General features: G+C 39.4%; 1 protein-coding gene across 11 annotated transcripts; it reads left to right on the top strand.

Moving 5' to 3' along the window:
* The first annotated feature begins 21,934 nt into the window (after positions 1-21,934).
* Positions 21,935-84,908, top strand: ERCC6L2 (ERCC excision repair 6 like 2). Of its 11 annotated transcripts, XR_014230722.1 has the most exons (22): positions 21,935-22,338; positions 23,205-23,307; positions 25,707-26,131; positions 29,510-29,629; positions 31,100-31,293; positions 33,505-33,666; positions 34,897-35,104; positions 36,528-36,668; positions 38,247-38,360; positions 39,856-39,975; positions 46,237-46,308; positions 47,468-47,613; positions 52,673-52,768; positions 54,146-54,245; positions 57,190-57,342; positions 58,486-58,566; positions 59,904-61,101; positions 61,822-61,976; positions 77,373-77,557; positions 79,528-80,508; positions 84,267-84,435; positions 84,781-84,908. XR_014230722.1 is itself a non-coding variant. In XM_082336806.1 (20 exons), the coding sequence occupies exons 2-20, from the start codon at positions 23,286-23,288 to the stop codon at positions 80,495-80,497; spliced, it is 4,647 nt and encodes a 1,548-aa protein (XP_082192932.1). In that variant the 5' UTR covers positions 21,935-22,338; positions 23,205-23,285; the 3' UTR covers positions 80,498-80,695. The 11 variants fall into 11 exon arrangements, 7 of the variants coding, with proteins under 7 accessions (XP_082192932.1, XP_082192928.1, XP_082192934.1 ...); XR_014230723.1 differs by lacking the exons at positions 79,528-80,508; positions 84,267-84,435; positions 84,781-84,908 and adding exons at positions 64,937-65,083; positions 67,319-67,431 and having other exon boundaries at positions 77,373-77,452; XR_014230725.1 differs by lacking the exons at positions 77,373-77,557; positions 79,528-80,508; positions 84,267-84,435; positions 84,781-84,908 and adding exons at positions 64,937-65,083; positions 67,319-67,431; positions 68,154-69,603.
* The last annotated feature ends 59,271 nt before the right edge of the window (positions 84,909-144,179 follow it).

Below are 144,179 nucleotides of genomic sequence, written 5' to 3' on the forward strand. Positions count from 1 at the left end.
GGTACATTAAAATAACCCTGCTTTATGCTCTCTTTTCCTCAGTTATCCATCCCTCCTGGAAGCAGATCCTGCCTTTAGCATTCCATGCTTTCCATGGCTAGCAATGCTACCTTTGCAGCCCATATGTGATAGGATTATCCTACAGTTGGACATAACGTACTTAATGATTCAAGCTCTTTTCTTCCCTAGAATTAATAGTCCCATATCCAAACAAGAAGAGACTACATTTCAGAGACAGACAGCATGTGTTCAGTTGTTATTCTAAAAGACACTGAAGTTTGTGGAGGCAGTCTGAAATCAGTAAACATTTTAAATGTGCAAGTTCCCCCTGAAGAAGCACTCAGGAATAGCAAATATCAGAAGAATACACTGAAATGGAAATTATGCCTGTGCCAAAGGCAGGACTTTTATCCAGAGAAAGAAAAAAAAGGAAAGCAGACTTGAATTATGCAATTATTAATCTTTTTTCTTCTGCTTGGTTCATGGTTTAAAATATGGTTAATATGAAAAATTACCCTTTTATTCTATATCAGACTAAAAGGAAATTAAGATTGAAGGAACATTCATGCCTGAGTGATCTCTACATCTTCCATTGCATGTACCTTCTGTTCCAGATAAGGTTTTTGGTTTTTGCTCCCACTTTTCCCTTTCACCCATTTCCATTGTTTGTTTATCATTTAGTTTCTTTCACAAGACTAATGTGGCATGGATCCATTGGAGGATTGCTTTCAAGCCTTTTCTCCTTATCTTCCTGTACTTGGATGCTCTCCATGTTAACTCACCGAGGACAGGAAGGCTTTCTTCTTGAGCCTAGGCATGTGCTTTAGCACTCCACCTTCCAAGTGGGAGTTGTTCATTAAGGAAAAGGAGCAGACATTTCAAACCAAAATTGAGAACCTGCTTGACAAGAAGCAGAAAAGAGACATAAGATCGGATGGTGCACTCTAGCTAAATGGGGTGTTGCCATTTCCTCTCACTCGACACCTAGGTTGCCCTCCCAGATGTTAGTGTTAAATATCAAGCAAGTGTAGAGTGATTTCTTTTGGCTGCTGAGCTGGATTCTTCTGGAGGCTATGCAGCACAGAATATGAAAGATGAGTTATCTGATGCAGAAATAATCTGTTTGGCTTAAGTTTCTAATCTGAAAACTAATCTTTATCTGTAACACTTGAATGCACATCTTTATAAATGTGTATAGGTATGGGGATTGTAACGGTATGTATAAAGTCTGGGTCTGTGGCCTGATAAGGTTTCTAATGAAACACACCTAACATAAATCAGTAGGACCTGGCCCTACGACTTCCAATAAACTTTAGATAAGAATCCTCCTCAGCTACTGAGGAAGCTATGAGGAACTTGAACAATGCTGACACCAAATGTTTAATAATTATCAGATCTTGTCAGGCTGCTTTTAATTTTGTATTTTAAAAGCACAGAGCATCTTCAAGCCCTCTGTATTAATGCATAGAGCTAAGGTGCTAGACCAAAATAGTTTAGGGAACAAAATGCAAGCTGAGACACAAAAGACTAGACAGGTTAGCACTGCAAAAGGTAATAGTCAGACTGTGGTAAGTTGGATAAATGACAACAGACAGCATATTAGTTCTCTCTAGTTAAAACGCAAACAAATGCTTCATTAAATTGCACGGACCATAGATGTGCTAAGTTTTAGAGAGGCCAGCAAGGGGGGAACAAATTCACCCATGGGGTTCAATATGGCAGAGCAAATACTTCTTTCTCTTCTGACAGCTACTTCAGTTTTGTGGCAGTCTACTTTTTCACAGCACTCAACCTGCCAGCTAGTTTATACACAGTGTAAACTTTGCAAGTTGTACTCATAATACAATCACACAGCAGTGTTGGGATCCTGATGAAGGCTGCAGCCCTTTTCCCCAACCAAAGCAAGAAAAGGAGTATGAAGTAGACAGAAGCTGCATGCAACCTGCTCTTGTGTTTCAACTCTTCTATTGCCCAGTTTAGTATCCTTCCTTTGTACAGCCTGCCTCTACTGTCGTAGGAACTTACAATCTTTAATATGTTTCCGACAGGTATTAAAAAATAAACTGTCCACTACATAGTCCAATGTCAAGACAGGGCTTACAGTCTCACCACTAAGCCTGATTCACTAGCCCTCAAAAGATTAAGGTTGGGTGGCCTTCCTATGAACTTGAAAGATACAACTCTGAAATCATAAATAACAGTGCCTCAGGCAGCAAGGAGAAGGAAAGGCAGAGGGTTTCCTTCATCATATTCAGGCACTACTGTAACACATAAAAAAGTACTCCTTAAACAAAATAAAAGCCAACATCTCAATTGCATTATAAACCTTTTTTTCTAGGCAGCTTTCAGTTGACCTGGGAGACAGCATCAACTTTTGTTTTCTGAGAATGCCCTAAGTTCTACAGCAGGAGCATATCCCTAGGGAATAAAATTTTAGTATCATTTATATAGAAAGGGACCTGTTATCAACATAAGCTGCCTTCCAAGAAGAAAAGTATGTATTTTTTTTTTACCATCAAATTATCTTTGGTTCATATTTTTGATAATATCTGTCAGAGATGGCTCACTGGTGCTGGCAACAAGTGCAAACTTTAGTGTGTGGTCAAAAGGAAGAACTGCCTTAACTCATGATATATGGGATGGAATATATGAAACAGGTTTTGTCTTCTCAGCACCTGAAATTTCCTGAAGTCATCATTATACAAAGCTAAAATTATCAACTGAATCTCTCAATCAAGGACCACTTGTGATTCAGAAATTCAGATCTTTTGTGATTCACATCTTGAAGGGTTTGTTTTCCACAGAAAATAATTTCCACAGTCCGTAAGATTTCTGAGTGTTATTCTATTTAGCTCCATGAGCACAAGACTAATAGGCCCATACACACAGTTGGTTCATACGTGGTCCACTGAGAAGCATTTTTGTTACTTTTAGTAACAGAGGCCACTTTTGAGGCCTATCTTGCCAGACAAGGAGCATTTACATTGTTTGGAGAGTGCCAGATGAAGAGAAGCTGGCCACAAATAGATCATCTGCAGTGAGACAGAAGCATTTACCATAAAACATAATGCAGGGACTGCAGCCTAACATTACCACCACTGTGGATCATAAATTCAGCTAGAAGTGATTCTCCCTGCTATTCTTGAGGCTCCAGGCCCATATTCTTGACTAGCAAGAATCTCTTCTCTTTTTCTGAATCTCTCCTCAGCCCTTAGGTTTTAGGCAAAACTAGAAGTCCCCTGTCCTGGTTTCAGCTGGGATAGAGTTAATTTTCTTCTTAGTAGCTGGTAGAGTGCTGTGTTTTGGATTTAGGATGAGAATAATGTTGATAAGACACTGATGTTTTGGTTCTTGCTGAGTAGAGTTTACACTAGTCAAGGACTTTTTAGCTTCTTGTGCTCTGCCAGGTGCATAAGAAGCTGGGAGGGAGCATAGCTAGGACAGCTGACCCAGACTGGCCAAAGGGCTATTCCATACCATATGACGTCATGCTCAGTATATAAGCTGGGGGAAGAAGAAGGAAGGGGGGGACATTCGGAGTGATGGCGTTTGTCTTCCCAAGTAACCGTTACGCGTGATGGAGCCCTGCTTTCCTGGAGATGGCTGAACACCTGCCTGCCGCTGGGAAGTAGTGAATGAATTCCTTGCTTTGCTTTACTTGTGCATGTGGCTTTTGCTTTACCTATTAAACTGTCTTTATCTCAACCCATGAGTTTTCTCACTTTTACTCTTCCGATTCTCTCCCCCATCCCACCGGGGGGGAGTGAGCGAGCGGCTGTGTGGTGGTTAGTTGCTGGCTGGGGTTAAACCACGACAGTCCTTTTTGGCGCCCAACGTGGGGCTCGAAGGGTTTGAGATAATGACAGATTTAATTGGAATGTGCTAGACTGAATTTATAGCTGTTAGTGCTGTTTAGGTATGAATCAGCAGGCTTCTGTACTTGCCATGGGGCTTGCTTGCCTTACTGTATATTAGAGTATAGTGCTCGTTAGTGGCTGCTTTTTGCTTTTGCTACTTGCTGAACTGCTTATCATCTTACTGTGCTGTGCCTGGGAACATTTTGATAACAACAACGGCCATGCCCTGGGCTGGCAGATGGCCAGGGCATCGCTGCTGTTTCTGCGCTGCTGTACTGGACAGGCTGGAACTCCAGTGTGAACTCGAGTCAAAGGGACTGTGACCTGTGGATGAGTCCATGTGGGAGCAGGACACCCCGAAGCGCCTGTGGACGTGGATAAGCCCATACCAGAGCAGGTATGTCTCGAAGAGTCTGTGGCCATGGTTATGTCTGTGCCACAGCAGGTATACTTCTTGAAGGGATTGTGGCCCAAGGATAAGTCCACGCTGGAGAGGGTACACCTCGAAGCATCTGTGGCTGTGGATAAGTCCGTGCTGCAGCAGGTACACCTTGAAGCATCAGTGGCTGTGCATGAGGTCATGCTGGAGCACCTCAAAGCGTGTGGCCATGGGTAAGGCCATGGTGGAGCAAGTTTACTTCTGAAGAGACTGTGGCTGCGGGTAAGGCCATGGTGGAGCAAGTTTACTTCTGAAGAGACTGTGGCTGCGGGCAAGGCCACGCTGGAGCAGGTATATCTCTGAAAGCATTGTGGCCCATGGAGAAGGTCATGTGGGAACAGGTGCACCTCTAAGTGACTGTGGCTGTGGATAAATCCATGCCACAGCAGGTATACCCCTGGAGAGACTGTGGCTCATAGACAAGGCTCCGCTTGGAGCAGGTAAACCCCTAAGGGACTACAGTCTGTGGATAAGTCCAAGCCGAAGCAGGGGCAAGGGGAGGAGTCCATTGCAGTGTTAAACCCAATGGTCTGGTCCAAAGGGGCCAGGGGTGGAGATTGTAATGGAAATACCTTTAAATTGTTGTAACCCAGGATTTGAGTTGCATGTTATGAGAATTACTATAACAGGAACCCCTTGTTGCTAGCCAGGCTAGGAGCAAGGGGAGGAGTTCATTGCAATGTTAATCCTGGCCCAAAGTGGCCAGGGGTGGAGATTGTAATGGAAATACCTTTAAATTGTTGTAACCCATGATCTGAGTTGCATGTTATAGGAATTACCATAGCAGGAACCACCTGAACAAATGGAGGAGAAGCCTTACAAGAAGCAGTGCAAGTGCAGCAGTGACCCGACCTGAGCTGGCTTTGGTGCCCAGTAACTCCACGCAACACACCACCTCTCCTGTCCTGAGTGATCACCATCACCGATGGAGCCCAAAGTCACGGACTAAATGAACTCAATGGACATTATGTGGACATTTGTGGATGTTTATGGACATTTTACAGACATTTTACAGGAGTGGTCCATAGAATAAGTGGGGTGGTGGTTAATGAGGATGTATTGGATAATGTGGGACCTGAGCATGACGTAAATGGTATGGAATAAGGGGTGGATACTGTCCTGGTTTCAGCTGGGATAGAGTTAATTTTCTTCTTAGTAGCTGGTAGAGTGCTGTGTTTTGGATTTAGGATGAGAATAATGTTGATAAGACACTGATGTTTTGGTTCTTGCTGAGTAGAGTTTACACTAGTCAAGGACTTTTTAGCTTCTTGTGCTCTGCCAGGTGCATAAGAAGCTGGGAGGGAGCATAGCTAGGACAGCTGACCCAGACTGGCCAAAGGGCTATTCCATACCATATGACGTCATGCTCAGTATATAAGCTGGGGGAAGAAGAAGGAAGGGGGGGACATTCGGAGTGATGGCGTTTGTCTTCCCAAGTAACCGTTACGCGTGATGGAGCCCTGCTTTCCTGGAGATGGCTGAACACCTGCCTGCCGCTGGGAAGTAGTGAATGAATTCCTTGCTTTGCTTTACTTGTGCATGTGGCTTTTGCTTTACCTATTAAACTGTCTTTATCTCAACCCATGAGTTTTCTCACTTTTACTCTTCCGATTCTCTCCCCCATCCCACCGGGGGGGAGTGAGCGAGCGGCTGTGTGGTGGTTAGTTGCTGGCTGGGGTTAAACCACGACACCCCCAAAATGGACTCCTAGAGCCCCTGGCAGAGGATTTTTTGTTTGTATTTTGCATATGATGAACAAAATATAATCTCATGTAAGCCAACACTAATAAAAAGGAGCCCACCTTCTTATGCAAAAAGCTTTGATGAGTGGCACTGTGTTAGGATGCAGTGGTTTGTCTCAGAGCTGAGGAGCACCTCATCTCTACCTCATCTTGAGAAACCACTTCCACATGTCTTGCAAGTGTGGCTGATGTAGGGCTGTCTGTGACTAAGAAGTCCCAGTGTATCAGCAAGGGGTCTGCAACCAAAAGCGTGCAACAAACTGTTGAACATGAAATGCATGATAACAATAATTTTAGGACACACATACAACACTCACCCCTTATTATCTTTCTTTTCATGTCAGTGAGAATGGCTAATTACAGTGCAGTGGTGAAATTCCAGAAGCTGTGTTTGAATTATAGTGTCCTTGGGGATAGTAAATGTCTTCCACTCCAATCCATTTCTCAAGATGGAAATAAAAATGGAAGCCCCCACATGCCACAGGGAGTGTGTCTGGATTGTGTCTTCCTAGGGCTAGAGCTGTATGTGTTTACTAGATGTAGCAATGGAGAACATTGCAGGGAGCTGAAAATGTATTTTGGAGGGCAGAAGACCACTACCAAAAAGCAAAGTCTGCCAGTGTCATGCTACAAAATTGGACTATCGATTCATAATGGTGTTTGCTATTATTCTCAGATTATATGGTAGGGAATATGACTACAGAATATTTCAGCTACCAGTTGACAATTTGAAACTCCCCCAATCTACAGATATTTCATAGAAGAGGAACTGTTGGTTTTTTCCAGTTTTGAGGGAACAATTATCCATTCTCAAAATCTACCAATGCAGCTAATTCAGTTAACCTAACTAAATAATTTAAATCTTTTAGTTACACACGAGTAAGATTTGTCAGGGATGTACATGCTACAGCTCCAGCCACTTCACTGGGGGCCTCTGTCCATGGTGCCAGCCCAGGCACTTCCTTACTTGTAGTCTGTTAGGCAAGTGGCACCATAGAAGATCAGAAAGTGTGAATACTTAGGGATAAAGTATTGGAGGAGTCTGAAAGACACAATTTAAGATGTCTCTTTAACCTTCTGGAGGATCCCAAGAAAAATCAAATTGTAGCCATTTGTCCTTTTTCTAAAACAAAGGCTTTAGAATAATATTCATGTACCTCCACATGTGAAGAAAATGGCTTTGGTCCCAAAAGCCTACAATGTAGGCAGATAATAGAAAAGGCAAAACAGCAGAGGGCATGCAACAAGAGTAGAATGATACAGCAATGACACTGAGCCTGTGTCTCTGTTTTCTTCAAATATGTTCTTCCTTTTTTTTCTCCTTCTGTATTAACTGCCATATTAAAGAAAGGATTGAAGAAAGTAATAAGCTAAATGCAGTAGTATTAAATGGGAAGAAAAGGAAGCTCATCAAACTCAAAAGCCACTTTTCTGCATAAAACTCAACCTATCAGAAGCTGTACCTTTTAAACTAACCTTTTCTGGAAAATACTTGTTCCAATAAAACAGAAGTAAATTGGCAACACAACATAAGGCATCTAAACAAGAAGCCCACTTGTGGAGATGCCATCCCTTTATCTGCTGTGCAAGAAAACAGGCCGTTACAAACTGCATTATAGCTCCATCTGTAGGAAGCTTGGACATAAATAATTTTGTGAGTCAGCAAATATACATATGGATATGTCTCTCAGCTCTGTGGTTTCTTGTACCTGTTTTTGAAAGCCTGCAGTCTCTAATTCTAGCTCCCCTCTGGTCCTAGGAATCCTTCCTGAAGGCAGAAGGAAAACAGGCAGAAGGGAAGGCAAGACAGAAATAGAAGTGGGATCACAATCTACGTCTTCATCCCAGTTAACTGAACTGTTTTATATTACTCAAAAGTTAGAGAAAGCCTTTTTATAAAATACTGGATTGTGATGCAACTGGAACACTTGTCAAGATTTAGTTCCTGTGCCTTAAGGATTTTTCTTTGTCAACTCCAATGTTAAGGCAATGTTTTAAAGTGGCACCCAGTTATGATTGTTCAATTAGAATAAATGTTTTTTTTTCTTAGGGAAAAATATGAGTTCTGTAGAAACTGGGTACACTGACAAGTCTTTTCTCCCTGTCTAAATGCTTGGGCCTTCACTCACTCTTTAAGAGCTTCACCTGTGACTGGATACTGAGTAATCTAATCTACCTTTAAACTGGCTTGCTTGGGTGCAGTTATCAGTATCATTTCAGCAAGGGAGAGCACAATGCAGGCTGCAAAGCCTACCAGAAAAAATACAAAAGCCCACCCTTGCTGGGCTCTTTTCTGATGTGGCTGAACTGCTACTTGATACCCAGATTAGCTAATTTAAAGCTAGGTCACTGTGGACAAACTGAAGAATGCATTTCCTGGCACAATTACTATAATACAGCAACACTTGGGTACTCTTCTAATTTAAATACAACCCACACTGGCAACAAAGTACTTTTTTGGGAATAACTTATCCTATTTACCTAAACAAATTAATTAAATAATTTCTTAGTCAAAATACATTGTTGGAAATCATACTACCTATATTACAATACTGGGGGAAGTTTTCCCACAGTTTTCCTACAGTATAAATGTAGACTAGCTGTTTTCGACAAATGAAACTGCATTTGTCAAATGACAGTGGCTAGTTTTGGTGGTGTATTTTCATTGAAAATGATATGTAGACTTAGTAAAGCACTACTCCATTTTCTTATCTTAGAAGCACATTCATTCCAAAACAGAGTGCAGAGTCAGTCACTGAGCAATATAGTCTTTTCTGGTTATGTTATGGAAATGGCCACACCCACTTTAGTTGATACAGGAGAATGACTTCTGTGTTTACATAAGCCTATTTTCTTGGCACAGATGATGCTGTTTCACTTCAGATTCCTATATGATGTATTTCTGCAGCTCAGCTTGCAGCTGAGTTTGAGGTCCTTTGACGTCTGTATGAATCTCAAATTTTTAGTAGAAAACAACATACTACCAGTAAAAGTTGGTTTTAGAATTCGAGGTTAGCAGTGTAAATCTGGAGTTTAGAAATGAGAAACTAAGAATCAAAGGATACTTTATTCCTGGCTATTGTAAGAACTCTTTTTTTTTCTCTTGGGCAAGTCTTTCACTCACCTCCTCATATTTGATTGCTTAGCTGCGAAATACTTTGCTGCTCGGTATATGCTGCAGTATGTTACTGATTAGGTACTGGAGATGCTGTGACGGAAGGCATTGTTACTATTAACTAAAGTATTCAAAGAAAATTAATTAACAACAACTTCATGCAGTTTATGGTATATTTGGTTTTCAGTTACAGGTTTATCCTGTCACCTATTTTGCACTAGTATGTTCCGAAGTTGGTAATATAGCAAAGTGGAGAATTGGGTAATCACACACTTGTTTTCATAACATACTGCAGTTTGTTTGGCAGTTGTAAGCTACAGTGCCTGACAACAATTTGAAAATTCCTGTAGGCATTTTTCTAAGTGGCTAGGTTTGTTTCTGGTGAGCAACTCAAAGGCACAAGATCTGTTTGCCTTCTTATTGCAATGGGGACAGCACATTAGCATCAATCCTGATCCCTGAGAATATTGTAATCTAGATTTACCCTGCAGAAAATCCCCTCTAGTGAATAACATGAAAGCAGTTCATTTCTCATGAATAATCATTCCTTATCATTTATGAAGTGGGAACAGTGTGCCAAATATGATGTATGAAACAAATTATACACCAAGAGATCTTGACTGACTTCTCCAGATCATTCATTTAAAGGACCCCTCATAACAATGAATTCTGGTTGTCCCAGTGTGAGCTGCACAGCAGTTCACAGGATGAACTAATATTCAGCTATATGCACTCTGTACGTTGGATCTTTTCTTTTATATTGCACCATATGTATTATAATCTTCCATATGACTTTGCAAAACACATGTGATTGTATCATCTACTAGTCTCCTCTAATAATCTCCAAGTCTTTGGGACAATTTCAACTGAAGGGAGATACAATCACAGAATCTTTGATGAAGCTACTCAGAAGAGGTTTTGGGTGATCATACATCCAACCTCTTGCTGACAAAAGGCCTGATTTCAAGTTAGAATATGTGGCTCAGGACTTTGGTCAAGTTTTAAAAATCTCTGTTACAATTACATTTCTAAAATTTAATGAGATTTGTCATGTGGGTAGAGAGGTCAATATAAGTGGCATTGTCAAAGGAAAGGCAGATAGCAGGCAGTTCATACACTTGTTGCTTGGCTTCTGCTAGTCAGCTGATAGCTGATATTATTATGGCCTACAAAGGAGCTGGCAAGAAAGAACCTGGTGAACATATCAAGGGAAAAAAATACACTTTGTTAAGTCTCCTGTTTCCAGAATAGCTTGGAAAATGGAAAAAACCCAAGATGGTAAACAGAATATTCATTTTTCAACTGTTTTTTCATTCATGAAATGTAGTTCCACTTCATGAACTGCATTTTCACATTAGAGATATAAGAAGCATATATACATAACTGGCCCAGATTAAGAAACTTTAATGGCAGACCTCTTTCAAATAAATGTAAACAACCTAGATGGATTTTAACTAGAATTCAGTTTATTTCTGTAGGCTGAATTCAGATGGGCAGGTCTGTTTTTGTTATGTACTGTCTAATTCTGCAATTCTTTCACAAGTCCATCACTTTGCCTGATGTAGCAGAGTTCATTTAGAAACGCATCAGAGCAAGAAAGCATCAAACACTACAGAACGGATGTCAGCGTCTCTAATTAGGTTGTAACGTGCATAATTCTCTGGATTCACACAGATGTACTCAGACTCTTCTAAATCTGGCTAAACCCAGATTTATGAGCAAATGTCATAGAAGAGGCAAAAAATGGCCATTTGCTCTGTTTATGGTTTTCATCAGAAATAAAAACATTATAAATGTAATATATTATTATCATAGTATCTTAGAGACTGTAGACTTCTGGACCTCTGAATGTGCCATTATAGCAAAAAAATACATGAAGGTTTATTGAGTGGGTGGCTGGCATGCCAGTTGTCTAGCAATGGAAGACAAAAGTCTTTCTAATGCAGTTTTACCTGCATATTTTATTGCACTCTATCAAATACATCTGTCAATGAAAAACCCTTACATTATTTGATATAATTTAGTACATTACATCAGAGGCATTAACATAGTTAAAGACCTCTCTAAAGCAAACAGCTTAGACAAAATTTGTTTTTCAGACTGATTTCATTGCTGTTTAAATTGGTACCTAGCCTCTAAGTATTAAAGAAAAATAGCTTAAAATGATAGAAATAAATCTCAGTATAGAGGTAAAGGCTTACATTCGAATGACCCCAAGAAATCAGTTGTACATAAGCATGGTAACTGTGGTGTCTGCATACCAGCACTGCATCCAGCAATACTTAGCAATCCAGCACTATATATTCTTGAAAGGGTGAGTGATATCAAAACCGCTAAGCATTTCAGGGATCCAGTAATACAGACTGATTTCTTCTTATTTCAGATGTGGTTTGTTTAACTGACAAATTGGATTTTATTTCCTAGTCAACTATATCTTTCAATGACCGATCATCATCCATCCCTGAAATAAATGTTACCTGATTAAAGTAGTAAAGGTTAAAACATTTAAAACACATGCCGCAGATCTCAGAAATCAAGTCAAGATGTGTAAGGGTAAGAATTATTAGAGGATTTATGAAATCCGCCCCGAACAAATTAATTCATCAGTTTAGCCAAAGGCCTGTCAATGAATTCAAGAGCTTTTCAAAAAATGGAACATCTGTTGCATATTTAAAGGTTCTGTTTATATGTGAATGTAGTGGATTATTCTTTCTGAGGCAAGATACACAGTTTACATAAATGTATTTGGAAGTTAATTTGGAATTGCTCTCACGTCCTTGAGGATCAGGGGTAAGCCATGGAGGATTCCAGCAATCACTAGTCTTCAAGTAATTGAGGAGAATTAGATCTTGAGTGAAGCTGCAAGATACATCCATAAATCTGGACAATGACATTGTCAAAACAATCTATTACCTCACAAGAATTAATAGAAGCCTTCCTTTTTTTTTTTTTTTTTTTTTTTAAGGAATCAAGATTACATGGCTTTTTAGAAACCAGGTGTAAGTCTCTCTGCCTTCTGTGGTCTTTCTGAGATGACGCAATAACCTAGGCTCTCATGTGTCCTAATACTAAGTACTGACTAACCTCATTCTGTTTTAGAAAATCACTCAAGCTAAGGCTTGAGTCCACTCAGCTGAAAGAATTTGTTTTACTGTCTTTGTTGTGAAAGGATGGTACTGATCAGAAAATGTGCATTAAACAAAAGTTTAAGCACTTAGTTTCTTTCTTCTGTGTATCTAAACAAATATTCTGTTGTAAATGAACGTCCCAGATTCTGTAGAAAACTTGACTTGATTGTGCTACTTTGTGCTAGCTGTATTAACTTCATATACACACAAGTATAAATGAATACAGCCACCTGTAGAGTGAGGGTTTTTAATCTTAACTCTTAAACTGAGAGTTTTTAATCTTTCAATATTTTGCCTGAAGTATTCTTAGAAAACATTACACCATTGCACACGAATGCAAATGCTATTCATACCATCCAGAAGACACAGATCCTCAAGAATACCATACAGAAGACACAGATCCTCAAGACAACAATCTGGCTTAGAAGACCTCTCCTCTGCCTCATTTTCTGTGGTGGCTGCTGCTATTCCATTGATTTTTATGGCTCCAGTAGTTGTATTAGTTAGATGATAAACACCAGTGAATTAATAAAAAGAGCACACCTGTCTTAACACAGAATTATTCCCTCCCACCTACACACATAGAGCTGGGTACAAGTGACAAGCTAATCTCTTCTTTAAGGAAAAAAAAGATATGCAATATGAATGACTGGCTGTGATAAGAATGCTCTTGGGGAACATTTTTTCTGCTATTTTTTTCTCTTTTCATTACACCTATGACTGCAGATTTGGATTTTTTTCCATGTCTTTTTTTTTTTTTTTGGTAAAAGTCAATGGACTACATTTGACAATTGGGCCTGGGGCGTCAGTTACTTGTGCCTTACACTTACAACCCAAGACGCACAGGGACAGAATCGGCCCCTCGGACTGACCTAGAAGGGATGTATGAGTTTGAAAAGGGCTTAAGCTCTGAACTGGCAGTAGTCTTGAATGTTGTGGGAATACCCTGGTAGGCCTGTACAGAAGAACAAGCAATTGAATGCTGTATATTTTTGTCTTTCTCTCTGGCTTTTTTTTTTTCTTTTTGGCTTTATTTACTTACTATCCTTAAAGCATGAATCTTCTTTGGTTTTGGAGGGCAAAATGAAGCATTCAGCATGAGAGAGCACCACACTGAACAAGGCAGGCACATTGCTCACTGCTGCCCTGTGGCAGTGTAACTAACTTGATTACAAGTCTACTTAAAGTCAGCAAGCAATCATCCTCAGAAACAAAAGCATTCTTCCAAACTCCAATAAATGCTTCCCTTCTTTGGCCCTGGTCTGTTCCTTAAAATGTGCTAGCAAAACCAGTAATTTAAAACTAATTTCATAGCAAATATTACCAAAACAATATAAATCTGTTCTGTTTAAAAATAGGAAAAAAATTAAGGTTGGGGTCCAATCCCAGAGTAAGACTGAATATTTGGTTTTTATTTGGTTTCAAGAATTTTTTTATAAGGAAGCCTATTACCTGTCTTTGAGAAAAATTAAAGCTAGAAAAAACATGTATGTTTTTAACAGTAACAGTAATTCCTTTTGTAAGCCATATTGTTTCTTTCTGTGGTTTATAATACCTTATTCTATATGCTACATCTTGAAAACAATCTGGTATCAACTCAGAATTTACTGGATAAGGTGTATCACAGAAAATAAGAGAACACTGCTGTTCAAAGTAACTGAGAATTTACTTACAGCTGAGGAAGCTATGGATGTTTGATTTGGACAGTAAGATTTAGCTATTATGGCATATGAATCAAGTTTACTATTCTGTGGCTTTATTAAGTTTTAATTGTTGATACTTGCCTTTAGAAGCCTTAATTACAGACTAGGAATGGGTTTCAGTTTGTTTGGGGGCCAGTGACACATCACATGTATGTACATGTATGTGTACAAACTGATAGATAGGTCATTTTGAATAAACCTAACAGACATGTTACCTACTACAATGATCAGATGATACCTGACAACAATTTTAAGTGATATCAACTCAGTAATACGCATGCATGGCAACTTACTTTTTCATTTAATATACAATGTATTTCTGATTATTCCTTTAAATTAAATTAGCTTTTAATACAACAGGCTTAATAATTTCTTTGATGCTTTAAAAATCATGCAATGGTAGATCTCCTATTTTATCTTCGATGTTATTCATAAGCAAAGACTTGGAAAAGCCTACCAGTAGTTTAACAAGTATTGTAATGTGTTGCTGGTGGCAGAAAAAGTTTCTTTTTTTTTTTTAACATAACAGTGATCATGGGGCAGGGGCTCAGAATTTCTCTAAATCAAAGATATACTTCGCAGTGCCGCTCCCATTGTGTTGTGAAATGTTTCTGTGCTTGGGTTACTGGTTTAATGTATTTGTTATATTGAGAGCTGATTCAGCAGAAATAATCTCTGACATACTGGTCCCAGACGTTTGTGGTTTCTGGCACCAACGGCAGTCTGATCCTCCTAGTAAAAGAGGTTAACTGACTTCACAGTTGGGGAAAAATCCCCCAGGAACAAAAATATCCCTGCCTTCCACATGAAAATGCATCATTCTTACATGCTTTAGGGGAACTGACTGGTGAATTGTTTGACAAGCCCCCAGTTTATCTTGTCTAGCTCCAGTTTACATCTTTAACATATTTGTACACAGTTACAATATTCCCCTAAAAGCTGCCACTTCATCAAGTTACCCTATTTTGCTAGATGTGTTGTATAGATAACACAAAGAAGAAACACAGGAAATAACTTGTATAAAGCACTGCATTCTACTCACAGTATTGGAATGGGATTTTTTTGTTTAAACAGGAGTTGTATCTTTTTAACAAAGCTTCAGAATTGCTTCCTAATATGCCTTTTTGTGTGAGTATGTCTCTGCATGTTTCCTCAAAAGTGTAACACATCAGGTTATGGCTCACACAATTAATGAGGTAAATTGCTTAAAACAACTCAGAAAGAAAAAAAAGATTTATCTTTAAGAGCATAACTACATACAGTTTTTTTTCATTTTTGGATCATCATAGGAGCCTAGCAATTCATGGCTGGCATCACATTTCCAAGATGGCCCTACAGTTTCACGTGATTAGAGATGCTGCGGCTAGGTTGGACCTGGTGATTAAATCAGATGGCTGTTTACAAGGATTGTGTGTTCCAGGTTTTGTGGTTTTAGTTATGAAAGTTGCATGTTCCAGTCTCCCACACCAGAATACATTTGCATCTTACCTGCTTAGTATCTTTGCTTTAAATCATGACTTTCTTATCTCTTGAGGATAGCTTGCCATGTTACCCCCCAAAAAAAGAAACCAAAACCCGATATCTTTCCAGTTTTAGGCTTTTTTTGCTCTCTTTCTGCGTGTGTGGTGCTTTTAAGTCTCTCCCTCCATGCTTTGCTGTCAATCAAAACTCAAAAATGTGAAATCAAACCTGAGGAAGCAAATACTTTTTATTTTTTCCTCAAGGAAAAAAGGGATTACGGGAACCAAACTCAACTGTAATCTCCATAAACCATTTCTATGACTACCACTCCTAATGGAAAGCTCTGTTCCATTTCTGAAATAATTTTTATTTGTAAAGTGAAATGTGTAACACATAATAAAAGATCCTCTGAAGAACAATTATGCTGATTTGGTTTAACCAGACCCAGAACATAACTGAGACTGGTCCACAAGCCTTTCAAATGTTCACATATTTTTCTGAAACATTCAAAACTGCTCTACACAAATATCTGCTACAAATCCAATGGAGCTGACAAGCCTCATTATCCAGTTCCCACTCCAGGCAATCATGAAATCTGAGTGTTGCTGACATGATCCATTTATATACAATATTTATTTAAGGGCAAAACTTTACATTTTCCTCAAGTCACTCTTTAACCAGACACTCGAAGGAAATGAATCAATACTTTCTAACACTTGTGGAATCAGTTTCTCAGGTTTATTCAAGTGAAGTAACACATCATCTGGCAGACAAACTTTAAAGGACAATTTTGCAGCAGGTTATAAGAATTATACTACCCTGGCTTCCAAGAGTTAGTAAGATTTAGGACTGGCTAGACTTTTTCTGAGAATGAGTTAACAATACAAGAGATATCTGATTTATTGAGTTAAACTCTCAAGGTGTTATCTGTTTTTTATGTGTTGTGCACAGGTTTAGGTGTTGTGCAGCATTTCCAGACACCCTTAGTTAGCATTTTCAAGCTTTTATTTTATGATTGACAATACAAAAGAGAAGAATGACTTGAAGATCTTACAAGTCATTAAGAATAACAGGAAGATGAGATTGGAAACATGCTAGGTAAGCACTGGTGCCATGTCTTTTGGCACTGGGCTACAGGACAAATGGGACTCTGGCTAAGCAATCTGCCTGGCATCTAAAGTTCTTAATTTTTAAATAATAGACAGCATAAGCAGTTAGCCAGAACTCAGTTTGTCCTATATACTTTGTCAGAGAATCACAGAATGGCTGAGGTTAGAATGGTAGAATCATACAATAGTTTGGGTTGGTAGGCACCTCCAAAGCTCATCTAGCCCAACTCCCCTGCAATGAGCAGGGACATCTTCAACTACATCAGGTTGCTCAGAGCCCTGTCCAACCTGATCTTGGATATTTCCAGGAAAAAATTTCTTCCTTGTATCTAGTCTGAATCTACCCTCTTTTAGTTTAAAACCATTACCCCTCATCCTATCTCTACAGGCCCTACTAAAAAGCCTGTCCCCAAAAGCTGGAAGGCTCTAAAGAACATCTAGTCCAACCTCCAAGTAGGGTCACTTAGAGCAGGTTGTTCAGGCCCATGTCCAGTTGGGTTCTGAGTATCTCTAAGGATGGGGATTCCATGACCATTCTGAGCAAACTGTGGCAGTGTTCGACCACCCTCACAGCTGAAGAGCTTTTCCTTATATTTAAATGATATTTCCTGTTTCAGTTTGTGCCCATTGCCTCTTGCCTTGGGCACTACTGAGAAAAGTATAGCTCCACCCTCTTTATACCCTCCCATCAGGTATTTATGCACACTGACAAGGTCTCCTGAGACTTCTCTTCTTGAGGCCAGGCAATCACAGCTCTCAGCCTCTTCTGGTACAGTCAGACGCTCCAACCTCTTCATCTTCATGGTCTTGGATGTTCTCCAGTATGTCCATGTCTTTCTTGTCGTGGGGAGCCAAGAACTGGACATGGTCTCACCTGGGCTGAACAGAGGGGAAGGATCACCTCCCTTGACCTGCTGGGAAATGCTGTTCCTAGCATGGCCCAAGGCACTGTTGGCCTTCTGTGCTGCGGGGTGCACCACTGACTCATGGCCGACTTGCAGTCCACCAGGACCCACAGGCCTTTTTGTGCAAAGTTGCTTTCCAACTAGTTGATTCCAGCCTATACTGCTGCATAGGGTTACTCCACCCCCAGTGCAGGACTTTGTTGAACTTCATGAGATTCCTACCTGCCCATTTCTCCAGCCTGTTGCAGTCCCCCTCAGATGGCAGCACAAGCATCTGGTGTGTCAACCACTCCTCCCAATTGTGTATCATCTGTAAACTTGCTGAGGATGCACTCTGTCCCATCATCCAAGTCATTAATGAAATGGCCAGTATTGGCCCCAGTATCAGACCCCAAAATACTCCACTAGTAATGGGACTGCAGCTGGACTCTGTGCTGCTGGTAACAATCCTTTAAGCCCTGAAGTTCAGCCAGTTTTCAATCCACCTCACTGCCCATTTATCTACCCCATACTTCATCAGCCTCTATTCAGAGGATGCTATGGGCGAAAGTGGTGAAAGCCTTGCTGAAGTCAAGACAAACAACATACACTGCTCTCCCCCAGTCCATCAAGCCAGTCATTTCATTGCAGAAGGCTAATGAGTTGGTCAGGCATGAGTCTAATCTCCTGAAGCCCAGGGTTATGATTCTGCTATTTGTCTTGTTCCCCTCTCTCAAGATCCTGGACTCCACCATTTCACGGTCACTATGGACCAAGCAGAGCTCCAGGTATCCCTGCTGCTCTCACATAAAACACCAGTTCTGCTCCCCACTGTCCTGGCTCATCGTTCCTGGCCCAGGTCTGTCCACAGCAGCACTCCAGTCACGTGAGCTATCCTGCCCTGCTTCTGTGATCCCAAAGGGACTAGCCCTGCAGCGGCACACAAGGGCTCAAATGTCCCTTCTTTGATCCCTGTACGGTGTGCATTAGTGTACACACACTTCAGAGCATCGCTGGTCTGATTTCCACAAAGAACTCTGAGAGCCTCTTGAATACTGTTAATGGGTAACATGTAAAGTACTGTGGCAAATGAACTGCTGGAGAGAAAAAAGGCCTTCCAAAATGCTAATTCAGTGCACATTGCATTACTGAGTTCCTCTCTGTAGCACTTTTAATGCTGCCATGCTTAATTAATACCACTGAATTGAATCACCTCTTCTTTCTTCTAGCATAGAATTAAACAACTGACTGACTGGCGTTTTCAAAAATTCTAGGCACCTGTACATGGGTTTCAGTTAGACTTGCAAATGCTGAGTGCATCTGAGAATCACTAGTGTGCTTTGTTTTCAGACATACTGATGTGGAGGGTGCTGTAAATGTAACTAAGCTGCCCTTTTTAGATGCACATCAGTGAATTTATCTCCTCTCTCTGTCAAAGAAGAGTGAGCAGGAAGGCCACAATCATAGAATCGTTTTAAGTTGGAGAAGACCTTTAAGATCATCAAGTCCAACCGTTATGTTGTAACCAATGTTACATGTCAAATGCTTTCAGGGATATAGCACATACTTAAAAAGTGCTTATCCCCATTATACTATTCATTTTCGTTGTTATCTGAACCTAACACTTCTCTTACGAAATCTAAATTAGGTCAAATATGAGCAGAGTTCAAATTTTCATATGGAGTTTGGATATACTTAACTTTTCAGTAATGGCAACAGCTTTTCAAAGTGAAATCCTTTTACAAACCTTTCCCTGTAGAAACATGGTGTGAGACATTTTTGACATCCTAGCAAATAACTTCTACCCTGAGCTAGAAAGATTTCCTGAAAGGACTTTTATATGCCAAAAACTTTCAAAGATACGTGACAGAACAAAATAATTCTCTGGCCTCTGAAAACATTTCCATTATGGGCCTTGTCCTAATCTCAGTGGGCCTGCTTGTTTTCTAGCTTTTTCTCAAAGTGGCGTAAAGATACAGAAACCTCTTGTTATCTGCCAGAGGAATGACAAGAGGAAAACTACCTGTTGAAATGCTAACCAACTGCTCCTGTTAAAGGTGTGTTCTTCCCTTTCTTCTCTCTCCTTAAGGAAGGAAGAGCTACAAGACTGTACCTAACTGTAATGGGGACTCATCCTAGTGACTCCACTGGGATTTTCAGGTGCAAGTTCTGTTTCCAGCTAAGCCACTGAGGTCTTACCACTGACATAAAAGCAGAACAGGATCCTTGGAGTGTAGGCAGAATTTTACTGCCTATTTATTAGAAAAATTAAAGTGTTTAAGCAAGACTTTGATCTGTTTCTTATTTCCTTCTATTGTGAAGTCGTAATATTGTATTTGTGACTATAAAATAACAGCTATACTCTGCATGAAAGAGTCCTTATTAAGCACAAATATCTTGGTAAGAATCAAATGCAACATAGTATTCATTAAATAAACACCTCGTGGTATGAACACACATTTATCTTCAAACATGATCCACTTTAAAAGCTTGCCTTAGAATCAGGGCCTATGTTCTTACCGATTTTTCTAAGATGCTCTGAGGGCTGAGGTGTATTAAGTATCTGAGGTCACGGTAACGTTATATTGTGTTTATTTTGCCAAATTTTAAAAATCTGAAATGTCATCCTGTTTTCAGCTTTGTTTTTATGATGGTATAGCTCTTGTCACATTCCTTTGGAATGAATGCAGTTAAGTGCATGACAACATGTATATTTTTAAAACAATGTAATCTATTGGTTCTATATTGCTCTTTATTTTTGAACAACCTTCCCCAAAATATGTGGTGCCTGATATTCATTTAGTTTATTATCGCTGCAACTGTATTAGCGCTTTCATGCCCCCTATTCTCTGATTACTCTAATATGGCTCATCAAAAACCATACATCTTTCATTAACTTCTGTTGTAACAAAATTCTGGCTAATAGCGCACAACTTAAAGAAGCACCTTAACATTGCTCCAGGTTGCTAAGTCTTCATTACTCCCAGAGCAGGCAGGTAGCTGCCTGCACATCAGCTGCATGCAGAAACAGCACGTAGACCCACGTATTAGAAAATTTATTGCCTTGCCTTGTTTCTGAAAATATTGTAGGATGTAGAATTTTGATCAGCTAGTCTGACTATCCATCTTCATTGTACAAAATTTTATTGCACATGCCAAATGGATCATGTTTTTTTCTCTAATGCTTAATCCTCTTTAACATGTCATTAAAATGATTGAAGTTATCAGATAATTAGAAACAATGAGAGATTCATCCCAAACTGATGTCTCTCCCGCATTAAAAAAGTAATCAAATCTGCTCTAAAAATAGATCTTGCATGGTATTTACACACTCTTTAATTTTCATGAAACTACTTAGCACTGCGCTATTGAATGCCTATGAAAGCATTTTGTCAAAGTAACAGCAAGCGTCTGGGAACTCATGCCCTTCATGTTAACATTCTATTAAGTTGCTACCAAGATATGAAGTAACCTGGATAGATTTCTTGGTGGGACTGAATTTTTTCAGCAAGAATAAGATGTCTGTTACTGACTGAGTTTATAATTTGCAAAGTGCTACTGCATCCAGTTAAGCTCTTCTGAAAACAGGCAGAGGTAGAACACGGTCCTCTCTCACTTCAGCCTCTTCCCCAAATGTTCGATCTTGCTGCACGTCTGGTTCTTACCATGCTCCCATGGCCTCACTGCAGCTGACTCCTCTCGTACCGTGCCAGCTGCAAGGCCGCTGCCTGCCAGAGCACCGGTTGCACCCTCCATTGCACTGTTCTCCCTGCTTCCTTAACCACACAACTTCTTATGAAGTAACTTTAGGTCCCTTTTTTGCCCCTCCTCTACAGGCTGTGCTACAAACGAGGGCCGCATTAGGAGGAAACTCAGTTACAGCATAGCTAGCGCGGGTCAAGATGCCACCATTCCGGCTGGAGCAGCGATGCTCCACTCGGGGGCTACACCCGGGGCCAACGCCGCATCCTTCGGGCGCCACAGGCCTGTACGGTGCCGCCGCCGGCGCCACCCGCCGCCGCGGCCCTCCCCCTGCGGAAGCGCCCTGGGTTGGGTGCGCCTCACACCGCCCCGCGGCGCCGCCCCGCCGTCCGCCCAGCGCTGTGCTGCGCTGCGCCGCGCCGGGCCGGGCCGGGCCGGGCCGGGCTGGGCTCTCCCGGGGGCTCGCCCCGCCAGCACCACGGCCGCCCTCAGGCCCGGCGCCCTCCGGGCCACAGCACCACCGCTACCGGCTGCCTGAGAACCCTCCGCCACAGCGGCGACGGCCGCAGGCCCGGCCGCGTTGCGCACGGCACTTCCCCGCCGCGAGGCCCCACGCCCAGACCCCTCCCCGCCCGCCTCTCGCGACACCAGCAGCAAACCTCGCGATACTTCCCGCTCCTCCCACTTCACCGCCGGCTCCTTTAAGAACGCGGTCGCGGCGCGCCGCTGCTCTCGCGATAGCGCTCCCCGTAGTGCGGCTGTGGCCGAGCCCGCCGCGGCGGGGGCGGGGCGGCAAGCGCGGGGGCCCAGGGGCCGCTCGCCCCCGTCCCTGGGCGCGGTTGCTGCCCGCACCCTGGCGGAGGGGGTGAGGGGAGGCCGCCCGGCCGCCATCGGGGCCGGCAGTGAGGCGGGGGCGGGGGGCAGGCGGCGGTTTCCCTCCCTGACCCGCCGGCTGAGTGCTCGGCCGCCCCTGGGTCTCCTCAGCCCCGTCCCCGCTGGGCCTTGCCCGGAGGAGCGTCTGGCCTCCAGCGAAGGGGTGTGGGCGCTAGAGCGGCCCGCGCCCCCCGTCCTGTGGCGATAGGCCCCCAGAGCGGCGGGCCCGGCTGGCCGCTGGTCCCCGCCAGCCCCGGGCGCCTCCGCCCACGGGCTCTGCTGGGCTTTGCACGGCCAAAAGTTAAAATGTGTGATGGTGTCCCAGGTAAGCGTCTTCTGTGTGTTTTGCCAGAGCGATGTTCAGTTTTGCCCAGGTGGAAAGCGAGAGCACGTGTGGAAGTTAGGAGCTGCTTGGTAATTGACGGTGGGAGCTCGCTGGCAGTGCCTCGTGTGCCCATCTCTGCGCCACAGTGCTGCGAGGCCTCGCCTAACCGTAAAGCTGAGGTGTTTGAATGTAAGAAATATGGTGGCGTATATGTTTCAGAAATATTCAGTGAGAAAACTGTTTTTAAATGGGTCCTGTTTATCAGAAACATTGAGTTTGTTTCTTGGGACAAGTGGAAACGTGGTTAAGTGAACTCAAAACATCTCTTTTGGAAGACAACATTGTAGGTTTCTTTAGCCTCTTTTAAGAACAACTTTGTAGTTAAGCTTTGCCATTTTAGAAGGGCGGTGTTTTTACCTCATCGTATCCTTGAATTTTGCTTTTGCAGTCATTTATTGGAGTGTAAAAAAACCTTTGCACTCTACATTAAGTGGTTGAACCTCAGTAGTTAAAAAGCATTCATGGTATGTAATATATATAACGGCACATTTTTTTCAGCTGTGATAAAAGAGATAGGTATAGCCAGGCATCTTAAATACCAGCTTTCTTCATTGATGGCAAGGGTACTGTACCCATGCTAGGAAGCCATACCAGATAATTTTCTTCATTTGTAAAGATGGTACCCTACATAAATTATAGTTCTGGTTCAAAACCCAAGAAGTTAGTGAATCAGTCTAGTTAAAGTAGCAATTCTTGCTTTGGCTTGTACAGCATTATTTTCTGGGGTTTTGTAGCAATGGTGTCCTTAATACCATTGCCTTGCTTTTCTTTCCCTTTTTTTCTTTCCATTATTTGTTTCTTACTAGGTTTGCAGTTTGGTAATACTGAAGCTGTTGTCCAGTGTGATTTATTCCACTTTGCACCTGGAACCCTAACTCTGACAAGTCATGTGCAGCTCATTAAACTCAAGTAAATGCTTAATTAAAAACCAAGGCACTGCCATCTTAAATCATAGTTTTAACTTGAGAGTCTTTAAACTAATGTCCCATGTCACTTCAGATATTACTGTAAAAGAAAGTAATTACGAAAATGCTCTCTCTTATTTTAAACTTTGTTTTGCATATTTAGCAGTGTGGTGTATATAGCTGGTTTTGTTTTTTCAGTCTTGCTTCTTGATTTTGAGAAATTGCTCAAAGACTTAGATGCTACTGGGAGAAGTTCACGTGCACATTTTTTTTGCACGGATTTGAGCATGTGTGAGGGACAGTACAAATGCCTTAAAGTTTCAGAGATTAATTATGTATGATTTGTTGAATATACTGTCTGTACTTCACCCTGTACCTCAAAAAGATACATTTGAGCATCAAGCCTCTGAGAAGGTCAGCGGGAATGGCTGAAGGTATGGAGCGGCTTATGTACAAGTCACAGGGTGTGGGTTGAACTTACCAAGGGTGATGGGGGGTGTTAGGAGAGAGATCTGCAAAATTATGAGTCTAACGGAGAGGTCGTGGTTTATGATCTTGTTAGCATAGGAACTAGTGGGCCATCAGTTTAGGTAGTGGGATCCAAGTTCATAGCAGGCAAAAGCTTTTCAGGTATTAGCAGACCTGAGAAATTCATGGTCGGAAGTTGCTGAATGCAAGAAAATCTGCATGTATTGAAGGCAGAATAGAGCTACTTGAAAGACAGAGGTCCACTGGGGTTTGCTAAACAGACAAACCACACCTGGCCCGGGAAATACTGTAGCTAAAAGAATAGTTTGAAGACAAAGAATTTTAGAAGAGAGGTATTCTGTATGCTTATGCTATTTTTATTGTTACCTGGATGTCAACTTATGGCCACTGCTAGTTGCAGAATAGTGGGCTACATGGATGTTTTTGTTTTCTTTTAGTGTATATAATTTAATTTTAAAAAATGAAGTATAATTATCACTGATCTAACTAATATGTTTTGGAGAATAATCCTGTGAGTGTACACTTCCAGGACCTCAGGAACTAGTGAGAAGAACCTATCTTCTCCATGAGTTTTTTTGCACTGACACATAAAAATGGGGGAAGGTGGAGTTTCTTGCCTTCAGTACTTACTCTTTTCTTTTCCTTACCTCTGAAAAGTAACTGGGCTGATGTGCCCAGAAAGGTGTACTACCACTGATCATAGCTACAAAGTACAAATACTTGCTCTGATGCAAGATTCAGTCTCGCTACTTCCCATAAAAACCTTAGGTGCCTCTCACTGCTGCTGCTAATGATGTTCTCAGAAGTACCAGAAGTTATTTCAACAAACAGATATGAAACAATGAAAGTTCTGAAATGAATCGTATATGTTCCTCTCTTTGTTTTGGGATGGCTTAGCAGGGGAATGTTGGAAATTGTTTCCACAAACATAAAAGGCAAACACTTCCTCAGTTCAGATTTGGAAAACTGTGTGTGCAATTGTTATTTACTAGGTCTTTCTCTTTTTACTATGAAGAGTGAAGGCCTTGTTTTTTCTGATAGAGATATTTTGTTGTTTTTTTCCTTGTCAGTATGATGTGGATTCTTTGGACTCTGATACACTGCTGTTTTTATCTTCCTCTCTCTCTGTTAGCAGCATACATACCATTTAAAAAACTATCTTTGTGCATGAAATGTAAAACTGAGATAGCTGAAAATGAAGCAGTTCAGTCATCTCTGTTGTTAATATTTGATACACTCTATTAAGGCCATAGTGAGACCACACAGAGGAACAGATTTTAACAGTTCCAGACTAGACAGGTATGTAAGTAGTTCATTGAGTAATTAGCTGCTTTAATGAACAATATAGGCAAATGTTATGCTACTAAGTGTTCTTAAAGTACACTTCTGTTGTTTCTAACATAAGGTTTTTTACCTGTTCCAGACTTTGTTAGGAGAAAGGTGATGTTTTTCCTATGCGATTATATTTGTAAAACAATTTACTGACACTGCATTGCTAGATTTAGGTAGATCAGAAGTGATTATATACAGACGGCCTGTTTGACCAGTTCATGTGGTCTGTTAATTGGACACTAAACTTACAGGCATCAGCATATCAGTGTTTGCCTATGTGAAGCCATCGTGGAACAACTTAATGTATCAGAATATGGCTTTTACATGAAATTTTCTCCTATAGACTTTCAGATATTTGTAAAATAGCAGCACTTCAGCAAATTAATATCTAGCTCAGGATTTGGTTCTAAACAGTAATCAGTATCGTGATTCTAGTGCTACCTTCAATAAAATCTTTTATCTTAAGTTGTATGCATTTTGTCACATAAATTTATATCCAATGTTTTATTAGCGTGACAGAATGAAATACTTTGCCCGTTTGGCTAGGTTATCACTGTGTCTGTTTGTTTGGTTTTTTTATAGATAATTGGCATATTGGGGAGAAATGCCTTGCCCCTTGTCCTGAAAATGGGAAACTTCATGAGGGAACAATATCCTCTATTGAAAAGGACAAGAATGGAAAATCATTTGCTGTTGTATCATTCTTGGAGTCCGAAGAAAGGAAGATACCAATAAGTAAACTTTGTAGAGTTGAAGCCACTAGAGGACCCTGGAAAAGCTTAATATTTGATGATAGTGATCTGGAAAAGCCTTATTTTCCTGACCAAAATCTTCCATCTCCTGCAGTTCCTTTTAAATTATCTGACAATGGCGATTTTATCCCATATACAATTAACAGATACCTGCGTGATTATCAAAGGGAAGGAGCCCAGTTTCTGTATGGACACTATGCTAACAAAAGGGGATGTATTCTTGGAGATGATATGGGCCTTGGAAAGACAATACAGGTATTCTTTTTGATTGTTACATTGAGAGAATAGATAACTTTTTTGGCAGTGTGTTTTCTGTGAGGTGTAAATCTTTTTTAAAAATAACGTATTTAAGAAAAGTCACCTCAGAGAGCTTAACCTTCCTTTTCTGTTGTGGAGTTGGAGGACGCAGGATGTGACTGCCCAGGACACCACTTAGAGCCAGGGGCCATTGCTGTATTTAAGATTCATTTCTGACAGGCCACAAAACTGGGATGTGGCCCCTTTTAGTGTACAGTACAGTTACTGTAGTTAAAATATTAGTATTCATTTTATGTTGAAAGTACTTGGAGGATTGCTACCTGTGCATCATGGAAGTAATTTGCACTGGAGTATGCTAAAACTACTTACAGCTCTTATTTGACTGCAGCTCTTTAAATATCTTTTTCCCTTTTCCCATGGAAGCCAATAGTTTGACTGTACTGGGAACGAGAAGCAGCAGACACATTTACTCCCATCTCTGAAAGAAGTGCTTAGATGTTCCATGTTATTTTTATCACTCTTTCGGAAATACAACTTGGGTTGATGAAAGGGAAAAAGTATAGCTGGATTTTTCCATTATGCTTTGAATCAGTGTGGCCCAAATGATTTATTTATTTTACTAAAATTAGGGATTAGGGTGGGTTTATGTTTGAAAATTCTCTCTAATCTGTCTGGTTTTAAGTTAGCAGCTTGAATCTTATGGTGGCTAGTCTTTGTCTCCCTCTCTTTTCTCCCTTCATGTGTCAAATGCAAGCTCATTCCTTCACTGACAAATTCTGGCTGTAGCATCTGTTGCCCTTCTATGTAGGAGGAAGTCGACAGACACCCATCAGTGCAAAGAAGTATTGTTCTGTAGCAAACTTGACAAGAGGAGTAAACTAAACTGGCAAAACTTCTCTGGATAGAGCATTTAGAGGTGCATCATGGCTTTGTGTAGCTGCTGCTGATCTGTTAACAGATGTTTATCAAAACTAAACAGCATCCATTTACCTTATGTTTTACCTAAGCTTGGCCATGTTTCTTGTCCATGGCAGTTTAAGAACTCAGTAGTTGCGGAAGTTTGTTTCTGCTCAGAACTGCAAATACCTGATTTCATATAGTAAGAAGCATCTATATAAGGTAGTGGTAAACTGGGGGGAAGTGGAGGGGGTGGGATTGAGTTGTCTTGCTTCCAGCTCTTGTATTTTTTGAGTCTTAGGACTGATTCTGTAATGATCTGGTCATGTTTATCACATAGTGACAGTGTGTTCTTGTGTGGAATTCACATCTGATCGTTGTTTCTTTTAATCACAGTGTCAAGTTTGCAGAAGAAAGGCAGAAGTTTTGAAGAGTATCTTGTGCATTTCTTATAAAAACCGTATTTATGTTTTTGTGAGTTCAGTATGGGAAAGGCGGTTCAGTGGATATGAAGTGAAAGGACTTCACTTGTTTAGAAAAGATTTAGTACGTATGAAAGAATAAATATTAGTTAAACTGCATCAGGTAGCAAGTAACTGATTTAGTCTTATAGAAAATTTGTCTTATGTTTATTGGTTAGCTGAACCTTATTGTTTCTGAATTACAGGTTGATTTATGAGATAAAGACTTCTCTAAAAACTTTTGCATTTTAATATTCTTTGTACTTCTGAACTGATTTTTGCTTAAATGGCCTGATTGTATGGCTCTTTCATTTCAAGCTGAAGTTGAGGTGGAGGCAAGTGTCATGTTGTTTCTTAACATGATTGCAGTAAGTTAAAGTTTCCTATTAAGGCCTTTAGGTTCCTTCCGTCTCTATCTGGAAGAGTCAAAGGTTTCTCAGCAGAGTTGCCCTTTTACAGCCTTTAGCTGTTGTTACAAATTTGTGATGCATTATTCTTCCAAAAATGGAGGATCTGGAAGACACATGGAGATTTTATGTTCAGTTGAATTTTATTATTCTTGAAAGGATTAAAAAAAAAAAAATTAAAGTCAAACAACATATGCAAACTTCAGTTCCTCTTAGCCTCAGTTTATATGAAATATTATGTATAAAAATGTTTGGTTTTCTTTTCTTCTACATGTCTCTTTCCCACCCTGCAACCCTGTACATGATGTGTTTCCTCTCTCTTCTGTTCTTCTTTACTCTTTACTCTTCTCAGGTATTTTTCCTGCATTTCTGTACTCCCGGCTGGTCCTTCTCCCTGCATCGTTAGAGGGAGAAAGCTCTGGAAATTTCCTGGTTTTTGGAAATAAACAGATGGCAGCTTTACCTCTGCCCTGCTATGAGCAGCTGTGCAGCAGCCGCAAAAGGAAGCGGCTGGAGCTGCCTGCTCAGAGTAAAGGGGGTCTGTTGAATTTTTAAAAGCAGGGCACCTCTCTGATGATGCATCTGGTTCTTGCTGCTGCATAGCCCCATGGATACCAAGTGGGTTTTACAGATTTGAATGTTCTGGCCAGATCTCTCTCTGCCTTCTTCCTGTTTTGGATTACCATGGGAGCAGCTTGGAATAGCCTGTGCTGGGATGTTGGTCCCCACCGTGGTGTACTATAATAAGTGTCTTCTCATAATCAAAGGGAAATCACATTGACTGGTTTGAGGCAGATGAGGGAATGGTTTTAAACTAAAAGAGGGTAGATTTAGACTAGATATAAGGAAGAAATTTTTTATGTTGAGGGTAGAGAAACACTGGGACAGGTTGCCCAGAGAGCTGGTAGATGCCTCATCCCTGGAAACATTCAAGGACAGGCTGGATGGGGCTCTGAGCAACCTGATCTAGTTGAAGATGTCCCTGCTCATTGCAGGGGGAGTGGACTAGATGACCTTTAAAGGTCCTTTCCAACCCACACTGTTCCATGGTTCTATGATAATATAGACCCAAACACAACGGAAAGAACTGGTTTTGAAGTTAACAACAGCAATTGGAAGGAATGGAACATGCAGGAAATGATATATTAGTAAAAATCTGACCTCTAGTTTAAACCTCTTCTGCCTTTTGCAGAAGTAGTGTTGGGAGTATAGTTAGGAAAGTGTCTCTTCCTTCTGTTTTCTCACTCAAGATTCAAGTGTCCTCCTGAAAATGGAGGCAGATTGCAAGGCATGCTTCTCATCTCCTTGCTGGCTCATTCATAATCTCTTCTGTATTTTGGGGACTTCTCCACCTAGAAGGTGAAAGAGTAAAGTAGAGCAATTAATTGTCCTTATCATGAATTCAGGATTCTCCAAGGGAAGGGGTTCCCATTTTAAAAACATTGATTTAAAACAAAGAAACAAAAAAACCCCCAAACAAACAAAAAGCCCAAGCCCCCTTTCTAAATCCCATCCAGGATTTTGTCCTAAATGTTTATTTTCAATGAAACTAATTCACTTTCTGTTTGCATTTTTGTACATAATCACTGGGATTTGTTTTCTTTCTCAAGGTCATTTCGTTTTTGGCTGCAGTGTTGCACAAAAAGGGAACACGTGAAGATATTGAAAACAATATGCCAGAATTTTTACTGAGAACAATGAAAAAGGAATCAAAGTGTAACCCCAAGAAGGTACAGCCTCTAGTGATACAAGCTTAAGGATTTTGCTAAAAGGCAATGCTTGGATTTTTTGTTCGTTTGTTTGCTTTAGGAGTTTATGTATATTCATTTTTAATATTCAGCTACTTAGGTAGATTAGGGGTTCGTGGCCTTCCTAGTGGTGTTAGGGAAGCCTTCAGTTTTTCAGACTGTTGTAGCGCATTATCTAGCTCTTATTGGCTAATCTGTTCATACTGTTGATCTGCTCTAACACAAAACATTTGGAAATGCCTGGATGAGATTCGTAGCTAGAATACTTTGAAAAGCCTGTGTCATTGAGTAGAAAATTAGTTTTGTATGATTGTGTTTCTAAAGTACAAAAAGCACATGTGTTTATATTAACATGATATTTAAATAATTAAGGCAAATGCATATATTTTGAAAATTTATTGTTAATATCCTTGTGAGCTAGCATATTTTCTTGAATGACTGTTATGTCAGAAGTAAAGCTGACTGATTATCTAGGTAACCAAATACAGCAAATAAAGATACCTGTAAAAGTTCTGTGTGAATGAGAGAAATCTGAAGATAACTTTAATTTTACTCATCACAGGACCTATGCAATTTCTGTTTTCGCTGTTTTTATTTTATTGGAATAATTGGAATATTTAACTGGCAGAATTGTTCATATGACACTAGCTCTGTGAATAATGGATACAGGGTCCTCAGGAAAGACAGGCAGAGAAGAAAAGATGAAGGGATAGCACTTCACGTGAAAAAAACAGGAATGCTTCTGACTGGGAATAAGAGAAGAAGAATCTCACTTTGAGGACAATTAAGTATTGGAACAGGTCACAGAGAGAGGTTGTGGACTGCCCCATCCTTGGGGGTTTTGAATACCTGAGTAGGGAAAGCCCTAAATGTCTGAATTCAGTGTTGCCCCTGCTTTGGCCAGAAAGTTGAACTAGAAACTTCTTGAGATCCCTTCCCACCTCATTGATTTTATTATTCTATGATATTAAATGAGTTGTACAAGCCATCTTAAATTTTTAAACCCTTTTCAGGTCTTTCTGTTTTGAAGTAATATATTGACTAAACCTGTGAATTGAAGGAAGCTGCTTGCCCTCTTTATTCTTTTGTTTTCTCCATCTGTAAAACATTTTATGGTACACAGATACAGATGCTATAACAAAGCAAAGTGATAGTATCTCATGTCTTATGGCAGTTGTTAGAGTATAATTTGAGTGAGTAGCACTACTCTGGTATCTTATTATAATATTACAGTATTTTTCTTCTGTACTATTAACATAATCTGAGTAAACTGATTACTTTTGAATTTGTATTGACCCTTCAGATATTTTCTATACTATGCTTTGAAGAGACAGAATTAAACAATTCAAACTATAAAGCACTGAAATAAATCTCAAGATTTTCACTTTTCTTGTTGAGAAAGTGCTATGTTCTAGTTTTTCTGGTAATACTATAACAGCTATTTGTTTTCAGACTTTCCTCATAGTGGCCCCTCTTTCAGTGCTGTACAACTGGAAGGATGAGTTAGATACATGGGGGTACTTTAAGGTCTCTGTGTTACATGGCAGTAAAAAGGATGATGACTTGAGTCGCATCAAGCAAGGGAAATATGAAGTTGCCCTTACAACGTATGAGATACTTCGCCTGTATTTGGATGAATTCAACAGGTAATGATTTTAAGGGGTTTTCCACACACAGAATTTTAACTGTCTGTCTAAGTTTTGCATTGTTCTTTGCAAGTACTTACTCTTTCTGTGTAATGTACTTCCTGTTAAATCCCACGACTCATTGTGTTGAAGATGAGAATCCCATTGAACTATCTTTGGAGAGTTTACCCTGTACTATCTTTGTAGTGGGATGCTTGGGAGAAGTTTGAATAGTTTTCATAAAGCTAGTTTTTGCTGTTAACTGGTTCAATAAGTGTTCACTAAAAGTTGCATGAATCGCCTGCCTTAAAACTGGTGGTAGCTAAAAAGATATGCAGAAGATATTTCTATCTTTCAGTCCAATGTAAGGAGAAAAAAAACCTGGGATTTTTAGCAAATTTTCAAAAGGTATTTTTCTTATTTGCACTTTTCACCAGCTCGATGAAATTCCTGAGTCCTAAAAACTTTGAGATATAAGATGTGTATATGTGTCTCTGTGTAATTTTAAATACCTGATGGGCCTGCCAGAATCAAGGTCTTTCTGTCAGCAGATTGTGCTAGAAATCCTACTTTATTTGTTCCATAGCTGTCAGTATTTTCAGACTAGGAGTGTTGCCTTTCCTTTGGCTGTGCTCAGGACTACTTAGCCTCTCATCTGATCCTAGTGTTCCTCTTTCCTTACCTCATCTTGGAAGCAGGGTACAAGTTGCAAGAATAGCTAGTAGTAGCAGTCTGCCCTTAGCAGCTGGTGTTGTCAGTGGCTCTGCAGATCTTGTTGCTTTAGGTGTTGGGAAAGGTCCAGGCCCCAGTGAGTGTCCTAGTGTTCTGGACAGCCGTCACCAAAATGATCAGATCTCCAGCTCTGTCTGTGCTCATGTCTGAAAAAGAAGTGCAGATAGGAGAAGACTAAAGGAGTTGTGTTCCAGTACCCTAATTCTTGCTGTTGGCTTTCTGAGGAACTCTTCAGGCTTGGTCATTGAACAGACAGTGATCAGGAAATAGGTGCATGTGCAGAGCAGATCTTATGTGTGACTGACTGCTTGCATATACATTATTTCAGCATACAGATTTACCAAACTCTTTCTGCAGAGCATGTGACTGGATGGGCCTATGAGCCTCACGCTGGAAGAAGCTATGAGTCTTGCTTAGCTAAAATGATGGATTGGCCTCAAAAACTGGTGTTAAATAATTAATTTTCACTAATAAGAATACATAGACTGTTATGCATGTAAATCAGCTTAATGAGAGATTTAAGTTGAAGGATCTAGCATATGGTCATCTGTTAGGCTCCTTTCAGAAACTCCAATTTTTCGCAGGTGTTAGGAATGTAAGGGACTCGGATAAGAATGAATGTATTTAGCAGGCATCAAAAATGCCACAAGATCAGGCTTCAGATCAGTGAACTAAATGCAGCTTGCTCAGGAGAGAGGTTTCCTTCTAAACATGTCTGTTTCAGCTTCTTGCTGTTTAAAGTATCATCAAAGTGGATATGATTTTGTTCTGAAATATTCATTCCTATATATAAAATGGTCTCATAAAGTTAATAAATCTCTTCCTAGCAACTTGATGACTTAAATTAGTATCACAGTATACTGGTCATTCTACCTCCAAGTTTTGTGCTTGAACTGTCTGCAAAGTATCTTTTGGTCCCTGCTTCTAGATATGTTCCTAGTCACAAAATCACAAAATATTAAAACTCCTCTGCCATATTGGTATCATATAGATAGTCAAGAAGTTGAGTGATGCTTTTATGTAGAAAACCATGCGGATTGAAATGCTTTCAGTCTACTTCTGGTTATGCTGGATAGGTTTTGTTGGAAAAATGATGCACACCTGTGTTGAACATGTTTCAATAGTTTACCTTCAGAGATTTATTTAATTTTTCTAAATCTTACTTATGAGTGGAATTAGTGCTAGTGAGATGTGCTGGATTGATTGCTCCAGAGATTGAAAGCTGCATTCTTCACACAGAGCATTTGATACAGTTAACAGCAGTTAATTTGTTTGGCTATATACTTTAGCCATTATATTCAACAATGACAACTGAATTTACTAAACAAACAGAATATAAGGAATTGAGTAGTGTAATACAATGTAAGACAGGAAAACCAAAAAGTAATAGTGTCTTATAATAATCACGGCCACGTGTGTGGCTGACTTCACTTTGCATGTGTATGTGGGGTGACGGGTTAAGTAGTTTCAGTTAATAGAATGTTTCTTCTTGATCTGCAGTGTAGAATGGTCTGCTGTGATAGTGGATGAAGCACATAGAATCAAGAATCCAAAGGCTCAAATAACTCAAACCATGAAGTCATTAAAATGCAGTGTTCGCATAGGCCTAACTGGAACCATTCTACAAAACAATATGAAGGAACTTTGGTGTGTTATGGACTGGTAAATAAAGTATCTTTTTTTACTATTTAAACACCTCTATATGTTACCCATGCAGTAGGACTGGGATAGGGCTGGATGATTTGGACCCATCTGTGTCAAAAAAACAACAACAAACCACAAGCCTCCCCCAAAAAAACCCCAATGTTTTGTGAGCATGTAAATATGTTTTTCCATAGATGTACTGGAGGTAAGCTCCTGGTACATACATCTGCAGTGTGTATTTTGCAGTTATTTAATGAATTTGGAGCTCCTCTTTGTCAGCTGGCTTCTTTGGGAAATTTGAGAAGCAGTTACAATTTTTTTTTTTTCCCCTATGTTTACCTTTCTTTAAGGACACTGTTTTCTTCTTTGTTTATCCTCCACAGTAGATTGAGAATCATTACACAGTTTTGAACAGCATTGTGCCTTTGCTCTGTCCAATATGTGCAGGTCGTTCTGACTTACTTGGAAGTTGAAAGTAATAATAATTTTCTGTTTTTCAAAATGCACAAGTGCACATATTTGGAAAGCAACAGTCTTGTCCAAGAAAACTTCTAATGGAGAGGGAGAGGTGGAGATAACCCTAGATATAAATCTAAACATAGAAGACTTACTGGGGATGCTTTACAGAGGAGCAACAAAGCAAACATGCCTTAAATACAAGGAAATACAGACTGAATTGAAATATCAGGAAAGAAATACTTTAGCAGTAAGCTTAGTGTTGCATCCTATACTGATATTAATAGATTGTTTCAATATGTAGTGCTGCCAATGATTACCAAATTCTTTTTCCTATTGGGTTTCTTAAGGTTTTATTTAGTAAATTGCAATATCTGCATAACCCAATTTTAATAAAAACAATAAAAATTGAAAACATGACTGCTTAGCTTCCAATTTAGGCTCCCGAACAGTAGCAGCCTTGTAGTTTAGAGGTTCTATATACTTGTGACTTCTATTGCTCAGCTGAGCTTTCGTTTTTCTGGAGGTGGCAACCCTTTCTTAAGGGGACTCTTCATATTTGAGGATCACATAAGTAAATGAAAAAGTGGCATGACTGGAAGTAGTGTATGTTTCTATTTATATACACAATTTTTATTAATTTCTCTAGCGATTGTTAATTTGAGATCTCTTGCTGTTAGCCAGAAACAATTTATGGTATGCTTTTAATCAATGGAAAAGGATAGACTGCCTTGGAGTAAAGAAAACGCTGTTATTCCTTCACACCCCGCCCCCCCTTTTGTTTTTTAATAGGGCTGTACCGGGACTTTTGGGTAGCAGACTACATTTCAAGAAGAAATTTTCTGATCCAGTGGAGCATGGCCAGAGGCACACTGCAACTAAAAGAGAGCTAGCAACAGGTCGTAAGGCCATGGTGAAGCTAGCAAGAAAAATGTCTGGCTGTTTTCTGAGACGTACCAAAGCGCTTATCAGTGATCAGTTGCCAAAAAAGGAAGACAGAGTAAGAGCGCCTGCACGTTTCAAATACAATGCTACTGAATATTCTCTTCTCTTTTTGTTTTTGTTGTGTTTTCTCTCTTTCATCACGCCTGTAGTAGTTTATGGTTTTCTTTTGGACTTAGGAATTTAAGAAGAATCCAGAGCTTTGGAAAAAATGCACATGCAGTAGTGTGCTTTGTTCACATAATTACTATGATTGCGTGTTGAAATGGAGTTAATCAAGCATGAAAATGCTCAGCTAGACTTCTGACTAGTGATTTACACGTCTATTTTATGTGCACTTTTGTATTTATCTGTGCAAAGCCAATGCAATGTATGTAAATCTCTTGAAATGCTATGCAGGACTTCTGAATTTGCAGCTTGACACTTTGTACACAGAACAGTATGCTTTTCATTTTAACTCCCTCATTTTTGATCACTAAATAAAAGAAACCCCCAAACCTAAAGCTGATTGTTGATAGGTCTGTAATCCTTGTCATCTAATGGTATTGTAAACATTATATAAAGTGATGATACTTAACGACTGTAGCTAAGAGTTCTGATAAATTCTTATTAGATATATTTGTGCTTTCCTTCTAAGTAGACAAACACATTAGTTTGCAGCTGGTTGTTTTCAAAATTTGGTATTTATTCTTCATCCTTAGTGTATAATAATGTCATCTAAACTGTCTTCTGAAGGAAAGATTAACACAAATGTCACTCAGTTCCTTTTCTAAATCTAGCAGATTTTATTCTTTTCATTCTCTTGTTAATGTGAGTATATGTTCAAGTTACTGCTGTATTATTATAGCTCAGCATGGTGCTGGTGCTGTGTGGGTGGCCTAGGTTAAGGAATGATCTTGGGATTTCTGTCTCCTGCTGCTTAAGACTAAAGATGTCATGGAGATGCCACCCGTGGTCTCTAAGAAGAGGGATAAGAGTTTCGGCCATAGCACCGTGTAGATCCTTGCCTTCTCATTGTTTATTCTGTTTGTCCTGCCTGTGGTAGTGTCCTACAACAGCTAGTGCCTAAAAAGAGGAAAGAAAGGGTAAATAAAGCAACTGGCAAAGCAGAGGGGAATCCTTAAATTACAATTATGCATTTATTTCTCTCATTTTTCCCTCTTCCTCCTATCTCTCCTCAAAAGCGATACTGAAAGCTTTACAGAAACCTAACAGCAGGTTGTTGTAGCTTGATATTGATACTCTTTGTAGAATTTTGGGAGAGGATAAAATAACTATACATACATTTTGGCTACAATTTCGTACTGTTTTGGTGTCAAGATTCAGATTTTTTCATTTGGTGGTAGAATAATTTCATGTAACTTTCAGCAAATATGTTCTTGTTTTCTATTTTATTTTCAAAGTTTTATGTTTTTTGAGCAGTGCTCTTTGCTTTTCATTGTATGCTGCACATAATTGTTTGGGGGTTCTCTCTCTTTCAGATGGTGTACTGTTCCCTGACCGAATTCCAGAAAGCGGTGTACCAGGCTGTGCTAGAGACAGAGGATGTAAGCTTAGTATTACGAGCAGGAGAGCCCTGTAGCTGCAACAGCGGCCGTAAAAGGAAGAACTGTTGTTACAAAGTAAGAACTTGCACTGTTTGGATTTTAGAACATAGTTTTTCTGGTTTGAATGGTAGGTAGGTTTTCTCAAGACACTCTCTGCCAAAGAAGAGCTGATTGAAATGGCTGTGTGGTTGTAGGCCACCTGTTTGGGAAATCCCGACTGGAAACATGGGTGATTGCATCACAAGCATGATGGAGTTAGGCACTTTGGGATTACAGCAAAGCTGCTCTGCATGCCATGAGCAGGTGGTTGTTATTTATGCAGTAAATTCTGGGTTTCTTGTATTAATAAGCGCACCTGTGAAACAGTTGATGTTGGCAAGGATAACTTATTGGGATGTTCAGTATGTGTCAGGCATGCTGCTCCCATATGCCTGAGGCGGTCAGTGCAGAAGCTGCAAATCAGGCATCCTGGACCCAGCAGGTCGTCTGGGCTTTGCTTGTGTTATAACTGCGGTTGGATTGTGTCTTTCTGTGCCACTAAACATGTGCTTTGCTTTGCTTCATTGAAGGGAGAACTCCTGACAGTAGCCATACAGCACAAGCAGAACTTAGTTCACAAGTAACAGCTCTGTAGCTTTCTTCTATCGTCTCTGGACTTCATTAACACTTGATTAGTCTAGCTTTGTATTTGCTTTGTCCATATCACTCATTAGGTTCAGATTAAGCATGTCTTTTTAACATTTAGAAGCATATGTCTCATACTTGCTTCTGCCTATTTTCTTTTTGGCCTGTTTTGATTCTTGTATAGTGTTTGGATGTTTTGGTTTTTTTTCTCCTTCCAAATGATGTAGCTTATTCAGTCTTCTGCATCTCTCTTTAAAAACAGTCACTCTATGAGCCTGTTTAATACTCCATGGATACTAGTGTTAGTTCTTTGCAGGCTTCTGTTTCTCATGATATTTTGTAGAAAAAAGTAAAATGCTATTGAACTTAACTGACGAAGGGCATTAGGCAGGCCTGCAGATACTTAGGTGCTCTTATGGACTGCCTTATTCCAAGGTTAGCCATGAAATTTAGTAACTTGAGAGGGGAAAGGAAAACAAATATCGGTCGAATCAGCCAACTGTAACCAGAAAAATAGCTGATGCTGTTGCTGCTGCTGCATTTTAGAATGTTTGAAGTTGTTTGAATTATGTTACTTGAGATGTTTATAAAACTTTATACATTTCTGCTGCAGAGAAAAGTAAAGTTAGCAGTTGTAGGGTAAGAAGTCACTCAAACAGCTCTGGTTTGATTTACTTTTAAATCAGTTGTAAAGTTACTGTCTTTTTGTCTACCAAGGAATTTTTGGTTATCTTAATAATTTCTGCAGCTATCACACTATCTGAAATGTTTAGCAAACTATGAACATAACTAGGTTTTTTCTCTTTTTGAGAAGATGTTTTCTGTCAATAAGATCACAAAGTTGAGGAAAAAAACCTTGCTGCATTTTGGTTAGAAATACAGTATGCATCTCTTTGGGATCAATTCTTGTACTAATTCGAATTGCTAATGCATTAAACCTTGTAAGAATAGCAGTTGTTTTAGATTATTTCTTATTTTTCAGGAGCATTTGTTTGCATAAACATTCTTTCTTTTCTTTTTTTTTTGTAGGTAAACGCTCATGGTGAAACAATTAAGTCACTGCGCTTCAGTTACCTGACAATCCTACAGAAGGTTGCAAATCATGCTGCACTGCTGCAGACAGACAACACTAGCAAGCAGCAGGTTAGTTTCAGAAGTATCTAAAAAATACTTGTGGAAAATGGGATGAAAACGCTTGAATGAAAATTGCTGCTGGCCTCATTTTTAAGTCTTAACTAACTGAAATTAAGATATTTTTCAAAATTCCTTTTCCATTCAGTAATTCAGAATGTAGCCCTTATTTAATAGAGATGTTACACAACAGTCTTTTCATTTAGTTGATGCATATCTGAAAATAAGGGTGTTAGAAATATTGGAGAGCTTTAGGGGGAGGAGTAATTTTTAGTGATGTCTGATAGTGCCATTTCTGTTCCATTTATGACAAGTGCCTAGTAAGAGGAATGTCTTTGTGCAAATAAGTAAATAACAAGGAATTTTCCTCTAGTATTTTACATTCAGAGCTGTGCTTCTCTAAATAATGAGAAACATGTTTTAGTAGAAAGTGCACAAGGAGAGAACAGTATCAGTTTATCTTGTTACTGTGGCAAGTAACCTACAAGACCCACAAATGGCAGAATTTTAAAAATGCTTGTATGTGATCCTTAAGATCCCAAAATGAGCAAAGGGATTTAGAGATGTTACCACTTTCTCTCAGAAGCCGCAAGGGAATGGAAATGAGAAAATCCTAGCTAATTTTGGCCAGTTTGTTCCATTAAAGCAGCTGTGCTTCTTAGAAGATGTTACTGTTAGTGTCCAGGGCCTTATACACAGTAAATACCCAAATGTTTTCAGTGTTGCATTTTTTTTTATATTGTGTATGTAGTTTTTGTTGTAAAAACATTTGAGAGTTTAAATAGCCACTGAAATAACAATATATGAGTATGTTGAGACTTACTTTCTTTTATGGCATACATAATTATTAACCTCTCCAAAATCTACTGACGAAATGGATATTTTGTAGTATTTCTTATCTTTAGTATTAAAGTCCATCACGTGTTATTCTTAGGTGAGAGATGAGATCTTTTCAGCTCCTCTGGAAAAGTAGACTTACAGGGTGTGGTCACATTCAAGTTCAGAGCTACCCAAATTCTAGCAGTGGAGCTTTAATGTGGCTTTTGAACAGTTTAAATGCATTTCCCATCCTGATTTTTGTCGTATTGGTGGGTCAACATGTAACTCTCGCACTGGCTTATCATGCCAGAGGGTCAAGAGAGATGCTGGTACACAATGGTTGAGTAATGCAAACCTCAAGTCAACAGAGTTCTTAAGACTGACAATTCTGGCTAGTCCTATTGCAGTCTCTGCCCAGGAGAAGAAGTTTGGGCATCTCTAACTCTAGTAACTGGAATCCATGGTTTCACATTAGGATCCTCTTTCTTTTTTAAATGAAGCAAACCAAAACACACAGGAGATGTTTTATCCAGTACTTCTGTAGCAAACCAAATAACACGTAACTTTCTGTTTGAGTTACTTTGGCAGATTACTTGTTTCAACCTGTTTAACTCCTTGTATGGCTTACTGGTATCCCAATGTAGCTCTAATTTTTAATGCTTGTTCAAACTTTCTGCTTTTCTTCCAGGAAGCACATATCAAACGGGTGTGCAGCGAGGTGTTTTCCAGTTTTCCTGATTTTGTGCAGTTAAGCAAAGATGCAGCCTTTGAAACAATTTCAGATCCAAAGTACAGTGGAAAAATGAAGGTAAACTTGTTCTTTAGAGGAAAAATAAGTAGTAGTAGTAGTAGTAGTAGTAATAGATCTGCAGCTGTAGTGTTTGGATATAACAAAATGTACACCTAATAGTTGTGGGTTTTTAAACATTCTGTTTATGGTGGTGGTATCGCAGCAGAAATCTCCTGTCCTGGCTCATGGTGCCTCTGGGCAAAGACTGGATAAGAGTGATCTGTGATGCTAAGATATCCTAAGATGTTAGCTTCACATGAAGTGACGGTCATGGAAATGAACCTTGCAGTCAAGGGGGTTGGAGTCATAATGTTATGACAGACAGTTCCATGAAACCATCAACTCAGTGGCAGTCAGAAATGTTTGGGGAAGGAAAAGAGAGCCAAACAAAATCCTTATGGACTTAGCGATTTGTGCACATCTTCAATATTGTGGGTAGTTCCAGTCCCTCCTCTCAAAAAGCATGTGGTAGAGCTTGAAAAAGTTCAGAGAAGGGCCACAAAGGTGATCACTGCTGTGGGACAGAAGCAACCAAGTAGGCTGGGACTCTCCAGCCTGGAAAAAATATCTTAGGATGAATGTGAGAGGGACAGTCATGAGTAGCATGGAACTGGTGAAGATGTACTGAGTGCTTACTGTCTTTTCTAACCCGTTGGACATTAAATGAAGATAATGGGAGCCAGGCTAAAGATGAACAAAATAAACATGTTAAGTATAAACCTGTAAAACTCCTTACCTCAGAAACTGGTTTCAGAGGGGAACAGGATGAATAACTGTAAAAGATATCTAATATAACTAATTAAAAAGAAAACCATATTAGGTTTAGGAGTGTTCCTGAGCTGAGAGTAACTGGAGGGTAAGAAACTATGCAGAATGGAGTACAGTATATTTTTGTGCTCTCTATAAATCTGGATATTCACAGTTGCTGGGGGGGAGATGGTGGCCGGGCCATGTTTTTTGTAACAGTAATGGTTGTTACCACTTTATTGATTTGTTATTATGCAAGCAACATCTTTCTTTTCTGTTATTACGTACATGTGAGAGGCCTGCATATTACCTTTGTTACATACACTTTGTTATCTCGTGAAAGTCAACTTTATTGTTAAATTAGCTACCAGCAAATATTTAATACATACCTGTAAAAACTAAGACCATGATGTTCAGGGGTGCTTATGAAGCACTTCTTTTCTTGGTTAAAACGAATTTTGCTTTCTCTAGAAATTTCTCTTGGAGCTATTGCATACATCACTCCAGCACTGCCTTACAACATTTTCATTATCTGTTTTTTGACCCAGTAGTGAACAACACAGGCAAGCAAAAATGCCTGAGTTAAGGCAGAGGTTCCAACATTTTGTGCCTTTAAAGTCTGCAGCTTACAGAGCTGCCTGTTGGGAGGAATCTGTTCAAAACTGTGGCCGTAAGTCTGAGTTGCTTCTGGGACAGCATAGACTGCAGCATCTTCTCAGGGGTGCAGCTGGCTGCGTCTGTGGGTTGGGTGTAACCTTGGCTGGTAGCAGTAAGGCCCTTCTCATGCTTGTGTGCAGTGGCCCTGGGTGGTAAGGAAGAAGGTCCTGCTATATTGCCATGTCAGAGTAAGAGCATAACCAAGGTGGCAGGAGAGCAGAGGCTGTCATCGTTTTAAGTATACTGAGCTTGTGCTGATGGCTTGATACTGATGGGATGTCAGGCAGGTTGAATGTTTCCTTTTGACATTGAGAGATCCACATGGTTAGAAAAATGAATCTCTGAGCTACCAGTAGGTAAGTGCCAGGCCAATTTACATTTCTGGGTAAATTGCCCAAACATAAGTAGAATGATAGAATAGTTGTAGGGGACCTTTAAAGGTCACCTAGTCCAATCCCCAAGTAGAATGAGATGAGAAATACGTGATTAAAAATAATGACCTATTAGCAAGGTGTTTACTGCTGTTTTGGTTTTTTTTTTATTGTCAGTGAATCTAATGCTTATCTTCATTCTATGTCACTAGAGACTTTCCTGATTGTGCTTTTTTATTTAATTTTTGATCTTTTAGCTCGTTATCAGTGTGTACTGATCAATATTCCTGTATTTCAAGGTATTTTTTATATAGATTGAAGATAATTGCAAAAAAAAAACCCAAACCAAAACAAGACAAAAAAAAACCCCACAGCCCGCCCGGAAAACAAAACCCAGATCCTAAATAACCAGTATTCTTGAAAAGAGCCTTGATATGGAGAATTTCCATTTTTAAAAAGTAGTACAGTGTATATCATGGGAAACTGGATTTTAAAATCCAACTTTATGTTTTTGAATTCATATTTATATTGCAAAATATTTCTTCAGTATGTTTGGTAGATGAGAGATAAGTGCAACATAAGTTTCTGTAGAAAAGTAAGAAAGGAAATTAAAAAAATTGCTATAATTCTTTCACAGAACATTTTATTACTCTGACCTCTTAAAGTCAGATCAGACACTACAGTGCAGTAGTAGTAGGCAAAGGTACAAAGCAATATGGACCTTTCTTTCCTCCAGTGTAAGAAACTATGATCTGGTATTTTTATGAGGGGTTCTGCTTGTTTGGTTTCTTTTTTACTTTATGAATTATAGAGTAGAAGCATTTTCAAATGCTGCATTTATGCCAGCCCAGTAGACTTATAGAATATTTTTCCACTGATGACCTCTGGTTTTGTCTATACGATGCTTTATTTTAGAAATCTATAGTGTCTATTTCAGTCCATTGCAAACTGGGTAGAATTTATCTAAGAATTATTGAAAGAATTGCTTACTTTGAGGGAAATTGGTCCGATTTCTCTTTTAAGGGGAAGTTGAATTTTGTGTCCGTTCATGAAATACATCTTAGTATAAACAGAATATTCTGAACTGTATGGTGGTATCTCTGTGCCTGGAAGGAGGAGTTTTATGTAATGGGCCAAGTAGCCATTATTGAAAAATAAAGTGTTTTTTGAGTCTATTAAATTTCATTTCAGAATAATTATGATGCCAAATTGATTCATACCTGTCTGGTATTGTGGTGGCTTTTTTTTTTTTTGTGCTACTGATTGCATTGGAGGTTTGTCTTGTGAGAAGAGATTGTCTTTCTCTCTCTTGTTTTCTATTCTGAATTTTAAAACAGAAGCTGTTTGGGGTGATTTGGTTTTTATGCTGGGAAGGAGAGTCATTCAGAAGGTATTCCATTTAGAAGGTCCTCTTACCATCAGAAAGTAATCAGAGGAGAGTCATTAGATACTAGAGCTTGGAAACTACTTTGTATGTTTTTAACATGTTTATTTGGAAATAAATGAGACAAATTATAGTAAAATGTTTCTAATAGCCATGTCCTACTGTAATACTTTACGTTTTCTGTTCTATAAATAAATTCTAAAAACTAATTGGAATACTTTTGTAACTTTCATCTGGTATTATAGACTGCATAGGTATTATTTAGTCCTTTAAATTAAAATTTACTACAGACTACGCAGAAATTTTGGCACAGGTGACTGTTCTTTTGTAGATGAGCGTATTTGCAAAGGAAAAGTTTGTGGCATTTATTTAAAACTTACTCAGGACACGGGCAAGGCTGGGGTTTGATGATGAAGTTCATGAGCTAAGCAGTTGTAACTGTTTTGAAGGGTTGAAAAGGTTAACCTATCTGCTAAAATACCTTCTGTTCTCTCACCAAGCAGAGAGAAAACACATAGGGAAACATAGCTTTTTGTACTGTGGAATATGCCTACTGCTGCCAGTAAAACTAGAATTGCTTGAAGAGAAGTCTGAGAGTTTGTGTCCTACCTTGTGCTGTGGCTGCAGTCATCTCTATGTGTTTTGCAAGCTGTAGCATTTACAACGTGCCACCCCAGGTTTGCTGTTCTGAATTTAAGATTATAACAAGAGCCTGGAAAAAACAGTTGCTATAATCCAAATGTACACTTATAAGCCTTGATTGTATACCTACGACTCTAATCAATCCTCATTGTGGTGGGAGGTGGCTAATAACACAGTGGTGTGATCTGAACTTCAGCTATTTTTGTGGAATTACTCCTTCATTTTCAATCATACTGCAGAACATAGTTTTCAGAAGACTTTGCTTACCCTTTCTATTGCAAGGTGAATTTCATGTCTAGATTTTTAACTTTAAATAGTTGAATATGTCAGAATTGAAGTGAAAGGAGTGTGCTGCCTTGTTTGGAAACCACCCTTTTTCTGTCACAAAGTAAGAAAGTGGGGACCTGCAAAGTGTAAGGACAAGTGATTTCATTGCTTTTTAAACACAAAGATTGGCGATTGTTCACACAGAAGTATTGGGGGGGACTGCTTAGAAAAGAAGTAAGAAAAATGAGGGTTGTTTTAAAAACCTCCAGTAATTCTCGTTACTACTTTTGATTATTTCTACAGTTTTGTAAAAATTCTGGCTCAGAGAGACTCTATATGCTTTCTAAGTGAAAAGGGCTATTAAATGTCTGGGTGTTTAAATTAACCTTTTTTTTTTTTTTTTTTTAAGTAGAGGTATAATATTTCCACAAACATCCATTTGTGGAGTTTTGAAATACTGTTCTTAATTAATATAAATGTCTTAGGAATAAGTCTATTGGATTGATTTATTTATTTTGCTTGGCATATTACAATTATTTGAGTAGAAAAATGGAAGTCTATTGGAACACCCTGCAAATAATAGTAACTTCCCTTATTAAACATAACTGTAACCCAGGCAGGCATGGTTTTGGAGGCTTAAAAACATTCTAGGCTAGCTTGGACATCTGTATGCAAATAAGGTGTTCTCAGATATGAGCGGTAAAATTTCATCACAGTCAAATAACTCACAATACATAGTAATGGGGAGATAAGCATTTAAATCCATTTGGACTCTTACAAAGAGCATGTTACTTTTGCTTGAGTATGATCAAGTATTTCTTTTTCAGACTAACAACTTTCAGGATAATACTCTGGTGTGCAAGCATAGCATTTGTTTCTCTTTGGTGCAAAACCATTCATTACTTTTCCTTGTTCATCAGAACTGTTCTTTACTCCAGAATACCTGAAATCCCAATGGGCATAACATTGATCCATTTTATTTAAACAGACTGGGTGGATTTGTTTGTGTGTTCTCCTATAGGCAATTCATTATTTGGCCTATACTCCAATAATAACAACAGTAATACAGTAGCCAAATTCCTTCTACTTTAAAAGCATGTCACTGTTTTTCTTCTCTTTCTTAATGTGGCTAAATAAAATGCAAATGTAAGTCATTTAGCTCTTGTTAAATTAACCGATGTGGATTTTTTACCCAATAAAATAAATCCTGGTTTGTATGTTGTTGTACAATGAAACCAGGCAAAAATTACCTTGTTTATACCTTGTTTTCACTTGTAACTGGCTAATGTATACAAAAGGGCTAAGTGATGTAGTGTTACTATTTTATATTCTAGATATTATCCAGAACTGTAAATTTAATATAAACATTCCTCATTATTTGGTTGTCAGAGATTTGTTAGGCTTTTAGTGAAAGCAGTGTCAATTAACAGTTTATGTATTTATCACTGAATAAATATAATTTTTAAATATTTATTGCCCAGTGGGAGAAAGCTACAGACATGGTACACAAAATTCCTCTTTCCCCTTTGTGTATTGCTTCTGCGCAGTACTCTGGAGCTGCCATTGCCAGATGTGGACATGCTTCTTTTGAAAATAACAGTATCACTATTATACACAAGGATCTGGATTATTTGCTTCCCCACCAGAAGAACATTGTGTGTGGGCGGATTATTGGCATTTCAAGGTCTGTGCAGAGTCTGGGAAGCAGGATCCTACTGTAAACAGAGCAACAGACGAGAGTGGGAGCAGGGAGGGGCATACATCTCACTGATTATTTTAAGAAGACAAGTTCCAAGAAGTTCTGAACTCAGATGTAGTACAGAAAACTTAAACAGACCTTCCTGTTTTCACCGGAGTTGTGTGCAGTTGCTAAATGCAAAAATTCACAAGCTGAGCTAGCACACGAGATCAGTAACGTTTTGTTGTGGTCTATGCACTGACACAAATAGCTTCTGAATTTACTTGTTAGTAGTATGATGGCCTTTTTATAGCAGGATTTCCATGTAGATCATTGAAAAATGCACAGGTCTGGCATCTCCATTACCTTTGGCACATTTATTATGTTAGTAATGTTTTTTGTTATGCTTCTGTTTGGCTCTGCAAACAGGTAATTACAATGTAGCCTGTTTAAAGGCTGAAAACACAAGAAAGTGTGTGTGAGATGAGCTGTAAATAAAACCTCTTCACTTGTACTTTGTGGTTCGTTTACAGGTCCTTCAGCAGCTTTTAAATCACTTCAGAAAAAACAAGGATAAAGTTCTTCTTTTCTCCTTTTCCACAAAGGTGAGCTCCATGTGATTTTTGTCAATTAACTGCAGCAGTAGGTTCTGAAGCTTAAAGCACTGAGGTGACAGCTGTCAACCACGTTTCCTTTCTCCCTGTACTATGGAAAATAATGATGAAAAGGACGGTGTACCATATTCCAGAAGCATGTTGAAACCTTATGTTATCTCTTGATAAAAATGGTGATGGCAAAACAGATGTAACACTGCTGCCTTCCTTAGAGCTTTTTAAAATCATTGTATTACTTCAGGTGAAGCTAGCTCATACCGAGTTCAGCTGTTATGTCTTGAGTTAGAGCAGTGCCAGGGCAAAATATGACTAAGTATCATACAACCTTTGTGTTAGCACTGAAAATAGTTAAATTTTCTCTTTCTACTGGCTTTTGACCATCACCAGTGATGAAACTTCAACCTTGAGATTTATTATACCAGTTGGTTTGAACTGAAAACAGTGATTAATTGGAGCAAGAGCACTTTACTTTTAAGGCACTTGCTAGAGTGATGTGTTTCCTGAAATGATGCAAACTGTAATATGGTTTTCTTTACTTAAATATTCGTAATGATAGCATTAAAAAGTATTAAAAAATAATAGTGAGTGACAGTTCAGAGTCTTAAATATTTAATAATTTTGTGGCTTTAAGCCAGAGTGCAATTTTAATATTTAGATGTAGTAGTAAAATGTTCACGTGCGTTAGGCTGTACTTCACGGTGTTCAAGACCAGACTGACTGCTGGTTACTGCAGTCTCTTTCACTCTGTCCCTTTGAACTTTGACTGTGCATACCAGCCTGTTTCCTGTACTGGCTCTGGTGCTCATTTACCATACTTCAGGTCATTGTAACTTGCTACGATGCTAGGAAATAAACAGTTTGTTGCCTGCGTGCTTATTGGATTGAACTGACTGAGCATCACTTAGAGGTGGGACAGACAGCCAGGGTTGGAGGATTGAATGAGACCACAGCAGACCAACGTTAATCACGTTGAGTGCTCTAGAATCCCAGCTAAAGAGTGTCAAGGATGTTGATATCAAAATGGGGAAGATTTACTCTGATTTTCAATGCTTAGACTATTGAAAATATATTTGTGAAACATGGCCTCTGTGATTATGTTTAATTAAAAAGATAATATAAGCACTTAATCTTTTTTTATTTTTCCACACAGTTGCTGGATGTGCTGGAACAGTACTGTATGGCATCTGGGCTAGATTACCGAAGACTTGATGGAAATACAAAATCAGAAGATAGGATCAGAATTGTAAGAGAGTTCAACAGCATTCAAGAAATTAACATATGTCTTGTATCTACAATGTAAGAAAATTTAACTTGTAGTCTGTTTCACTCTGCCTTTCTAGTGTTTAGTAAATAGGTTACTCTGCGTTTTACTTGATGATCTTGTGAGGGGTTACTTTTTTGAGAAAGTGAGTCGTTCTGTTGCCTGTTAGTAAACAGACTCGCTGCTGTGAACTGAAGCTTCTTAAAATATCTGCAGACTTCTTCCCTTCCCCTCTCCTCTGCTTTATGAGGATTGCTAAGATCTGAAACAAGTGGGTCTTCTGAATCCTACTTTTAAATTTCCACTTGCTGTACAAGTGAGAAAACATGAAATGCTATATTGAACTGAAAAATTATCTCATAGTAGTTTATTAACCACGTTAATTAGTGTATGCCTATTTAAAATAATTCAAACAATCCTTGATTGTCTTTTAAAAATGTGTTTGCCTATCAGATCTACTTATCAGTTTATGATGGATAGTGAATTCTTTTAACTAGAGCAGTATGTTCAATTAAAATTAATGAAAATATGATGATCATTCTTTTCTCTCTTTTTTTTTTTTTTTTTTTTTTTTTTAATTCTGGTTACTTCCCTGTTTCATCTTGGATGAAGTTTGCTACCAGGCAAGGGCAGAAAGCAAACAAAGAGGAACTTTAATCTTCTTGCACAGAGGAAAAACCCAGTGAAATTCAATGAAATAAGCAAATGTGCTGTTCTTGCCTATACGATCACTTTGGTCCTTCTTTACTGAAAGTGTGCATGTTGGAGTCAGATAGGAGGATCCATACTACCTCTGTTTAATTAGAAGTTAGACATAATCTTGAAGACTGTAACAAGTGCATGTTGGAACTGTCTTAGGGTACTCTCTGCTGCATGTGGGCAGGGTTGTGAAGAGATTTGTTTTTGTTGGTCATGCTCATTTGTTTGTAATTTCTGTCAACTGTGGAATGTGGCCATCAGCTTCCCTAAGACCTTCGTGGGTCCCTATTCTTTGTCCCTGAAGACAGCAGGGAATTACTGCGTCTGTAGTATTAGGAAACGCTCTCTAGTTTGTGCTTCTATCAGTCTAGTTTAGTTGCATAATTATAACCTTTTCAATTCTCTTCCATTAATTTACATAGAAATAAAAAAGAAGGTCAGGTAAACGAAGATGGACTTTCTGCTGTTAGAGCTTGTGAATACAGAGATTGGTGAGCTTTCTGTGCCTGCTGGTGGTTCCTGAGATGAGAGTCTTGATTCTGTTGTTCCTAGTGTTTCTCATCTTACTGAGTAAATGGAAGGAACAAACAATTATGGAATTGCAGTCAATATAACCAGTTTTACTGAGAAAAACAGGTGGTGCAATTCTTTGTGTAGTTTATCACAGATAACAAAGTTATCTTCTTGCTTGATTGATACACAGTAATGGAAGCGGCTTTAATTGTGTTATCTTCTGGAAATCAGAAAGTGATTTATCCCAGTTCTACTCTACAAGAGATTCATCCTTCCTCTTACTCATATTTTAGGCATTAGGACTTCACAGTATATTCTTTATTTCTCAACACATAGTAAGTTGACAGAATTGGGTCATTCTCTTCTGTCGATACTTTCTTGCAAAATTTTTGGCCAACTGTTCTGTGTAGTCAACTTGCATGTGTTCTGAAAGTCCCATTGCTTGAAGAGCCAAATGTTGATTTTCGCTGAAAATACTTGCACAGTCTTTTGGCTGCAGAAATGCATTCTGCAAAGGATGAATTCCCCACATAGTGATCTTGAGTCTGCCATTATATTCAACTGGCACAGTTAACATACAACTTTAAAAAGGAAGCTCCAATCTATAAATTAGTGAGTTACAGTGCAGACAGTGGTAATGACTTCACTGTTAAATTTACAATGTTCCTGTTATATTCTATATTTTTTATACCAGCTAAATGCTATTTCTGCCTGGAATTGCCTATGTATAGCTCATAGACATTTGGAAATCCTGATTTTAACTGGTTGGTGAGTTTTTTTGAGAAATAGATCCTTAAACAATAAAAAAAAAGATCTATCTATATCTATATAGCTTAACAGTCTTGCAGTTAATGTTAGTATCAAACATAGTCATATAGCTATCCATACTTCTTTTATGGATAGCTATGACTAATATAGCTATATGGATAAATATGTTTTATGGGTGTTGAGAGAAAATATGATTGATTTCTTCAGAGCTGGTGAATTCCATCAAACCAGTAGGTATAGATTATGAATTTCAGCTTTGAACTTCATGGAAGAATAAGTATACATCTGTTGGAACTTCTAAGGCTCATGAAGTAAAGTCTATTTCAGTATACTTCAGTCCTGTGCTGGTGTTGCTGGGAAAATGTATGATTATTTGGAGGAAAGGAAGGGGATTTTTGGTCATGCGTAGAAACATTAAAATAATTGCTGGAGTTGCTATAAGTTGATAGCAGAATGTCAGAGCTTGCAACGCCATTGATGCTGCTTAGCCTGAAGCAGGGGACCTGCATATGTACAATACTGAAGTCTACACAGTCCTGTTCCATTGCAGTATTCTGGAAGAAATAAGAGCAGGAAGTGTTCCCACCTTTAAAGCTAAATCGCTGTTCTCTGGGTTTTCCACACTAGTTTTTCTCTAGATTATTTCCTTCAGAATAATGAAAATCTATTTCTGCTTCTCAGTTTTCTTTGTTATGTAAAGAGAAGTGCTTAGATGATGAAGAGATGATGGTTACAGAAATTCGTATACAGTTTTTATTGTGAAAGGTAACAGTATGCACTTCCATTCTACCTGCAGCGTTCTCAGTTACTGTCTGTTACTGGACTGCTGTCCATTACTTTGTACTTTTTCAGGGCTTCATTTAACTTGAATTCTTCACAACTGTGTTGTAAATAATTTTTAATCTGCATGTAATCACATTCAAAGAACTCTCAGCCACAAGATCTCACTGAAACAGAGACCATACAAACTATAAAAAAACTTTACCTCAGTAAATTGAATTACATAGTCACAGCTTTCATGGAAACTTTCCTAATGCAGTATTGTTTTGTAACTTCTGAACATAGTGGTATTAAGTTGTTAGTGACAGGGTGTAAAAACAAGCCATTTACTTAACGCTGTGTGCAGTTTTAAATAAGATAATCTTTTGAAAATTGATGTTTGTAACAGAACTGTTATGGGAGATTTCATACAGGGCTCTTCATTTAAGCTGTAGTATAGTCATTTGCATGGACCATCTTGCAATAATGACTTTAACCTCTAGTTAAAATGATATTTAAAATGGAAGATACTCTTTACAATGCACACACAAACTACTGCATTCATTCTGTCCATGAAGAATATAGGAGCCATTCTTTTTTCTGTTTTGGAGTATCTGAATTTTTGTGGCATATCTAAAAATATTGAAAGGTAAAATCTTTATAAAGCTAAGTATCCTGTTTAGTTAATTTTCATAGTCAGTCTGTTTTACTGACAGTAAGGCTTTGCACTGAGGTTTAATTCATATTTCAGTTCCAAATACTGCAATTTTTTATGAGAAAGCATTTGGAAAAACATGTTGACTTATGTTTCAGTCTGACTGCAGGGTCGGTTTGGTAAGATGAGAGGCTGAATTCTGTCCTCACTAAAAAGAAATACACCAAAATTCCGAAATACAGTAAGGTATTCTGAAAAATACAAAGATTTTTATTCAGCATTTCAAACTTTGAGAGCGCTCATCCTCCGGAAACCTCCGTTAATATTGGCAGGTTCCCACATCCTCTCCCTTTCCAGATTTAACTAACCCAACACCACACCACACCTGGAAGGAAGAGGCCACAACTGTATTTACATTAACAGGGATTCCATGAAGACCAAAAGGTGGTGGGGCTCCATAAGCTTTTGGTTTCTGTCTCCATTTATTCACGTCCCTGGAAACTTTACCTTTCCCACTGCTTTAAACAAGCAGAAAATAAAGTAATCTATTAAAACCAGGTGCTTGGTGAATTAAATGGGACTGACTTTTTCAGTTTTGTGGTACTTCATTCAGAGAAAAACACACTTGAAATTAGTGCTGTCTATGTCAATGTAAAGAATTGTTTTAATAGTTAAATTAGTAATAGTATTTGGCATGTGCTTATATAGGAACGTGTCTCTTTGTGTAGGAATACTGGTTGAGCCAGTTGAAAAGAATTGTCACTATTTGCTTGTTTTGCAGCTGGATGAGAAGTGGTGTTTTCCTCACTTTTGTTCCTATCAAATCATCCAGCTATGCACATGCCAAACTCCAAGTAAACTGAGTAGTTTTGTTAGACTCAGCAAGGGCATTAGTTAGCTACCTCAGGTTAAGCATATGCTCAAATTCAATGTTGGCTTGTAGGCTTTACCCAAAGTACAGCTGTTGACTGTTTAAGACAATGTAACTGGTACCCCTGTGACTCCTTTCCATCATGGTAGACAATTTTCTTACAGTGAGTTTTTTCCTTGTAATGATAGGTGTGAATGTTGCTGATAAGCAGCTATGTCGGCAACTATATTTTTAACAGTTGACTTACATACTGTACAAATATACTTGTGACAGTTGTTAATTCTTATAGGTACGACTTACCCTAGACAGTGACCATTTTAGCGGAAGCTGCATAGCATTATTGTCAAAACTATGTTCTGGGATTAGAGGAAGTAAAATTTAATGCAGACTTTTTATTTAAGCTATAGCTTTCCTGCTTCTATAATGTTAACTGGCACAAAAGTGGTTATAAATTTCAGTATAGCTGTTGAGGGAGTTGGCTTGTGGGGATATGTGGGTATGAAGGGCCCAGTGGGTATCAAGTAGCAATCAGGACTTTTACTATAGTAAGGTGATAGCAGTTGGTTATGACTCAGCTAGTCATACAGTTTGTAATCTTCTGGCTACTTAGGTGAGACAGCTGCATTTTACAGCAGTGGTTATTCAGGTACTTGGTGCTTATTAACACAACAGTAACACAAAGCTGTACCCCACTATTTTTAGTATCTCTATTGTGCTCTTTTTTATTTTGGGAAAGGGTATGTTAATATGGCCCTAAGACAGTGAAAAAAAATTGTTCTGATTTTCTTACTGTCAAATAGTTCTGTTTTTTTCATTTTTATGTTTTTAGGGCTGGTGGACTGGGTCTTAATTTTGTTGGTGCCAACGTTGTTATACTGTTTGATCCTACATGGAACCCAGCAAATGATCTTCAAGCTATTGACAGGTACGCTCTCAAAATACAGAACTTAATCCATGTTGTACTCTTCTTTTGCTTTGATCCTGTAATCTAATTCTCCAACTAAACTTTCCTAAGGGAAGAAATTTTTTACATAGTCTGACTTGTCCACAAGACAGTAAGAAATGTCCAGCTAAATTATTTTTTAGCCTTGATGTTCTTGTCTTTAACCCTGAATTTTACTTCTTATTTTCCATTTTATTTTTGTGGCACTGTGATGGTAGGCTCATAAAAAAAAAAGCCATAGTTACCGTAACTTTTTGTGATCTCTAGAACACGTGTGTGTGTGTATAGCTGGGTGGCATTTTTCTTGTGTTTGTCAGGACAGAGTATGTTGTAATTGACCCTAGTTCAAGTGATGTTTTGAATTCCAGAATCCCTAAAGAAAAACATATGTTTTTTTGTGCTTCACCCTTGTGGAGATTAGTGTCATTTCAGCACTCACTTCCATCTCTGATATTATGCCACTGGAGGATTTCCAGGAATCTGGATTTTTCTTTCAAGGCTTTTTGATCATAGGATGTTTCCCTAGGAATTCAGGACAGACTCTTGAATAGCTGAAGTAAAGAATATTGGAAGCCTTCAAAATTCAGTAGATTTATATGTTTTCATGAGCAGAAATAAAATTGTTTCTGTTGTCCCATCCAATTATGTAATTCCATTTTAAGGGTCTTTCTGACTTCTAAAAGGTGTTTAGGTGCACCTGCTGTAGAGAAATATGTGTATCAGAAATGTCTGTTGTTGAAAGGGGCTGTCTTTAAAGAATCCTTGTAAGACCATATTTCTATAAATTGGTTCAAACCCTCTTGAATTTTCAAAATATAACCTATTGGAAGTCTCAGGATTTGCCATTTAGATAGAACGCTGCCTGTTGATTAGTTGTTCTTATGTTCTAACTTGCAAAGTGCTTATAAAGTTAAGAAAGAACAAACTACCCCAAGTAATCCATGATCTAACTCCTATATAATGCAAATAGGAGAATATTTTGTGCAAGAGCAGATAGAGATGGGGGGGGGGGGGCGGGGCATGGAAAACCTGAGAAAACATAGTGGAACATACGTTTTCCAGAGACATGGGAGACAGGCCTTGTGATACAAATTGAGGAGAAAGCTTTTTCAACTGGATAGGCCTGGGAAGAAACTTGGAAAACTAAGGGTAAAGGAGAAGGGAATGAAATACTGAGGAAAATTTAGAAAAGGGGCGGGGGGGAAGCCAAACCCCCAAACCAACCAACTCATAAATGATTTAGAGTACTCCTGTTTTATTGGAATGCTTTTTAAATTTATTTATTTTAGTACCCCTAAGAGCACTCTGTTTTTTTACTGATAGTAAAATATGGTTTTTAATATGCCACTGTCCTTGCAGAGCTTATAGGATTGGCCAATACAAAGATGTTAAAGTGTTTAGATTGATATCCTTGGGAACTGTGGAGGAGATGATGTACTTGCGACAAGTTTATAAACAGGTAAAGTTCACAAACTATTTAAATTGGGAGCTCTTTTTAGCTCTTTCAGTGACTGAAAGCTAATCTAGCCTATAGCAAAGATGTCATTTACATTGGTTTTATTATATATGCTGTTACCTTCACTCATTAAGCAGAGATACATCATTTAGCAATTGTCAAAGAACATAACAGAATTATATTTGTATTCAAGTTTTTCTGTAACTTTTGCTAGTTTAACTATGCAATATACATTAATCAAGTTATGCAGAGAAGAGAACTGCAAAAGTTGTAGTTAGTATCTGCAAGCAGTCTGATTCAGGCAGCTTTTTCTTTTGAAAGGTTGGAGAAAGAGAGCAAAAATGTTGCTGGTGCTCTAGAAGAAAAGCAAGAAGACATTGCTACTCTACTGCCTTTGAAAGCTTGCTTGTAAAAGGAGGGTGAAACAGCTTGTAGGAAGAAAATCAGTGAGATACAGTTGTCCTGAAGAATGCATTGCATAGAAAAGGCAAAGTAGGTCACCTCAGTGGGCAAATGATACCATATATTAAAGAAAGCTTTATGAAATTTGATTAATTAACCTAATAATTTCAATTTTTGGCCCTAAATAGGAAAAATTTGGTATTGAGTCCTCAGTGACATGCACCCTCTTGTAGCTGGGTTATTTACAAGGAGAAAGTTGGAGGCTGAATGAGTGGGAAATGCAGTAGCAGACAGATTGTCATTATCCTGATACAGATTTAAGTAACTGACAAATAAGAATAAGGTCCTAAGATCAAGTATTTAGACACAGTATCTGATTTCACAGAGGAGATAGTTAGAAACCCCACAGCTGGAAGATCAAATCTTGAGCTGCTCTAAGTAATGTGTATGACCTGCTTTAAAATGTTACTTTCAAAAGTGTATCAGTGACTTTATCTCACTTAAATTCAATGTTTTGTAGAAGCCAAAAAATATAAGAGTTCTGTTTAATTTTGACAAAATGATCTAAATAAAAGGAGACTTATTAAGAAGAAATTAAAAATAGTAGGTGATGGGCTGATGTGCTCACAGGTAATTGGGCAGTTTTCAGAGACTCTGTATCAGAAGCTCAGAATGAAGAAGATGTTGTTTTAAGAGTCGAAATCGTATACTAATGAGGCGAGTTAAATATAAAACACAGTAAGTCCAAAAACTACTTTTGAGGGACAGTGGTCTAAAAACGTAAAAGCTAATAATTTGGTTTTTGAACACATCAGGAGCAGGAATTGTATTGCTCTATGGACATTACTTTAGCAAGGTTTACAGGAGTGTTCATTGCAAAAAAACCCACTTGATTTATTCTTTATATCCACATTCATGGAAATGCTTAGAGAGCATCCTGTTCCAAAGTTTCTCTTGTGCGAAGTACTTTTGAGGATTCATTTCAACAGCAAGTATCAGTAGGAGAGGTCTCTGAAAGGCTAACAAAATTACACAACTACAACCAGCTATATTCACTAAAATCCTGAAGGAGTGAGTGATGTCTCACAGAGGTCTTTGGAGTTGGTGATCTTGTAGATAAATAAGACCTGGATGATATGGTCTGTTTGGATTTCCAAAAGGCATGTATAAAACTTCTTGAAAAGCTCTTGGGTTTGTCGTGTGGGGATTTTTTTGTTGTTGTTGTTCTGTTTTTGTTTTTTAAGTTGACTTGTGTTTTTCAAGTCAAATAAGAAGCAATACACAGAGTAATTTTAAATTGGGATTTCTTTTTTTCTTTTAGTCTACACTTGAATTGCATTCCCTGCTATTGCCACTTGAGCACGGTTAGGAAATTTTTAGTAAGTTGTGAAGAAAATGCCTTTATCTTCTGTTGCAAATTCAGAAACCATGCGTACATGTGGACGTGTGGCTTTTGGTGAACTATACAAACATGCTCTCAGAGAGCTAAATATTGTCATCCATCCTTTTCATGAAATGAATTCATGTGATGAAAATGCTTTATCATGTTTGTAGTGTTTTCTTACTGAGAGATCTATTTAATTTTAAAATTGCTGAATTTTTTTTATTAGTAGTATTTGGTTGTCTGACGTAGCCATATGTGACTGAAGAATCTGATAAATAAAATTGAAATCTAACATAATAGAAACCTGAATAAGTTATATATGTATCCTAAGTATACTTCTGTAAATACCATGCATAATTCAAGAAAAAGTAAACTGTGCTTAGCTAAAGTTAAATTTGACTGTACTGTTACTGGCCTACATAATTCAAGAGATGTGCTGTCTAGGAAAATGCATGTTCAGTGCTAGAACTAGAAGTGACTAGAACTGAAGAACTACCAACTGCTTAGAGACAGTTGCAAAAAATATTACAGGTCTGGTATCCATAAAACCATGGTTTTGACATTCTTCCGCTTAAAGTCAAATATACCAATTATGTAAGTATTGAAAATTTGCAGTCATTGGAATGCAGCTAAACCTGCCTGGCTTCAAAAATGTTTTAATTCTGCCTGACGAACTATTTACTTGTCTTTCCTTTTCACCTGGAAGATTTTTAAGTCTCTTCTGTTCAATTTATTTAGCAAGAGTGCATGATAATTAAAATATTCAGAGATCAGTAGGAATAATCTTGTGGCTTTTATTTTGTACTTACCAAGTAAGCATGCAATGCAAAGGACTATGAAAAAAATAGTAAGAATTTGGTATTGAGGAAAGATGAGCAGTCATGTTATAGAGGAATGTCAGTAGTATGTATAGTAGGTGTCTGATATTAGACAACAACGAAGTAAAAGACTTGAAATACTTTTTTTTTTTTTTTTATTCAGTAAAACCAAGCAGGTTCATATTATACCAATATCTGCCAGGGAAATTAAAACAAAATATCCTCCCTTAGGAATTTCTGCCTTAGCTCCAACTAAAGCTGTGGATATAATGTGGATGCCAGGAAATTCTGACATATTGTTGGAGCAAACACTTCTGAAATCTCTTGTGTTGTTCTGTTTTAGCAACTTCACTGTGCAGTGGTTGGAAGTGAAAATGCCAAGCGGTATTTTGAGGCAGTACAAGGATCAAAGGAACATCAAGGAGAGCTTTTTGGGATCCATAACCTTTTCAAACTTAGGACTCATGGGTCCTGTCTTACCAAAGACATCCTGGAGGTGCGAAGTCCTACCCTTTTACTTCTGGATATTAGTTTTACATTTTTCCTTTCCTCATGAGATGTTTCCATTCAAAATTGTGACAAAATACTTTATAAAACAGAGAAACTTAAACAGTATCTGTCTATGCAGTGGCTTAAATGAAATAGGCATGCTAATTTCTTGCTCTGATGTAGACCAGATAAATTTCCTTAAATCAAAAAACTGAAAAAAGTTTGAATTATAATTTCCAAAAGTTTCTTAATGTATTTCTTTTCCTAGTAAAAATGCCATAACTTATTTTTCTGATACTTTCACATATTGTCAACTTTGTGCACAGGTACTCTGAGCTATTGATGAATAAAAGGTGACCTTTTAAGCCAGAATTCTGATCATAAAAATATTCTTTATGATCATAGTAACCTTTGTATAGTACATCTTGAGATTTCAAAAACTGTTTAGTAAAATATATTTTATCATGCTGGATTTAAAAATGTTACAATGTGGAAGTAAGTAACTGCGGCTTCATATTTTAAGATTTATTTCTTAGTTACTTTAAAGAGACTGTTGGCACAATTCCATAGCATATAGTGCACACTGGTTTTAAGTATATGCAGTATTATACCTTTTTCTATCCAGCATGTTTGCTGCAGCTAACCTGCATCTTGGAATTTATTGCAGCTTTATTCTGGGTTTCTTTCTGTCGTTCCCTTTATTTTGTTATTTTGCCTATAGAGGAAGAGGCTGGGGAATGTAATATAGCGGTATAAAGGCAGCATAGCCAAAAGAGTAATGTGGTGTAAGAACACGTACTTTGGGGATACAAAGCTGAAAAGTTCTCTAAATTAAATCTAAATTAAAATGTGGCATGTAATATGAACATTGTAGCGGGTATTCTGCTTTGGAAAAACGTTTAAAATTATTAAAATAGTGTATGCCTGAGATCCTCCCAATTTATGCAGTATGTTACTTTTCCTGCAGGTTATGTGTTAGATCAAAGAGCATTAAGTGCCAAAATGTAAGTCTTAGTCTGGACTTTGCTGATTGTACTTCTTATGCTTATATCTCTGTAGACGAAAAGAAAAACTATTTTTTTTTCCTGGGCTTACCTTTGTTAACTTGAACAGATACAGTTTTTATTCTATGCATTCTTGATTGTTTTAGAGGGAAGGGCGAGTAGAAGCAGGAGTCATGACAGCAACTACATGGCTAAAGGAAGAGACTCCTTCATGCAGCTCAGAAAAGGTGAGGTGTCTTTGTGGACTATGGACCAGAGCATGATGGTCCCTCTAGTTCCTGATACTACAGTGGCAAATGTGGACAGTATGTTGTTAGTCTGGTAATGCTTTTACCCTACATTGCACTTGCCATCTTTTTCTGTCTGCTTACCCTTGGTTTTACACGTTGTAAAGCATTAGATAATGTCATGCTTTCTGTATTTAAAGTGGAATATTCTGAAGACCTAGTAATAGGGTATTCCATGACCTTTACAATACTTGGATATCCTCAGTCCGAATGAAGTTATTACTTACATGCTGTTACTACAGAGCAATATTGTTTACCGAAGCATTGCTCTGTAGTTTGAGTGACAGCCTTATGATAGGATATGACATGACATGTGATATGACAGCCTTCTGATCAAGAAGTCAGTTGAGAATCTAACACCTACTGTTGTTTAGAAGATTTTGGTTAGGGAATTGTGCAAAGTACAATTGGTTTAGAGGATTGAAAGCTTGCTTCAGGCATTTTGGACTGCTGTGGAAGACACAGGCTATTTAGTTGATGTAATCAGACAGTGATTCCCACCAAATCAGTGGTCTGTTCAATGCTGGCTTTTTTTCTTTCAAATAAGGTATGTAATAATTTCCTTCTGGAACAAGATTTCCACCCCCTGACCACCTGTAAAGGCTGGGTTTAATAGGAGCCTCTAAGCGTGAAAATATCATTAGATTAGATCACACTGAACACTACTGAAAATTAACCACTGTCTCTTGTTGGAAGTTTCTGTGGGTAAATGTCAGTATTAATTTAAATCAGTATGCCATCACATTGGTCATAACCTCACGTTGCTAATACATATAATTGCTGATATGTACTCATAGTTCTTTTAAACTATGTTAGCCCCCATGTACAAGGAGGTTGACCACCACTGGGAGATTGTTGGGTTTTTTTATGAATGTCATTACACACTATTAAGGTTTGAATTGTGAAGTCACTTTTCAAACTACCTTTGACAGATGAAAAGTTGCAACAAGACCAGTATAAACTAGAAAAATATGGGTGTGGATTGGGAAGACATAGGTTGTTTTAGCAGTGTGCAGCATATATAGTCTCAATTATATATCTGTGGTTATTTTCATTGTTGTTTAGCTAAAAATTTTGTTCTGCCAAAGACTTTCATATAATTTCTCTTCATGATTTGTTTTGAGTTTGCTTTCTATTTATGTATTGTAATACTATTTTGTATATTTTTTGATTAACATAATCAGAATCCACTTTTTTTACACTGCTTTGGAATTAGGTGTGTTCCATATATTATTTATATTTTAAATACCTTTGCTGTAAACTACTTTTATTTTTAGTATGAACAACCAGACTGTAAAGAAGATAAAGATCCTGGAAGGGTTCAAGCACAATTAAAGAGAGAAGGAATGGATTTTTGTGATGACTTTAGTGACGATGATATTCTGGAAGCTTCTGTGAAAAAATGTGACAGAAGGAAGCCTTGCAATGCAAATAGTTTAATGGTAACAAAGGGACAGCTTTCCTTAATGCAGTGTGGATTCTCTAAGTTGTTGCAGAGAGAAATTGAAACTACCAAAGAAGAATATAATAATTATAACTCTCATCATTCAAATTCTGATGATCAGACTATAAGAACAAATGTAAATAGCAAACATAGTGATTTTCAGAAATGTCAAAGCCATGTGCATATTTTGGAGCATGGGAAAGCTGCTCAGTCACCAGATGGAACTGATAAACAAGGTATGCGTAGTACAGACTGGCTTGTTTTATCAGGCTCTGAGGAGGAAGAGGGTAGAGAAAGCGAGGATCAATGCATTTCAAAGCAAAGCGATGTAGTCATTGAAACAGAATGGAGTTCTGAAGAGAATGATGATATCGTCTTTCCTACCCAAGTTCCAGCATACCAGCAACCAGTGCTTACTAAGAAAGCTGAAATTTACAGGTCAGCACCTGAAAATTATGAAGAGTTAGCAAAAGAAAAAGATGGGTTGGTTTTTAAGGGAGACAGTAGGCAACTTGGATTCCATAGTACTGAATCAAATTTCAGCAAAGTCACGTCTTTTGAAGACATCAAGAACAGCACAAGAGATTTGAAAGGGGCAAGTGACATAAGCGATGAGTCTGATGATATTGAAATTTCCCATAATTCTGAATCAAGAAAGTTAAGAAATTTCAGCTTTCCGAAACGGAAAGAAAGACCCGCCCATAACAGTGGACTAGGTAGCGTCTCCAAATCTCTGCTACAATCAAAGAAGCCCAATAGAAAAGAAAAGGAAAGTGATTCTCAGAATATAGATGAATTTTCATCTTCTGAAGATAACTTACCAGTTGAGAAAATTCATACCAGAAAGCAAAGCTATAAGTATAAAAGACAGAGAGGCAGAGTTCAGTTGGGGTCTAAAATGCTTCATCCTATTCAAGATACCTCTGTTGCACAAATGAAGTCTAGCAATTATGCTGCGCGTAAAACTTCTGCAAGTAAAACTGAATTTGAACATCGAGAACAAAAAGTGGAATCAATGGACAGATATTTAGGTAACTAGTCACTTTGATTTTATTTTAACTACAGTAGTAACATATGTTTAACTTATCATTGTTGGCAGGTTTTAAATTCTTCCTGCAATACGTGTTTTTGTTACAATATACTAATAAATGCTTTGCTAAATTATTTAGTAATGTCTTTCTGTATCTCTCTTTTTATATATTAGCCTTACTTTCCTGTCTTCTGAGGTGATGGGTTGCTTTGTAATATTTTGTTAACCACTTACTGTCCATTGAAAGATGCTAAGATTGAAGATTTATTAAGAATTCACAAATCTAAATATTTGAACTGTAAAACCTTAAGTCTTGACAGGGCTGTTAAGTTTGGGTTTTTTTTCATGTACATAAGTTTTTATTTGTGTGATATGGGCATTTGAAATACCATGTAGAAAATTTGATTCCGTTAGAGACAGCTTTAAACATTAATATTGCAGCCATTATATCATAGATGCTTTGAAACTTCTCCTTTGTCCATCTGAAAGAAACCACACTGAAATGGAAGCGGTATTAAACTGTCTGGTTAAATCTGAATAAGTCTAATGATTATTGTTCATTTCATAGAGCTGAGAAACTTGGTGCTGCATGAAATCATAACAAATTTTACACCTTTCATGTAAAACTTTTTTAAAATTACAATATCCTTGTTCAGTGTAACTGTGTACCGTCAGGGTTTTGGAATATACCTTTGATTATATTTTTCTCCTAATGTATCAGATGGTGTTCAAGAAGTGGCATACATTCATTCAAATCAGAATGTGGTTGGATCCAGCAAGGCTGAGAATCACTTGAGCCGGTGGGCAGTGCGAGATGTATTTCAATTGAAGCAGTTTTCCCAGCTCCCTGCTAATGTAGCAGTCTGTAGTGCCAAGGTAAAGAGAAATGCTTGGGAAATGTTGTTTTTACTGTTTTTATCCTCATTTTTCATCTTAAAAAGTTCTAACAAACTTGTTTTTCTGTTAATGGCCACCATGAATGATCAAAGCCACTGAGGATGGGAGGAGGAGGCGGCTCAAATGGAGGTCTAATAAATTACTTTTGTGTTTTGGGGTTTTTTTGTTGTTGTTGGTGGTGGTGGTTTGTTTTTTTGTTTGTTTGTTTTTTACATTGGCCATCTCTGAAGAGTTGGGAATTAAGCAGCAGATCATCCTCTGTGGGGTTTTTCTGAGAGAAATGGTAAGATTAAAGATTGGGTGTTTGAAATCAAATTCTGTGCCATGTTTTTCTGATTGGAGGCTTGAAAAAACTTCAGTTTGTCCTGGATCCAGTTAACAAAAATCCAGTTGCCACAGTACATGCCAGGATCTCTGTGGTGTAGAAAGTCAAACATTAATCGGTTTGCAGATTTCTTTTCTTTTGCGGGGGTGGGCACATGCAGTTGCTATAATATGTTAAAGTAATGGTCATTATTGTCTATGCTTAATGTCTGAAACATAAAAGTAGAGTTTACTGGGAGTGCTCATTTGCAGCAACAGATACGCTTTGTGCTTTTTGTTTGTCATGCGTCTTGTTTAATTACATTTGGAATACATACAAATCTGGAATAAATTCAGGTACAGTTTCCAGGTTTTTGTTCTTATTTACGTAGTGGTTCTAAACTACTCTGATTATCTGGACGCTTTGTTGTTTGCCTTGTAATAAACATTTGCTGTTTCCTGGACTGATTCTTAAGATAAACCACAAGTATAGAATAAGTAATTGGTGAATGTGCAGTTTAGTCTTTACAAACGTATTAGCAATCACTATAGAAATTGTAGACAGAAGACTATGTCATTCTGGGGTGTTGAACATCCGCAGTGGCTAAAAGAGTTTCTTCCAGTGTGGTTGATGTACTGTATTTAAGCCATTAGCAGGGATGCCAAAGAATTTTTGCACTGGGAAGATCAAACCAGGCCAACCAGTAGAAGTGAGGCTTTTTCAATTCTAACACATTTGCATTAGAATGTCCCTTATTAACAGAAAAGTTGGTAAAAAATACTCAAGAATAGTGTAGAAAGGTCCTTATTTAATGGCAGTGGTTGGCAACATTAATAAAACTAAATATAAATGAAAAAAAACTTTGAAGAGGTACTTTGAATAAATGTCTGTTGATCCATGTATCTTCAAAACTAGTTTGTGGGAGTCGTTTGTATTGTTCATGTAACTTACATCTCATTATTTAGTCTGTGTGACTGCAACTATTACGAATTAACCTCTCTTGATTAACTTGTTAGTCAATTTTTCTAAGGTATGTATTTTTCACTCAGAAGCCACAGCAGTATTGAGTCTCTTGTAGATTTAAGTAGGAAGAAAAGCATCAGTGATTATGGCGGAGGCTGCCTCTTCCTTTGCTTCCTGTTCTTTCTTTGACGTAGAAGCACTAACCTAGAAGTAATCCCTAGATGGCTGCGTGTTCTTAAATGTGAAGCTTTGGATTTCTTGTGCTCATCTTAAAAAGAGAGCTGCCAGAGCTTCATAGACAACTCTGAAATATGATCTATTTACAATGTTACTGCTACTATTTTCCTTTCTTCATTATTTTATTTTTGTTTTAAAAGGCATTCTATGAAAAACATGATCATTGTTGCTCTTCTGGCCATTAGTCTTCCCTGGTCATTTTTCACTTATTTGCCATCAGTTTAAGCTAAGACATTCACTATCAGAGCAAATAATTGTGTTATAAAGAGAATGTTGGTTTCAGATGAAGTTTAATAAAAAAAGTTCTTCAACAGATTAAAGTAGTATTATGTTTAATATTAAAAATACAGCTGAACAGTTCAAATTTCCATCATTATTTTTGGTAAATAAAATTATAGTATTAATACTGGAGTGTTAATTTTAACCTCAGTTATTGAAAGAAAAACAAAACTTCTGTCAGCTGAAATTTCTCACAGAAAAACAAAACCTTTGTCAGCTGAAATTTCTCACTGATGTTGCTTTCTAGCATCATTGTTCTAACTGTTTCTCAGAAATTTTGTAGCTGTTTCTGTTCACTCTGAGTATCAATGCTCACATACTTAATTAGCTCTTTTACAGTGCATTTATATTGAAGCTTTATTTAATAGCATGATGAAAGCTCCTGAATATTGCCCTGATAATATTTATGTCCCTTTTTAAGCACATTTAATCAATCTGTCTTATTTCTAAGTAGGAGTGATCAAAAAAGGACCTCTTCCTTTCATTTCATAGATGGTGTCTTTGGGACAAAAGTAAAATATACTTTGTGCAGTTCAGTTCACCTATGCCAACTGTTGTCTTCCTGCTTTGCGTTTTTGCTCTGCAGTCTGTCTATAATAATGCATTTCTGACTTCATAAAGTTTAAATAAATTTTTCAAGAATTGACTAATAGCTCTGGGAAAGGGATGCAAGACCACTTAAAAACGGACAAAGTATTCCATTGAAGTGGATGAATTGTAAGTTGGGAAATACAGCTTTTCCTGCAGATCTTGGTTGAAGACTGAGTAAAACATTTTTGTTTCCTTCTTACATACGAATCTACAATGACAGGTGTAACAATGTTATAATAAGAAAAAAGTAGCAAGTAGTAAGCAAAAATAATCAATTAAGATAACCTCTTGTAAGAACATTGACATTTTGTTTATTTCTTGGTATTGACTAGTCATCTAATCACATTTTGGCTTCACTAAATTCCTGTGAACTTTTACATCCTAGCTAAGTTATGGAAATGAGGTGAATATGAGTAACAGCAAAAATAAGTTGCTGGAAAGCAATATAGAAGAAGTCGTTTTCCTGGTTTTCTACCTGCAGTAGATAAAAGGAATATAAATTAGGTCTATTAGTCTTTCCTTTGTTGCTGAAGCATGGAGATTAATGGAGTTACTTGAGTTGTAGAAACTGCTTCAAACTGGAGCAGACCGCAGAACCCATGAGGATTCTTCCCTCAAAGGGAGAGAGGTTGCATGGGAAGAAGATCCTTGAAAGCCAAGGTAGAAGGAATGGGAGGCAGGGAGTTCTGTTCCGCAAAAGAGAACTTTGAAGGTATGTAGAACATCTTATTTAAGAACATAAGTAACTAATGAATAAGTAAACTTGCATTTAAGTTGGGTATAAAAAGTGTAAGATTTGAACTTTGGATAAGAAAAGATGTTTGTCTTGGTGATAGTCTCTTTCCTTAATTTGACTTAAGATATATGTTAGATCTGGACTGTTGGCACTAATGTAATTCACAGTCAAATCTTTCTTAACCTTTTAAACTGTAGGTTTCAATCAAGCCTGTTTTTTTTTATCCAGTACTAAGTCAGTCTGTCCTTAATATTACCTGTGCTAGTATTCATATACTCCAGCTACCTTTTCTCTGAAGTAATAGAACATATTATTTTAACCTGCTAGTGTTCTGTACCGTTAAAGGCTTAAGGGAACAAAATCTTCATTCTTTTTATGGGAAATAAGTCTTGCTATTATTTCTTCTGTTCTTGCTTGGTTTGTGCTCCAAGTTCCATAACAGTCCTGGTACATGGCTTCAAGACTGCTGCAGAGCCTTTGACTCTTCTTTCTCCCGAGGTGGTAGGGAGTGCAGTCATACTCTGTTTTTGTATGTTTTAAAAGGGATTGTGGAAATTGACTAGTTTAGCTAGAATGTTCACGTTTATTATCCTGAATGCTTATTTAGTGTGTATTCCCATAAATTCTATGTGACTACCAAAAATACAGTTAGATAACAGCAATCAGAACATGAAGTCTGCTGTCAAGAAATAAAAATAAAACATGAGAGCTCTCCTACAACTTACCAGCTATGAAAGGTGAGATCAAATCTAAAAGTAAGAAAAGTAACAGTATAAAGTATGCACTAATTATACAAGCCAGAGAATAAACCATATTTTGGTTTAATATCATTACTCAAAGTAAGTCCTGTCCAGCGTCTGAATTAAAGATAGTTATTTGAAGATCGTTTGTATATGACAATAATAAAAGCAAACAAATATGAAAGGTTTTATGGCAGGATCCTGAAGAAACTAAAACAAATTGTGGTTTTGGGAATGTATTCCCTTTATCACAGAAGTCCATGGGGTGGCATAAAAGTGGAAGAAGATTCTGTAGCTGTAGGTGAGCTGGAGTAGCATTTTCAATGAAGAGAGATACTGTTGTCTTGTTATAGAGGGAGCTCTCATAAACAGTCATCTATAGTAGTCGATATCTGCTTATACTTTATTTTGCAAGTATAATCAGGGAGGTACTTAAAAGACTTTTTTTTTCGATAGATACGGTATTTATGGGGATATCTAGAAATACAGTAAAAATATTCTAACTTAGTACCAACAGTTCCTGAATTGTACATATTATCCTGTGTCTGAAGATTGTTCATATTCTGACCATTGACCACAACTTGCAGTGTCAGATCAATGTAGATTTTGAGAAGAAAGGACAGAAGAAGAGTATGATAATGGTCCCTCAAACAGTTGATGTTTCTGGTAGTGTTGCTTATGTGGAAGGCACTGAAGCATCAATAATTAGAGGTGTTTAAGAGTGCCAGTAATCAAAACAAAGCCAGGGATTTTTCTTCCATGTAGAAGTGTGGCAGACAGCTGTTCCTGAAGACGTTTTGGAGATACAGATATACATCTCAACTTCCTCTGTAGTTCTAAAAATGTGTTGTACATCCCAGAACCTAAGTGTCTCAGAAAGCAGTCAAGCATCTCTTTTTGCTCTGGCTATTTGTAATCTTTCATAGCAAGTCATAAGCATTGAAGCAGAAATTATGGTCAGTTCTGTGATGCCATGGTGCAGGGAGAATCACACCAGGCTTCAGTATTCTCAACATCTGAGGGTAGAAGATGTATGTCATTTAGTGTGGCAGATATCCACTGCATTAAAAATTACTGAGGGCTGGTCTTCATTGCTTCCTTATGCATATGACTACAAAATACACTTGCTCTGCTATTTCATAGATTATTAGTAACAAGGGTTTTCTGGTCTTCTATGTAGAAGTCTGAGTGAAGAAGATGATGTTAGAAATCAATCTATTGGAATAAATAACTTGGTTTTCCTGCATTATTTTGTGTGATGTTTTTAGGCTGATTTAGTGACATGGAGTCATCTTTGTTCTGCATTTTAGTTTCAGTTCAAGTCTCCTGTTTGCACACGTGTGCAAATAGACTTGGTTAAAAATTGTTTTTTCATTAAACAAGTGGAAGACTATTGTCTCTATTACCCTATTACTGCCTGTTAAGAAGATAGTTCTTCATTTTCTTTTCTGTTTATCTTATGTAACTACAGAAAGAAGGATATTGAAAACAAAAGCTTCTAACAGAAAACATGTGAATTGAACCTGTAGACTGGACATGGTGGACTTTCAAAGCTAGACTATAATTTTCAGAGCAGACCTACAGGTATTTCAGCCTTCTAGAAAAAAATAATAAGTATTGAGTCATTCATGTGATATTTTGCTCAAAATTATGCTGGCATTAATTTGGGGGGAAAAGTGAAAGTGTTAACATTTTCTCTAAGACCTTAGTCATCTACTAAGTATTTCTAGAGATTTTGGGTTTTTTGACCCTTTTTTCTGCTGAGTTCCAGGTTCCAAAGCAACCAGGTTGATTTTCAGTGCAGGAGCTTGTTACTTTGTTTTTTGGATAACTTATTATTTGTGAAGCTTTTTCTTAGCTACTGTAAGAAATAGAAGGCTCCCAGAAGCAAGACTAAATATCTTCTTTTAACGTTTCTAGTGTATTCTGAAGTAAATGACGGCATTCCTTAATTAATTTCCTACTTAATTTCTGTGTTAATTAGCAAAAACAACCTATGTGAAATGTTTTACATAGAGAAGTCTGGAATAGGCTTTATGTAGTTCCTATAAAGCTGAATTTGTGAAGTTATATGTAGTCAATAGCAATCTTGGTGGGGGGGTTAGAGCATGGGGAAGACTTTGGAGAAGGCTTTTGGAGGCTTCACAAAAAAAGACAAAAAATGGGAACAGGAGATACTAAATTTGAAAAACTGATGATGTCCCACATTAGAGCTAATTTGCACTTTTTAATATGTGGAAAAGTATTAGTCACAAGAACTTGTACTGTACCTGTTGAGTATATGGAGTCTTTTTTTTTTCTTTTAGTCAACTGCATGTTTTCAACTTAAGTTTACTTAAAGTTTTACTGAAAAGAAATGTACAAAGACAGCCATTCAATTGAGGATTAATCACTATGGCAACAGAAATGTGGTGACTGAAAAGGGGGAGGATGTATTCTCCCCTCAGCTTCCTGCCAGCTGTCATATTCAACCTCTGCAGCATGAATTCAGGCCAAAATATAGACTGTGACCAGCTCTAAGAAACTATATCTGTATTTTTATAAATTGGTACAAGAATCGCACTATAAAAGAAGACTTAATCCTCTGAATTGGATGACAGACATTTGGCACTCTTGCCAGTGTTTGACAGAGGAATAACGGGATGCTTTGTAGTAAAACCTGGATTAATGGTAAACCCCCCTTTATGTTATTGCAATCTGGTGTAAATGAGAGAACTAAGCATGCTGTCAGCCTAGGAAAAAACATGCCCTTTGTATCTCCAGTGCAGATTTAAGTGCTGTTGAGAATACTGTAAATACAAAAGTTGTGTTATTAAGAACTCCTCTTTATCGTATTTGTATTACACTGACATTTTGTAGATTATTTAAACAAAGAGTTTCTATCAGTTATAGTAACTCCGCAGTGTGTTTGCACAGCTTTCAAATTCAACAAGTTTAGATAGTTGTTTACAAAGGGTAGGCTTTCGGGAGATAACATTCCATTATCCTTGCTCTTCTAGGATGGGGAATGCAATTCAGCTTTAAAATAATTGTTCCCAAATGATTGGCCTGTAATGCTGCTTTATTAAGTTTACAGTTTCAGCTTACAATGGAATTAACCATTTCAGTATGGCTTTTTTTAAATGCGGTGAGTTCGTATGTGGCATTCTGTGGAGCATGTAGTTGCATATTCATTATGGTGTATGTGCATGGCTTTTGGTTTTGTGGCTGTTCGGTGGAGGGGTGAGAGGGCGAAAGAAGATAGGTGCAAGTCCATAGGCTTCTGCTGGAATAAGCAATTACCTTAGCTTTCAATTCTGAGACAGGCTAATTATCTCCTCTCATTCTCAGTAGTAATAATAACTATATTGATTTATGGTCAGATTTTTGGTGCAAGAAAGTGATAAGGCTTATAGGCATTTTTTTTGTTAGAGTCAACAAATTAAAGAAAACTGTTCCCAATGGGAAATTCTTGCTCTGTTACCTGACTGAGGAAAAAAAACAGACTCAGAAGTAAATGCGAAATAGAGAGAATACAATCTGTCTTCAGTTGACTTAGTAGTCAATTCTCCACTACCAAGAAAAAGGTTAGAGTTTATGGAAAGTCCTTGGTCTCAGTTTATACAAGCAGAAAAGCCAGGTACGACAGCTGGGGGAAAATAGCTACATATTACTCTGATAAAATTTCTTTACTTTTATCAGCAGGTATAGCTGAATACTGGTCTCGGTGTTGGCAGAATATTTTGGAGGAATAATTTGGACCCAGAATAAGTCTAACATTTTTTGTAGCTTGAAGAATATTTCAGCTATTGCTCTCTCCTGTGATACAATCAAATGTTAGATGCCTTTGTATTGAGAGCCAACATCCTGAGTAGCTTTGTTTAGTTCAGAAATTTTGAGTATAAACGTGACTGTCCTACAGTATTCTAAAATTTTAAGGTAGGTTATCTTCATTTTCTAAGACAACTGAGGTACTGACCATTAGCTATACAATTACCTCTAATTCTCATTCTACAATCCTGTTTTGTTAAACAATAGACAAATTCAGTCTGAGTAAGACTGCTTTTCAATTAAGAAAGTCAAATTCAGAGGGAAAATGAATGTCCACATCAGAAATCATTCTGAAATATGATAAGATTCAGGCTTACTTCAAACTATGGCATGTGTAAGTCACCATAACCCTCTGAAGTACGTAGTTTGTTTAATAGTGTATCCTTGTAAGCAGAAAAGCAATTCTGGTTTATTTAAAAATCAGGTGAAAGTAGAGACATTATTTGATAACTTTTATTTATTATCTTGACCTCACTTTAAGAGAAACTACATGAAGTTTTAAGTGGATGTTGTTATACTTCGTCTTTTTGGCATGCAGAATAACTTAGGAAGAAATTCTTGTTTGACCTGTGTATGTGTAAAAGAGAGAAGAAAACAAGACAAAGAACAAACAGTCAGGTAGCAGACATTCCAAGGTACTTACATATGTCCTGACAAGTAGAGGAAACATAGGTAAAATAAAAGTAATATCTAAGAATAGCGTATGTTCAGGAAAAGCATATAGAAAGGTCATAGTAATTCATAGAATCATAGAATCGTTAAGGTGGGAAAAGACCCTTGAGATCATTGAGTCCAACTGTTAACCTATCACTGCCAAGTAATTCATACATATTATGGGAAAAGCTCCCGGGGAAAAAAAAACAAGGAAAATTGGGGGGTGGGGGGGGGTGGGGGAAGATCAGCTGAAATAATTTAGAATTGTAATTTGAGTAGATAAATTCACTGTAATGCAGTATCACCTGATCAAAATAATAACAATCATCCAAAACCCACTGCAACTCACAGTATATCTGGAAAGCCATGTGTTTCCTCAGGTTTTGAGGGGAGTGGGAAAATATAAAGTAGAATATGGCATAAGGGTTTGTTATTAGCTTGCAAGCTGTGTTTTAAGAGGACAGTCATAGTGAATTCACTGTTTCATGCTTTTGTATGATTTAGGTGACTGCAAGGCAGCTAGAGCTTTGAGAAGGCCTTTTTTGTTTGTTTTAGAAATGAAAACAAACAATGAAACTGTGCAATGGAAAGTATCCTGGATATCTGGCAGCAGTGGTTTCATACATACCTGAAGAGAAAAGCCTGTTAACACTGTTTCAGCTATGAGTGGGAAAGTGAGAGGGGGTCGTTGCTGTCTGGAAGTCAGTATTTGGCAAGGTATTCACCGTAGTGATTCTTTGGGTAGTCAGGCAGTAAGAGAGGAAGATGCTCAGACATAGTACAACTATCGCTGAGGAATAATTATGCAAACGTATTTTCTACTTCAGATTCAGGCTTTTGAAGGAAGTTTGTTATCCTCTAAGTCTGGCGACTTGAATTGCCACAAACATGTGACAGCTTAGAAAAACATGTATCCCTGAATCTCTGTTTCTCTTTTTTTCCTCTACTAATCTTACTCCTAGCCTCTGCTCACTTGCTCTCCCATACATTTTGATCTTCCTGTACTTAAAAAAGTGAACATTGTTCTCTTTTGACTTGCTTGAAGGGGCTAAAGAGAGGAAAAGGGGAGTCACAAGCTTAAGGTGGCCAGTCATCTCGGTCATGTCTGAGGATGCTTATAATGGATTAGCATTCATTGCTTCAGAGTGTAGAGCCACCTTTTCATGCCTGTTGTAGGAAGAACAGATACTGAAATTCTGTACTGTCAAAGATAGGCAAAAATTGGTTTTGGTAGGTATATACTATTTTTAAAACTGGTGTAACTATGCAGCAGGAGACACATTGTCACATGGAGCTAACAGATCCAAGAATTGTTGCAGATTCAAGGTGGAATCTCCAAGTAGAAGTTAGTGCTGCATTGTGCGAGTTAAATTCTTGCTTGATGCTCAGCTGCATGTCTTCGTTCTTCTTGAAGAGTGTTACTCTTAAATGTGAGCTGGTGTGGGACTCTTAAATGTGCAGATGCTACCGTTTTTGCTGAACTCTTGATTACAGCCTGCATGTAATATGTAACCCAAAGAAATGGAAACTCATTATTGGTATCCAAAACTTGCTGTATACTTTTAAGAATAAGAGACATACATAACAAAAGAAGTGGTGGAGGAAAATATCTTCTGTGGTAGGAAGATAAAACGTGTTTATGTTGAAAAACCCATAGACTAAATGGAACATGAAAAGTGAAAATAAATGCTTTCTTTGATGTATTTTTTTCATGTGTGGTAAGAGTCCCTAGGTTTTCCGAATACTTTTTAAACTATTTTCTGCACATCTACGTAGTAATCCCTCTTCTTCCTCATTGCAATATATGGAAAGCCTCTTCAGAGTAAGTGCAGTAAATGAAGAGGGGATAGAATAAGAAAACAAGCATAAGACATGAAGGAGTGGCTGCACTTTTACATGTTATTTTCTCTAGTTTGCAATAGCACTTCACAATTCCATTTTACTGTGCTTTCATCAACTTTATTTCTTTCCATTTACTGGGATATTTTCTGTAATGTAACCTTTTCTCACATAATTTTTTGAATCAAAAAAATGTTGCCTTCTACTAAACAACTTGCATTTGTGGCCCTTTGTCTTATATGTATGCATACGTATATGTCTTCTATGTATTATATGTATTCTTTTTCTTTTGAACTTTGCAGATTTTCTTGACAATATGGAAGTGCACAAAGTTGAATAAAACAGTACATTCAGTAACTAAATAGAAATTTTTTGTCTTTGATATCGAAGGAATTATTTTGCTGTACCTTTTCCCCCCGCCAAGGTACTAGTTTGAGAAAGGATAATGTGAAGAATGCAGAAATGTGTAATGGTGGTACAGATAATTCAGTATAGGTGCACTTAATTTATCAGATGACGAGTAAGTATGTGGTCAACTTTAAGTGAAACTTTTCCACTTTGAACAGTGGAAATTTCATAATGTGCTGCAAATGCATAATGTCTTCAATATAGCTAAACATTTAGTAAAGACTAACTGCTCTCATTGCTGTCAATCTTTCTGTAAAAATTCTTTTAAAATGCATATAGCAGATACTGTATGCTATACTAGTATTTCTTTAGCTTTGCATCATGTATTTCAGAAGGCTAATCAGAAGGTGTGCTATGCAGTGCATGAAGAATGTTTTAACACACTGTGTGTATGTATGCGATGGTATAATTTTTGGCAAGAATGCTTTTGGATTTCTATACTATGACTTTTCTTTGTCATTCAGAATAACTTGTTTATAATCATCTATTTGAAACTTAAGCATATTTACATTTTAAAGTGAGAGAAAAACATGCTATTACTTATTTAGGCACTGAATGGAATCTTAATTCCAGGAAAAAGAATTTGTGTCGCTACTTGTGCAATTTGAGAATTTTGACTATTTTTCTTCTCCCTGTGTTAAATTGGTTAAGATTTTTCAGTAGTTACGTGGCTGAGCCATAAAGCAAAGCTAGACTTGCTATTTGGCAAAACTGTTGGACTTTTTTTTGACAAAAAAAAATTTACTTGTTCTTATTAATTCTCCTTTCTTTCTTTCTATTGAATCACTCTTTCTAGTCCTGAGATATGCTTATGGACTGATCACTATCATCTTTCCAGTTTTCCAATAATGATTTGAAAATCCTGTAGTCAGATCTTATCGTTAAAATGGTCTTTCAAGAAGTTCAGCAACACTTGTACTTGCCCAAGTATATTAATTAATATACAGTACTTTAAGTTAAACAAAGATAATGTGCGCTTCCAAATGCACAGACTACTTCTTCTGTTGAAGGATTTTTGTTTCCTTTATTATTCTATTCTTTTGGTCATAACATTTATTAATCCATAAAGGGTCTGACATTCAATAATATAAAAAGATTGTTAAATGTGCTAGTATCAGTAGTGTAAGAACAAGAGTCAGAGGTTCCTAGCTGAGTCAAATTGTATTAATTTCAGTCTTTCTTTGCAAGATTGCCTTATGCATATGTTATACTTGATAATTCAGGTGAACAAGACCAGTGCTGTAAAGTCAACATGGGATTTCATGTAGGAGCAAATAATGGAACACTCACACAATAGTTTCATAGAGAAAGTGCTCCAGGAACAAAAACCAGAAAGCTGTTGAAAGGAAATGTTTATCATGAAATAAATTTCAATTGGTGAGTTAGAAGGCAAACACTGCAAGAGAATCAGAAAGAAATCAGCCATGAGAGAGAAGAATTAAGGAAAGTAATACATGAAGTCAAATTCAAAAAGAAGCAAAATAGTGTGGATGTTGACAGTGCTGGAGTGTTGACTGAAGTTTTCACTTTTTTTTTAATGTAATGCTAGTAGAAAGATACAGGAAGTATTTTCATCTATATGTGTGTAAAGCTTACCTCTAGATCCTCGTCTATGTATTGCTCAGAGTAACAAACTTCAGATTTGACCTTTAATGAACATGGAGACATCTTAAGAAAAACAGAAATAAGTGTTTTCATTTTACTGACAAAACGTTTATCGTTTTTTAAAAAGAAATTATTGGATTTGGGATTCAGGGGCTGGATTTAAGTTGTCAAACTTTCAAAAATGTTCGCAAGTTTAACAGAGCCAGTTGTTGTGTTTCAACCTAATTGGGTGCCATCTAATCAATTGACTTTGCTCCAGAGATCTGAGCAGTTTTTCAAGAGTAACTCACAGTGGCTGTGGGCTTTCACTGGCATTAGCTTCTGCAGCTCTTGGGTAACTTACAGTAATTTTTTCTGCTTTTGGGAAAAACCTTTGAGCAGCTAATTTAGGTAGAAGAGGAGGAGCTCTTTGTGTGTGTATGGTGGTATTTTGCTGTTGGTCTTTTGAGTTTGGCAGTGTGGGTCAATGTACTTAAAAGTTTTGTACTTCCAGAACTAAATATGCCATTTGTGAGTTTATTTGCCATTAGAAGTACTTTTTACATTAATTCTGATTCTCTAAAAGACAAGCAATTTTACAACTTTCAGTGTGTTTACAACATCGGCCTTTTTTCCCAAAGATACTTTTAATCATAGAATCATTTAGGTTGGAAAAGACCTTTAAGATCATGAAGTCCAACCGTTAACCTAGCACTGAATATTCTGTGTTTGAACTGATGTGTAAACTAAAGTATGCCTCATGTACTTTGGTCTTGTGTAATAAGAGGTAGATGGATACACATATATGGGGGTTTAAAATACTTTTAAGACAGGCATTGATGTGGTTAGACTTGTATTCTACACAGGTTATGCTTGCTTGAATTAAATTATACAATCCTGATTTCCTGACATAGTAACAAATACGCTAGGTCTTACCATAATGAGATCTGAATACCATAAGTATTTTTCATGAAAAAATTCTATCCGAATAAATATATTTTAAAACTAGCATTGCTTTCTTCTTTCAAAATACATTTTCCAAGTAAAGTTCTGTATTACCTATGCATATCTTAAGAAAAAAAAAAGTAAACATTTTAAATGTGTACAGAATTAGCAAGATAACTGCAGAATATTTATGGTGTACCTAACATCTGCTAATTCAATCTTAATTTTGTTACTATCATCATAACATTATTATTGGGAGATAGGGTTTTTATCTTCATTGGGGCCTTGGTTTCAGTTTTGTGTAGTATAACTTTTAATAGTGCAGTGAAATTTATACTTTGGAGTTGTGCATTTAGCTTAAAGAGTGAAAATTAATGTCTGTAAGTCCCTTACTATTAACATCTCTCTTTTTGTATGTTAGTTTGAGGTTACTTGCCAAAGTAATGGATTGAGAACAGATGTTAGATCCTAAAGCTCAAGAACATCGTGAACAGCCCATGGAAATAAAGGAAGTGGATGTGGATCAAATAGAAACACATTGGGAAGAAACACTGTAGATCCAAAATCAAATTTTGAACTGCAGATGACAAAGTGTGAACACAGTTTGTGTTTTCATCTCTCATGTAGTGTTAGTAAGGGAACTGAAGACATTGCTAGGCAGTTATTCTTTCCCCTGATCTCATTTAAAAAAAAAGTAATGTTGCTTTTCTGGTTTTCCTCTGGCTTTCCCCACTCTTCAAACACATTCTTTAATTTTCATATTTTGCTTGGCTTGCCTTTTGGGAAAGGGAAAATTTTGACAAGAATTGGTGAGAATTTCTGAAAAATAACTAAAGTGTAAATAAGATTATGATTTTGTGCAAGACATTGACTGTCAGTGCATGATGAGTTGCTCTGTAACACAATCTTCTTGAATTTGATTAAACCATTAGCTTTATATAACCATTATATTTAAAATTTTAACCTTATCAGCTTTAGTCTTAAGTATTATAATGAAAGTGTAACATGTAATTTTTTTTCTGTTCATTTACAGGTAAGTATAGTGATACCTCTTCCAAAAGTATCTTTACAACTCTGAATAATTTTGTGTGTGTGTGCATTAGAGATTGTGATATTGACAAAAATTATTTTACCTTAACCTTGGTGTCTTTGAATAGTGTTGTGATTATTTACAGTTTTTAATTGAGTGTTAAATTGCTAAAGTAACTAAGAGTTCTGAATATGTACCATGCAAAAATTGTGTAACATTAACAAGCAGGAAGCAGTGAATCCAAATAATCTATTAATCTTCATACATAGTATCTTCCTGGATTAATTGGCCAAGAGGGCCAATGGCCAGCAGTACCAGGGAAGTGATTGTCCCCCTGTGCTGCACCTTGAATGCTGTGTTCAGTTTTGGGCCCCTCACTACAAGAAGGACATCGAGGTGCTGGAGCGTGTCCAAAGAATTACAGCAAAGCTGGGGAAGGGTCTAGAGCACAAGTCTTATGAGGAGCGGCTGAGGGAGCTGGGGTTGTTTAGCCTGGAGAAGAGGAGGCGGAGGGGAGACCTTATCGCTCTCTACAACTCCCTGACAGGAGGCTGTAGCGAGGTGGGGGTCGGTCTCTTCTCCCAGGTAACAAGTGATAGGATGAGAGGAAATGGCCTCAAGTTGCGCCAGGGGAGGTTTAGATTAGCGATTAGAAAAAATTTCTTCACGGAGGGAGTGGTTAGGCATTGGAACAGGCTGCCCAGGGAAGTGGTGCAATTGCAGTCCCTGGAAGTGTTCAAAAAACATTTGCATGTGGTGCTTAGGGACATGGTTTAGAGGTGGACCTGGCAGTTAGGTTAACGGTTGGACTCTATGATCTCAGAGGTCCTTTCCAACCTTTCTGTGAGATGCTGTGATTCTCATTTGTCTTTAAGACTAAGCTATTAACACAGGCATTTTCTGTTTATAGTAATATTTGGAGGTTGTAACTGAGATTTGAGTCCTGTGGTGCAGGATTAAGTATTTCGATAACCCCTGTTTATGTGTTAGAGACCTTAGAGATCTTTCATTTAGCCTCACAATTAACCCGTTTGGGAAAAACATCCCACCTTCTTCTTAGAGGACCAGGGCTTGCCTTCAGTGTCCCTGGAAGTTTGTGGCTTGAGTAGGGAGTTTACACTGCAGCTCTGAATCCCATTCTTAGCACTCCCAACCATTTAGTGCCAGCAAAGAGTGACAGAATTGAGCATAATAGAGCTTGTCACTACGTCCCAGACACAGCTGTTTTGATGATTTCCATGTCTTATTTTACTAGAAAAATGAAGAAAACCCAGAAGACACAGCAGAGAAGAACCTTATTAAGGGAGGGCAAGAAAAGTTGGTGAATAATAAGCAACATCACCTGTATGTTATGCATCCTGTGACCCAGAAAAACAAAAAAGTACACAGAGTAGGTTCAACCACCTTCTTGATTGGAAAGACACCCAAAGGAATCCGCAGGTGAGACTATTTCAGTGAGTTGGAAGTAAAATTCTAAGCTTGAGGCGAATTTCCCTGTGGGCAGTCGGTTTTGTCTTTGTTTCAACCATACTCAGGGAATATTGATGATTTTCTGTGGCAAGAGCAGAACTAATGGGAAACTTCCACTCACATTATACAAAGACTACCATAATTGATTAATAAAATGAATTGAACCCACAAATCACTTTAAAGTGTTGATTCAATGTGTCATATATTACACAGCTGTGCAGATGTCATCACCACCAGTATTCATGGTATGTGCACCATGCAATACTACAAACCAATGTTTAAACTGCATGGAATAAAGAAATTCTATAGTGTGAGCTTCTGACTGCCTACTGGTTTTGCCCAGCTCTCATCACTTCCATTGAAAGATTGTTAAAAAAAAATTGGACTTTGTATTTATTTAACATGGACCTTAATATTTTTTAATACTTCTTTTAATACATTGTTTCCCCTCTCATGTTTGTAAAGGTAACAATTTTTATGTCTCCTTGTTTTCCCTTCTCCCCTAAACTATTGCTGCTATTAATATAAATACCTAAATTCCATTGTTACATAGATAGAAGTTCAATAACAATAGCCAGATGGTATGTGGAAATAGAAAGCGGAAGGCTATTGCTAACCAGGCAAACCTGTAGAACTGGGATTTGGTATATATTTTTAATTTAGCCTTGAGACAAATTAATATATGAGAGTTGGTATCTAGGTAATATCTAAGTGTTCAGAATCTGTCATATTAGCCAGCTGGCCTCCGCTATCCGAACTGTTATTGTTGAAGTGCCAGACTTGCTAACTGTTACAGATACTGAAAGTTCTAAATATTTAAGAGGCAGGCAGAGGAGAAACCTTCATGTTAAAAATACTCAAAAGTGTAGTCATAGTTATCAATAATTTGTTGAGTAAAAATTTTCAAAGGCAATGAAGTAATTAAGGATGTTATTCCAAGATCCTAAAGCCATATCTAGCAAAAAGCTTAAGCGCATTCACTCTTAAATGTTAAGCAGGTCATCTGTTAGCACCTCGCTCATAGTTGTACTTTGTAGTACATCTGGATCTATTGTGCAATGAATGAGGATGATTAGGTCCCTCAGTTTGCTGTGTTGTAGTTGTAAGGCTGAGTGGGAAGCTGTCTGTAGTCACCACACACAAAGGGTATAGCTGGAGCTAGCCAGTCAAGCAGTATTTGAGGCCAAACAGGGTTAAATCTCACTGCCTACTGGAGCTCTCATACAGGAAAGGCAACATGCTTCATACCTGTTCTCTGACAAGGGAGCATAAACCCACCTCACCAGCCTTCCAGTTAGGTTACCTGATCCCAAACTATGGATAACTTGATTAGGATGATCTCCTTTAGTTGGAGCTTGGCCTCTTAGCAGAAACAACTATTCCGTAGCTTATTAGATAGGGTGGAGGGGCCAGTCCCTGTCTCCTATGAATGTGTTTATCCAGCTTTTGTTTAGCAAGTCTTTTAAAAGGAGTTTGAGCAACTACTTTGTGTTTTTTGGTTTGTGAGTTTGGTCGCCCTGTCCTGTCCATCCGTCGTCATCGTCCCCCCCCCAAAAACAAAGAAACAAACAAACAAAAAACCAAAACAAAAACAAAAAACACAACAAAAAACCCCAACACTCTACTATGTCTCCATCTGCATCCTTCTGAACTCTCGTCCTTTGGTACAAGATCTGACCTACAGTGAAAGTCAGTAAATCTTTGGGTCATAAGCTGAGGAAATCACACTGGAATTTCGGATTCAGAAGTCACTTAAGTTCTTCTAAGGTCATTATTCTTTCTTCTCTTTGCTAATAAAAAAAAACCAAAGCTCCTAATAAGTTACTTCTAGTGATTACTTTCTGGGATATGTGAGGTACATGAATTGAATGAATTGCTTGAAAGCTGCTTTTGTTTCTAGTTAAAGGTGTCAATGCATTTTTCCTTCTTGATAATTACAGGACACAATTTGAGGAAATGGTATCCCACTTTAATATGGGATCAGTGGAAGAACTGGCAGAACATATTGTAAAAGCTACATCAGAAACAAGGCAGAAGATGCTGAAGGAGTTCTATGTTTCCAAGCATCCAGAGGTGGAGTCTTTCTTCCCAGTTGAGATACCAGCACAAGCTTCACATGGCTACGAGGAAAGAGAATTGGGTACAACACGCTCCAGAAAAAGAAAATCCATTGTTAATTTTGGAAGATCTAGATCTTCATCAGCTAAAGGTCTACTTCTGAGTGGAACTACAGAAACACAGAGCCAGCAGAGCCATAAGGGAGAAGTAGAACAACTTCACAATGACTCCTACATGCAAGATACATGTGTTGCTGCAAAATATAAACAATCACATACTGTTGCTACTCAACATATCGAAAGGAGAAACAGTCAGGCATTTGAGGATTTAATGGCATCTGGCTCATTAAGCAGTAAATCAGAAATAATTGAGGTGCTGTCTGTAAAAAGTTGTGAAGGACAGCAGGACTCCAAAGGAACACAGCTGCTAAGAAAAAGATCCCTGTCTCAGTCAGAAAATGGGGAGAGAAAAGCTCAGACTTGTAAGAAAAAGTCTTTTGTGGACTTACTTGGAGATACCTCTATTCTCAATGACCTCTTCAGAAATGATGGAAACAGGCCTACAGAATCACCAAGGAGATTCCCTTCAGGGCAGGTAGAAAAATCAAAGGAGAGACCAAAAGACTTCTGGGACATGCTGAATGAGCAGAATGAGGAGAGCCTCAGAAAGCTCACAGACATAGCAGTCATAGAGAAGCTATGTGAAAGAGCACTTCATCCTGCAGTGAGAGAAGAGAGAGAAGTGTGTGAAAGTTCTCTTTGGAAAAAAAATGAAAATTTTCTGTGGAGAAAATACAGTCCAGATGATTCAGATGAACCATCTACTGCTACATCTTGTAATGTAGTAAAATGAAAGTTTTCTATGTGAGTTGCACTATCATTATCTTAGTTAAATATTAAAATATGCACAACTTCAGCAGTATACAGCAAAACTTGATACATTCATGAAATTAAAGGCAAAGTTATGAATTCATATTTATGATGATATGGATTTACATTTTACAGATGTTAACATATATGTAATTACATACGTAATATATAGTATATATGTACTGTATATTATTGTAAGCTATGATATATTAATTTTAAATTAAACTTTTTAAAATGGTCTGAATGCACTTTGCTTTCTTGCATTCTGATTTTATTTCTAGACTCAGTAGCAGAACTAAGTAATTTTTCCCCTTTTCTTCCATTTGGACACCCTCAGTCATGTCAGCAGAATCTAATGATACTAAAAGGATTTGACAATGATGCTCAACATATTTTCTGACCTACTAGAGACTCAGGGACTTCATGAGACAGGGGTGAAGTCTTTGTGTCTAATAACCTTTGGATTTTTTTCTTCTATGATTTTGCCCAGTCTCTCTTTGAAGCTGTGGAGCTTCTCATTATCTTCAGTATCCTATAGCAGTGAGTTTCTCAGCTTGGTTGATGTGAACAAAAAAATTGCTGATTTTTTACTCTTTTTCGATGTAAGATCTACAGCATATTAAATCACCTTAGGTGTCAAATTTCGTCTTTCACTACACTTTAGTATGAGCAATTTTGCGGGCATTTGTATGGCCACATTTTTTTTAAACTCAGACATGCATACTCAAAATCAGTGAAGTAACGTTTTTAGGAAGTTAACTGTAATCTTCTGTTGAGTTAGTTCTGCTGTTGACACTGAATATTGCTGTTAAGTGTATTGGAGCTTGAATTCAGCTTCTGCTGATAGTCAAAAGGTTTGTCAGTCATGTTACGTTTACATAATCGTAATTCTTGCTGTGCTACATCTTTTTCCTCCAATATGATACTTTAATCATTTCTGCAGCAGGAACAAGCTATGAGTGTGTCTCAGGGACACTTCACCAAGGATGTTGCTTACCACATTTGAAGTACACAAATTAGACTAGACAGAGCAGTTAACTGCCTGAGGGCATTTCAAGAACCACAGGACCATAGAATCATGGAATGGTTTGGGCTGGAAGGGATCTTCAGCTATCATCTAGTCCAACTCCTGTGCCATGGGCAGGGACATCTTTCACTAGATCAGGTTGCTCAAAGCCCCATCTGACCTGACCCTGAACATCACAACTTCTCTGGGAAACCTGTTCCAGCGTTTCACCACCCTTATCACAGAAAAATTTTCTTCCTCGTATCCAGTCTAAATCTACCCTCTTTCAATTTAAAACCATTACCCTTTGTCCTGTCTCTACAGGCCCTGGTAAAAAGTCTTTCTCAGTCTGTCTTACAAGCGCCCCTTAAGTATTGACAGACTGCAATAAGATCTCCCTGGACCCTTCTCTTCTTTAGGCTGAATAACCTCAACTCTTTCAGCCCAACCCTCTGACCGTTTGCATGGCCGCCTTCTCTGGACCTGTTCTAATAGGTCCATTCTTGTCTCATGCTGGGGACCCCAGAGCTGCATGCAGTACTCCAGGTGGGATCTCGAGAGTGGAGTAGAGGGGGAGAATTACTATCCAAAATTGCCACCTGGAGGACTCCAGTAGCAATCAGTCACGCTTCGTTATGAAGGTTCAGTTAATCACCCAGTTTCAAGTCAGACCGTTCTCTCAAGCCACTCCATTATCTCATCTATGCAGATGGCCAGCAATTCAAGGAATAAATGACCCAGGTACACTGGGTGTGCACGAAAGCATAGAGAATCTGTGTTCCTGATTGTATCCCACTGTTTAACTCCATTACCCTTGGAGCCTGTTTTCAGGGAGGCAGCTGTGGATACATTCCTGATGGCATTCTGTTTTCATGAGCAGGCGTGATCTTGTGGCACGTGATGGGCCTTAATGCGGATATGGACACTGGAAAGTCTGTTGGTTCTGCTGCAAGGGCTGTTGAAGAAGCAGCTTATACAGCAGTCTATGCTTGAGGAAAGCACTAGTGCCAGCCCCTGCTTTATGCCACCTCTGCTACCTAGGCGAATTTCTGTCTGTAGCCCTGGGTATTGTGTGTTCCTCTGCCTTTGGCATGACAGCTGTTGGGGGCCTGTTTTGGCTGCTCTGTTTCAGCCAGAGCAAATATATTTACGTGTGTCTTCCACATTCGACTTTTTCCTCAGCAGCGGCGTTGAAACGGGCCTGGTTATTAACGTGACACTTCTCACAACATCAAATTTGGGTACTATTACTTCACACTTATAGCTTTCAGGGCAAACAATTTTTATGTTGGACTTTTTAAATTGTTAGTTTTGCCCAACAGTTCACTAGTGCTATGTAGGGTTGCAGACCCAAGCTTTCAGAATAAAGATGTGTAAAACTGGGATCAGGCTGTAACTCCTCTCTCTGATGCATGTATCAAATGTGTGTGTTATCAAATGGAATGATAGATAATAATGTTGTTTTTTTTACTCAGTTGTGAATAAACACAGGCTGTACCCCATCCAGCTACTTCTGTAACAACATACTCATTCTTCCTCTTAAGATAGTGAGGAACATGACCTCAGGGTTCTCTTTAGCATTTTGGATGCAAAACATAGATAAATCTATGTATATATCTGAGAACATAATAAATACTTTCCAAGATGTACCTGGGGGAGCTGCTGGATCTCAGTTTTATTCCAATACTTAATACACTACCAGTATTTCAGAAAGGAAAGGTTCACCTTGTCAGTTGCTGAGAATATGCAATGTAGTATATATGGAGTAAGGAATTTCTGCATACTGACAAGTTATCATCTTACTCTTGAAACGCTGGCTGTGATAAAATTTTGAAATGCAAACTGTTCTTCACAGATTGGAGAAGTGGTTGTAAGATAAGCAATGTCATATCCTATTCGCCTAATAATCTGTCATGTTTCTCAATGCTATGGGATCATGCGAAGGAGTACCTTATCATAACACATAACCAAAAGAGGCCAGGGCTTCGTGTTGCTCTGGAAACCTTAACCCTAATCTTTGATTTTTGTAAGCTTTGAAATCTCAAATGTAATGCTGTATTAGTATAGGGTTTTACATTGAGTATACTGTATAAATTGTTTTATGTGAAGGGTAAATGTGAAATTTTAAAAGCTTGGACGCTGAAGCTGCACAGCAGCAGTCTGTGAACGGTGGTGGTTTTTGTGGTCTGGATAACTGCCCGTTGGAAAATAAGCTTAAATTTGATCTGGAGCAGCTTCTACTTTAGGTCATGGGAAGCTGTTGCAGGCTTTGCTCTGTCTCTGTGTTAACCATTATGCTGTTATTGTAAGTAGAAGCCATCTAAAAACTTAGTTGGGAAATCAGACTTAACTACCTGGAACAAGGAGCTCAGTATTTAACATACGTGATAAAGCAGTAAGAGGATTGGTCTTTGCAGGCAACTAACATAAGTAAGATAAATGTGTTCCCTAACTGTTTTCTCTCACCCTGAATCTGTGATGTTACCATTGTATTATACCAAATGATATTTAAGACACAAACTGAAATTTAGGATAGTCAGTTGGAGCAGCTTTTGAAAAAAAGTCTCAGCTAAGAAAATAAAAGAAGAAGCCCTAAAACTGTTAGTTATTAGTACATTTGAATTATGTACAGCTGAAGGAAGTCAACTTAAGACAGGGAATATGTGGACCCTTCTTGTTGATGTTAATAAGTAGGGCATAAATTAAGGCCTTTTACTGGTAGCATCATTATTGATTTTCTTTACAGCATTCTTCTGCTTAGAGAGCCAAACTGCTGCTTAGCTAAAGAGAAGATTTGGTGGAATGAAGAATATGGCCATCAAATACGTAAAAAGGCTGCTGCATAGAGAAGGGGAATAGTCCCTTTGTGTCCACAGCAAGAAGAGAAGAGTGAAGTGGCTTAAACTGCACCAAAGGTAACTGAAATTAGATAATAGGGAAATTCTGTAAGGGTAAATGTTGTATAATAGGTTGTGTAGTGACAATATTGGAGGTTGTCAAGAACTGGAGAGACAAGTATCTGTGAGAAGTTGCATAGGTAAAATTGACCTTATTTTAGGCCAGAAGGAGGGACTGGCAGCTTCTCAATCTGAGGGCCATAAGGGGCTAAATAATCTTGTTGATTTCAGTTGATATCAGGGCACTAGAGAGAGGTTTCACCTGAGCACCACTAGTGTGTCAATCATGGTCTAAATCAGTAGATACGGGGGAGGGCAAAATCTGATTGAGTTAGGTAAAACTTCCCATTTTACTTCTTTTAGAAGAACCTCAGAGCAGTGGAACTGTACAGGTACAAGGCTGAACTGCAAGGCTGATTCCCAAGTACGAAGCCGTCATCATTTTCCTGAAGTACTCAGGAAATTATGTTTCTCATCTGTAAGGTGATGATATGCATAAATCACAACCTCCATAGAAGTGCATGTTTTATTCACAGGTATGCCAAGTACTGATAATATATTTGCGGAAATGCACTTGTTATCTGCAATTAAACTGAGCTGCAGGAAGATATCTTGAAGTAAGATTTATGTCGCTCTATAGCTTCCTGTGCAAGTTTAACATATTTTACGAGGTGGTATCACCTAAGCTATAAATACTGCAATTTTGTGCCCTAGGGATCTGTGTATAAAATATTTTTGTCAGGAATAAGATGTGTGTGTGATTTAAAAAAAAACAATCTGGACAAATTGAAAAGGGAAGAATTTGGCCTATATTTGAAGGCATATCCTTCAAATATTAAAAACAAACAGATAATTTTTGTCTTCTTGGAAATCTATGATTATCATTTTGTTTGGCGTTAAAAATGGGAGAGGCGTTGGGGGATGCTGTGTTTATGATTATGGTAGAGTGGAGTTCACACAGCTGCCTGCACGTTCCTGCACGGTTGCAGGGAGGCACAAGCTAGAGGGAAACTGTAACAGCCTCCTAGCCTAAGGAGGTGGCTTCATGATAGTTATCACCTGATCTCAACATAAATCAGCCAGGAGGAGAAAGGTGTCTCTTCTTTTGCTTTCAGCTGGAAACGGCTGGCTAGGTTTTTACTGTTACTTATTGCTGTTTCCTTGTTCTTTTACTCAGTGAGGTTCCTATAGGTCTGGCTCTGGTGTCCCTGACCTGACAGGGGGTACCAAAAGTTCCCATTGCCTTCAGTGGAAATTCTTTGACTGGGAAAAAAAACAGGTTGCCAGTGAAATAGCAAGAAATCTGACCCTGTCTATGCTAACAAATGGAGCTCTGTCAGCAACCTGTTTACAAAACGGTCACCAGACCTAGTTAAAAACACTGTGTGTGTCCTGGGTCTGATTTGCAGTATAGTTCTGATCTTAAGTGTGTTTTGCAAACTGGAACTATGCTTACAACTAGATTTGGGAGTAGCCATGTGGTACACAGATTTCATATTTGGTCTGGGAGAGAGAGAATGAATAATTTCAGATAATGAATATGTTTGAGAAAGTCAGGGTGTGCATACAAACATTTTGCAAACACAATAAAGCAGTTTGAAAGGATGTATTTGCTCAGCTTTAGCAGGTCATGACTTCAAGCACTGAAAGGCAGACTGACGCCAGTGCCATGGCTTCAGCACAGTGAGTGAAAGCAGCATTACTAGGAGAGAAGGGAAATTGGTAACAGCATAGTCAAAGTATCACTGGACACTTCAAAGATGATAATACAGGTACTAGGTATGAAAAGGATGGTTTAAGTTACTTGCTTAAGAATCTTAACAGCAGAAGGAGGAGAGAGTTCTGTTCTTCCAGGGAAGCATTTAACAGCCTTTGTTGCTAGGTATTTTTCTGTTCCTGCAGTGCCCTGCATATGTTATTCCCTCCATACCTTCCATCCTATGCAACAAATGAGGTAGTATTCTTACAAAATTCCTCCATCTTGACTGGTGCATCCTACAGAAAAAGAGTAATATCATCGAAGTAGACTTTGTGCCAGAATCTACCTTCCTGATTAAGGCACCTGAAAAGTAGATAACTGGCTTAAGGTAACAGGAAATTCAATTTCTGTGATTTAAACTGGATGTCTTGATGTGCAGATGAGAGAGGTAAGCAGTGATTCAGAGCATTTAAGTGGAATGCCTCTTTTCCTACAGATCACATGTGGATCATAGGAGCATCCTTGTGATGCTAAATGAGTATCTCGTGTGATTCTGCCAGCTAATTCTGAAAGAGAAGGAAAGTACCTCTAAACAAGATGATTGGAGGGCTTCAGAGTTGTTTGCTTGGCATCCTAACCTTTGTTTAGTTGGCATCCAAAAACCTGAATTTCCTTTTTCAAAGACCAAGTGAAGATTGTGCTCCAAATTGAAAGAAAAAATGGAATGTAGGTATGTTGCACATGCATGAATCTTGAGGACAAGTTATCTCAATTGTTCTTTGAGTTTGCTTGAGCTGAGAGGATGGAATTGAGCCGTCAGAACCTGACCTTGCGTCTGTGTGTCTACATGCAGTACGACTGAATTGAGATTGCACGCATAACTTGCACAAACTGGAGCATGAGCAGGCCTGCTGCACTAAAAGCATTGTTTTCTGAAAATGCACAAACACATCATAATTACATTAGAATTTGTGCTGGCCTATTATAACAAGTTCCGATGGCTGAATGTTGGTAGTATATTTGATATCAACATTAGCAATCCCTAACACTGCACCCATTAAAGACAACGGCAAAGCAGTGGGGATAGCTCAGATGCTGAACGAATACCAGCTCAACTCAGAATGAATCTGTGTTTTACTTCAACAGAACTGTTTATACTAACAGGATTTTCTTCCCCTATGGTTTGATATTAAGTTGTTTCCATCAAGTGAACGCTCATGTAAACATGATCTCCTATATCACCCTGAAAATCATTCTATGCCAATTACTTTAAAAACAAATACCAGATGTCTATTTATATTGTTTGAGGTAAATGCTCACAACTGTCAGCAGCACTGACCTCTCCATGATTCAGGTTGCAGTAGAAGTTCCAGCACAGTTTCTAGTTGTTCTCATTTATAATTCAATGGCAAAGAAAACAAATTCATACTGTGGTCTAATTGGAAACATAATTTAAGTACCTCTGAGAAAGCTGTTTTCTTAAAACTTCTCTTTTGTTCTTTGGTCTTATCACCTCCACAGTAGATTCAGATGTGAACTTGGCTTGGTCTTTCTTCATACAGATATTGTGCTAGCATAGCTAGAGTAATTCAGGGTCCTCTTGCCTCTCTCTCTGCCCCCCACTGTTTTGTAGTTGCAGTTATATATATTTCTGGATTACAATACACTACTTCCAATTTAAGAGTCTTATACTTGGAGGGAATATCAAGGAATATCTTCTCTTTAATCAAATGTTGAGGTTTTGTTCTGCTTCTGACATGTCACTGTATGTAGTATTTGACAAAATCAGAATTTAAGTTAACTTGTAATGGACATTATTTCTTTACAATACTACGTGCCCTAATCATTAGAGGTAGATAATATATTATACTATATATAAAATAAATTGTAATTATATTGTGTATATATATATAGTAAAAATTACAATTATATTGTAGATTATCTGTACAATATAATCTACTTCTAACATACATGGAGAGAAATTATGATTGTATAAAATGCATATTTTAGGCCTGTGGCAAAACAAATAATAGGTATTTTACCTACGTACTGTTGTTTGGACCTTGGGAACGTACAATAATTTTGTGGTTCTATCAAACTTGTAATTGGGTGAGTCACCATCTGATGGCACTTCGTTTCAAACTGAGAAACCTTAGGCTGCTAAGAAAACACTGAAAAATCATAACTTGCATCCATAGCAAATACCTGAATTCAGCGGCATTCATCTCTCTGATTCTTTGCAAGCTGTACATATGAACAAGGAAGAAAAAATACAGGAAAATGCATTTGGCCTAGACTAGTATTTCTCTTGAAACATTTCTGGATATGTATGAAGGGGGTCTCTTCATAAATTCCATTTCATTCAAAGAGACAGAAGCAGTAGGAAGGCGCTTGGAGGGAAAAGTTGGACTTGCTATTGCTTCTGTAATGGAAAGGTTAAAATCCTCAGTAATAGTGAGCAAAACTGTTTAAAGTTGGTTTTTTTAATCTTTTCCTTTACCCTTTGGTTCAGGCACTCTACATATCAACATTTGCACATACCAGTAAAAGGAGGAATATCCTAGCTAGTGACTGAAAAAGCCAAAGACATGGAACTTGTTTGCACCTGGAGACCCTGCTGTCCAGAATGTCAAACTGTTCTGCCACCAAGAAAGGCAAAGGTTTAGGCCTTTTTGAAATGCTGCAGTGTTTTCTCTCTATGGTTAGGTATTTAGACCGGGGTAGTAGGTTCAATGTGGTTACAGTTTTTCATCTCATACATGGAGTCTTAGCCTCTACCGTGAGAAGAGACAGCTGTCTCCTGGTAGTCTTGGGGATGATGTGTCTGAAAAAAAAAATCATGGTAAGAAAATAATTTCAGAAAGTTTAAGGGAGTTTAAAAAAATAGAACAAGACATTTTTATTTTACTTTCCTCACCATGGAAATCCCAAGAGTCATCTTAATAGAAGACTTTGTGTTTAAGACTCGGAGTGAGCAATAAAATCTCTGTAATTGAGTTACTATAGTTTAAGCATGTCACCGGTTTATCTTTTGTTGTTTCATTCCTTCAGAGGCGAGAAGTGGGTGTTCAGAACTGCTGGGAAGCTGCAGTGAGTCTGTTCCTTCTGGTGGCAGAGAACTTCCATTTTTAGCCTTGCAGGATTACAGGGTAACAGACATGAAGTCTGTGATATGTATCTGGCTTTACCTTTTGTTTTTGTTCAGGCAGGGAACCAGGAATTAACTAGAAAAGATTATAGCTACCCAGTAGTTTGGTTTGGACGAATTGAGATGGTAGCCACTGTGCTGCTGTAGCCTCTTCACAGCTGCAGAGGCTACAACTGATCTGGAGGTGCAACCTGGAATTTCTTCATTCTTGGCTTTGTTTTGGGACAGTCATAGGGAAAAACTGCAAATCTGAAAAGGAAAGAAATAAAGGAATCTTTCCAGAAATGTGGTGTCCTTTGCAGAGAAAAGGGGTGATATCCTTGGGAAAAAATTAGTATCAATGAGCATACAATTAAAGACTGTACCATAATGCATTTACACCAGTTTGCACAAGGATTTTTAATGCTGGCATTTTCTAACTTTGGAGTGTTTTTACAACTTGAATATTTCTAGCACAGTTATGACAATGTGCTTTTTGAAAACTTTAATATAAAGCCAAAAAGGAAAGGAAATGTGTTATTCAGAAGTGATTGATTCCCACATGGCTCATCATCAACATTTAGAGTCACAATTTCTGTTACTTGGCCAAATGGAGTGGCTAAGAGCAGGAAGCAGTAGGGTCTCTTCTGTGGACCAGCCAGTTAGGGGAAGAAAGGGTGTAATTGCTAGTAGATGTCCCAGAAACTGGTTGAAAACAAGAGTGCAGGCATTTGTGAATTCTTGGTTCTGTTCTACAGTCTGGGGAGAGTGTGTATTTAGCACAACGGATCATTATGCCCTGGCTATTCTGCTCTCCTGTTTTATCTGTCTCTTGGAGTCTGCTCTGCTTTTCCATTTCTTTCTTGTTACCCCAAGCTCGTCGGCTTGTTTCCAAGCTAATGAGCTTCCTCAAGTGTACTGCATGGGCACCATTAACAGGTATTGATGGTACAACAGGCAGAATTTCTTAGCTCTCAGTTCTGATGCCACAGCAGCTCCTGGGGGCCAGGACTAGAAATTGCATGAAAAGTCCCAAACTGTCTTATAGATCCATTTGTAATTGGGAAGCTGCTCATTTGATCTTTGGGAAGGATGCACACACAGTCAGGTGATGGATATGGAAGAGGTGTGTGAGGTCAAGGTCATCTTCTGTTTCAGTGGAGTGTTCAGAAAATAATGGTGCTACTTTCTAGGAGACATATATGGAGTACGGATGAAACACAGTTTTTAGAACTTTATAACTTGGCCAAAATTTGGCACATTTTCAGAAGACTGGTACTGGGCATGACCCTGACAGTCTGATCCCTTACAGTAGGGTAACCCCTTTCCCCTCCCTCCATACCTCTCCCAAAGCATGCAGACAAAATAGATTTTCAGTGAAACGGCTGTAAGAAAAACGTGGTGGAAAGGGAGATTGCTCCCCTTTAACCCCATTTTCAGAACAGCTGTACTATTTTAGTTGAAACTTACCAGAAAAATTCAGCCTGACGCAGACACTCAGCATGGAAAACTTCAGCTTGAGCACTTAGGGTTTGGCAAAGTTATAAACAACTGAAATCAGGGTCCTATAATGGAAAGTGTTAAGCAAGCTTAACTATTAGTGGAAGTGACTGCAGTGCATATAATGCAAGTATAGATGTACATTTGTATGCGCAAGCAGGTATAGGGTATTCACGATGATGGAGTAGATATCAATGGCTCAGCTGGGTGATCAAGTACAAAGCAACAAATGAGGTACAGAAGTCAGTCTAAAAGTACCTTTGCTTGTTCATTTTTAGCTCTGCAGGGGCAGTTCAGCAGACGTACTACAATGGTAATGCAAGAGAACTCCTTACCTGTTGAAAGCAATGTAGCCACTTCTTTTAGACCAGCATAAAGGAAACATTTAAGGAAAGCTGAGCCAATGTCTCAGTGTTTAAGTGTACTCACTTGCTGTAAGGCTGTCGAGAATTAAGGTCTGGAGATGATATTGAAGCAGTGGAGTAACAGCTGTGGAAAAGTTTGTCCTTTGCCTATTCTGTGTATAGTTTGTTCTCACCAGCCATGCAACATAGTTCCTATGCTTGGGAGAGGAAAGGATGTGAGTTTTTTATATGCAATAAATTTATCTGTCTGTTTTACTTCACTGGATTATAATGGAAAATAATATTTTAAACACTCACTGATTTTAGCTTAACTAAACAGGGAGTGACAGAGCCAACATTATTCTTTAGGAAAATTGTGGGGAGGGCTTTTCCTCATATCCCTGTGCAGTAAAAATAACTTTAATATGTTTGCATCAGCAGTTTCTCCTCCTGAAAGCTGTGTTTAGATGGCACAGGCTTTTTGCTATTTCTCTTTGACATGGTATGCACATACTGTAGTAATCCATTTTTTCATCAGCTTGTTGCTAATAATGAGCCACCTAAGCTCTGAAAACCTCCCTCTGCCGTTAGCTATAGAAGAATGCTTAAAGGATTTAGGGATGTCAGTCATCATCTTGTTTTTTAGCCCGAGTGTGTGTATGTGTGTGTGGGGACGAGGGGAAGAGAGCGTGAGCTGGAGTTCAGAAATTACACTGTGTGTGTGGTCTGAGGTTATTTCTCATTTCATGAAATGCATGCTTCATTCCTGGCTCAGGCAAAACTTGCACGTCACTGAATAAGTCCCTTATCCACTTTCCAAAACACTGAAGAGATTTGAAAGGGCTCTGTGGGTGGACTGCTACTATCAGCAAAAGCAAATAAGCTAACCTATTTAGCTAAGCATTTTTTTAATACTTAAACAGAATAACCTTCAGCAACACTTGAACAGTTGTGGCCAGCCAAGGGAAGAGAAGGGGAAAAAAATGCAGAAGTTTAAGCAGTTACACATTAATTAGCATTAAAGGCTGGATTATAGTTCTTGGTGTGTGAAGGTGCTGTCTGATCAGTCCAAGGAGAACACTGGGGAATGATTAAATGAACTGACTGTGCTGCTAGGAGTCTCCTGTGGTGTGCTGGTCATAGTTTATTCAACATTTCACCTTCCTTTAATCAAATGTGGTGCAAACTCACTATAGTCACCCCCAAAAAGATGAATCCAAAGACTCCTTGTATCAAACTGTTTTGGTGTCCAACGTAAGTAAATGGTTCTACCCTGGAAAACCATGGGTGTCCCAGAGCAAAGTGTTACAGTAGCGAATGCTAGCTCTGTGCTAAATCTCAGCATCCAAAATAAATTATGGTTTATTTCATAGCAGGGGAAAAAAAAAAAAAAACCAAAACCAAACAACAAAACCCCAAACAACAAAAAATCCCAGAATGCAGTCAGGATGCTAACGAACCAAACCAGCAACTATGGGTGGGTGAAACTCGACTGACAGGACAGCACCAGGGAGCCTTACAAAATGTTACTATTCATCTAATTGGAAACGATTTGGCCAGAACAGGGTTGAGTACTCCAAATTCTGTTTTCAGTCCATTTGTCAGTGACCAGAATATCTTTGCTCTTGATAGATTTACTCTAAATTAGCAATGTAGCTAACATCACAGCTGTCCGACCCATGGATTTACAGGATTAACTTCGTTCTTGCTCTGAACTAAATCAAGATGGAAGAATCTCTTTCAAAGTGAATCTCAGACAGAGATCTTAGAGAGTGAGAGATCAGGACAAAGCATGGTAATGTAATTTGGTTAAGGCATCCAGTGCCAGTTTTGAAGCAATGGTCTCCTTGCCCTAGGTAGCACGGGATGGACCCACACCTTGCAGAGGTTCAGTAGAGTGCAGGGCTACAAGACTTTGCCTGAGGAGAGAAGTTCCCGCTTCATTGTGGCATGAGAAACGAAAAAGTTGGGTTGAAGGCGAAGGATTTTCCTGAGACCTTTTCGGCCCAAAACACAACTTTGAATACTTCTCACCTGCGTGTACCAATGTTAAATTAGGTCCCAAGGGTCTCACATTCTGAATAAACAGTGGTGAAACGAACATTGCCAAGAGGTGACTGGATCACAAGGGAGAAGGAGAAGGTATTTGATGTTTTTGCTTCCTTCATGACATTAGCAATTCCTGCTTGCCCAGTGCAGGCTGAAGACCAATGAACTGCCAAAGCCATGTCACATGTTGTCTTTGCAGGATCCACAGAGCCAGAAAGAACTGGCAACACTGCAGTTCTTGTCTGTGTCCACAGCCTAGTGCCACAGACCTCCCCCATCACATCTTCCGTGTGGGAATGAGGAGGTTGGCTTAGCCTTCACTTTGATGTCAGGTCTGCATCTGTCCCTGGTTACCTTCTCCCCATGGGGAAACTGAGGCATGAGGCATGTAAACGGCACATGCAAAAAGTCTGTGGTGGACCCAAGTTGCTGTGGACCTGAGCTGCAAAACTGTTCTTCCTTTCTTAGATTGTGTAGCATCCTGGAGCAGATCTTCCACTGGGCTGGCTGGCAGACCTGCCCGAACGCTGAGCACTGGAGGGGGCTGTGACATGAAGCACTTTGTGCGGTCAAGGGTGGTATGGAAATCTCCAAAGCATGTGCAGATACAATCTAGACAGGTTAGTCAACATAGGCCCAGAAAAGATAAATGTGTTGGGGCATGTGTAATTAAAAGTTAAGAGTAAACAAATCTGGACAGCGGAACAACTTAGCAGATGGGGAAGGGTGGGATTTGAAGAAATTTTTAGGGTTTACTACAGGCCTGTCACAAATGATCCAGAGAGAGTTTTGAATGACAGCATACCAATACACTACAAAAGTCATTATATGTTTTCTCTGTCCTTTGATGACAGCAGTTGATGTTGAAGTTCTCCACATTTTCACCAGCTCCAAAGCTGAAATTTATACTGTGTTGTTGTTTATTTAGTCTGAGTAGTTCTGGACAAGGTGTTAGTCCCTCATTCATTTGTGCTTAATGCACAGCAGCAAGTCTAGCTGCTGAATATGGGGCTTTTCTCGGCAGTTGTCTGCGTTAGCATCTGGCTACTAAGACCAAGCTGTGCTGCCAGACCTCCATGACACTGTCCAGACAAGGCTTTCCCAGAGTTGGATGAGCCTAGGAAAAAAAAAAAACAAACCCAAAACCCTCTTCAAGAAATCAGTGTCAATTTCAAATACCGCACGGTGAAGTGCTTCTGCTTGTGAAGCTAGCAATCAGAAAACCTCTGCCTGGAAGAGGGCTCTGAATCAGCTCCTATTATAGGACCTGACGCTGAGTTCTTGGTGGTAAATGACCACATTACTCTTTGGGGCCTGTGGGTGTCAAAGAAAAGATGCATGTGAGAAAAGTCACTGGCTGAAAGCGAGGGCATGTTTTAAACACTAGAGGTAGTTTAGTAGTCCAAGCCTGTTTCTGATTAAAATCAGAGTCCTTCAGATGAATGGAATGTAAGCCACATACCAATTATTGGAATCCCATAAAGGAAACTCCCTTTTCCGTCTGTCTATCCATCCATCCGCCCACCCACACAAGTACAGAGTCTCAGAAATATCCCTCTGTAGAAATGATGGAAAAATTCAGTGCTGGCTTCCGTTTTCCTTACCTCCCAGGTGCTGGATGACAACTGAAGAGATGAAATTGCAGTGAAGCCACTTAAACACTTATCAAAGAAATGGACCTGCTAATTAAAAGGATAATATTTCCTGGCACCAAGACAAAACACACAAAGCTGAATCTTGAGGCCTTCCTCAAGCAAACTTCTGTGGGAATGTGGCTGTGTGAGGGCTGCAGGAACAAGCCTTAGAGTAAGACCTGCTCAAAGTGAAAGCATTAGATCAGCGCACTAGTTAGAAGAAAACAGTGAGGCATGCGTATGCCTGTTTAATTTGCCAGATCTCTCATTGCTTTGCATTCCCATTGCACTCTTTATTGAGGCTCTTCTGTGTAACTGATTACAGTAATTAATCTTCCCATCACTTCTGTGAGGCAGGAGGTGTTTCTCCTAGGTCAGCTGTCCATTGTAAGTATCACAGTGTCTATTTTACAGATGGTAAAACCAAGACACAAAGTCCAGAGACAGCAAATCGGTGACAGAGTATAGCAGAGTCCCATTCCTGGCTTTAACCACAATACATACTGTTTTTCTTACGTACGCACTAATCTCAAGCACACTGCTTAAATGAGCAGGTCTTCCCTATATGAATGAAAGCAATATATCTATTTGGGTGAGTACTCTCTACTTCTAACATCTATGACCCCACATAAGGAATTTAGATCCTTTATAAAGGTAATACTATGGCATGCTTTTTACATTCCTACTGTATTTGCAGGACAGTTCAGTCTCAATGCAAAAGGCAGCCTTTGGACAGCTGGAAGAAGTTTTAAATGTTAACAATTTGGATAAGAGTTAGTTCTACAGTGGTATTAAGGTCTAGTTCACGGTAACTGTTTTTTGATACTCTGCTGGCCTCTAGAGGGATAATTTATACACAGGCTGAAGCAGTAACCTAGGGATTTTAAACACTACTGCCTTCTCTTCAATCTTCTTGCCAGGTAATTCTTTTCTATTTTGCAAGGCCTCTAGGTAATGAGGCTTTCTAGCCCTTTGGCAACACTTTTTTTCACTTCTGTGGTTTTCCTTCTCTCTGGGCAATAGATGTAAGGTATGTTTATTCTGCTCCAGTAAATAAGGGTAGAAGATCCTGGCAATAAATGCCTCTCAACTGCTCAAGTGAGAAGCTCTGAGGAAAATGTGCCAGAGGGGGGAGTGAGAGAAAGAAATGCAGAAAAAAATATGGCTTTTTATGTATAACATTTATTCATAATTTAAAACCTCCTAAAATCTGAGAATTCTTCTCATGAATCCTGTCATGTTCAGTGAAAAGCATAACTGCATTGTGTTAAAACTGCCTCTTTAAAGGGCTTTGAAATCCCCAGAAGCCAGCATATCTTCCTTGGCTTTTTCTGCTTTCTGAATCTCTACTTGCTGCAAGGGTTTGCTGTATTTTCTACTTCATTCCCAGACCCCACCTTTTTTATTTCTTTCAGGATACATGTATTAAATCTGAGAAAAACACTAAACAGAAAGGTTGACAATTTTCTGCCAAGGTAGATAACGGTTTGTAAGCAGTAGCTGCTTTCAGGGAATGTTGTGGCTTTGTTCAATATTAAGCACACATTTTCTTAATGCTTAAGGTGTACCTTTCTGTAACTTCAGAGCATAGGAGGCATCTTCGTACATCTATGTGAAGACCTGAGTTATTTTTCCAAAGTCATCTGTACCCTTTATTCAACACCAACAGCGTACGTCCTCCAGGTCCTCAGCTCCGTCCTGGCCCTCTGCCTCCACTCCCCATGGCCAGTTCTCTCCCAGTCAAAATGTCTCTTGTCTCCTAAGAACGTGCTCCTAAGCACGTGTTGAATTACCAGTTATTCATCAAAGTTTGTATATACTCTGTATCACACAGAGGAAACTATCAGTTAAAAGATTGAAGCATAGCGTTGTGACATACAAACATTTGGTGAGAACTTTTAAAGTTTTCTGAGCAGGTACCGATGCTTCCCGTGTCCTACTCGAGAAGCCAGACAAGGCAGCCTGTATAAAGCTAATCTTCATGAGGCTGTGTATCTACTCAGTACAATTATCGGAGATCATGGCGACTTTATGTAATTTCTACGTATTGTTAGTAAAAAATGTGTCTCCAAGTGGAGAAAGAATGAAACGAAGGAAATTCTGAGTGTTTGATTCAATTGAGAAAAATTAATGGATCTGTGGAGAGCTGCAGAGTTTCAGTGTTGTTCTGCAGGCTTGGTTAGTGTGTGGTGTGCAAAGGGTGCAGTCAAAAAGCAGCGAATGGCTGGCTTGGCCCTAAAATGTGCACTAGAAATTACTGGATTAATGGCAACGATAACTACAGATGCCAGGGAACTCCAACAGCGACACGTCGTCTGTGCAACAAATAACTGGGGTCAAAGAGAAAGCACAAAGACCACATTCAAAGACTGTGTCCTTTTGTTGTGGGAAACAGCCTCACAATCCAAATGCTTATTCGTTCAAACAAACCTTGAAGAAACTGCTGGAAATTGGGACAAAGTAAAAAAATATGCAGGTCAGTGTGAGCCTTTCAGGAAGACAATACCAGGGTATTTTGGATTCATCAGGTTGCAGGTAACAGCACAGAACCAGCTGAAAATTTTGTAGCAATTCTGCAGCTGCAACATGACACAACAATAATCACCATTTATTAAATGACAGTTAAAATGGAGGTTGATATAACCTCTATGGTTCCTCTGACTTCACAGCCAGACTACCACAGACAACCTAGAGGGATGAATACGCAAAAAATCTTGATGCTATGAGGAACTTAAATGGGGGAAATCCATCTCTTTCTCTGGGGTGTTATTACAGTAAAGTTCACATGTAGTTGTTAAAAGCTGAGGCTAAAACTGTGTTGCAAAGCACAGGAGTGCTGCATTCTTTGGCAGAGAGCAGCAAAAGGATATCTATCTGATCTGCTGAAGTACAGAATATCCAGACAGCTTACTATGGAGACTAAATTAGGTGCTGAATCTCACCGCCTTCTCTGCCCTGCTCCCATCCCAAGCTTTGGTCTGAATCACTCATTATTCTCTTGAATATGGAGGTTGTAACAGGCATGCGGTGTCAGTGAATATGGCCCAGAGTGCCTGAGAGCTTGGAAAGAAAGAGGGGAAAAAAAAAAGTTCCTGCCTAAATAAAAATGGAGGTTCAGGTTCAGGTATGTCAACTTTGGATCAAAACTTCTGGGAAGTCCAAGACGTCCATGGTGTCTGAAAAAGTTTCACCTTTGCCTAAAAGGTGAACAAGTGATTTTCCCACGTGGAGTAGATGCATGCCATGTGCTGGAAGGTCTTTCCCATCCTTGCGTTTCAGTCTGCGTCAGCAGAATTGTCACTGTATTCATGTTGACAGAGGAACTTAGCAGCTACTAAGGGCTGCCGGGTAGGAAATTATTTTCTCCTATTGCAAATAACCAACTTCTAAATCTTGCTCTAGGAGTACGTGTAAAGGTCTTATGAGAATGACAGAGAAATGTGGTCCTTTATGGCACCAACTGTTATGATATTAATTTCAAGCTGTCACTTAAGTTGCAAGTGTTGGTTGCATGCCAGTGAAAGCAGGAGGTAGCAATAGTGACAAGGACATGAAGACAGTCATTTTATGGTGTACTCTGATATGATGGGGCAAGATTTAATATGACCCCACATTGCCTAAACCGTAGTGTATTATGGCAAATGGATTAACTCATATACATAAACAACTGTTTTAGCCTTCTTTGGTTGAAAACAAGTTAGAGTAGCTAATTTGTTTTTTCAGGTGATTGTTCCTGTGAGTCACACATCTTTCATACTCCAGGCAATGTCAAGGTCTTGGGAAGATGCTGAATCAAAAGTCTTTGAAAGAAGTAACCAGATATTCATATACAACTAAGGGAGAAATTGCATGTTATTAATAGTAATGCCTCTGTAACTTTTTAATACCTTTTTTATAGATTCATAGACTTCAAAGCCAGAAGAGACCATTAGCTTCCTTCACAACCATTGAATTTCATTCACTTTTTGTTAGGACATTAAGCATACTTACAGTACAGGAACTTTAAACAGCTTTCACTGTGCTTTATACTTTCAAGATTGTCCAGAGCAACATATGCATAGATAGCCTTCAGATGTTCATTATAATTAGCAAATCTTAGTATCCAAAAGCCAACCATTCCTATATGATTTTTCCACATTATTTTGCTGTGTCAAGAACACAAGATAGGAGGGGAGCCATTCCATCATCCATTCTTATTCATCTGCGCACACTGTCAAAAACAAGACAACTGATTTCCAGTAAACCCATTGGGTTTTTTTAGTTTTTTTCCTGGAAACAGAAATATAGGGATCCATGCTGGATTTATATTTTCCAGACTCCATCCCACTACCTTGCTTAGGTTTGAAATTGCTGAAGAGGATTTCCAATGGGAACTCCAAAAAGGTATGCCTTTCATGACTGGACTCTTTTTCCACAGTGAGATTTTAGAAATTCTCCAAGAAAGGGAAGAAATTCGTTGGAATAATAGGAGAAAATCGCTACTCTCAGTTTGCAGGGGAGACTATTTCTGATAACAGTCTGAGTGGATCTATTCAGCACACTGAATGCAGTAGCACAAGGGACAAGACTGTTTAATGAAAGACGTTATCTTTTTTTTTAGCCTTCATTGTTGAGGAAACTGGAAGGTATTTACTGAATCAAGCAGAGCTTGGGTGATGAAATGCTGCCACTTACAACTGAATTCTCTCTAACACATTTAGTGTGCAGCATATCGCCAAGAATTTAGTGGGTAATTGCTTGTTGTGTGCAGGGGTCTCACTTGCAGAACTGCAGAGCACTTGCGAGAGCCATGGAAGTCAATGGAACTGGTGTCTGGAAAATGTAAAGTGCCAAAAAGTCTGAAAAAAAAATAGTCCTAGGAGTCTCAATTTAGGCACCCAAAGAGGTGGGCCCCTTGGACATTAATCTGTTTGTGCTTCAATTCCCATCTTTTATAGTAGTCCCTCATTTCATAGGCTTGTTATAAATGCAGTCTGTGAAGCACTCAAGTATTATAATAAGAAGGAAAACAGAGACACCTGCAAGCAACTTAGCACTTTTGTCTTCAAAGTTGTGTTTGAATGATGCAAAAGGCACATGCAGAACATTGGGGATGGGACATGCTGATGACTAGCAGCCCAGTCTGTAAGCCCTCACCCATACCCTGAAGCACACAGGCAAGTGAACCCAAGGAAGATTTTATGAGTGAGGGAAGTTCTGGTGTTCTTCATTTTAAATAATTGAATCTGAAACTTCATTGTGTATTTTTAGTTCTACATGTGTGCACCACACATGCAAAATACTGCCATCCCTAATAGCTTTGCTTTTCAGGATCCTAATAATTGTAATCCTAATTAGAGATTCCTAAAATTTTCCTTATAGTCCTAGGCTTCTCTTTCGCTAGAAAACTGCTTGTGTGTTTTCTGCATCGTGTCATCTTTTACATCTAAATCAGAGAAATAAGTATTTATTTGTCCACAAACAGTCCCTCCATCTCTCCAAAATCACAAGGAAAATCCGAGAGCTTTGCATTCTGTAGCATTGTCCTGTCCTTACCTGCTTTGGTTCTCAGTTCTGTGAGTGGTCATTTACTGACCCAGCTCGCAATTATTTAACTTCTGCTTTGTTTTTACCTCCCTGCCCCCTGCCCTGTCCTTCTTTCTGAGGATGTCTTGTCTGATATTTCAGTTAAAGGATTTCTCTGGTAATGTTAACATTCACAAAAATTGCATCATCCTGTGCACAAAATCATACACTCGTTTTCTAACACAGCATGAGTCGCTTTCTCATCTTTTTTTGTAAGTCATACTTACATTTCCAGTATTTCTCACTTTAGGTCTATCAAATGCCACAAAGCTTTCTCTTCTACCGGTAAATGAAACCTCATAAATTTTTAATGGCTATCATTCAGTATATTCCTTACTTCAAAGGCTCTTCTATGATCTTACTGGAATTTCCCTTCTTGAAAATATATCCATCAAAATTGTCATTACATATAATCATCACTGGAAAAGCAAAAGGTTGACTAGATACAGTATATGCTTACAATAACTGTAGGGACATGGCTGAAAGATCACACTTACGGATGTAAGCCTCAAGGGTGTAAGCTCCCTTCTGACGCCTATCCATATAACAAAGGAATTTTGCAGTATACTGCTCTCACAACCCGAGTCTGTAGGACATTTCCCATTCATCACACAGAAAATGGGTTAATTTTTAATGAAGCCAACAAATCTCTAGCTGGTGCATGCCCCTTATTTGACGTGCTACGCTTCTTTTTGTTCCTGTTCTCTAGTTCATACAGACCAAATATGGTGTCCTTGGGTGAAACAGGAGACTGGGGGACTGCTGCGTTCTTCAGGATTTGCAACTTCCAGATGTTTTTACACAACTATTCGAAATTGAGATGTTGGGTGTATGGCTTTCATTTTGTTTTTCTTCAGTACGCTCTTTTGCTCCTTTGCCCCCCCTTCCTTTGTGTGGTATTTGAGATGGTTTAAGGTAAGGGCATATATTGTCTATCCATGTTTATTGTGGCTCTGGATCCAATCAGTGCTGCTAGTGGTTGAGTGAACTTCTCTATCTAGTAGCTTTTTACAAGCTTCTTTATGCTGTCTGAGTAGTTGTGTCTTTCTTTGGCAAAAATGTTTGACACTGCTGGATTGAATGAAACAGAAATTCTCAAATTAATTTCTGAACTCTGCTAATGAAAAGGAGTAACGTGAAAAAATAAATCATTACTTTGAAAAGACCCCTATGTTATGTCTTATAAAATAGCCTTCAGATGTTCTTTAGCATGAACCATATTTATTTTTATTACTCTTCCTAATATCTAATAATGAAACCTTCTATTTATGTGCTTCATCTTCAAAGTGCCTTGAAAACATTTGTTATCTGAACATCTGCAGGATTGGATGTCCTTCTACCATTCAAAGTGTCTCCCACAACTACACGAGATAATCCGATGTCTTAAACGATTCCAGCACTGCTTTACTACATGCCAGACTTCTGGGAAGATGATTTTGCTTCAACTTTAAACTCATCTCCTATTTGCCCAAAGGTTTGCAGCATATTTTAGATGTTCTTGGCTGTAGATTTAACCATGCTATAGCAAAACAAAACATTTCTGTATGACACAAAAAATGAATTTGATTCTTTTGCAACTGGAGTTTTTTAATACTTGCTACCTGGTAGCCTTAATCTCGGAATCATGTGAAAGTCTAGTGCAACACAAATGTATATTAAGATCTTCCATTCCAGTTGGACTTATTTACTGTGTTCTTCCTTCACTGCTGACAAATTTGCATTTTTACTGGTGGTTTAATTGTTCCATCACAATCTAGTTACAAGAATTTAATGCCTTTCTCTATTGAGTGAGCTGGTCACGTTCATGGTCTTCTACAGGAGTCAAACTTTGCCTGTATGGGTGTTGAAGGGGAGTTTCAAGCAAGGTAAGTGAGCACAACTGATGGACTCAGTTGTAAAATGTTCCCTCCCCAGGCTGCGGTGCCTAAGGCTGCAGTGGAAGTCTTCAGTACTAACAGGGCTACTCCCTGCCACTGTTTGTGGTTGCCCTGTGTCAGAGATTATCACATCCCTGGCTCCGGAATCAGAATAACAGAGTGCTCCCTGATTCACTGCCAGAGGAGTTGGCTATATTACCCTAGCAGTCACTTAGGGTGATTTACTGTGGTTTGCAGGTCAGGGGAGTGTATTATCAGGCAGCAAAGCAGCTGAGGAAGTCCGTAGCCTCCTCCACAGAATCTCCCATAGATCTCTGTACAGCAGTGGAGCTCAGGAATTGCTTTCTATATCAGCGAGATCACACTGCTGCAAAAGAGGATTAATGAACAGTTAATCAAGTGAACAGTTTTGCTGTGGGACTTAACATTCATTGGGATTTCACATTGTTCTTACATGAGGTATGAGTCTAGGTTCAGTGAAACAAAAAAAAAAACACCTAAACCCCCCGTTTGCACAGACTTTCAAAGGAAGAGCATAATTCAGCAAACTCAAATTTGGAGCTGAACTTTAATCTCCTGCTCCTGAACAGTTGTTCAGGGCCTACTTGTTCTCTTTGGACCTATTTAATTTTTCTTTTTCCACTTGGATCCTTTGGTAGCTGAGATTGGGGAATGGCAGATGAATGTATTTTATGGGAAAGTTTAAAGGAAAGAGTTCATGCACAACATGTTATCAATCATGTCTTGTAAATATGATTACAGCATTTACACTGCATCACATCAAAAGCCAAATGTTATGTGACATCTCCACCATCGTAAACTTTAAGGAAGCTTTTTTAAAGTATAGTGATCCATCTCTGAAACTGGATGCCTGCTGTCAGCATTGGAAGCAGCAGTGCTCTGATCTGAAAGAGCTGGTAGCAGAGGGTGCAAATGCCAAGCTTTCAGTGGTGTGGCTACTTAGGGAAGAACCAGAGATTCACTGTCACCTTCTCCAGCTGCAGTGAGGAAGTTTGGCATCTCTCCAGCTGTGCCTGTGATGAAATCATTATGGTTGTCTTGCTACAGCATCTCGAGAGTCGTCTGTAACCTCTGCTTCCCACTATCCTAGTAGGATTAACTTTGGTTAATCTCATTGGTATTTTATTAATAGAATTTGGGCTTTTTTTACTAGAATTTTCCAATGAATGTGACTTCTTGGATATTTCTGTCAGGACTCAGCAAAACTAAGTTTTTCACATTATGGCTGGGGACATGGATCTGAACAGAATCCTTGGGTCTGAATTTTCACTTGTTACTGAGATGAAACTAGGTGCAACCTGTTTCTGGCTTACATTTTTACCTGCTGTCACCATCATCCAGTGTGTACATGTGGCTAGTAGGTCTTACGCAAGAAAAAGAACATGACTGAGGAACACAGTGACTGAGCATGATTTATTCTTCACTCATTAGCTACTCATCAACTCCCCTGTCAAGGATTCTGGGTAATGTAGTCCACAGGGCCTCTCCTTGAGGTAAACAGTACCAGATGGTTAATGTTAGTGCTGTGAGAGAGCATGCTACAAAGAGCCCTAGGCATAGGAACCTAACACAATACAACTGCACTCCAAAGAGCGGGCTGTGTGCCTGTGCTGTCTGCAGAGGCTGTTTCTCAAAAGGAGAGCCTGTGAGACTCTTACACAGCAGGACTTGTGGGCATGGGGAGGTGGAACGGGGACATGCACTGGAAAAGAAGTTTAGCCTCTGGGTGCTGGGATCTGGGATGCAGGAACAATGGGAACAAAAATGGTTGGGAATTGGGATTTCTGTTCTAAAGGAAATTCCAATGGTTTGAAACAAAGCTTATTCCAAAACAGAACAAAATGCTAACATGCTTCCATCAAACAAAAGTCTGACAGGGTTTGATTACTGTGGTAGTATTGAAAAGAATTTTGTTTCAATATTAGTGTTCTAGTTCTACGGAACTTTGAAAATTAAATTCAATTAGCCCATGTGATAGCATCAATAATGTGTAACTATTTAACATTGTATATATATAGATTGCAGTGTTATATAAACTTGATATTTGTTACAGTCTGAACAACTAAAGCTTAATCAAAATGGAGAAAATGTCAGTTACATACTCTAGCCATTTCTTGACAAATTTGTGGAAGCCAACCCAATCCCACAAAGCTTTCCGATACTGACAAACCGGATGTTTTTAACTAGTCTAAGTGGGGACACCAGCACCTATCATGTAACTGTTGTGGCCTAATGAAAGCAGTTCCTTTGCTACCATCTGTAGGAGGTCAAGAGCTGTCCTGATAGCCCCATCCAGCACTATTGTGCTAAGCCCAGATATTCAGATTTATGGACCAGGATTTAGCATATTAACAGTTTTCATATGGGTTTCCTTCTTCTCTTCAGTTCGGTAAGCCAAAGTGCTGAGTTCTAAGCAGCTTCCATGGCACTGCTGCCTGATAGGACATCTGCTTCATTACTCCATCTCAGCAGAGGGCAGTGGCCTTTTCTCATCTGCTTGTTGCTAGGTACAACCAGTGATTAGACTTGTTGCAGGCAACACCAACACTGTCACAGGCAAAGCTAATTTATCGTAACTTTTAATTGTTGAAATATCTCCAGAATAGCAATTTAGTTGTCCCTGAGACATTTTTAAATTTTGTTGTACAATCCAAGATGACAATTTCCTGTAAGGCGCAGTTCTTCCTTGATTTGCTTAGGGGCACCTTGGCACGTCTCTTTGGAAACCAGCAGCTGGATGCATCAATTAGGAAAATGAAACCATAGTTTTGTGCAAAGACATATTTGTGGGGCCGTGATGCTTTGGCCCCATGACTTCTAGCAAATTGGCTAGTTTGTGTTCCTAGCAGGCAGTAGTGAGAGATCAATGCGTCCTTCCTAATCTTTGGTTAGAACTAATCAGGAAGGGTAGAGACCCAGATAAACCATTAAAACAGCTTTAAGCATAGTCTCTGTATCTAAACAAGGTAGTAACTTAGGACAACAGTGATTTCACCAACCTGGTGTAAATAATTCTGTCCCTTCAGGAAAGAGAAGGTAGCCTGGATCTGCAACTGGAGCTCATGTTTGTGCTGGTAATTGCATACTTAATGTAATTTTTAAAAGGGACATATACTATAAATGGCTGTGCTCTCCCACTGACAGTCACAAGGTATCACTGAAATCTGTACATCTCAAAAAATTGTCCAGCATGTCTTTCTTGGTAGAAGTAAATCATTTGCATTTGTATGTATCCACCAATGTGAACAGAGCCCTTTACAGGCAGACATCAGACTAAGACATTTAATCAAGTCAGCAGTAACAATGGCTATCTCTAGCTGTCAAGAGGGGTAAGTGTCCCCTGTGCTACAAGCACACCCAATCCACTCTACATACTGAGAGCAGCGTACAGCTGTCCTTCTGGGAAGAAGTAAGAATGAGTAGTGTTGAGGGAGCTTTGACCTTGTTGACAGCTTATGAAATGCAGTCAGACAGCAGAGGTGAGCAATTTCTCTGCTGGCAGAATGTATCAATTGCCAGAGCTCCTTATACGATGTCTTATCCTGTGTCCTGCTCCGTGTCCATCCAGCACCTCTCTGAGACACGTCAGGAAACAACGGCTGAGGTAAAGTATCATTTCAGTTCCATATATTAAAGTATTTTTTGGTTTACCCCTCTTTCATTTCTCTTTGACCCCACGGGAGAAATTCAGTTGCTTAAACATAGATGGATAATTCTCTGTGCTTTTACCTCATATTTTGGAAAGTGACTACTTCAAAGTGCTGCATATAGAGCTTGTTGAGCCTTGCGCTCCAAGTATTTATTGCTCAGCTTTCTGAGGTCCAGATCGCTTAATCCCACCCCAGACTTCATCCACCACCTCACTCAAACCCATTCTTGCCTCCCTGGTAGAAAAGGGACCCATGGAAGCGGCAACCCTCTGCAGATCCACTGAGGTCTACCAGCAACCCTTCTCTAGGTCCCATACTGTCTGGTGATATCAGCCCTGCTTCTGCCAGCCAGAAACTGCAAGGAGGTTAGCTTTGGGTGGCTGCCACCGGCTAGGTTCGGGTGCAGCCGGCTTTGCGTAGATGCTGATGACTCTGTCCGTCCTTGCTGTGAAGTCAGCTCCACACCATGGTTGTGGCTCCTCTCCGTGCTTGGCACAGGCTCCCCATGTTGGGAACATAGAGCAAAACAAAGCCCTCTGCCACCTCCGGCTGAGCTTTTTAACTTTGTTACTAAGCCAAAAGCTGTCACTTGTAAATTCAGTGTCTTTCTGTAAGTATACTTAGAATAATAATCTATTAACAATCAAAACATAAACAAGTTCCAACTAAACCTTCAAAACTCAGCAAGAGAACTTATCAGTAAGCATGTAAATGAAGGCCTCCAGAGCTGTATTTTGTCTTTCTCTGGGGAACAGAGATGGGTTTAAAATCAAAACTCTCTTGCACCTAAAAGGAGACCTTTACCGCGTCTTCTCTGTCTCTCCTTTAAACCCATCGCTTCACACAATGTTTATTCTTTTCTCATCATTCCTGTCTTGAACTATGTCCTCTGCCATGCCTTCTGTTTGTCATGCCTGATTTAAATTTAAATTCTTTGGGACAGGGGAAATATCTGTATTTGTAAAATGTCCAGTAAATTTATGGTGCTGTATAATTTATGATCGTAAGTGCAGGACATATTTCAGTTTGACATTCCAACTTATATTTTCAAAGCCATAAATAAAGTATTTATGAGCAAGATCTTGAACATTTTATTTTTAACATGTTATACTTGAATGTTTATTTCAAGGATGGATAAATATTGAAATAATGTGGGCAGAACATATTCCTCACTTTCTCCTTCTTCAGGCAATATTGAGGGGCCAATGCCCGCTTTACTGCCAGAAAAGGGATATTTTACTCTGCTTATGAGGATCCAGCATACTGTGCGTCACCAGGGAAGAGTGAGCAATGATGGCTCCAGCTAAAAATGGCTTCGGAAAGGACAAACAATGACTCTCTTTCAAAAGCGCTTGTGAACTAAGCTGATATACAGAAATGTTATTTTGATATAGCACAGGGTGAGTATGAATGTTCATCTCTTAAGAAAATATTTGAGTGCAGCTGTTGCTTTCTTGTCCCATATGGTTATTCTTTTAAGCATGGCTTGAACTTGGAGCATTTTCCATTTACCAAAAAAATTCTTTAACAAAATCCTTTTTCCAAAACCAATATTCACATGTGAGTCTCTTCTTCTGATATTTTTCTAATTAGTTAATCTCTTGATGCATCGTTCCCTTGTCCACTTGCTCTGCGTTATATGCATTTTATACCCGTGGCTCAGTAATATTTCTAACCAGTTCAGGAACATGGAAAGGTTAGGCTGCCTTGTTTTTGCTCCAAAGGATCTTAATTTACCTAGAGTGTTAAGTCCCACAAACCAGGTGTGCCACCTCATTGGTACAGACTCAAACCAATCCTCCTATGTTAATGTGCTCACTGACAGAGTTTCCTGCTGTATTTCCGAGACTGTCCTAAATTCAGCGCTCAGCGTGTGCAGATGCTGTGTTAATGTATTGGTTACATCCTTATGAAAAAGGAACATCCCTTTAAACATGGGAATACGTTCGTGCAATGTACTCTGGGCCACCTGGCAACATAGCTGAGACAGTACGTTAGGAGCTGGACTCATATCTGTACTGACAGTGAAGCGTAGCTGTAGACAGGTCATTTTCTTTTAAAGGTAATGTTCTGCATGGGATGTTAAACAGACGCCCTTTCCAGTAGCCATGCAGGTGGAAGCAAAAATTGCACTGAGTCTCTCAAGATTGGTAGACTTTAAATCTCACTGGCAAGGCAATAGCCTAGAGTGCTTGCTGTTTATCAAATGGCCTTCAGGAATGCCTTTTTTGAGCATCACATTATTTTAATGAAAGTAACGAAAATAAAAGCAGTTTGTCTTCCCATATGCAATCCATTACTGGCTGAGCAAAAAAGGCACATGCTGTTTCTGCATGTACTTCCGTGGTGGATCTTTATAAGGGAGATGAGAACAGAGCCCTTTATCTTACTGAGAATTGCTGAAAAGTCTATGATATATGACGATATGATATAAACAAAAATAATATCTGAATTGACCAATTTCTGCTGTGCAAGCAGTGCATCCATTGTGACATTAGATACTACATCTTGTTTTCCCCTGAGCAGCCCATATAAATAGTCTGTGACAGTTTAATAAATCCGATTTAGTACATCTGTAACCCTTCACTATCTGCTGCTCCTATCCTTTGCTTTCAGTGTATGATGCTGGGAGACGGTGGCATGCGGAGTTGCATGATAACATTTCTCCATTATAGACTTGCAATATAAAATGGCTTGTGGTCAGGCAGCTACGGGGAATTATTATATTTCCTCATCTTTTTTTTTTTTTTTTTCTTTTTTTTTCTTCTCCTTTTGCAAGTGTTCCCTGCATTGGTTAACATTGTAGTCTGAATTGCATGTATATCGATACACCACTTGTGAAAAAGTGTTTGATACCTGTAGCTTCTACTGCTTTTCATGGCAGAGCTAGGAGGTCAGCACTCAGGGCCCTACAGTGGTAAGTGCCCAGTTTGAAAGCCACCTTGGGAAGATGTGAAGAAGAGATCTGGATGCTTAATATTAACAGAAAAAACAGTAAGAATTATGTTGTTATAGTGAGTAGTTAGGGAACACTTATTACTAGTATTGCTGAGGACTAGACAACAGAAGTTTAGAGAAGAAATTACGCTTTTTGCCAGCTCCAAAAATTAAATGGTAATGGGTCAAGCCTCAAAAATTTGTGAAACTGCCTTAAATTAACAGTTAAAAATATATAATAATGAAAGTCCCGTTCCTTTTATTTTTCTTTCTTTGAGGCTTATGACTGCACTGCAGTTTTCAAAATTTAGTTAGGGAGTCTAGACACTAGTCACAAAAAACCTTGATTCAGTAATTTAGGTGCTTGAGGCTTTAAGAAAGAGGATCCAAATAGCCTGAGGATCTGGATAAAACCATGCATAAGCAACTTTAAAAAGATAAAAGCAGGCTTCAAAATACCTGAAAATGCATCAGTGGCCCAACTGATTAGATAACAATTATACAATCTCCGCATAATTATTAAAAAAAAAGGACAAAGTCTCTTTTCTTCCCAGTCTTTATGTGTGATCCAGAGCCTGCTGAAATCATTGGTAGGACAATGGAATGATTTCCATCAGCCTCAGAGCAGGCTTTGAACAAAGTCTTCAGTCAGGACAATGGGAAGGCTGGAGCCACCGCCAGGGAAGCTGGAGAACATGAGGAAATATGGAGCTTTTAGGGTAATTTTTAGTATGTTTGTCCTTTGTATTCACCATGCGATTGATGCACAGATGGTGTTCAGCTACAGAAGTGAGGTCTCGTTCCAAATTTGGGACCATTCAGGACTTGCACTTTCACTGTCTTCTCTTCAGAGGGAGAGTAAATGTTCAAAGGATTTAGTATTAGTTTGCCTTCCAACACTAAGTGCAAAATAAGGGTGTGTAAAATAGATCTCCAGCTGAAGAGCTACATCCTATAAGACTGAAAATGAATATGACCAAGATTTAAAATATGACACTGAAGAGTCAGAAACAGTATGTGACTGTAAAAAAAAAAAAAAAAAAAAAAGAAGGTCAACTGAATCTGAACCTCCAGTATTTGCTTCTGTATGATGAAGGCCCAGTGGTAGGATTTCACCCTAGAAATTCCACTCTCACTGGTTAACAAGGGGCTTTCATGCGTACTTTAAACTCCCAAGCAGTTCCTTCAGCTTCCTTGGGACTAAGCAGGTGCTAAAGTTTCTTCACATGCGTAAGGACTGTCCTGATTTTACACCCAGCCATGCTGCTCCCTGCCGCTGCCACACAGGCTAGGCCACTACTGACGTGTCTGAACACTGTTCACTGCGTAGCTGACAAATTTCTGCCCCTTGCCTCCTTACAATTTTTTTGTTTGACTACTTGACAGGCCAAGTAGCAACCAAAGCGTCCAGGATGTTTCAGACCGGGCTACCCAGGCATGTTGCAGTCTCATTTCAGTGGGCAGTTTTCTTTCCATTGGCTGCTGTGAGGAGGTGGCTCATGAAACTGATGCTCTGCTCCTGGTCTTGAGAATTCTAAATTTGTGACATTCAAATCACAGGAAGCCTGTGATAAAATCCTATGGACATTATCAATATTTCCATAAGAGCTAGGACTACCTAATTGTGGTCTACTGGCCACCAGGAAGTTCTTTAGCTTTCCAGATACTGTTGTCTGAGAGAGTTTATTTTTCAGTATAGCTTTCTGTTAATTCTAATTTTTATCAACTTTGGGAATAATGATTACATACACTTTCAAATCCATGTAAAAGTAGTAACAATTGTGTTGTTTCTTAAAAATCCTGGCTGTCATTGTTCCTCTCTCTTCTCTTTTTTTCTGCTTTCTTCTCTGGCCCCTGATTGTTCATCTACAATAGCTGTATGTAATGTGTGTTTAGGTGTCTAGGAAAAGAGTGATTTGTACCCTCAGGAGTGATGAATGCATTTCTGAAGAGGCATTATTTAATCTTCTCATACATGTTGATGCACAGACTTTTCTTAATTCTGAATTTGTGTGTTTGGGTCTTTATAATCTCTGTAAGAATTAGATCTGTGAAACTATCCGAGGTATTTTTCTCTGTTGCTGTTTGATCAGATTCCAACTGAATTTAATTCTGAATGTCTGTGAACCTTTGGTGTTTGCTGTCTGCAAATATTGAATGTTGGAGCTTAAGAAGAACAACTTCTTGCCCCTAGTGAAAAGGAGGGGAAGAATTTTAAATGAGCACTTGAATGTATATGGAATAAAAACTTGGCTGTGGTGTGTGCAACTCAGAACTCACTCTCAGCAGCACTAGAAGAATTGCATCTTGGTTTTAAATATGGAGGTTTGGGTAAGTCCCTGTGTGAAAAGACCCTATGAAAGAGTTGCAGTCTCAGGCAATGGAGTGCCCATGGAGCCAGGCAGTCTCTTTCCAGACTGCACAGACATTTAACCAGGGTGGTGTACATCACCTCAGATGGGGCAAGGAGCTTGTACAATGGAAACCCTGCTTCTTCAGTGCACCAAGAGCATCTGAGCTTTCTTCAAAGTCAACAGAAGTAAAGGATATTCAGTGCCTTGATACTCAGCAGAGAGAGGTGTGTGAATGAATTCCCTATGTTACTATCACTTTGCTTTCCATAAGTGCCTGTACAGTAGCACCAGGGTTGGATGCCCACAGTGAGCGCTCTCCACAAAGGCTTTATGCGGAGCACTGGCAGAACCAAGAAACATAGGCAAAGTCATCAGTGATTTCTCCAACCCCAGTTCCCTGTTCCTCTCTGTGATTCCTTACAGGCCGTCCAGGTATAACAGCCACCATAAAAAATTAGGCCTCTTAAGCGACTGGAAAGATCACAGGCTTGGATTCATTCTTGATCTTGCCCAACAACAGCCATCATCTGGCTAACCATCACTGTGCAATAAGTAACTCAGATCAAAAAGCGAACCATATTTACTGTCCTATCACATCAAGGCAGACTAAGAAAGAGCTATTTATGTACCACTAAAGCTAAAGCAATACAAAGATAATTTAATCTAACATCAGAAAAAATCTGTCAGAAATTCCACTCTCAGGAAAGGCTATTATCGTTATTCCTAGTTCAAAGTCCAGGAACACTAATGTATTTCAGCAGCTAATAAAATTACTCTCTGGGATTTTTTAAATTTGCAATCCACTATGCTTATACATTCCAGGGATAAAAAGAAAAAATACATCAATGCTTTGAAGAAATGCTGTCTAAAATGGAGTCATTCCATCTGAAAGCAAATCAACTGTAATATTATAAATACCTAGCTGTGATACAGTAGACCTTGAGGCAGTTCACAAAGAAGTCATTGTACAGGTGGGAAAATTGCAGCATGGAGGTGGCTTGCGAAGGTTACCCGGAGCAGCACTGGTTTCAGAAGTGAACAGCGATGAAGTGTGCCCAGCAGTACACGCGCTTACCAGGTCAGTTTAAGCAAGCAAGTCTCCTTCCTTGCACAAGTAGAGGAAAGAAAGACAAACACAGAGCAACACCTGGGCCTCTAACCAGGCTTTCTAAGACTGGCAGAGCTAAGCTAATGAAAAATATAAGATTAAAATCTGATCCTCCTGAGCCTGTCACGTCCATCAGCATATAATCCCCACCCCTGTTCTCAGTCAGTAAATCCATTGATAATGTAGTGGAAGAGAGCACGCATTTTTTTCTTTGCAAGGAAAATGTGATTGAACTTTTGAGATACATTACGACCTTTTAGTGTGAAACTCTTGCTAAAACAGTAGAAGAATTTTGGCAGGCTAGGGAGAGGAGAGGAAGAGGCATACTGAAATGGAGGAAGGCAGGACACCAGGCACCCTTCCTGCACTAAAGACCTTCTGAAAACATCAGTGGGTCTGGGGTGTGCCTGCCTGCTGCCCCCCGAGCTGCCCAAAGCAGGCAGGTGACAATGTGTGTGATGCTGCTTGGATCAGAGGAAGGCAGGTACACCTTCATGTTCCTTTGTTTCTTGTTTCTCTTTGCGTGCCTCGTTTGAGGTTTCCAGCTGGTGTGGCTTGAGGACCTCAGTAGCTCCAGTCCTACCCCAGCAGGAGTGTGGGAGTGGTGGGGAGTCCCCAGTTTCTTTTTAAATAGTGTCTTATCAGTAAGATGGCCTCCTTTCTAGACTTAACCCCTGTTTGTCTCTGCAATATACAGTTCTTTCATTCATACATTTGTCCATTTTCGGGCAATATAGTATTGCCAGAGATAGGGACTCACCTCACAGAAACTCTGTTTCACCCTCACACTTCGCTATTGCTCCTGCAGCTGTTGTTGCCTCCCCCTTCTGCTGTACCGAATAACAAATAATATGCACCAGGGAGTGGAAAGGACCTTTTTACAGCTACATATTTTGGTCACGCTGTAATGAGATGAACAGCAGAAATGTCTGACTACTGACCACCCCAGGTGCTAGGCAGGAGGGTGGCTGCTGTTGTTTCTCTTGGTGTTGCTACAGCTGTTGTTCCCCAACAGGGATATGCTGCCAATATTTTAACTCCATCAGTTACACAAGTCTCACTTCCTCTGCAAAATGTACGTACGTGTATATACACACATAAATATATAGTTCCCATAGTTTGCCTTTCCTCCTGCCCCTCCTCAAATCCAGGATACTTCCCCCACTTCCTTTCCTCTTTAGGTGGCTGAAGCTCGTTTTGTTGGTCCCCAACTTAGCAATAGCATTTGTGGAGGGCAGGTTTCTGGCTGGCCTGGGGGGATAACTTCCCCTCGCAGAAGCTGCCGTGTTCATGGCAGATAAACTGGCCTCACTGCCAGCTTGCAGGAAGAGGAGCCAACTTGCCCTCCCGCAGTGCCCACTCCCTGGGCTCGGGTGCCGGCTCAGCTGCAAAGGGAGACAAAAACAGCTAAGGAGAAGGTGGTACTGAGCCATAGAGCTTGCAGCTTTATGTCTAGTTAACTTGTGAAATATGACTGTGTGCAATGAACACTGACCAAGGAAACATTAAGATTCAGAAATTACCACAGAAAGGCAGCGCAAATGTAGCATAACTGAAGAACGAATCAAGGTGAAAGTATTATTTGTGGCGTGTACACATATGGCCTCAAATGGAAAAGACATCACCAAAATTTCCTTCACACCCCAAATATTTGTCTTTGTTTAATTACATTGTGTTTTACAATTTTTTGCAGAAAACTTTAATATGGAGTCTCTACATAGATCATTGTCAGAGTGAGAATACCAGTACTTTGGTAATTATTAAAAGATTGGTTGCTATAGTGCTTCTTTTACTCTCTTTTTTTTAAAAGCTTTTAAAGCTTAGCTTCCTCACGTGTTTTTATTTCTTCTTGTATGAGTAGCAACACATATATGTGCTGCAGCCAGCCTGGTAAGAGCTGTAATTTGCTAAGAAATTGAACGTAAAATCATTTTCAAATTGATAGCAATCTCCCTCCCTTTAGCTCGCCTTTGCATGGTCGTTGGAATTTTGCTTTGACTGTGAACCAGAGTTTGATGAAAAAGTCTTCACTTCTCATGTTTGCATCCTGCAAATGTTATGTCTTAAATCCCTCTTTTTTCCACATGACTTCATGTGCTAGCAATTTGACTTAATGAGTAGCTACAATAAATGTACAGTATGGAAATATTGTTATAAGTCTGCTAGAGCATTCCCATGCTTAAACAAAGTGTTGCATTGAAAGAGATGTAAAATATATAATTACACTAAGGCCTTGAACAAAATCTTGCTTCTTAGTTCATTCTTACCCTTTTTTGGACAATGTGAGTGGGCCTTGTTTATGCCTTCTTTTTGAACAGTATTGCTGAGCTTCTAAGCATCAGAGCTTTGCTTTCCCTATCATCATCCATGGGTGCATTCAAGCTATTAAAATGAATAGATTTCCTTGTGTATTGTTTATTTTATTTGAAGCTCTGCCAGATTCCTTATGTAATGATGTCATTAAAAAAAAATCTCACATATAGCCATTGGTAATTTTATCTGGAAATTTAATTTACTGGAGGCAACAAACAAGCAGAGCCTAGAATTATATGCAATGAGATTGCCTTTCTGGTGTATTTACAAATATTAGACAAGCTAAATCTGCCTTCCCCTCTGCTTCAGTGCCAGCCTGCTCCCAGTCTGGTTTTGCTTGCCTACAGGAGCACAAGTTGTGGTTGCAAGTGTAGATTCCACAGATGAGCAATGCAATTTATTTTTTAATTTATTTTTTTAGTTCCTTTGCAACCCAGATCTTTCAAAAGTTAAGGAAATAAGTTAGTGCTAACTTACAACCTAAACAGCTCCAGTCTGTCCTGTCCCCTACCTCCAGGCTTCAGAGAAGTGCATGTGCCTGGATGCCATTTGCAGGTCTCTACCTGAGTAACTGATGAGCTGCCATGCTCACATTTTGCGTTTTCCACTGACCTGCCAGTGCTAGCAAGGAGTTCTCACCTGAGCACGGACTCCCTCTGTGAGCCATGTTTTCCGTCCTGCGTCCCAGCCGCCTTTCTTGCTGAGACGCAATGTGAGCACTAAAAATCCCTGGCTACAGAGCGTCACGGGAGACAAAACACGGCTAGGGAGTCCTGTCCCATGGGCCGTGAGACAGCCCCATTTCAGCCCTCATGCTATCAACAGCGTTTCCAAAATGGGAATACTTCCTGTTGACCCACGTTTTGGTTTCTCAGACAAAGGTTTTTATTATTTCTAATGGAAATTCAACGTTTTCTGCTGGAAGCAGCCATTTGTTGGTTGAAGCTTCATTTTTCCTCCAAGAGAGCTTTGAGTAGAAGCTCCCTGATCTACCACCACTCTGCTCGCCCACCCAGTTAGTTTTCGACACTGCTCTTGGGATTTGTACTAAACCACCATCTTTGCCTCTGGGCTAGGGAGCTCATATATGCCTTTTATCATGTTAGCATCTTAGTGTGCTTCAGGAAAATGTCTCATTTCAGCATTAATATTGTAGGAAGGCCTGGGCAGACTACAAAGGGCAAGGCGGGACATTTTGTAGCAGTGCTCAAAAACAGTTTGCTAAACTGTCCTTGATCTTGACACCCTAGTTTACCCTTGTAAAATTGAGATAATAGTTTTTCTCACAAAATGTCTGTTTCCTGTTCTGCCAGAAGAAAAAAAAGCACTGAAAATCCCACAAAAAATGTTGGCAAGCCCCAGCCTAATGCTGGTCCAGCCCGCCATGAGGAATGGTGTGCAGCATCGTGCTAGGTCCTGGTTCATGGACACCTTTCCTGAGCGGACACACATTACTCCGAGGCCTCCTGCTCTGCTTTACACTACTCAGCATCATGGACTCTCTCACCTGACCTGCTCCTGGGAATATTTTGAAAAACTTATTCAAAACTCTATTTTAAGCAGTTTGTAGCACCAGCACAATAATAGCACTGTCACACTGTTTTACAAGGCTGTAATTTGGTTCCCTCCCTGGCATAGACCAGGAGAACTTTAGTGTGGTAGTTTCTCCACTTGGTGACTGGCTTACTGCCTTGTAAAACAGCACGACAGGACTATTACTACTGGAGGAAGGGACAGGCATCAGGAGATCCGATTGGTCGACACCTCTTTTTCATTTGGCATAATATTTTTCTTCTTGGAAGTAGCGTATAAAACAAAATGTTTGCAACTGTAACACCTCATAACTTACTTTTTCCCCGCAATGCAAAATCAATTTTAATATAGTTTGCTTAATTTATAACCAACCTACCGATACTATTATTCGTTGTTTACACAGCACCATAACCAAGGGGGATGCGACTGCCATGTGAAGAGGAGAGGATGAGGTGGCCTCGCCACCCCACCGCACCGAGCGGTGGCTGGCGGCGGGGCTGCAGCCCCTGGCTTCTTCCTGTGAGCCCATGCCGGCGGGAAAGGCACGGGACATTTCATAACACTGGCAGTGTTTTTCTAAGTACCCTCATGACTTCTTCTGAAAAAAAGTTGTTCACTTAGGCTTGCAAGGCTTCTGTGTGGTAGGGAAGTACTCACTATCCCGGTTTGAAGTATGAGCATTTCAGGCAGAGAGGGGCAAAGCCGCACACCGGCTGGCTTTTGGCCGCCCACACCAGTACAGACCCTGTGGCCCAGCCCTTTGCCACCTGCCTTTGGGATCAAACCTGCGTTGTCCCTGTCCCAGTGCAGCATGCGGGTTCCCCTCTGAGTGATGCCCCACGTGCCAGAGGGAAACCAGAGTGCTGCAAGGAGCTCTGAGCATTAAACCAGTCGGGCTGTAATGACCTGGGCACAGAGAGGAACGCTGTGCTATCGCTGCAGCACGAGGACTTTCACAACGTCTTTACTTCCTCTAAAACTAGGTGTATTTTTTGATTAAATGCCTGTTAAAAAAAAAAAAAAAAATCAGAATCTTAGAGCCAGTGCTTCTGTGTGTGTAAAATTTCTCGTTATTCTCTTCTGCTTTGGCACCCTTTAATACACTCAGCTTGGAGTAGTGAATTGTCAACCTGAATTATCTGTAGGAAAAAGAAGTCTCCTCTGAAATAATGACACTTAGGCTTAGTTCTTGGACCTGGTTAGCTTTGGCTTTTAGGGTCATGGTTCCTCATACCATCAGACCCAGTCTTTGTAGAGGACATAAGGAACAGCACTGTTACAATTCTGACTTATGTGAAAATAGTGGGCAAAGATCAAATTTTCTCAAACTACCATTTGCCAATTTTTCCTTTTTTTTTTTTTTTCCCTAATTGGGTTTGCTTTGAACCAAATTCTGAGAGCATCTCCCCAGCATGAGGTCAGGGTACTGCTGCTACTGGGGACTTGGCTGGTCTGGAGGTCCCCTGCAGACATGAAGGTTTCACTGCCTTCTTTCCTGCATCCTGTGAGGCAAGGGACTTTTTGGGCATGGGTCAATATTGCATCAACACCAAGGCATACTCCAGCTATACCTGGGTAGCATGGGACCCCAATGGCCACAGTGAGCCGTAACAAAACAGAAAAGTCTGCAGGCTGCTACTGCAGGCTGCTACAAGCTTTGCTAGGTCTACATTAAATAATTCAGCCAATTAGCTCTTTTTTCATCCTTAACCTGATATTATACAGTTAATAAACATTGTTAAACAGCATATAGCCAGATGAACAACATTTGCTCTTGTAACCATGCAATTGCATGTCTTGCAGACTTGCCAAATTTCTTGTTAGCCGCACTTGGCCTCTGAACAGCTACCAAATGATTGCTTTCAGGTTCTTTTACTCCAGGATGGCATTGAGCTGCCTAACTGTTGCCTCAAAGCCAGGTTCAGTCACACATGTAAAAACTTGTCATTAGAGTGGGACTGATCTCCTCAGTTCTCTTTTCATTTCTTTATCATTTGCAGCTCTGGTTTGAGTTGCTCAGGAGAACAGCAGTACCGAGCCGTGACCACCATTGAGGCCAGGCTCTCTCCTGCAGATACCTGCTGCCTCCTGACTCATGGTCCCTTGCCTGATTTCTCAGTGGCAGGCTATGGCCCAGCTGATGGCCCTGTGTCTCAGCTGCGTACTGGCAGTCCTGCTCTGAAGGAGCAGAGCGAGCAGTGCAAACCACCATGGTTTCCATCCCACTGTGTCCTTGCGAACCCCATTAATGAGCTTATTGCCATGAACGCTAGCAGCTGGGCTGCGAACGGCAGCAGCTGAGAAGCCAGGTAGATTACCCAGCCTGCCACCTCCTGCTCTGCCAGGAGCAGCAACCGCAGCTAATTCCCACATAAACTTGAGTCAGATACCTTTAGGGAGCAGCGTGCTAATATATTTCAAGCAGACTGGGACAAGCGTACCAGAAAAAAACACGTGTGTGCGTTCAGTCTTGAAAATACCCTGGTAGCTGTACAACCCTAATTTAAATCCTTTTCAGACCTCACCAGCAGGTTTGCCTGTTAAGCCCAATCCACTTGACCTCTCTTCATTGTGAACCTGCTGAAGACGTGTAAGGTGTGAGCAACGCTGCGGGCCTGAGGACGGCAGGGCAGGGGCTCCACGCTGTGCCGTCCCTCCTGGCATCGGCAGACGGAGAGCCGCCTGCGCAGCGTCCCGCGGTCCCCCTGCTCCCTGCAGGCTCCAGCTGCGGCCATGCCTGGCCCGCCGGCCGTGGAGCCGCTGAGGGGGAGACCAGGGGGGCATGTAGGAGGATGCTGGGATATGTTGTCAATGTCAATATTTTTCCAAGAAAATGGGACTTTTTTATTTAAATTGTGGAATCCGTTTCTCTGAGGGGAAGCATGGAAAAAATGACATAAGCTCGCAGATCAAAATCTAACAAGTTTATTCAAATCCCAGATCACTTTTTTTTTCTTTTCTTTTTTTTTTTTTTTTATTGAAGAAAACATTCTGTACTGAAAGGAGAGTCTAGTTCCCGCTTGGTAACGTTCCCAACGCGCTGCATGCATCTTGGCTGTGTCTCAGAGAGACTCTTCAGAGCGCTGCTGACAGGATTTAAAGCTCACCAGTGGTGCTGGGCTGAGTTTAAAGCCCAAAGCCAGCAGCTGTGGGGGCTGTCTGTGTTTGCATGCATAGTTAATCAGACATTGATTAACATCTTCAGCGCAACAAATCCCCGTGGATCACAATTTAATGGATCCCTCCTCGGTCCTACAAAGACAACGTGGCCTAGTGCAGTCCGCGTGAGCTTGCAGAAAATCAGCTCCTGACTGTGAAGTGGGAATGTTTCTGGTCATGTCATCAGCACTTTAGACAAGTTTCTTGCTTTTGTATACACGTTTGAGGGTGGGACCTTTTATTTATCAACGAGCCCCCCCCCCCCCCCCGAAAAATCCCACATTAGTTTATCCACTGTTAACATTTTTTTCCTTTCTTTTTTTTTTTTTCTTTAAAATTTTCAATTAAAACCACAACTGATCATTTTATTGGCCCAGTGTTTCTACTCTGAGAGATTGCACACCTGGAGGTTTTTACAGGAGTTTAGTTTTGGTCTAATTCCTATGGGTTTTTTTCCCCCTCTCTTAACAAGAATCAGAATAGCTTACATTCCTGCACCATGCCTTTCCTCCCAAAGGATCCTAAAACCATTTACAAACTATAAAAGCTGCTTTTTCTGTAAACAGAAATCACTTTACCCATCAGTGAAGTGCAGCCACCTGGAGGGGAGGGAGAGTAGAGAGCAGCAGCTGTTTAAAAGCACCCCACATTGTTACATTTTAAGCTGGAAAGTGATAAGTACTGTATCCAGCTGAATCTACGGTTGGAATTTAAGAAGGTAGGATGTAATTTTTCAAACTGTAATTTGACTGAGGGAACATCCCCAGTTCTTGCCCCAAGTGCAAAGAGGCATTTAATTTTAGCATGCAGTCAGGATAGCAGCTTATGACTTATCAGAAAGAAAATCAGGACCTCTGGCAGGAAATTATCCTAAAGCTATGTAGAAAGGAAGAAAAGGACCAAGTGGCTAATCAGCTCCCAAGCACAACTGTGTAATATTATTTCATGAAGGACCAAGTGCTGAGCAATCTCAGGCTGCTTTGTTTTCCAAGTCTCAGAAAATTACAGCCCGGGGGATATGGCTGCAACAATTCTCTTGATGGCAATCACAAAAATAATCTTTCTCATCATTGTCAGAATATAATAATAATAATAATAATAATAATAATACACCTACTAGTAATGATACAAGTAAAACCAAGTTCATGTGAACATACTTGAAGCTGGTTTTGTTTGTTTTCAGAGAGATTTCTTTTTGATGACTCAGAACAGATACCAAGCTCCTTTAGGGCAAGTTGTGTACTTGGCAACATGTACATGAAAGGTAGAGAAGAATCAACACAAGTTTGGGGTCATCATGCGCATCTTACCCAATTGGGGATGATGTGCCAAAGGACAAATCTATATGCATTTTAAAACACTGTGGCCAGAATAAAGATTTTAAATGAGCACCCTACTGACAAGGAGTTTCACAGAAGACATTAACAGCTCCTGAGGCTGCAGTTTTATGATCATCACAGCAAGAACAATTACTGCTTATTTAACACCCCTCATCCAGGGGTCTCCCAACAATCCCAAGGGCCTGCACGAGAGACAGAAAGGGCTGTTACTCCAAGCAACATGATAAAAAGGCACCTTTCCTTTTTTAACTAATAAATCCAGGTTTTTTCAAGTCAGAAGAGACTGTTAAAGCACCCATGCTGTCTCCAGGCTATCACAGAGCAGGGAATTCCCAAGAGTCACGCCTTTGCTGAGCCCGGTGCTTGGATGTGCTCTAGAAAGAGGCACTTCTTCATCTGATGACAGGAAGCAAAGCAGTGTCCACCGCTTCCCTTAATAATATTTTTCCGCATTTTCCTAAAACAAAATAGTGTTAAAGCACTGTCACGCAGTGAACAATGTAACAAACAGAAAGCAGGAGGGGAGAGCTGAAAAAGGACAGAGTGGCCTGTGGTGGCATACAGGCAAAAAGCAAAAAACCTGAGCCCAAAATGGCAAAAATGAACTTGTGCTCTTCCCTCTGCATTTGTCCCAGAGGTGTCCGGACTCTGCATATGACTCCTGGATCTTGCCCCAAATCAAATCTGCATCCTCCTCTACGCTCTTCTGTACTATTCACATGAAATGCCAATGTTAATATACTTTGACCAGGGTGTTCATTGCTGTTCTGAAGTGCTCTTGGCAAAGTATGAAGAAAATAACACATTTTAAAAAAAGACAGAAGCGGTTCATGGGTGGAATAGAAATAGGATAAATTCTTCCTGAATTTCTAAATATATCATAAATTGCAGAAGTGAAAAGAATTTTTAAAATAGCAAGTCCTCTGTGTAGCTCATTTTTTTATTTTCTTTCCATCTGCCCAATCAATGTAATTCAGTTTCACTCATGCCGGTGAAATCCATGCTGAGGTCAGAGCAGCACCAACATGACAGAACACCTGTACCCAAACACCAAGTAAACAAGTTTTCTGCAGCTTGATTCTTCTTCTTCTTGATCTAGATTTTGTGGCTCAGTTAACATCTTCTCTATAAATTTATACTTTTGTTCAAAGGGAAATTAGATTTTCCCATTACAATGACTTCCTCAAAAAAAAGCCTGCTAGATGGTAAAGTTAGAGTTAAGGCGGGTTGACTTCAGCAGTTGGTACATCTAATTTATTTTCTTTTATTAGCATTAATTGAAGATATAACCCTTTTAATTCCATTTGCTTCCCACATGCTGTTTCCATGTTAGAAGGTCAGTCACGAGGTATAAGTCATAACTGGGTTCACTCCACGGAAAGACAGAGCATGTAAATCTTGCAAGGAGATCAACTGATATTTCATCCCTCAGCGATAAGAGTCCACAACAGGATGGAGATAACATCAGAGTCATTGAGGGAAAGAGTAACTGTACCTGAAAAATACATCATGATCAAACCTGTAAAGTATGTCTGCAGGAAACCTTAGAAGGGCTCAATGTTTTTATCAACTCTATCTTTTTTAAGTGCTGAAGTGATATAAAAGCAGGGGGAAATGATTACAGAATTTCAATTCCTTTACAGTATTTCTCTCAAGGCCATGGGTCAAGTAGAAATACACCAGAAATAACCCTGGCCAAATTTGTTTGCGAAATATAAATGCAACCAAAGACATGGAGGCTTTAGAGGAACATTATTTTAAGTATGAAATGTAAGTTCCTTATACAACAGACATTTATACACCATCTGATTTTGAGAGTATCCGATCAAGTTCAAGAAGCCTAATAGGGTGCATAATTTTAAGCACTCTTGAGTATTTGAAGATATTTTTTGCATCTACTTCAGCTTTGTTCAGCAAAACATATTTTGAGTATATACATAGAAGCTGGCTATCCTTTGAGAAACCTGCCTAAAAGTCATGTTAATTTATATAATGGACAAAAAAGAATCTGTACCTTGGTCATATGAGTGAAATGTGTATGTAAAGGTGTGCTCTGGTATGAGGAGAATCACATGAATGGAGGAATGAAAGTCCCATAATTAATTTACATGTTAGCCTGAAATTTTTGTGAACTAGGCAGAGGAGATATTAGGGCAGTTAGTGTCCATATTATCAAAGCTGTGTTCTGATATATTTGAAAAATTACTTTTTGGCAAGTACATAACCCTGATTACAGTATTAGCATAGATAATTCTGGCATAGATAAAGTATGGCAATGGCTAGAGTTTGTAAATGTGCATCTTAGTATTATAGCTTGAGGGTAAAAACACAGCCAGAGAGAACTGTTTTCCTAGCAAGAGATCTCTGGCATCTGCCATTTATTTTTTTCTGCTAAATATGAAAAGAGGTTTGTGGGTATGAGAAAAGGCTTTGGCTTTGTTAGAAAGCTTGCTCGAAGAGTAATAATAGAGAGTATTTAACTTATACTTTGTGTAAGTAGTATTTATTGTGCAAGTATATAATATCTTCTGTAATAACTTTAATATGTCCATGTGATTGTTCAGTAGGATGTACCAAATGAAAGGGATATTTAACAGGTCTATTTTTATCACTGCTTCCACCTAACGATCTGCCACATATGCATACCATGTGGAAGGCATGAGGCCCAAAAAGGCAGACTCAGAGTAGGTTCAGGACAATATTTTAGGCAAAATTGGAGCTTGGATTCAGGGGTAGATTCCAGGTCAGCCTGAAATCACCTTTTCTGCTCTTGCAGGACTTCACATCTGCATGGCAGGCAGAAGGTATGAAACGACTGTTCTTGTAAGTTATTAATAGTGGAAACCTCACTTGCTAATAGTCATCCTTGTGACTGTCCACTACTTGTCCCCAGAGTTTCAGAAATAAAACTATCTTCAAGAAATTCTACTTGCGTTTTTACCCCAGGCAGAAGAAGCCCTTTCGGATTTCGGATGTGATCCAAACCTGTGGAGGATTTTCTGATCTGAGAAACCACCCAACTCTTCCATCTAATCTCCCACGATGGAAACAATCTGTTGTGCTGAGTAGGACCTTGGCTCTATTACATTTTATGGGAGTTTGCCATGAAGGTGTGCTCTCTTCCCTCTTTTTCCCTGCAGAAATGCAATGTGAGTCCAAATTGAGTCCATCCCTCAAACTTTTTAAAATTAACTGGATGGGTTGCATGACCTTCATTTCAATCTGACCTAGGATAGGAGGAAGTAGCCAGCCATTTCCCAAAATATGAATTTTTCTCATAGCCATCACAGGGCTTTAAAAGGTTTTAAATCCACATCACAGGAGACTAATGTCACTTACAGTATTAAGTGGCTCCCTTTTTTGTTCAGGTAGATGTCCGCTCTTAGGATTGCATAAGACCTGAACACTACTCCTAGAAGTGATTCTTCCATGTTAAGTTTGGGGTAGTCACACTGGTAAAGAAATGCCAATAATCATGACGTATCCCATAAAACAAGCCAGTTCCTATAGCTATTTGTAAGTTCTACCCATCAGCTGAACGATTTCCAGGCACATGAACAACAAGAAAGGATTTTTTTTTCTTTTTTTCTGATTTCTAACACATGAGTGAGTCTGATTTAAATTTGATACTATAGATCCAGTATAGTTATTGAATTTTGCTACCTCTCTTTACATTATGGAACAAAGATGCTATTTTCCAGGGGAACTTCTTGCTGTTTCTTTTTCTAAAGAGCCCAAGTATGTATTTAAGCGAACCTGTTTCATATTTCATGCTTTATTGGTGCTTTGCATCATTTTAAATAGATTTGAGTTCACAGAATTCTGTGAAGTCTAAACCAGATTTTCTAATGATTAGTGGAAAGCTATATCAGGGCAAATTCTCCTGTGGACTGTGATCATCGTCATCCAAACCCAGACCTCAGAGTTGAATATGCAGACCTACAAAGATCGCTCAAATGCCAACGAGGTTTTTGAGTGGTATTGAGTTGGCTTGGAGGGTCTTGTTGGATTCTTCTTCCCTGCTGTCTGCAGCAGGACCAAAAGGGCCAGGCTGAAACTGTCCTTTAGCAATTTGTGGGTATGGTTTTAATTCCTTGAGGCTGAGAGCTGTACCTGGCATTAGGTTGGTCTGACTAAGTATAGGAAATTAGAACATAACTGAAACAGGAAAGGGATTAGAAAGATGGAAAAAAGGGAAGGGATGCAACCACAACCCCAAAACAGTTCCTACTGCATGCAGTTGCCTGTTGTGCTTAGCTGCCTTTTCCCATGCACTTGTTTTTGATCTACAGCACACGCGACGGTGGTAAATACTAAAACCAAGGGAACATTTGTAAGCTATCAAAGGAGGTGGAGTCACTCAGGCAACTGGAAAGGGAAACTCTGCTATTTCTCAGGATATTTATAGAAGGGTACCCCCACTGCCATTTGTGCTTCAGGGAGGTCCTTCCCTTGATTGCTGATAGTGTGTACTTTAGCCATGTGTGGTGCAGCAGATTGGGCTCAGCACTGTGAGCCACAGTTCCCCTTTCCCAGAGCTTCCTTTGAACTTTGCAGCCCTACGCAATAAAGTTATGTGTGGTGCTGGGCTGGCCCACCCAGAGCGCGAGATATTTCTTGGAAGCTGGCTTCCACTTCCCTATGGCAAGCTACTGTGAAAACGCTATGGTAGGCTCTCTGTGTCAACACTGTTTCTCCCTCCCCTCCTCACTCCAGCCTGCCCACTGGAGGCAGACTGGGATTATCCCAGCCGGAGCAACACCCTTTGCTCAGTATTGTCTCTGATTTGGGACCTTTCATTACCATCCCACTCCGTGTGGCTTGCTTGCAAAGCAGGATGTTCAATGGCAACAACACATTTGCCGAAAGCTATTGTTTCAGCTTTTGTTTTTAATTGCAGCATTCTCAATAGCTGGCCTTTTTTTCCTTTTCTTTGATTATGAGAGAAATGGGGCTATGTTCCATGTGTTTCATTAGTGATGGTGCCTTTTAAATCTCTAGCCCATTCTCAAAACAACAGTTGGAAAATACTTTTCAGGTCCCTCTCCCCAACAACAGCTGGTCCATTTTCAAGGACTTTAGTTTAAGATGAGAGAAGGGAAAGAAACACCAGAAGGGGCGAGCAAGCCCGTCAGCTCTCTTATCCAAACACACTGTCATTCCCATGATTGATGGGGTCCTTGGCCAAACTCTGGAAGGCTTTCAAACACACTCTGTTCTGGGGTGGTGTGAGTTTCAGAGGGTCATTCTGGCAGGTGTGACTATACACAAATTAAGTGTTAGCTCCCCAAATAAGTGCTGACTCCAGGAAGATAATAAGTACAATTTTCACAACTCACTACCTTTGAGCAAAGCCAATTGTCTTAGAGATTAGGGATATTCAGGAAAGACTCTGAGAAGTTTACAGTTCACTAGGCACCGAGCATTAAGTTAGTAATTTACTACTTCTGCCAACAAATATATGCTTCACACCCAAAATTGGGTATGTATGTTTTTATTCTGTGGCTTTAAAAACAAAACAAAACCAAACCAACAAACCCAAACTGTATATTCAAAGTAAAATTTTAGTCTCGTATCCAGGAAAATATCGTGTTTACTCAAAAACATCTTCAAGGACCAGTTTATCAGCAGGAAGAGACTTATGATATCACTATCTTTTCACTGAGAAGAAAAAACCCTAACTTCAAATGGCTTTAAAAGAGTCTCAAACTTGAAGAGAAGCAGCCTTATGTTCATTGTTGGTCCAAGACAAGTATTTGATACAATACAAAGCCAACTGCAAATGTGACTCAATTTGACAATTTCAAATACATTCTCTAAATGGAAAGGTCAAATAACTATGCACACCTTTTAAACTGAAGTCTCAATTTTGGTGTCCATAAATTACAAAGACATGTTTTTCTAGTGTTTTCTTCTACTGTGAACTATGACTAAAAGTGTGTATTGGCCTATAAATGCACTGCCTGGACACCTGTTTCAATGTCAAACAAAAGCACTTCCTTCTGCTTCCAGAAAGTGAATCACCACCTTTTTTCTTTCATAAATAATACTTTGCACATACAACACCTTTCACCGAAATTTTCAGAAGTGCGAAAAGTCTCCCTATACCTTTGGGAGATGGGAAAGTGTGAAGTGAGGAAGAGAGAAGGTGTGAGGTTCCCAGCAACCTAGGGAAAGTCAGAGCAGATGTAAAGAATCAGTTCCAGTTCATCCTTCTGCTAACGTGTTGCTGTAACTATTAAACCTTCCCCTCCTCATATTAATAACAGGAAGTCACTGGAGAGTTACCCACCCAGCTCATGGATCTACTTGGAAATATGCTTTTTCTCTGTTTTCCCAGGGTTCTCTGGAGAACAATAGACTCACAGGTTTTCTCTGGAATTGTCACAGGCAGATTAAAAGAAGAAACCCCAAATACCGTGTGATATTTGTGGGTCTATACATTTGGTGGGGCTCATGGTTTTGCCAGCAGGCAGATGGGTAGAAATCAAAGACTGTATTCAGTCACTGTATGAGCTTTGTGGCTGCTTCCAGATGAAATAATCTGGGAATTTGCCTTTATACTGGAAAATTCTGGAATTAATTTTGCTTTTACAATTGCACTAACCATGGTCAGTGCTTCATCCCCTGTCACTAAAGGACAAGAGAAATTTTCTGCCATGGATGAGTCAGATTTGTCATGTGCAAAAATCTTGCTCTTGGCAGATCTTCATAATCAAGCCCATTTCTCGTTAGCATGGATGCTGCAGTACTGTTTCTTCTGCTTCGCCAGCTGCCTCGGATCCCCGCCTCTTTAAAAGTCCCAACTAACTTGTCGCAGGGGCCCAAATTCCTGCACGTGTCTAAGACTGGAACATTTTAGCACTTAACAGCCTACTCAAATTGGGTCATTGTGCATGTGCCTCCAGTCTGCCCCGGCACATGAATCACACTTTAAACGAGAACTCTTATTTACCGTTATACCACTTTAATGGTATAAAGGCAACTGGAGGTTTCATTTACAACTGGGTTCTCAATTCTGGCCTTGAGGATCTCATTCTGGTTTTAATTTCTCGAATACTTTTGTTTTGAATATATTGTCAGTGATTGAAAGCGTATACAGGGTGGGAAGGGGAAAGACAGCAGAAGAGTCACCACATTACATAGCTTTTGAAAGGCTGGAACAGGACGGCTGCTGTAGAACAATGCACATTTAGAAAGGCACAGAGCTTGTGCTGGCAACTTTAGGGAGCTTTAAAGTGATGTGGATATAATATGTCCCCAGCGTGAGGCTGTATTACTCTGCCAGAGTACTGCAATGGAGAAGTACTGCCAAAGGGTAAATGCAGAAAAGTTCCCAGTATCTCATTGAACATGGGGGCTATGAAAAGCAGTCATAGAGGATGCTTTGTTGTTGCAAATAAAGGAGGGGCAGGGCTGATAAAAGGAGGGAATTACTCTCTTCCACCACCCCTCCCCCCATATATGTTGACAGTATTGTCTCTATGGTCCTTTTATAGATACTGGAGAGAAAGTATCCCTCTGCGGGAAATACCAGACTATTTCAAAACCTACTTTAAAAAGGAATAAATCATTCCCTACTCCACACTCTATATTGACTTGATAGCTACTGACTATGAAAAGATTCTGGAGTGACTAGCTCATAGGCAGGTGTCTACATTGTAGACTTTATCTGACTGTAGTTAGTCAGATAAAATCCCACCCAAATTAACTCAGCACTGCAAGGACATCTACCAAAATTGCTTCATATACCCCTTGACCTCACTGAGTGTTTTTGTAGGGAGTGCCTTTGATGCTAGCACCTTTGATGTCAGCATGGCAAATAAATAGTAACTTTTGTATTGTTTGAGGTCTGGGAGGACTGGGCTCTGCAGACTTCCCATCGGTCTTCATGAACAGATTCTCCTGTGGCAGATGTTGAATGAAAAAATATACGTATATACACATTTTTATAAAATATGTACAAACATGTATATGTACAAATATGGAGATGAAAAGTCAGATTTTTGTTCTGAGTTTGGAAAAAGGGTTGTAAATGTGCAGGTACTTGATTAATAAGAGCTCCTTTATCCCTTACTAGTCCTTACTGGTGTCATTACATGGGGGATGTGGCACAGTGTTAGCACTGCATGATTACACATGGACCCAGTGTGAGACAGGGGTTACAAAAAGCAATAAGAGAAGATTCACACTGAGTGTCATGTATGTAAAATTAATAAAACTGAAGCGCTGTTTCTTGTCACTTTACATACATGACTACGAAATTTCTGCTAAACTAGTCCCTTATGTGTGGCATATTCTTTTCTGACACTGAATATGGTCTGGTCATGAGTTACCATTCTTGAGTTCGTCATGCTGTATTTTAGGCACTTGTTAACTTACAATAAAGCTTTAATTATGTTACACTCATAGTTTATTTACAAAAAAATCCAACCCAAAACCACCCACTTCACAAAAAAAAAAAAAAGAAAAAAGAAATGTGCAAATTTAGTTGATTAGATCTAAAAGATCAATTAAGTGGTAGCACCACTATAGATATTCTTTTCTTCCTGTTGGGCAGTTGGCTAATAGATTGAATTGCTCTGAAAGTTGTTCCCAAATATTGGGTTTGATCTGTGGCAGGAATCCAAACTAAACTTACATATGTTTCTAGTAATGTAGTAGTACAGCGATTACTTAAATAAAGGAAACATGTTAGCTAAACTTGTTATGCACTCTGAAGGTGAGCTGAAGCCTTCTGAAGATGATGGGGGTCAAGCCTCCATTAATTTTCTTCCACACTCATTTTCATTTTCTTCTTTAGGGCAGACCCTCAGTATACTAGAAGTAGGGTGTTGGGTTTTGGTTTTTTTGTTTTTTTTGTTTTTTTTTTTTTTGATAAAAGGGCATATTATATGAGAGTTTTCATTCACCTAAATGCAGGCAAAAAGGGGTAAAAGTCAAATAACAGTTTCTGAAGAGGAAATCCTACAGAGAATCAGCCTTAGAAATAATGAAGTTAGGTGGAGAAACATTTGACAGCATTCCCATAGTAGCCCAAAATATCTGAGCCTCAAGGAGAGGTGTGAGGAGCAAAGGGGACACAGAGGAAGGAAAACACACAAGCAGGGGAAATGGGCTGTTTGGAATCTTGTTATTTTAAAATGGCTTCAATACTATGCTTCAAAGAGCAATTCAGTGTTACTATCGAAACAGAGGAATAAAATCAGGCAAAGAGTCAGAAATTAGGGTGAGAATAGTTTCTTCTTGTTCTTACTCATGTGTCATCTACTTCTGTGAAAATACCTCTTTCTGTTTTATTTAAATGTCTACCCTGAAAAGCATGTAACAATGACTTCACTTTTAAGCCTAGGCAGAGACTTTAATAGATGTTAATAATTTATATGGCTTTAGTGAAAGCTGTTATTGTTTAGATCCCACACAAATAAAAAGCATTGCTATCACCTGTCATAATACGCTATATTGTTGTAGGTTAAGATAAAAGTCCATTAGAGTGATTGGCTGACTCACTGAAAGAATTCAAAGGCTGTTTATCTCGATTAGTTAAAGACCTGTAATTACACCAGTTTGACCTCGAGCAAGGTAATTACTCCACAAAAGCTCTCTACAGGAAACCAGACATTAGCCTTGGCTAATTAGCTTGACATTCACAAGCTGCCCGTATCAGAATGCAGATGGTTTGGCAACACCAGCATGCAAACAGCATCTACAAATGCTTCATGAGCAGTCCCCAGAAAAGCAACTGCCTGTCAATGATGGCTAAGAGTGAAATTATTTTCTTGATGGCTTTTATAACTTGCTTTAAGAAAAATCCTTTTCCCAGAGACAATTTCCCATGGAGGAAGATGGAAGTGGATGGCAGCCTGGGAGACTGACTCAATTTATTATGGGAAAAAGTAGATGAGGCTGGTTCCGTAAGCTTTTCTGTTATTCCTGGTCCTTCTGACAGTGATTAGTCTTCTCATGCCTATTGGCACATTCTTCAATCCTTCTTCTTTTCACTGTCTATAGGGTTTATATTTAGGATGCAGTAGGCTCCCTACATATGGTCCAAATACATCTCAGCAACAATCAAAGAAAAAAATAGCATTTAATTTACGCTAAAAGTTGCATCATTTGCACACAAAATAAAGCTGAGTTTTGGTTTGGATTTACAGTTCCAACTTCTATAGACATATAAATAATGATTCAATTAGTCCTGTTTTAACGTGTACTGAGCATGTAGCTCAAAATAAGCTCTGAGTAGAGTTCACACTTTTTTAGGAAAAGAGAATTTAGAATTATTTATTTAGTGTCCTTCCCAAGTGAGAGCCAAATTTTAAAAAAAAATTGAATTTTTTTCTCCAACAGTTTCATACTGTGTGTCTTACCAGGTTATTGATCTGGTGTCATTTGTGTGAGCATAGTATAATGAAAGACATATAAATTGTCATTCAGCAGCACGGCAATGTATGGTGGGCCTAGACACTGAAATGCCAAACTTTATATTTCTCCAGCAACAACTACAGAACAAGGAGTTTATCTATTACGAATGAGTGTTTCAGCAAATGACCGGCCTGTGAATTTGGGTGGTCTCCCAATAACCCACATCAGCAAACCAGAATGCCTTGGCCCTGCTCTGAAGGCATAATTGTAAAAGATGAGAGTCGCTTGTTCGTCTGAACATTCAGTGTGCTCCACCACACTGTTTGGTTGCCTGTACATTTGAGGTGGCAGCGGGTCCTGCCAGCTAGAGATTACAGTGGCATGACATCTCACCAGGAAGGGCTGGCACAAAGCAGGCAGTTTGCCATGTCTCTGATTAAATGGTAGACTCTGATATGTGTCTGGATCAAATAGCAGTTTTGCCCAGATCTTGCTAAGATCTCAAAATTGTGATGTCTCTTTCATGGCTCTAACCTTTCTCCTAATGTCTTTGGAAAGCCTGACCTCATCTTCACACATCTCTGGTCTGAACATTGCGTACAATGGGCAAGTGGTCTGGTGGAAACAAAGTCAACGCGCTGCTTTGTGCTGCTACTAGGTAAAATTACTCTCTGAACCTCGGGGAAAAAGTATTTGTGAAGACCTAAACTTGAAATTGCCCTAAACCAGCCATTCTCCTTTGCAGTTTTACTGGAAGACACATGTCACACATATAAATGGTACTAGGATCAGATCCTGTGTCAAAATTGCCACATATATTACTAGTGAAAGAGTGTACCTTTGGAGAATTCATCTGGATAATTTTGGTTAAAGCTTCTCATGTTATTTAAAAAATATTAAAATACTATTTTTAAAATATTTCACATTAAAATAACATTTTATAATAGGTTATAATATCTTTAAAGGTTTGAGGATCTTACTAGTAAAAATGTAGACACAGAAGTTAAAACTATATTAAGACATATTCTTACAGCATGCCTAAAATTTATAATACAGTAGGTATCCTGGTGAGAAGAAAGATAATCACTGAATATAAATAATAGAGACATACCTGCTTTTCCTTTTTCATTGTTTGTATTAAAAAATTTTTATTCGATGTCAGAATATTTTATTATCTCAAATGCATTTTAAAAGCAAAATGTTACAATGTCATTCTGTTCTTCCTGCCACAGACATTTTTTGTGATGGAAGAAGACATGCTTTGCGAATCAAGAAAGGATCCAAAAGGAAGATGAGTCAAAAAAAATGGAGGGAGATATTGAAGTGCTGGTAAATGAGTGTACATCGGTTTTGCTGGGAAACTTTTCTGCCTGCTTCTTCTCTCTGTCTCTGAATATTACAGTGTTTAGCTTTCGATCAGCTAAACCACTTTTGCTATTCCTTCTGCAATTGTCCATAAACTTAATAGAAAAAAGAAAGGACTAGATTATCTTGCAACTTTTATGAGATGCAGATGAAATGGGGAACAGGGAAGAAGAAATCCCCCCTGTGGAGTTAAATATGTTCTGCAGTCCTTTCTTTTAACTAATTTTTTTCCCCTCTGCAAGATGTGAGATGGATGAAGAATGCTGGAATAAATATTAACAAATGTACTTCTCCTGTGTTTATTTGTCATTCACTTATTTTCCAGTCTCGGCACAAGCAGTATTTTATTGGTCAACTAACTGAGAAATATCTACATTTGTTAGGAGTTGTTTGAACCTCCCTAAAAGTAAAAAACAAAACAAAACAAAACAAAAGAAAGTATGTATACAAAGGAAGCTTTTGTTGAACTGAAAAATGTCAACTAGCCCTGTGGAAGAATGTGCTAATCAAAGAAGATTTACCAATACATAGGGAATCATTTGACAGACAAAATGAATGTTCTTCCTCTCACCATTCCTGAGACCTACTCTTGCCCCAGATTTACCTGTCTATTACATTAAGGAGCCTTCAGAAACGTCATGAAATTGTCCATTATGTTCACAAACATTCACAGCATATCTCGAATTTAATGCTTTTTCAGGCAGGGCTGTAATCTGCAGAGGCACATTTACATTGCTCCATGGAAGGATATGGAAATGCAGGCAAGGACCTGGTCCTTTTCTGGGGCAGCTGCAGTTTTCTGCTGAAACAATTCAGCACTACTGAACATGGTTCTGGTGGTGTTACACTGTCAGTACTATCAGAGCTAGCTGGTCTAAACCTGATTCATAGAATCATAGAATCATAGGATCATCAAGGTTGGAAAAGACCCTTAAGATCATCGAGTCCAACCGTTAACCTAGCACTGCCAAGTCCATCTATACCATGTCTTCGAGCACCGCATCTATCCATTCTTTAAGTATCTCCAGGGATGGAGACTCAACCACTTCCCTGGGCAGCCTGTTACAATGCTTGACCACCCTCTCGGTGAAGAAGTTTTTCCTAATATCCAACCTAAACCTCCCCTGGCGCAGCTTGAGGCCGTTTCCTCTCGTTCTATCACTCGTTACTAGGGAGAAGAGACCGACCCCCACCTCGCTACAACCTCCTTTCAGGCAGTTGTAGAGAGCAATAAGGTCTCCCCTCAGCCTCCTCTTCTCCAGACTAAACAACCCCAGCTCCCTCAGCCGCTCCTCATAAGATTTCTGCTCTAGACCCTCTAGCTTCATTGCTCTTCTTTGGACATGCTCCAGCACATCGATGTCTTTCGTGTAGTAAGGGGCCCAAAACTGAACACAGTATTTGAGGTGAGGCCTCACCAGTGCGGAATACAGGGGCACTATCACCTCCCTGGTCCTGCTGGCCACACTATTCCTGATACAAGCCAGGATGCCATTGGCCCTCTTGGCCACCTGAGCACACTGCTGGCTCGTGTTCAGGCGGCTGTCAACCAACACCCCCAGGTCCTTTTCCGCCAGGCAGCTCTCCAGCCACTCCTCCCCCAGCCTGTAGCGTTGCATGGGGTTGTTGTGACCCAGGTGCAGGACCTGGCACTGAGCCTTGTTGAATCTCATACAGTTGGCCCCAGCCCATCGATCCAGCCTGTCCAGGTCCCTCTGTAAGGCATTCCTACCCTCCTATACCTATTCAGGTATGTCTCATCGTGTTCCAACTATTTTTCTGGTTATAGCACAGATCAATCTCAAAGAAAATGCAAGGATTGTAAAATGGATAAATTTTGACAAAAAACAGTCTGTCCACAATCCCTCTCAACCTCTCCTCTCAAACATTTCCAGTCTGTTGGTCTGCCAGAAATACCTCCTTCCAAGGCCATACACAGAGTTTCTTTGGTAGGATACCCACAAATACATCAGTGCAGTCACAGGGCACTTTCTTAGGGTAGAGAGAAAATGAAGACCTATACAATTCACAAAAACACACAGGAAGCAGAGCAAAATAATTTCCCCTTGTCTGCCCTTAATTCTGTCTGCTACCTTAATTCTGACTTATTCTTGCCTCAGTTCTGACTCATGGCAGCTCCCCTCAACGTAAGAACACCCTAAAAGTAAATGCTCCTGCGACTGCTTGAGATTTCTGGGTGGAGGCAAAAGTTAGAGGTAGCTCTCAAACACCAAGTGGTGAATTCCTCCCAGCATGAAGCATTTCAGGAAAGTGAAGGGGTAATAGAAGCTATGGAGGCTCAGGACTACAAAGGAAGACCTTGCGTGGATTCCTGATCTTCTAAGTAGCATTGCCAGCTCTTGCGGTTCCCTCACCTGGCCTCCAGATCCCATGCTCCATGGCATATCCAGAACCATGAATGACATCCCTACAAACATGGAGACATCAATCCAGTCTTCCTGCATGGCACCAGAAATCCACAGAGCAGGACTTACAAATTACAGTGTGTGCCAACACTGGAAATGAATGCTCGTGAAGGCACCTTTTGCAATTTCTCAATTCCATTCCATGCCATGAAGTTTCACAGGACATATCACCATCCAAGCTGCCTCCAAGGCATAAAGGACAGTACTACAGTGAAGTGAGAAAAAGGCATGTATCTACTTTCCCACTCCACGCAGCGATGGAGTTTAAGCCTACCTGCTTTCTAGATGCTCCAGCCCATGCAAAAGGGGAGGAGGAAGCAGCTGCTGTTTTCCAAACCCATTCAGTCCTTATTCTTGACAGCCTTTGCCAAAAAGGCTATCAAACACAGTGGTGGGGCATGGAGGAGCGGAAGTAGGGGAGGGAAGTCAGATATGGCTATTTTTCCTTCAGGAAATAGGCTAAATCCCAACAACGAGCCACTGGACCCAAACCTGAGTGTGTTGCCTCCCAAGTCTGCTTTTGGAAAGGTAGCTTGTTATGCATATGGGATGAAAAACTGTATCCTGCAAAAACACAGAAAGTAAATGTTTAAAGAAAAAGAAACACAATGAAACAAATGCCTTGTGTTTATATTTCCATGGGCCACTGCCAAGTATCTCTCTGCCTGTTACCCATCTAATGTTTAGTGTACCATATGTTTTTTAAACCAGTGGATTAAACTCCTCCATGGTTGTGAAAAACATCAGTGTATTTGTTCTGGACTTCCTCTGCCTGCATTTGTTGTTAATTTACAAGTTTCTCACATCCCTCTGACAATTTCTGTCTGTCTGTTTACATGTTTTAGATTTCTGATGGAATGTATATATTGCTCTTACCGCCACCCAGGGTCTGTTATCCCCAGGAACATCAAATGTCACTCAGCCATATTTTAGTGGACATCTGAAAACACAAGCCAGGAGTATCATCTGTGGTGTCTTTTCAGTCCCAAGCTCCTTGATGCCTGCCTTTTAAAGCTTAGAGCACCATCTCCCTTCAAAGAGAGGAAGACTGTCAAGTCTCATCCTCTGTTCAAAGCCCAGCAAAAGTCTTAATCCAAATCTTTTTTGTGTGAGTAAGAATGAGAACCAGACACTCCTAACTCAGCCTCTATCACAGGTATCTTAGCTGCATACTTCACCTCATGACATTCGGTGGTCAAGCAACACATCAGAAGCCAGCTAGGGAGGTGGCTTTTTGCACATCGTGTTTTTGCACATCATGTTTTTGCACATCTCTGCATAGCTGAAGATGCACATGTCTTCTCAGTCTCAGAAGCTCAGCTCTTGAAGACACAGCCACCAATGCCACCCATTTTTCCTCCTCTCTGCTCTCTGATCTGTCAAATGGAGGAAGGGGTTCTATTAACTCCCATTGATATGGGCCTATGAATTACACGTCAACATTAATATAAGGCACAGCTTCTAAACTCTTTAATGTTGTTGATGTTTAGGGAACTTGTTTGAAGCATAAGTATTCTTCCGTGTGGTTTCCAGTTTCCCTGGAAGCAGAAAATGTGAAGCACAAACAGAACTGCAGTAAAGACTAGCAGAACCGCTACCCTCCTTTCGAACGTATAAACAATTGGCGGTGCTTTCGTAATGACTTGCAGTAAATATTCTGGAGAAAGTGTTTGTTAGTGAAAACCTTATTGAAGCAACAAGTATAGACAAATGACACATTTTGATTTGTAAACGTGACTGTTCTCTGCAGGAATCCCCTTGTCAGAAGGGCACTCACCCTCACTGGAGACATGCGGGTATGCCACATGCAACATGCATGTCAAAACACCACAACGTATTTGGCTCTAGGTGCCTGTAGGGGAGGGAGTTGGTCAAGAGCAGTCGCTTCTACCCCTGAGCAAACAGCCTTGCCCACGCATTTCCTATGCGGTCGCAGGTACAGCACTTGGGTGGATGTTTGATTGCCTCTGCTCTCGGGTGTGACTGGACAGTTCACACTGATACAGAGCCCAAGCCAGTCCATGGGATGCCAGGAACTTGCTCATTTGTGGTGGGAAAAATGATGAGGCTGTCGCTTTAAACCAGAACAGCAATCTTTTTCAGTGTTAGATTGTGGGCAAGAGCTCATTTCTGATGTGAAGGCAAGCAGTGAGCTGTGTCTAAATATTCTGAAAATGCATTCATTTACTTGAAAAGCTCTGACTTGGGCTTACGCAATGTGATAAATGCTTGGTTATTGCATTACCTAACCTGGAAAAGTCTGCATCTCTTGCTGGGAACCAAAGCAATGGCAAAAATGTCAAAAGTTCATTGTTTCAAGTAGGAAAACAAAGTGAAAACCTTCTCACAGATTGTGGCTGGGAAGAATATTAACTGGTGCTCAGCTGCTTCTAAGTGCTTAGTACCAAACTCCCATTGATTTCAGTGACATGACTGATTCCTGTGGGAATTAGGCTTTTGAATTTTTTTGAGGAGCTGGCCTATCTTTCTTGTAGCCTGAGCCTTTGACAGAATATGACGCATTAAAATATGAGGCACTGTTTTGACACAAGCACTTTGGTTTGGCTTTTTTGCTGCTGCTCCCCAGCAAGGACTGGGAGTGTTCCTGCAACTGTTAGTCAAAATCCAGAGCCAAGATGGGCTGACAAGTCTCGATGATATGTCAGTGCCTAGTTCCCACTGCTTCCGATAGCAAACAGCAGCCCACATGTCTCTGTTGACCTGCACTGCTCAGTCTGGACCATTGCTTTCCATCAGACAGATGAGAACTGTGGAGGAAATCACCTTGTTCAGACCACATCAAGCTCAAAGCCCACTCCTGTCTGAATTAGGGTTTCCTTTCTTCCCTTTGTCTTTGACCCTGTTTTGCATGCCTTCTGTCAGTAAAAGATATAGCAGCACAGCTCCTTTTTTGGAAGAAAGTCTGAACATAAACCCAACTCTTACTGTGAACTCCAGAGTGGCAAAAAAATATCTTGGTGATCACTGAATGCAATGGTTACAGAGCAGACACAGCACTGCAGCATTCAGCAGGGCAAGGTTTCCATCCAGTGAGCCATCTTTCTTCTAAATAATCTACTCTCAGTGTCCGTGACAGATAGGACACAACTGGGTACAAATCCTAGCAAGAGAGATACTTCTTGAGAGATCAGATACCTGATTTTAAGAAAGTATTTCTAATGGTAGGGCTGGTAAAGCACTGGCATGGATCGTCATGGTGGGGAGGGGGAATTCCCAGTACTTAAGGGTTTTAAGAATGGGTTTGCCAAATGTCAGTCAGCAATAATATAATTCTGTGAGACATTTGGGTCTTACCAGGCTTCTCTGCCTATTATCAAGCTTTTCAGAAGTAAGCCAAGTAAAAATCTCCTTTGCTCTGTACAACTAGGCAGGGAAGGACTAGAGCTTTGGAGGAGGAAGAGTATCCTCTCATCACCAAACAAATACCATCAGTCTCATGCCAGCTTCCAGCACCATCAGAGCCCAGCTCCCAGTGCTGCTGGAGCAGACACAGAAGCCAGACTGCTGCATTTTGTGCAAAGGACACAGGGATCAGCCCCCTGCACTGCCCACACACATCTGCAGTGCCACTGCCGCAGCTCTCACTGGGGCGAGCCCCAGGAACGCCCCTTGTGTTATCATTAATGCACATACGTACATTTAAGGAATAAAAAGGCACCTTCAGTCTGGACAGCCTCCCCGCACTTTCCTAACACCCTCCTCCTCTTCTGGGTCTGGACTTACTCTGAAGGGGGAGAGATGCATAGAGAGCCTGGAGATGCCTGTCTCAGTCCAAATGCATGTACGCACACATGTTCAAGGGAAGTTTGCAGCTAGGTTGTTAGACTATCCCTGCCTCCAAGGCTATTGCGTTGGTCCTCCAGGGAAGAAAATTGCTCTGAGGTTGCAGGTGGAGCATGTTTGTGTGGTATGGTGGGAAGGGACTCTGCATTGTGCGCTTCTGCATTGAAATACAGATTACGTCCTAAGAACGAAAGTGTTGCCATCTTCTTTACAAACAGCCACAGGAATGTAAAAGTTGTTTAAGAACTAGATAGGCAATGTCTGGTCAAAATGCTGTCCAGAGAAATGGCAGGTGTTTGTTCTCATGGGACCTCTTCATGTCACTGCTCGTCTGAATATTAAAAGGGATCATTTGTGTGTGAAGGGGTAAAGAAGGGTCAGGGTCACATTGTTCTTTGCTCTCTTTGTTCTGTTAGAACAAAGCAAGGAGTCAAACTTGAATCCACAGAGCGGAGGGGCAGCCAAACTGCGTGCTTGGGAACCTGTTTGCATTTGTAACTAGCGTAGTGTTAATTAAATTGAAATGGATTCACAGGCATACTTTGTGTGCTCGTTTGGGATAGGAGGGAAAGAGGAGAGACATTCCTATTGTGTGTGCGTGTGACAATTTAAGCACAGTTACTTAACACTCTAGCCTTCTCTGCGTGCATGGTGCAAATCACAAAAAGACAATTCACAGTCCAGAATATTATTATAGTTCTCATAGTAACCATACTTCAGCTTTGCTTTTTCACCAGAAATTGTACAAGGAGTAAAATAGGATAGTTACATTGTCAGTAAAACTTGGGGTTTAGCTAAATTAAAATGCATGATTCCTATGAATAACAGCTCCAAATTTCGACTGGGATTAAATTATGTGTTATCTCATTAGTATTCAACATCATTGTTACACCCTTCAGTTGCAACTCTGCCCTATAAAGTGTCTGTGTGAACATAGCATTGAACAGGCTCTGTGCTTCTAAATCAGCCTATATCAAGTTAGTTTAGTTCAGTGATACACACACACAACAGGCTGGTTGCTACCAGTGCTACCAGTGCTCTGCTACCAGTCTGTGCTTGCAAGGCCAGGGGATATACACAGCACATTTGATTTCAATCTGTGAGCCACATGATGAGCACATTTCTATTTGAAGTCATTCTCCAAAGCAGAGCTGAGTCTGATAAAAAAGCCTTATACTTACTGAAAAAATAATAAACAAAAAGAAATATGTTGCTCAAGTAGGGAGAAAGCTGACATTTAGATAGGCTATATGATGGCCAGCACTGCTGTGTTTATAATGTCATTCATGTCTGGTTTGGCTGTAAGGAGGGCTATATAGTGAGTCATGGGACTTATACTACTTTGAAGTGTTTGCAACTGAAGCCAGGGCTCATATAGAAGGCTAGAAAGGCTGGCTCCAGAGCCACTGTCCTGCCTATCACTAAAGCAAGATGCTACGAACCAGCTAGGTCACTCTATAACTCTGACTGCACCCTAAAGCCAGGAGGAACTATGAGACAGTGCAGAATCTGGCCTGTGGGAACGGACAAGCACTTCTGCCTCCTGCTGAGTCTTTAAATCAGGTGGAGAAGTGAAAGCATGTTTCCATGCTTGATCAGGAGAGGAAGTCCCCAGTGCCATCAAGACAGGAACTTGGCCAAGGACAGGGACAAGAAGCACTCACCGTTTCCATAGTAAGGACGTGGCCACTGGGAACAGCAGTGTGTCCCCACTCTGAAGGGGCTGAGGAATGGGCGGATGAATGTACCAGCTGTACCTTGCCATTCCCAGGCAGACTGTCAGGTGAAGCTTAGTACAAGATATACAGCAAAAACTGGCCGCAAAACATGACATGCTTGAGCTGAAATGACGTTTTGCTCAACCTTTTACAGACACATCTATGTACATGTGGTCTCTTGCTAAAGACGTTAGGCATTCAGAGTTTGGTTCATGACATATATGGATGATTTCTTAAAAGGAAAGATAGTGGCTGCCTTGAAACCAAACCAACTTGTTGCCTCTTGCATCAGGAGGGATGCTGAATCCAGTTATTTGTAATCACAGCTGTGGAAGCCTGACTCCCATAGCCAGTATGATTCCAAAAGGCTTTAAAGTGCTTTGGGCCATATTATTTGGTATGCTTTTACTTATTTACACTCCTTTAATTATGCCAGTAGTGGCTTAACCTACCACCTGAGGATTTTTTTCTGCATGAGGGAATCTGAGAGCTAAGATTTTCTTTGTGCCTTTTATTAGAGTCTTGAAGTTCTGTATTAAATGAAACTTTTTTTTTTTTTTTTTTTTTGTGCATCCCTTTTTGCTTTGATTTTTTGTTTCGGTCAAAGTGAAGGTAACTGAAATATTAAACTTTGCTTGATTTGAAGGGAAGGAGGAAGGAGAAATGTGATCTCATTAAACCACTTCATTTCTCCCTGAGAGCAACAGACCTTTCTTTCCTGTGATTTCAAAGCTTTCCTAAAATTTGTTGGAATCTTTGGCAAATGCAGGATGTGCTTTGGTTTCATAGTGAAATACACAGCTGGGATCTTGAGAAGTTCAAAGCAGGCCCCGAGGAACTGCTAAAAATGCTGCTATCAAGCACTCGTGACTGTGTTGTCACTTCCTGTGCTTATCCACAGCGTGTCCTAAATTTGGCATTAAACTGATTTTCTTTCATATAGCCTATTTGTAGAAGTGAAAAACACCTCCGTGGTGACAAGACTCCCCTGTTGAGGATTGTGGGAAAGTATAGAAGTTGAATGGAAGGACAGAAATGGGTCTTACTCTTAAGGGTTGGGTTTTCAGGGTTTGGGGTTTTTTTGCTTTTTGTATGAGTTTCAGACACAAACTGATGGAGTTCATATGGTGGCAAACACTGCTGAATCCAGGAGAAACAGATCTAAGAATCTCCCTCTAAGTTTTGAATCTTTGTCCTTTTGGGAACAGGAGATACAAGTAGTATAATGAGAAATAGTGTGATTTGCGTGGGCCTGGGGTTCAGAGAGATTTCCAGTAACCTGTTTGTGCTCACTGCTGCCTCTTTTGACAAATTTCAGGGGCTGAACGCTCCCAGCCAGGGGGCTTAGCATTGTTGCCCTGCTTGTCTAATTGAGAAGTGCTGATAACTCTGAGAAGTGTCTTTTTCAGATTGTTTATGAACAACTGTATTGAGAGACTAGGGAAATCAACGAACCATCACCACAGCTCACTTTGGCTAACTCATGATTTATGACATCTTCACTGAATCAAGCACTTCTGGAAGACAGTTTTTCTAGGCACCCTACAAAAACATTCAGTTTAGCCATCCTGCATCTGCAGGATGCATCTAGTGACAGAGTTTATCTATGCCTTACCTGCTATTGGGGTTGAGGTTCATCTATCCATTCTCAAAACAGGTGAACAGGGGATGGAAGCAGGACCAATAGAGCAAACTCTTGTGATCTGTCAGCTTTCAGTATTTTTCACTTAATTAACTTTGTGCAGAGATAGGAAAAAGAGGCAGAAGGATGCAGTAAAACACAAATTAAACTGGTTTGCGATCTTGCTCGTGCACCCTTGACAAAACAGGTGTGGATTCACGATCTTGCATCTCCCTTCTACACCAAATACATCCCCTAGCCTAGAAAGGAGGCAGGCTGACAACAGGGCTTCGAACAATATTCCTTCAGTTTTGGTGAAGCTGACCACTGACTTGGAACGTGAAAGGTTCATTTGGAAGAAACAAGGAAAACTGAAGTATCCTGTGATGGCCATTTCCGAGAGTCTTCTTTCTGAAGGAGACAGGAAAGATGGTTTTGAAATCACCTCCACCATGGACTTCCCATCGGAAGGCCGAGTGCTGACAGGATGTTGGGGCCTCTAATGACACCATTTGGTCACTGATTATTTGTAGGTTGAGGCTTAGTGGGTGGCATCGGAGCTCTCTCTGAACTTTTTCATCTTGTTGTTGCTTTTGGCTGTTTTCTTTTTTCTTTTTTTTTCCTGTTCCCTGGAGTGGCCGGGAAAGGGTGGTGGTGGGAGGACACAGCATTCACATCTAGCCTGAGACACCGGCCAGTTTATTTACTTAAACAACAAACATCCAGCATGCCAGAAGAGCAGTGACAGAGGGCAGTTCCTGAATGGGATGAGACAGTATGTCTTCTAAAGCGCCCACCCACGTCGCCTGAAAGGGTTTAGTGGTGCTGACTCCTTGTGAGGAAATGACAGCTTGTGTGTTCAGAAACGTCACAGGCTACCCAGCAATGTGTGTGATGTGAGGATCTCACAAGCTGTTTGCAAATGGCCAGAGGCAAAACTCTGCTTATTTTCCCTTTATTTCCTTCACCCCTCTGTGTCCCCCTCCCCTGGCCTCCTTTTGGGGGCTGTCATTCTTCTCACCATCCTGTGTGCAGCTGGCATTAAGCAGCAGAGCTCATTCTCCATCAGATGGAGGGAGAAGGGGGTTATATAAACAAACAGAACAACAAGAACATTTCTAGGAGCAACATCAAACCTGACCTTTTGTTTTATGGCAAAAAGTAACAAAGATGTTCTTGGGAAAACAGCTTAGCCGAGAGGGGAATAAACACGAACCCTTGAACTGTTGTGCCTGTGTGGAGCTGACCAAGCAGTGCTTTGCTTTCTTACCAGGGCTCTGAACTCTGCTGGACTATAAAAATGTACATTGTCGTTGTCATTCTGTAAAGGCTGGTAACCTCAGAACTCAGCTGAAATGAAGCAAAACAAACCTTTTGCTATCTGTTGTTTTTCTAGCAGGCCTTGAGTTGGATTTCTGCTGACAGCTCCTCAGCATGGCAACGTGTGACACCAGTGCTCTGTGATCTCTGCTGCTCGCCCGCTGCTTTTCCAGATTGAAGCGAAGGTGTTGACTTTGACCTACAAGGCTCTAAACGGCTTTGGACTTTCCTACTTGATTTTCTCGTTCTGCCAGTTGTGGCCATCAGAGGTGCCCCAGATGCTATGATATGAGAGAATGGTGAGAGCAGTTTCTCATTAAGGATGCCTGATGGATGGCATAAGCTCCTCCATACCTACTCCAAAATATTCTCCTGAACCCTAAGCATGCGAAAAGCTTGCAAAACAGCAAGCCATTTCCTCTGGGTCCTGTCACAAGCCTGATATACACCTTTGAAAGAGGACGAGGGAATCAAGAAGTTTAGTCCTGGGTCTTCTAAACACCAGCTCAGCAGCCCTATTAGAGGGGTTTTTAACTACTTGGGTACTGGTAATGAAGTACCAACTGCAATTCAGTTTCAGCAGGATTTGGGAGACTCATTTCCTCAGTCACAGGGAAAGAAATTAAATTAATCTACATTCAAGTGCCTAAAATTTAGACATCAACACTTATTATCTAATTAGTGAGTACTTATCATTTAATACTGCTGCATCTAGTTGAGATGAACTATTAGACTGGACTTCATCAGCAGTCAGTGGGGAGGAATTTTTGTGACCTATCCTGCCACCTGCCATGGGATGAGAGGAGCCATGCCCTGGAACTTCCCGTTTCTCTTCACTGATTAAAGAAAATATCAATGAATATTCATATGCATCTGAAATTCAATTATCTAAATAAACTTAAACAGATAAATCTCAGACAGTTAGTCACAGAT

The sequence above is a fragment of the Platalea leucorodia genome (assembly GCF_965183815.1).
Source record: "Platalea leucorodia genome assembly, chromosome: Z".
Classification (NCBI taxonomy): Eukaryota; Metazoa; Chordata; class Aves; order Pelecaniformes; family Threskiornithidae; genus Platalea; species Platalea leucorodia.

Bases quoted from the DNA above. Each gene is read 5' to 3' on its own strand.
- ERCC6L2 (XM_082336802.1), top strand. From the start codon at position 23,286: ATGTGCAGCTCATTAAACTCAA. The intron at 35,105-36,527 runs GTAAGAGCGCCT...TCTCTCTTTCAG, and splicing joins TGCCAAAAAAGGAAGACAGA to ATGGTGTACTGTTCCCTGAC. The intron at 61,977-77,372 runs GTAAAGAGAAAT...TTATTTTACTAG, and splicing joins TAGCAGTCTGTAGTGCCAAG to AAAAATGAAGAAAACCCAGA.